This window comes from Sebastes umbrosus, chromosome 12, assembly GCF_015220745.1.
Source record: "Sebastes umbrosus isolate fSebUmb1 chromosome 12, fSebUmb1.pri, whole genome shotgun sequence".
In the NCBI taxonomy this organism is placed as follows: domain Eukaryota; kingdom Metazoa; phylum Chordata; class Actinopteri; order Perciformes; family Sebastidae; genus Sebastes; species Sebastes umbrosus.
This window is the reverse complement of record NC_051280.1, coordinates 15,603,227-15,745,176: the sequence shown is the minus strand read 5'-3', so window position 1 is coordinate 15,745,176 and position 141,950 is coordinate 15,603,227. Positions and strand designations below refer to the sequence as shown.

The 141,950-nt window shown below is 40.2% G+C and overlaps 1 protein-coding gene and 1 long non-coding RNA gene across 13 annotated transcripts; one reads left to right on the top strand and one right to left on the bottom strand.

Annotated features, from left to right (window-relative positions):
• Positions 1-21,790: 21,790 nt before the first annotated feature.
• Positions 21,791-117,775, bottom strand: LOC119498203 (adhesion G protein-coupled receptor L2-like). Of its 12 annotated transcripts, none has more exons than XM_037786809.1 (24): positions 117,135-117,775; positions 94,710-94,923; positions 77,723-77,936; positions 72,375-72,484; positions 69,024-69,038; positions 67,047-67,847; positions 55,289-55,585; positions 53,380-53,480; positions 51,147-51,332; positions 48,548-48,586; positions 44,059-44,242; positions 42,358-42,480; positions 41,391-41,596; positions 40,743-40,916; positions 39,252-39,461; positions 37,053-37,273; positions 36,210-36,276; positions 32,657-32,748; positions 31,136-31,304; positions 30,012-30,140; positions 28,567-28,663; positions 27,370-27,495; positions 24,422-24,460; positions 23,698-23,837 (listed from the first exon to the last, which is right to left on the bottom strand). In XM_037786809.1, exons 2-23 carry the CDS (start codon positions 94,783-94,785, stop codon positions 24,423-24,425), a joined length of 3,675 nt encoding a protein of 1,224 aa, XP_037642737.1. In that variant the 5' UTR covers positions 94,786-94,923; positions 117,135-117,775; the 3' UTR covers positions 23,698-23,837; position 24,422. The 12 variants fall into 12 exon arrangements, with proteins under 12 accessions (XP_037642727.1, XP_037642731.1, XP_037642729.1 ...); XM_037786808.1 differs by having other exon boundaries at positions 23,706-23,837; positions 24,407-24,460; XM_037786799.1 differs by lacking the exon at positions 24,422-24,460 and having other exon boundaries at positions 21,791-23,837.
• LOC119498205 lies at positions 89,139-91,179 on the top strand. The gene is made up of 2 exons (XR_005209088.1): positions 89,139-89,325; positions 90,104-91,179. It is a non-coding gene; the product is annotated as an uncharacterized LOC119498205 (long non-coding RNA).
• Positions 117,776-141,950: the final 24,175 nt, after the last annotated feature.

Below are 141,950 nucleotides of genomic sequence, written 5' to 3'. Positions count from 1 at the left end.
TGCAGATACAGGATTTTTTCTCCGAGAATTAAAACCCAGATGTCACGCTAACAGACACACACATCCTCACCACAGTAAAATATTATTTATGGCTCTGCAGTCAGCATAGCTAATGCCTCACACTCAGCAATCACTCACTGTGAACAAAGCAAAAATAGTCCTCAATTTGAGCTTGTTGGCAATGATCCATTTCGACCCATGTACCAGAATTTATCTGCCCCTCTCTCCAGCTCTGCTCACACACACTCTCACAATTGAAATTATTTCACAGAAAGCAAAAAGATGAGCTGTTTCCTTGATTTGAATCTCACTGTGGCCTCTGTTATTTCTGGATGTTGGTGTGAATGTCAAAAACAGAGTAAAGGGACTTTTAGCGCACACTGCATAAATACACTAGGCTGAATAAATCTTACACTTTAAGGATCGTATTACCCTGAATGTTGAAAGCACATAACACACTGCTTATTGCATTTTTAATGTTTCATGTAATGTTAGACGTGAAAGGGGCTGAATAGTAAATGCGGGTAATTAATAATTCCATACTAAGGTGAAAAATCCCACATTCACATCATATATGCAATATCAAATTGCCTTTTCACTATACAAAAACACACAAAGATAAGATGACAGGTCACATATCACAAGCATTCCTCACAAAGACATTTTTCAATGCATTTCTCTTCATTTAATGTAGTTATGATAAATTCATGTGTGCAGAGCATCACCATATCTGCAGATAAATTTGACAATATGACATGTTCATACATTTTGTTGTGTGGCAGAAACCCCAGATCCATCCTGAAGTGGCAATTGACTGAGCTACAGATACGAAGCTGCCGAGAGCCTTTTACATAGAGAACGGCGGCTTTGATGTCCCCCAATGAATTGTGCTGCAATAACTGTGTCTCAACAGAAGAGATAACATTAACACATCGCAGGTACAAGTAATGTAGCAATATGACAACTGTGTTTCACGCAATATTTGATTATGCTATTGCATCAAACAAATAAGGCCAAGGCATGAATATAGACACCAAAGAGCAGTTTAATATGTCTGTTCTTTTGCTTTCAGACAATAGAATCTACAAAAATTATTCTTGGGATTTCTACCTTACAAAATACCCTTGATTTATTACCTGATAATACTCCAACTGCCTTATGGGATAGTAGCTACAAGCTGTAGTATGAACTATTCTGCCCCACAAAGGCAGAGAGCAGCACCTGCATAAACAGTGAAGTTGAGATTAAAGGGTTGAATGTTTTTAGGCTTCCTAACTAACTGGTAACATATAGAAAAGTTGCAATGCATTAATTTTATTAGGCTTTACTTTAAAAAAGTGTTGCTGTATAAACAACATAATAATCAATAACATTATGTATATATATAATAATTTAAAAAATGCAGATACTGCATTTGGATACAAACAAAAAAATGGTTTCTTTAGCTTTCTTGTCCATTTTAACTAGCTTGTTTAAGGAGGTAAACTTTATTTTCATTATTTACTTTTTATAGCTTATATGAATTAAATGTACCACTGTCTTACTAGGTGAACGTTTTTCCAACTACTATTAATATTTACAATGATTTCAATTAATATATAATTGAATACATAAGTAAGGCTTTATTTAACGATTTAATGGTATAACAAAACCAAATTAATTCAACTATAGAGTCACTGAGATCTGCTAAACTAGTTATGTTAGCTTTAGCAAAGTTTAGATATTTAGAGTTTAGCTGTGTTATTTTTTCTCTATAACGATTGGATTTATTCATTTAGTTATGTGCAGCGCGCTTGGTGGATCCTGTTGGGTCTCTAAACTATGGTGTACGGTCATAGACCTGCTCTATATATAAAGCGTCTTGAGATAACTTCTGTTGTGATTTGACGCTATACAAAAATAAATTGAAAATTGAAATTGAATGTGGAATAACTAAATAAATAACCAAGTTCATAAAAATGGATATTTCTGAAGTAGCTCTACAGATAACAGCTAGGAAAAATCAATGAGTAAATTTAGCTTGAGCTAGCTATGGCTTATTATACTACTCTTGCTTTAGACATTTATGGTATATTATGCTATTTTTAAATAAAGTATAGTAAAACAGATGGTAAAAAGTCAAATTCAGATCTTAAAAGGTACAGTGTATAGGATTTGGCGGCATCTAGCAGAGTACCCCTCCGCTCACTCCTCCCTTTCCAAGACTGCGTCAACGTGAGCCGCCAAGTGCAAAACCGTGGTAATGCCGTTCGCCTCGCTCAGAGGCCATCCCGACCATAATAACACTACTTTAGGAGCAACAGAAGTCAGACGGCGGCTGGCAAACGTGTCAGAGAAATACAGTTGCCTTTAGGTTTCGCAAAATGCCAAAAGCTCTCTCTAGAGCCAGTGTTTGGTTTGTCTGTTCTGGGCTACTGTAGAAACATGGCGGTATGAATGTATAGAGAACTAGATACATGTCGGAGACGGGTCCCGTTCATTCCTATAAAAGTTACAGTGGCCCATGAAGCAAAAAAAAAGCTTGACTTGACCAGAGTATAAAACTACCTGGATCTTCCCATTCCATTGGGCCCATAGAGAAAGCGCACTAGCGCTTTCCTTTAACTCCGCCTCCCCGGTCTGGGTCTCATTCATATGAATGGAGGAAGGAAAATATCTCTGGATTCAGCTATTAATGCATTTTACAACTTTTAGGACCTAATGATTTAAATAAGGGCTGTTTACCTAAAAAAAAATTATCCGCTGATTTACAGACATCTCTTTCCCAATGTAAGTCTATGGGAAAAAGCATTTTTGGGGTCAATGACATCATGTGAGGGACACAGAAGTTATAGTACCACCGTTTGGCCACTAAGTAAAATTTGCCTCAAAGCCCGGCGCTCTTCCTGGGGGACTTGCATGGCGGACCCCGTTCCCTATGTAGATATGATGGACTCATTCTAAGCTAACGAAAGCACAACCATTCTTAGTTCCAGGTGGTTATACACTAATAAAAACATAGTTATGAATATTATATTCCATTTCTGCTAATAGATGCCCTGAAATGTTACACACTGTTCCTTTAATTGAATTTTGACCAAATATGTGAATGCAGCTGCATTTTGCCTTTGAAGGGCAGCACTGATGTACCAGTATGTTGGATTAAAATACTAATGCAAAAGAGAGGGTCTTTATCAATTGTTTGTCCTAAAAAAAATTGGCAAAACACACAGTTCTTTGGGGAACCTATGAGTGAAACCTTTTTGAGCCTGTGCCCATATTATTGCATACTCTGTCTGTCCTGTCATTTTAATTCCACACAACGAAAAAGCACTCTGAGCCCGTGCCAGCCACCTATACTTAGAGCGGAAGACATTAAATGGAGACATACCTGAAGTGACACAAACTTGGCAGGGCCGAAATAGTTTCCAGATAGTTAATTAACCTCAGTGACTGGTACAGCAGTCATGCGGGGCTGGTCAGTCGCAACCTGTGCAGGGATAAATACAACCAGTCATGTTGACATGTCACAGTACATACATGTCATGTGTGTACTGCCAGCCTTAACACTTTGTTTAGAGCTGAGTTCACAGGGTATTTTCGTCAACGAGGGGAAAACGGCGCATACCCGTAATGTTATGCAAACATACCAGAAGTCTCTCTGACCATAATTAACTCGAGTAGTTTGGAAAATGGTATTTATGTGGACTGGTGATACAACCTATGTTTTTTGCTCATTTTTGATAATCATAACAAATGTAAATCACCTATAGCCTACCTAAAGGTGACAAACAAACGAAACAAACATATTCTGTCATGGCCCTGTAGTGCTACCTAGCTATGGAGTTAATTCTGGTTTTACTTTCCCAGGTTTTGAGATTTCTGCCACCACATCAATATAATGGAGATGAAGCAACATATCTCTTTCCAGAAACAGTATCCCAATACTCTGTGAAAAGTTATAATTGTTAAGAAAAAGATCTGCATGTCTAGATGCCACTCGAGGTAACTGAGGAAATGTGTTTTTATTTGGTTTATTTGGGGAAACTAAACATTTAACAACCCAAATTACATCACATCTCATAACCTTGTTATCTTGAAATTAGAGCTGAAACAATAAGTCAATTATTTGATTAGTAAGTCCACAGAAAATGAATCGCCAACAATTTTGATTCATTACAGTCCAGCTCCTTAAATGTGAATACTTACTTACATATTGCTTCTATGACAGTAAACTGAATATCTTTGGGTTTGGGCCTGTTTATCAGACAAAACATGACATTTAAATATGTCAACTTGGGTTTGGAGAAATGTTTTTTCACAATTTTATGACATTTTATGGACCAAATAATCAATTAATTGAGAATAGAACTGGCAAATTAAATGCTAATGAAAATTAAAAAAAATAGTTAATTACAGTCTTATTGACATTACTTTATTTCTAGGATGGCAAGGGAGTGAATACATTAATGCATTACTCGTTTTAGTGCAGATAGGTAGTGAAAACCACCCTGGCATTTGAAGTGTTACAGTGGTTTGCTGCATGAAGTCCAGATGTCACTCTGCTGTGATTTTATGGAGAGAAAATGTCAAGCTAGGAGGTGGCAGCCCAAAGTAACTATTAAGTCCACAGTGCGACACAGACATTTATGTGGATCACTCTTACGGTTTGGAACATTTCCATGTTTCTCACAACCATCACACACACAGCTACATTTCGACAAGATAAAAGCTAACGTCTACAAACCTAAACGTCTCCATGAGCGGACTGAGAATGAAACATCTGGTGGGTAACACCTCACAGCTCCTGGGGAAAGAAAAAAGTCATCACATTTGTTGAAAGATATTGCATGCGTCAGAAAAATGGATATAAAGTTGGTGCAATGAACCTCCAACTGAAATGAGGGAATGATGACACTTGCATGGCTGCGATTACACAAATAAATAGAAAACAGGTGGAATCGGCATGCACCCACTGGAGACACTCAATTTTGCTCGTGCTAATTTTTTGCAGGCTGTTCTTCAACCAACGTTTTGTAAGAAGAACCCTTCTTTTTTGGTTGTGCACAAAGAATTCACATATGCTTTCTTAGCCGCAGAGCCTCCATGTAGCTTTCCCACTGCGCAGTATGCATGGCAGTCTCTCATACCAGGCTCATCCTCTTAGTTCAAACGCTGAGGATTGAGACCCAGCCCTGGAACAAGGCCAGCTAGATCAGTGGAAAGTTCAGCACATGACTCTGTTCAATCCCTTTAATAGATGCCTAAAGACTTTTGTCCAGACAAACAAAATGACAGCAATATTTCGCAGTAATTTGTTGAGCAAACATAGTCAGTTTGAAAAGGTATATTAGCATGATATTGATGCCAAAAACAATCATGTCTGACATGTTGGATATCCCAACCTCTCTCCTATGTAAGCTCAACGAACGTCATACCCCCACGTCCATTGCCTTGACGTGTCCCTGTCAAATTGCACCCTGATATTTTGTTTTAGCAGAGCTGAGGTGATTTAAGAAAGCCTAACAGAAGAAGACATGCGGTTTGTATTCTCATGGCTGTCTCAGCTTAAATGTCTCCAGATTCTTTATGGAAGGGATTGTAGGGGGTGATTTGCTGACGTTATTTACATGGGGAAGGTTTTGCAGCCTCCCTGTTGGCCAGAACATCAGGATTTTGGAATTTTTTGGCAGTGACCTACATCTGGATTTCTGCACTAGAGGGTGCCCCACCCCCTGTCAGCCTCTCACTGAGCCACAAGCCGGATTTTTCTCTCTCTTTCTCCGAGTTACACTGCAAGCCGCACCATTGTGAATGTAACCCTTCAATGTTCCCTGTCACACCTATCAGAGCAGAGTCCAGTTAAGTCCTAAAACAACACTTCCTCGCTGGATCTCTGTTACAAACGTGAAGTGAAAGAGAATAAGAAGACAGAAAGCCTCCTTCGGGCCTTATTCTTCATGCTGCTATGTGGAAAGAGTATGTGGAGCACCCAATCTGGTTTTCATCCTCAGTGCCCCACCCTGGCTGAAATACAATGGATTGGGAGCAGGCCTGTGACTTTTAACTCACTCTGCAGATTCTACGCTCTGCCGCCAGTCTGGCCAATCTGCAGCCCAGAAAATTCCCTTGATGTGTCGGCCAAAGCAGCTTTGAATCCAATCATAAGGCCATAGGTTCGCTTGTAATAGTACATCCATGTTCTTTCACTTAGACACAGGGGAATTGCGTTTATGGTCAGCAATGTGGAAAAAGACAGATTGATTTTAGCCATGAATCCTGGCTCCCAAAGTGATGTATTGCAAGACACAGATAGTTTAGTAAACCTTCTCAATAGTTAATCAGTGAACTCCCCGGCGTCCTTTGGCTTGAAAACATAGACTGTATATAAGAAGTGGACATGACGTCACCCATTGGTTAGTGGACTGCCGTTTTGAAGCCCTGAGTTCGGCATTTTGTCCGTCACCATCTTGGTTATTTGCAACCAGAAGTGACACGAGAGGGTTGAGCTAAGTAATACTGATTGCTTAATAAGCCATTTTTAGGCGACCAAAGAGGTTATAATTAACTTTCATGAACTGAAAAACACTGTGAAAGGGTTAAAGTTGTAAGACGAAAACACGAACAACTCCTAGACCGGACAAAGCCGTGGTAGCGACCTGTCAATCACAAGGTAGCCACGCCCTAAAGCATACCCTGCTTTATCATCTATTTGACTCTAAATGGGACCATAATTTACTAAATGAACATCATGCTGTATTGAAGGAGACTTGAAACTAGTAATCGAGACTATAAACTCATGTTTACAATGTTTACTGAGGCAATAAATCAAGTGAGAAGTAGGCTCATTTTCTCATAGACTTCTATACTATCTGACTTCTTTTTGCAACCAGAGGAGTCGCCCCCTGCTGGCTATTTAAGTTTAAGGCACTTCTGCATTGGCTTCACTTTTCAGACCCTGAGTTTCCCATTGCAAAACAGTTAAAATCACATTTCTTTTGTCCGTTGTTGACATTTTACCATAATTTCAATATACAGTCAAATATACTGATTGACATACTGGCCATGGTGTGTAATCAAATCTATATTTGTCTTTGTTACTTCAAGTCTGTTATTTAAGCCCGGTTTTCCACAATAGAACAAGAATGGACACTTTAATTAAAGAAAGCTGGGATGAATGAGTGAGCCACTATGTCAGGCTTTGAAAGCCCAGTTGTTCATCCGTCAAACTTTGAACTGCTGTTCTACAGACATTTGTGTCTCCGCAGTGGGTTTTGAATGATTTTCTTGTTGTAGCCACCGTACAAACAAAGGCACCCCTGTAGATTTATGTCTCATCCCTCTCTCTCATATTGGACTCTGAGGGCTTTAAGGCTGTAATTAAATTCCAATCCCCACTCTCACTTCTCCACTGACTGTCCCCGTCTCTGTGGGAGGTTGAGAAGCTGGGTTTACCGCCTGTTGTGGTTTGTTTGAAAGATCCAGACTTCTCTGGAAACCCCAGCCATTACGATAGAATTCACACATGTGGCGCAGAGAGAGAAAGAGAAGGCCTGAGCTCATGCACAGACGCAGGACTGGTGTGACATCCGGTCTGCTCGAGCAGTTGAGACATGTGTGCGTGTTTTACCCACATCGCCATCTCTCCCTGTGAACTGCAGGGTTCAAGCATTCTCACGTCAAAGTCAGGGACTGCCATTCCAACATGCTGCTATTTCATGCATATGATAGTGCTTTTGGGGCGTTAAGATGCCCATATGAATAACTCCATCATTGTACCTATCAAAGCTTTTCCTCTACCAGGCGGCCACCCACTGCCAAAGCACAGATTGCTAGCATCGGCCCGTAGCAGGGCCAACAAACTGGAATCAGCTGCAGCAGCAGGCTGTCAGTTGGGAGTCCTGACAGCGATATGAGGGGCTAGACTGAGCAAGTCCAGTCCGGCGGGGACCAGCCAGCGGGAGAGGAAGGATGAGTTCTGCACCACTGATCCAGAGTGACAGTGATGGACAGGTTCAGAGAGGAGAGCTGATGGCCAAGGTTTTTCTCCTGTCTGGACAGCGTTTGAAAAGATGGACATGACGGTCGCAAGGCTTCGAAGTCCAACAGGGCATGTGTGCCTGAGTGAATGTGTGTGTGTGTATGAGTGCCTGTTCCAGAGTGTTGGTGTATGTCAAACGGTCAAGCAGAGCAATAAATGTGAAAAGTGACACTGAAATCTGAGATCAAAAACTTGTTTGTGTTCAATTTTAGGTCAGTTTTAGACAGAGTCATGTATTGAATACACATGCAATGTAAAAACACAGTAGGACCGCAACTTATTTACATGATCCAACTACTGATTATTTTTTTAATTAATCGATTAATTGTTTGGGCCTTTAAAATGTTAGAAAATATGGGAAAATACACATCACAAATTACCAAAATGATGAAGTCTTGTTTTGTCCGACCAACAGTCTAAAACTGCAAGATGTTCAATTTACATGAAAGAACGAAATCTTCACAAATGAGAAGCAACAACTAGAGATTTTTTTATTTTAATCGACTAACAGTTTAAAGGGACTGTATGTAAGTTTTTACACGTATAAACGTTTTTTAATACTTTTGTTATTGCCAATAACAAACCTATAAAATGACCCCGACTTCCTGGGTTTCCTCTATCAGCCTGTAGACTGCTTTTAATGTGAAGAATGCGGGCCGGCTTTTCTGGGAAAACCAAACGGATGTGACGTGATGCTTGCTCGCGAGTACCTTTACTCTCTTCAGCTCCGCAGCAGGGCTAACAGTGTGCATCTAACTGCTAACGTCAACAAACGACCAGTCGCCACCACAACTCAGAATCCAACACAAACTCCACGGAAGCACAAAAAAACTAAGTTATATCTAGTGAAGTCTTGCAAACCAGGAATGTGACCGACGTCGGGGGGAAAAACTACGGTCATCATCGGCTGGGCCTTCGATTCATGGTAGGACCTTCGTTTGGTTTTGGGTATCAAAACGGACCTCGAGCTGGACAGCTAACATTAATGCCAAACGTGAAATACATAGTGATATTATGATTTTAGCTGTCAATCACGTTCAGTCTTGTGTGTGTCGCATCACTGTTTTGACCAATGCTCACTTGCGTCTACGTAGTGCGAGCAACAGGACGCTGTCGTTGACTTAACGGCAACAAGTGTCACTGTTAACAAGCATTTCCTCGGATTCTTACATCTATCCCTTTAAAGCTCTAAAATGCAGAAATGTATAAAACAACATTCATATTAAATATGTTTTTGTGGTGTAGCCTGTAGGCTAGTGGAGCTGCAATTACTGTATAAGCACCAGTAACAGAGGGACACATTTGCTCTTTATAGTGTTGGGAATCAGCTCTGTCTTGTTAAAAAGCTGAATTATTTGTCACAAAACGTGCTCCTCGTGCAGCTCATGCTTCATCGAGAGTCAGGGTTTCCTCTGACAAGTAATTACGTCAAGAACAAACGTTCCCAAAGGCAGCAATTAATGCTGAACTCATAACACACAATGATGCCCAAGGGCCTGGATCTAATATCAACGTTGGCAACCCTTGTTGTGCAGTTTACCCCGTTGTCTTCTTTCATGACTCACATACTTACACACCGCTTTTCTCATTAGGTTGCGTGCATGTGTGTGCATGTTTCTTTCACTCACTCGGTTAATTCGACCGAGACAGATTATATATGCTCTCATACCCAAGGACAAGTAATAGAGCTCATTTTTTCAGACACATAGGGCCTACATTATCGAATTGTACAACTCCAGGACGCAGTCTGGCCGTATATCCTCTTTATGATGAAATGAATCTTTTTTGACTATGACTTCTCCTTCAAGATTTGCTGCTCCTCCAGGAAATATGTCCAGAAGCCAGGACGGATCCCGCTTCCCCCGCCCCTCTGGAAGTAAGCTACAACTTAAGCCCTGTCCTCCCTTCAAGGTCTCCACTATATCTCGCACACCCCTGTCCAAATTTGAATTATTTTATTACAATTCAACCGCGGTCAGAAGATGTTTTCAAAATCAATACTTGATAGGCTCGGTCAGAGAAATGACAGTAAAATGACCATCGCATCTGCCCGACGTGGAAGATTGACATGCAGCATTTGGAGTCTGCGGTCTGAGGGACTGCTTCCTCTTTTGCGTGAGGTGGTCACAGACTGCTCTGGGTTTAGGCTTTGGGGGCTTTGTGAGGTTGTTAAAAATGTTCCTGTTCACTTTTCCAGCTGCAGCCTTTTAACGGTGCATTAAACTACTGTTACCCCCGGAAAAGCCACCAGGGAAAACAAGAAATGTCGTTTGAAAATCAAGGGAGGGTCAAGAACAATCCTTTTGGACTATTCAATCTTTTTTCTTTTTTTTTTGGAGTTGTTTGGATGTGCAAAGAGAAAGAACAGATATACTTTTGAGACCATCTTAGATAGGAAAGATTATTTTAACCCCCCAAGAAAGTATCCTCTGAAAAAAAAAAGCATCAGAAACACTTTAAGACTTTCAGCTATCAGGATATTTTTTATGTCTATTAATGTAGGCCTACAATATTTAACAGCAATTAAAAGACATCTTATATTATTACAACTGTGTCTTACTCTATTTATTATATACACTAATGAACACTTATGTCGATCTGCTTACAAAGTTATTTTGTGTTATAAATGGATTAAATGTTAATATACTACTAATAAATGCTAAGTTTTGTCCAGGCATCTTTTGATATAATAAGCCTGTTTTTGGGGATTTCACCTTTACAAAACTGGCATTATCATTTTTTTTAATTACATCAAATGTATGTGTTGAACATTTACAGTCTAACACCTTTGTTAAGCTGATAAAAGCCTGTGGCTCAGGAGATAGAGCGGGTTTTCCACTAACTGGAAGACCGGCAGTTTGAGCCATTTAGTTTAGATCCTGATGAGCAGGTTGGCACCTTGCACAGCAGCCTCTGCCATTAGTGTATGAATGTGTGTGTGAATGTTGGCATGTAGTGTAAAGCATTTTGAATGGTCGGAAGTCTAGAAAGGCGCTATATAAATCCAAGTCCATTTACACCTCAGTGAAAACAACTCACACTCAAGGCCACATACCGTATAGACTATTGAACTGAATTTTTATGGGTAGCCTATTTAACCCAAAGACAAATATTATTGGGGTTGCTGTGTCGGCCTACTTCTCTTATTTCTTTCACAACGTTTCATTCAGTCGACGTCACAATACATAATTCAGATTCTCAGTACTTTCAAGGCCAAGACATACTAAACCGAGAGCTAGCGGCGATGAAGGCCGCCTGTTGCGCCGCCTCATGTCGCCTGACTCTTGGCCAAAAAGTTGCACTCAAACACACCGCAAATACTACAGCCGATGTCCAACTAGCATGTGCGTCCTGCGCCTGAGTGAGTTGAAATAACTCTCCATACCGGCAGGTAACGGTAGTCTGTATTCGTCATTCAAAAAGGGAAACCGGTAGCTTCATTCCAGATGGCCAAAATATCTGCGATGGATTGATCAGATGAGATGAGGATGAAAAATGAGAAGAGGCTTCTGTATGTTCCCTCTTGACTTTACTAGTTGGCTTCTTCTCGTGCACTGATTTGCTTAAGCTGAACTGCCAATCAGAGTGACTTCTGTTACCGACGGGCTCCATGTCCAATTCATCATGCTGAATCGGCCAAAAAAACTCTGACACGGGCAGACTAGAGCCAACGGTGCGGCACACATTGCAAATACTAGGCCGACAGATGCTCACCGACGGTCCGAAATTGGCCGACCGCCGGCTTGGTGTGTCAGGGCCTTTAACTTAAGCAGTCTTGAATCAAGACCGTTCTTGATGTAGAAAAAGCAAAGTGATAAAGAAAGGAACAGAGGGCACACAACACAGAACCCAAGTGCAGTGGAGGATTTTCCTTTACAGTATGCATTTACTGAAAATACCCGTTTTGCTCTGCCAAACTGAAGATGTGAGTTCCTAAAATGCATCTCCTCAAGAAGTTGGCTTAAGAGCAAAAAAAGTTTGAAGTGAGCGCGGGCGAAATCGTTGCATTTGTCTCCCTCAATATTTGTAACGATGAAAAAGCATCCAAAGCTAATTTTCTTCTCTCAATATTTAGTGTTTAATCGACTCCAAAACACTGGATGGTCACTGAAATCTTCCAGCTTCGTGTTTGTGAATACAACAGCCACGCACAGTTGATCACTCACAGGTCTGCTGCACAGTTTGTATAAATCACAGCATCACACATACACATGTTAACTATAAACCAGTGTGTTACTTGTTAAACACATCTGGTTGGGGTGTTTGGCAGTGTAACTGGATGCAAGATGATCTCAGTCGTTTGTTTATTGCAAACTGGGTCTGTAGTTGATCAGTCACTAAACTGGTTGGTCCCCTCCGATGTCTAACCGAAAAAGATTTCGGCCTTGGATGTGAACAAAGCAGGAACAAGTGTTGCACGGTGCTCTCCATAAACTGAAATGTGAAAGACGTATGGAGTTATGGGGTGAAAACTTGGAGATTTCTTGTGCTGCCTCGAGCTTTTATAGTCTGATCTCTCACAAAAGAAAGAACACAGAGCTGCAGCTCAGAGTGACTTTCCACACAATCTCATGGTTTTTCTGCTGTCGACTTCTGAATGTTTTTTTCCTTTCTTACATTGCACAAATGGAGAAAAGAAGAAGACCTCTGTCTGAACAACACAGACGCATATATTTGCACTTGTATTTATTATTTATTTCCCATCATTATAATTCTTACATTTTAAAATCTCCTCTTTCCAGGAAATCTAGCGAGTCTGTGTGAGCATGCTGGCTTTTTACCAGCACTCTGATTTATATTCACACAGTTATTCACAACCAGGAAAGACTATGGAGCAGTCGGAGGAAAGATCAAGAGGGGCCAACTGTGAACCTCACCTATGTGGACCCAAGGCCTGCGAGCCAATGAGAAGAGAGTGGGGTCCCCATAAAATGAGAGGCGTCACTTCCATTAGCAGTCTTTTTTTTCTAAGTGTCTTTTTGTCAGGTAAAAAACTAGCTAATCTTTCTTGTAGTATGTTGGGGGGGTTAGGGATATACCACGCTAAACTACCTAAACAAAATACTTGGTGGTACCTTAACATGCAGGTGATATTAGCCATTTATGTTAGCCCTGTAGAACCAAGTGAAATAGATTGTAATATAATATAACCTGGAATAAAGCAGAAAATGTAAACCTCTCATGTTGGTAGTGTAAGTGTTGGATTTTAGCAAAATTTTGTGTGCCCAAACTCCTACTACCTTCTAAACGTATACATAAAATATAGGAATAAAAAAACATTTCTCCAGTATTTTTTAAAGGGTAACTTTGTTATTTTGTACCCTATTTTCCTATGTTTTTGTGTCTAAGCGACTAATAGAGACAGACAACAATTTCTGAAATTGGTCCAGTATTGAGGGAGAGTGCTGTAACCGGCAGCCACGAAACGAGCTGCGAGGGCAAATATGCAATGCATCGTTACGCTAAAAGTGCTTGTTTTTGGCCATTGGCCAGCTCAGATTGTTATTATAAGTGTCTGACAACATTATGGAAAGGACCCTACAGAGAAATAACATGTTCAAGCAAACCGTTCCTTACTTTTCACTTGATCCGGTCTGTTTGTTATTGTGTCAAAGTCCCAATCAAGGAGAAGTCTTGTTGTGAAATCTGAATATCCGTACACTCTGGCTCAAATAAATACAGAGAGCCATCGAATTCAAAGACCTCATCCACATTGTCAAAATCATCTAAACATTCAGCCAAGGCATTGAAAATCGTTTAAGATAACACTAAGCTACGCTTTCTGTACTCTTACGGTGGTATTGTATTCCACCGTTGTCTTTCGGCAACACATGACCTCGCGAGATATCAGACTTCTCTTGGAGCGAGACTCTTTCCATAATGTCACACTTATAATAACAATCAGAGCCTGTCATGGTAAAAACAAGCACTTTTAGTGGGCATAAATGACAGTGCCAGCTTGCCCCAATAGCACCATATTGCAGCCTGTGAGCAGCTGCCGTCTACAGCGCTCTCCCTCAACACTGGACCAGTTTCAGAAATTGTTGTCCCCATTAGTCAGTTAGACACAAAAACATGAGAAAATAGGGTCCAAGTTGAAAAATACCGAAGTTACCCTTTAACTCCTTTCTGCTCGGGATAAAAAGGCAACAGTTACTTCATTAACATACACAAATTCATTATATACAATAAGCTAATCTTTAATAGTACATTAGTGGACTAAGAGCATTTAATATCAGCGTTATATTGGATTTTTTTTCACACCTTGCTAATGTTAAAATGCTAATATTATTTACAAACGTCTTTATGAAAGCCTGAAAAAAATGATATCTGATAATACATGAACATTTCACTCTTTGTGTTGCTTTCTTTGAGTTTTAGCTGATTTTAACACAGAAGATACTGTCTTGTTCTGAGCAAAAAGGATTTAAATTAACCATAAAAGTACCCTATTTGCTTTTATACTTTTGTGGCAGAAAAGGAAGTGACACATCTCACTTCTCTACTCTGTTCCTATTGGCTCATGGACCATCGGGTCCCAGACGTGAGGTCCGGTCCCCAGTTGGACCCTTTTCACAAAGATGCCTGCAAGGCACGCAGATAGAAAGGAAGTTGAAACAGCTGAGGAGCTTCTTTCTGAAACTTGATCTTTCCCTCTATAAAAGTGTCAGGATTTTTTCCAAGCATCACGGTGAAGCATATTCAGTGTAGTTAGGAGTCAGAAGAAAACCGTTTATGAATTTTTTACATTGTTTAGATAGCAAAAACCTTCCCAAAACAAATGTCACAATGAAACATTTTAGTTATTTTGTTCTAGTTTTTCTTTTGCGTTTGTATATGTGTGGGTGGTTTGGAGCATGTGTGCCCGTCTTAACTCCTAAACCAAATATTTTGATGAAATATGAACCTTTGTTGATGTAATCCATAGTAAAGGTCATTTAGCGACTACAAGAAAGCAATAATAAAACATGTCACCATGTGTAGTAGCTAGGCTCATCACAGTTTCAAAGCTGAAGCTAAACCTTTATTCAACTTTAATTCTTTTTTTGAACCCGTCACTTTGATTTTCTAACTAATGACTCAAGAAAACATTGCTTTGGGCATCTTTTGAATGCAATTTCCAAGCATGACATTGATTATCTTGGCTTCATAATTATCTCCACATGCTACTGTAACTATACCACTGTATTTCACATTGAGACGAGGCTCGGTACATCCTGGGTGAGTGATTATATGAACTGTAAGTAAATTAGTTGTGAATAAATGCCTTTTAAATTAAGCATTACACAAAGAAACCCTGCAGTTTAATGCTATGCATTTTCTCAGTGATCTAACAGTGCAGTCGGTGGCAACACAAAGAGCCACGCTGTCAAACAGAAAATGACTTACGTACTGCTTCTGCAACAAAACTATTGCAACATTCAGCTTTCTGTTTTGCATTTTAAATTTGAAGCAGTGTTTTTTAAATCAGCAGCCTCATTTCGATGTTTTGTCTCTTTTCCGTCCTTTTTTTTTGGTGATAAATTGGAAATGCAAAATAGGTACAGATGTGTTTATATAATGGTGGGTTTTTCATGTAAATAATGGCTATAAAGTTTCAGAGATATATGAAAAACATCTGCGACAATGAGCTGTAATTATCACTCTGAAACACCACTGAATAAAACATTTATACCCAACAAGTTTCAGCCTGGAGAAGATAAATCCCTTTCTTATTTATCAAAGATTTTTCCGTCTGAGCTGTTTTTGACAACACTGTCTGTCTGTCTCTCTGAATTGGCATATCAAAAGGCACTTTGAAGTGGGACATACGGTAAAAATGACCATATTTTATGTTCAAATGTGTTTTTTGAAGTCATGTTCGATATGCTTGACTGAAATTTATTCTTCAATTTTTTTCCCCTCCCAATCCTGCATTTTTAAAATTACAATCATTACGTTTTTGTCTCAAATGGGACCAATTGCTTAAATAAGGGAAAATTCCTCTCGTGATCTTTTGACTAATAGCAGTCGTATGTTATGTTTGTATCTCAGGGGATTGCACTGCTATTATTTTAACGGAGACAACCCAACAAAAACACGGGCCTCTGTTGAGTGTTTACTGTATAATGGGTGTGACAGGCTACCTTAGCCCAATTCTGAGGTCACTGCTGGTGTTTCCTACAAGGTATGACAGTTTTACAACTGCAGGGGCTCAGACCTGGATCGTTCCTGACATCTTAGACTGCTGCTGCTCTATGTCTGTCTCACAATCTCTCCCCTTTTCTTTCTCTCACTTTCTCCTCTTCGGCCTCTCAATCTTAAACACTCTTTTCTTTCTTTCATTTCCTCACACACACACACATGCAAAGAAATTATATCAAGCCTTTTCTCAGCCGGACTCAAAGAGGACTCTTGAGCATATTTTAAGCCTAAAGTCTTAATCTCTCATAATAGGCTTCTTTGTGCAAGTCAAGGAGGAAGCCCATGCATATTTCTTTTAAAACAGCCCTCTGTTGGTGTCGGAGGGGGCTAATTGTGGTGATAGCCTAACAAGCATTAAAAAAACACAACTACAAATGCCATAAGGCTACATTTTAAAATTTTGCAGCACAGTTAAATTGCAGTAATTGCAGCGGGAGATTATGCAACAAAAACAAAAGATAATTCTAACAGCGCAGCAGGATTTTTTCAGGGCAACATTATGTGGTTACTATATTGGTATGTGCAGCTTTTCCCTCAACGCACACACACTCACACATTTACATCCACCCTATAACACAGTCTATAAGTGCTATATCCGCTATGCAGCACAGCTGGAGAAATGTGAGGGGAGCCTGATTTCGGCTTGTTTTACCGTTTCTGCAGGCAGGAATTCTCCGTCTTTGCTGAGGCTTTAAATGCACACAGAAGCCGAGTCAGCCAAGACGGTGCAGCAGTGTTGTTCGGCTGGGACGGTGGCAGCAGAGCAGGAGCGATTCAGATGTTCTTTATCTTCCCGCTGCAGAGTGAAATGTAGAGGAATGTAAGCTGTACATTTACAGAGGCCCTGAGGAAATATAATACTCCTTCTGCATTGTGGCTGTGCTAATGTAATTATGCATAGTTCCTACAATAGCTAAAGAAAAGATTGCTATCCAAGAATATAAACATTGTCTGCAAGAACGCCTGTTCATTTTAATAATAACATTATTATTTTTTTAGGCAGGACCTCGGTGGAGCGGGTCAAAAGGTCGATTCTGTAAACATAACATTCCAGTTTTGAGCAAAGTTTAGGATAATTCCTGAAGAAAAAATATATATATACCTCAAGTGCACACACCCGTACAAGTATATAGGCCACATGCAGTCAGCACACACACACACACACACTTTAGCCCGGCCTCTGTGATCTGATTTTGATCTTGTTTGATGTCTTTTTGATGATGGACATGAAATAATGTCCAAATCACCAGGGGCTGGAACATCAAACAGATTCAAATGAAAACACGGTAATGTCTTCTCGGACTGAACCTTATTGCGCCTTCATTTGCCGCTGCCCCATGGAAGCTGGGCTTTGACCGCGCACAGATAAAAGATGAGTTGATAAATGAAGCACTTTCATCTCCAACAAACTTTGACAACTTTGCAGCGCAAACACTGCATGGCTAATATGCTGCATCATAATGTAATCAGATAATCGCAGATGGTAATGTCAGCGACTCTATGAGACGTCAAAGGTAGGGAGGAAGCATCTTTAGAGGAGGATGAATGGCCGGAAATCATCACAGCGGGATAAGGAGAGCGCGGGATATGTTGATCTTTGTATCAAGAAGCCCTCCAGTGTTATTGAGGGAAAAGACATGATCATCTATATATTGTTCAATTTCAGAATCCAATGTTCTTTAAGATAATAGGGTGAGCGAGCTAATACACAGCACAGGTGACTTAGTGATAATGAACCAATATATATGCATCATGCAAAACCGATCCTTATGCTTCACAAAGGAAGCTCAGCACATTCACTCATCACAATTTTTCGTCTGTTATGAAAACGCAGACGGAGGAAACCTCCCATCCTCGCAGTGACATCACACACGCCCCCGAAGGGATAGTCTCATGTGAGGCCGGTTGTGAGCCGCCATGTCGATTCTCCAGTGTTTATAATAAAGAAGCTTTCGCAGACAATGGCTGGCCCATTCTCTGCGAAGCGTGAGCGGGTCATCGACTTTGCATTAAATTTGATTTATATCTGAACAGAAGCCAAGTTTCCGTATAATTCACAGACCGGTTTGGTGTCTCTCCGGGCTTTTTGGATGGCTCTGTGTAAACCGAGAGGCTGATGTTCAAACAACAAGGCAGAGAGCCATAGTGGACTCAGAGCTTTGCCTTGGCCTCCGTGTCAAGTCTCCTGACAGCGAACTGGCACCCAGCTCAAACTAATAAAGAGCACCACCCAGATCCTACAGCGGCTGCATGCACTACTGTACGTCTGCTGACTGTGTGTGTGGTCAGTTGGAGCGGGACACTCCTGGAAAAGTCACGGCTGAAAGACATATCGAGCTCTAAATCTGCTAAATCTATGATGCGAGTCTCATCCACTCTGTCTCCCCTTCGGATGATGTGCTTACAGTTCAGCACATGGAATGATTTAGACACCGATCACAAACGATTATGGCACATCTTGTTAAACTTGCATAATTACTGTCATAGTGTATTCTTACGGTGGCAGTTAAAGGATGAGGCTGATGGATATTCTATATCTTAGTTATTGTTGACAAATCCTTGCACGCAACATATTTCAGTCAAATGTCAGCTTGTCAAACTTAAATGTTTAATTAAGGTAGTATTCTCATAATTGATAACAGATGAATCTTTAAATTCAATTAGTGACCTGTTGAATTTTTACTGCAATTTATCACATGCTGTCAAATTTGGTTTACAGGTGCAACTCCTGCAGCTTTCATTTCTCAAAACACATTCACACCACAGGGGGCAAAACTGTGTTCCTTATTTATATGACTTTATTGTATTTAGACTTTTTTTTCTTTATTATAATAGATAAAAGATACAATTAGTGACCTAAACTATCCTCTGAACATTTTACTGTTTAGCGAAATTGTTTATGTCACTAATTTTATCTTTTATAATGTGTTTTAATTAGGGCTGTCAAAATGAACGTGATTATAACGCGTTAATGCAAATTAGTTTTAAAGCCACTAATTTCTTTAATGCATTAACATAACTTTAGGAGGTTGTAGTGGGCTCAGTTTTATAGCTAGAGTAAAGATGCTAGTATCATATGAAACTAGAAAACCTATCCATTGGAATCCACTGGTACCAACCATGTCATCCCAGCTTGTCGGGAAGAACGCAAATAACACTGTGAATTTACCCTAAACTTTGCAGAGGAAAAACTGTCATGGCCATTTTCAAAGGGGTCCCTTGACCTCTGACCTCAAGATATGTGAATGAAAATGGGTTCTATGGGTACCCACGAGTCTCCCCTTTACAGACATGCCCACTTTATGATAATCACATGCAGTTTATATGCAAGTCATAGTCAAGTCAGCACACTGACACACTGACAGCTGTCGTTGCCTGTGGGGCTGCAGTTTGCCATGTTATGATTTGAGCATATTATTTTATGCTAAATGAAGTACCTGTGAGGGTTTCTGCACAATATTTGTCATTGTTTTGTGTTGTTAATTGAATTTCAATAATAAATATATGCATACATTTGCATAAAGCAAGCATATTTGCCCACTGCCATGTTAATAAGAGTATTAAATACTTGACAAATCTCCCTTTAAGGTACATTTTGAACAGATGAAAAAATGTGAGATTAATTTGTGATTAATCGTGATTAATCATGGAGAATCATGCAATTAGTCGTGATTAAATAATAATAACAATTTACATAAAAAAATGTATGTTAAGCACTTTGAATTGCCGTGTTACTGATTGTGCTATATAAATAAACTTACCTTGCCTTCATTTTCCTGTTTTACATTACTGTTGCATATAATGCGTATAAAGGTGAACCGTGACAGTGAGAAACCTGGAAACAGTCTGTTAAAACCTGTGTTAGCATGTCATGAGTTCATTCATCAGCTGTAGAGAATATCCAACTTTAATAATATATATATATAACTTTATTATTATGTCTTTCTCAATGAGAAACACAAGCGTCTTCTGTCATACTGACACAGCTATTGTGACATGTGAAAGCCTTGGCTTAAGCAATGATAAAGGGGCATTTTATTTTGGCAACAATTTGAAGGCATTTAACTTACATGATCAGCTGCATCTTTCGGGATATTTCCATAATATGCAAATAATTGTCTTCGTCTCCGGACACCATGAAACATGGCCAACACTAACTGACATAAAAGAATAATTAAAACTTGCTCAATTAAAACAAATTCCTGAAGACCTCTCCTCCATTTGTCTCTCCGAAGATGGCCGACATGTTTTGTTTCCGGTTCCATCCTCTTCTTCTTCTTCTTCTCTTATTTACTGGCAGATTATAACCATGCACAGCTTATAGCGTCACCTTCTGACCAGTTTATTTGCTCGCATTTCTATTAAAAAAACGCTTGACAATTCAATGGCAACACGTTCCTTCATTGCAATTAACATGGGTACTGTAGTTTATTTAGATTTTATTTTATTTTAGTCCAGCTGCTGTAAATCCTCGCTAGCGCACCCTTAATGTGTATTAGTCCGTAGCTGAATATAGTCCACAAGAAAACCATTAAAGCTGCAGTGAGTAGAAATGGAGCAAATGTGATTAAAAAAAGTTATTTTTATAAAACAGGCTCTATATCCTGACAGTAGTGCATGAGACAGGTAATCTGAAGTAAATCATGTTCCTCCGTGTCCTCCGGTGTTCCTAATGGCATCTGCAAGATTTCACAGACCGGAAGAAAACAACAAATCAGAGCCGAGCTGGAGCCTGCCGTCTCTGAGCAGCTGTCAATCACTCACAAACTTCGATCAAACGGTCAAACTAGGCAGCGCTGATCAAATATGAATTCATATTATGTTATTGTAATGCCTATTAGAATCATCTTGTAGTGTACTGTTTAGCTGTAAAATGAGAAAACTGGCAGCCATGTTGAGATCAGTTGTGGAAATATCAAGCACCGTCCACCAGCCAGAGCAAACTTTGTCATTTTACAGCTAAACAATATGCTACGAGAAGTTTCTGAAAACATTTGAGGTGACAAATTAGCATTACAGTAATAGATATATATTAATATTAATTCATATTTGATCAGCGCTGCATAGTTTGACCGTTTGATCGGAGTTAGCGAGGGATTTACAGCTGCCTCTGTTGAATGAACAGCCAATAGGAACGCTCTCTCTCTCTCTCTCTGAAATGACCTCTGATTGGTCAAAGTCTCCCGTCACAGGCTAGATTTTTTAAAGAAAACAAGCCATGAGGAGATGCAGAAGTCTAGTTTTCACTCAGAACACTTGAATTATAAAATGCTGAAAGTTTATTATGAAATTTTTGCCTAATGATGCCAAAAACAGTCTGCAGTCAGCAGGTTCAATTATTCAGTGCTCTGCTGCCTAAAGAAATTATTTCACTTAAAAGAAAAGTATATTGTATATTTGTGACCGTTTTTTAAAGACGCCTTCATCAGGAAGGAGTGGGTTTGGGGCTGAATGTTCCAGATATTGTTAGTTTTGCTCTTTTCATGGGATTTGTTGACAATAACAAAAATATAGAATATCTCCTACATGCATGGACTATAGCATTTAAAATGCGTGTAAAACATGAATAAGCAGCCAGACATCGGAGAACAAGAAAAAAATTTCACATTTATTTGATATCAAACAGGAGTTGAATTAAATATCAGCTGATGATGGGCTCTTACAAAAGAAATAAAAATGAACCTAATCAGTGCTGCAACAACTTTTCACACTTTTCCAACCATGTTCTTTTTTCCTTTTTTTTCTGAATAGTTCAGTTAATAAATTAATTAGTGTCAAAGGATGAAATATGTCCGCAAAAACTGCAATATTGCATTGACGTGAACATAAGTCTTTAAACCTGACAATTTCTTTCAAGTAAAATAAATTACACAAGTTTCCAATTCACTCCAAATCTGTGCATGGCCCGGTGTTAACAAATATACTACTGGCAAAAACTCATCATTCATGAAAGCAAAAGCACTTCACAAGCAGAGACGTGAGCATGATTTCATATGGACTGATATCCCTCGAAACTTTTTTTTTTTTTTCATATTCAAACATAATACAACGAGTCAAGTGTGAGAGGAAAAAGCACATTTCCACCATTTGTATTAACCTTGTCTGAAGAATCGTATTAACATTGAAAGGGCATAACTACTGAATGGTTGCCGTTTCGCTTTTTTTTTTTTTCTTTCTTTTTCTTTTTTTGACTTTTTACACTAGTGGTACAGCAAAATATATTTTCTTTAGCTGTTACTTTGACAACAGTTAAATGTGCAATAGAGAAAATATAAGGCCTGAGTCTGAATTAGTGGTTTCTTAACTTTACAGTCCTGACTGTGTAGTGGAGCCACACTAGTTCTAGTTCTGTACTTCATGACTAAAAAGACCCTGGTTCTGCAAAGTCCCCCAAGAGTATGTCAGGAGTTTCATAGTTCTTTGCTTGGAGTATTTTTTTATCCCTTATTCTTCGACAGTACAGTACAACAGAAATGCCAGACTTATCTCTGACGCGGCGGCCTGTGTGTGTTATTCTCTGCACCTCTTTAGTCCAACAGCAGAGCTTTCTCAGTCCACATTTGTCTAGCCTCAGATGGACGTGTTTTGTGTGTTAATCTGTGTGCAAAAGTCATTTCTTCATTCCTTTTCCCACCCAACAACATTTCACTTCCTCTCCTAACAGGAAGGGCATGTGGAGTGCAGAGGCAGACTTGCCGGCTCTCTTGACATCAACCGAAAGCAGCCATCTGTTAAAACCTGTGCAAACAAAGAGGGCCGACTCAGAGGCTGGTAATGAGCTGCATTTGTCCGTCGGTGGGCGCCTCTCCTTCCTGTGCGCAGTCTTCATTGTTGGGTGGGATGATGCATCCGTCGCTGGTGCCTCGGTTTATGTGGTAGTAGGACAGGGGCTGTGGCGCGTCGCCGAGCTCGGGCATGCTTTTATGATACGCGTCCTCGCTCTCGCTTCGTGGTGAGGAGGAGAGCTCCTCCTCCTCCTCCGGGGGGTACGTTGAAGCTGAGGGCGAGGGTGAGTCTCTCAAGTTCGGCATGCTGGTGTAAAGGGAGTCTCTATTATTATTGTTGGGTGAATGGGAGCCCGTGTCCTCCACTGCGGTTACAGTCTCAGAGCCGTGGCCGCCCTGCCCCTCCAGGCGCCTGGGGGCCTTCTGGGCGCTGTAGAGCAGGGAGTGAGTCCTCTGGGGCAGGAGGGGGGCCTCCAGCGCCTCCTTGTGGTGTGGGTGCAGGAGCAGCTCCAGGGTGGCGTGGCCTCCTCTTCCACTTCCTCTCTGGGGGGATGAGGCCTCGGCGTGATCCGCCACGATGGCGTCATCCTCGCTGCCGCTCCCACCCCCACCCCCACCTCGGTCCACTGTCACTCTGGTCTGCGGAGGCAAGGCTCTGTCCTGCTCCCTCGGGGCGTCGCGACCTTTGGGGGCCCCGCGGGGCCTTAGGTTGTTGTGGACAATCTCAGATATGATCATCTTCTCAAAGGCAGCATCATCCAGGTGAAGGCCCCCCAGGTCACCCGGGGCTCGAACGCCAACGGTCTCATAGTCGTCGTCTCGCAGGGAGTAGCTGTTGTTGAAATTGCCATTGAGGGGGAGGGTGTCCATGGCACTGATGTCCCTGCTGTTGCTCAGAGAGTGCTGTCCTGCAACGAAAGGCAAACAGAGCACGTGAGATGATTTTTGGCCTTTTGTGTAGAACATAACAGTGTCCACTACACCATCCACATACAACTAGATACTGCTCAGGACACTTCACTCTTGTGCTCTTTGATCTCTGGGTTAATTTTAATTTTATGCAAATACAGAAAGTTTTTAAATTCAAAGGAGAACCCAATCAGCTCCCCACCATGTCCATCCTCATTATGGCTGAATATCATTAAAGCCAATCTAAGAGATTATCCTGAACAATATTGGAGAAATGAGAACAGAAGATGACTTCAAACTTAAAAAATAGAGTACAGCAACACGCTATGAAGTAGCTGATGACCGGGTAACAACACAACAGCATACAAAAAGCAAGAAAAAAGAAAAGAGTTGATGAGGAGGTGTTGTGACAATAACAATGAATAAAACATTCCACCTGTTAAAAAGAAGGCAAGACAAAAGAGTAATGTCGAACACAGATGGCCAGCCACCTCTCTGCACCGGAGCCCCACAAGCACAGCAACAGCCCCCACACACCACGACAGACAGGCACGGTGCAATGACTCACTTTGCCAACACTCACATCAAGTGTGTCTGCTCAGGCTATCTGGCCTAAGAACAGCTGATGTGCAAAAAAAGTAAAACAGATGCTTTTTTTCAATTGCAGCAGAAACAACAAAATCACTGAAATAAGACCAAAGTGGAAAAAGCTCGTAACATCCAGCCTGGATTCAGTCCATCCAACTCTTTGTATCCTTGGCATTAACTTTAATTTTTAAGCCCATGTGATGCTTTTGCTCAAATTGTTGTAGGTAGATAGAGGAGAACGACAGCGAAATTATGTGTTTTAACAGTTTGAGAGAGCTAAAGGACAAATCAAGGACAACTGAATCCTGGACTCAGCAGGTGAAAGGGTTTCAGCAGCAAGCACACAGTCTTTTTAAAAAAAACCTACAATAGAAGGAGGAACATTTCCTAATATTTCTCTCTGAATGCCACACTGTTTTTCCCTTTTTGAAGAGTACATCAATTTTATGTGACCAACACACACACACACACACACGCACACAGAGAGAGTGGAGTACTCTAATTTTGTGCAGCCCGATGACTAAACTCAAGTAGCAGGATGACAGCGAAGGGAGGTAGTTTGATTTGATATGAGCATTTTATTTACTGGGTACACTGTGAGCCTGTAAGTGAAAGGCTGACATTTTACAGGGTGAGGGGAGGTCGTCACAGGGAGAGCAAAAAAACACGGGGAATCTGTAGTCTTCGGTTTCAAATGAACGTGTCAGGAAAAAGCATGATAGCAACCTGAAGAAGAAAAGCTCTAAAAACAACATCAAAGACGTTTCTAAAAAGAGTGAATAGAGCGCAAAGAGCAAAAGGACAAAAAAAAAAAAGGGGGGGGTGGAAGATTATTAGACACCTCTCTGAATAGACCCTACTTCCAAATTTGCATTTGTTCATGCACAAGCAGTGGTTTTATTGTAGACAGGTAGTGTCTACCGGGAAAGGGAGGAAATGATGTGAACAGAATTCAACTGGACACGGCGACAGCTGCACTCTGGGAACCGTTCCAGCAGAGATTCATCCAAGATGTTCTCCTTACCGATTTTACTGCATCGGATGAACATCTGCAGAGCATTACTTAGTATTAATACACTTATAATAGAAGACACTCTCATCCTTCTCCAGGAGCTAAATGTAATGACTATAGCAGGCGACATTTTTGAAAAAGCTTATGTTAAACTTGACAGTCTCTCGGCGCGTATTTCATACTTGGTTGGTGATCTTCACACCAGGTTTTGACATTTGTGTGTCATGCTGTTGCCTGCCATCCTCAAACTAGTTTTCCATATGTTAAATCTTTTTTTTCCCTGTTTGTCACTGTTGTTGCTCCTGAGTATGAACGCAGCTGCAGTGCAGCGGTTCGCCTCACGAGGAGGAGAAGTGTTTCTACAGGTAAAGGAGGTGTTAATTTATACTGACATTCAGGATTACGTGCTAATTAAATATTTTTATCTGTCTCTGGTGCTCCCAATGTTAACATGTAATTACTACAATGATTAAGCAGGTAAACATTTTAGGGCAATAAAGCACAAGCTGTCTGAACACATACACTGACTTCTGCATCTGAGCTCCTCGCCTGCTGCTGAACTCACAGACGGAAAAAAACAAAAATTGTCTTTGATTTTCTTTGCAGACATTGTTTAGTTCCAACCCTACTTCATTATCTGTAAGTGTGAAGTGCTCTCATTGTGCTGTAAGCGAGCTTGCAGCACAAAAAAAGACGGTGATGACGCAGCGGGCTAAAGCTGTACATTCCCGCATATCCTTACACACTTTTGCCATACTGCCGTTCTTGTATATTCTCTTTTATCATCAAATGCCTGGGAATATCTGAGGGCTATGACTCTGCCCGCATTGCGTCATGAGCTTCTGTTTTTTTTCCTTCTTCTTTGATTGGGTTTCTTTTGCTCTGCCAGCGAGGAACTAGGTCACCATAAACACTGACATGATTTAAATCGATCTAATTGGAAGTAAACTGAATACAATCTAAACATGATGTAAAGATATCAGCTATGGATTAAAGGGGGTGAAAGGATAAACAATCCAGACCAACGTGTGAAGCTCATAATTCAACAGAGAGGAATTCCCATTTGACTGCGCAGTAGAAGAGATAAGATAGCATTGATGTGAGTTTCTCTCCTTCTGTGAAGGAGAGAAACTCGTTAGATAACAACGACTGGAAATACAGAAGAGGTGTGAATGAAGAAGAGGAAACGGTGAATCTGGAGTAATTATTCTCAATGTTTTTAATGCATGCTGTGTCAGAGCCACAACCTCGAGGTCTTTAATAAATCAAACACACTTAAAGGAGCGCGTAAAATTAGATTAATACTGTCACGAAAGCCAGCTGCTGGTTAGCTTAGCTTAGCACAAAGACTGGAAACAGGTGGGAACAGCTAGCCTGGCCACTAATAAACCCGTTAAATCTTGTTTCTTTAAAAACGATAATTTGCTTTTTTACAGGGGATTATGTTCTGGACTATTTCTCGACCGTGACCAGTAACATCTTTGAGTCTCCATTGGTTGCCTAGCAACTGCTCAGAGCCAAGAAATAGTCCCCCCCCTTCGTAAAACGTAGAATTCTCGTTTTTGTATGCATTAAACAAATATATATAATTTGTTAGTTATTGAGCTTTAGAGATGCTATTAGGCAGATTTTGTTCCCTTTGGACAAAGCCAGGCTAGCAGTTTCCCCTTGTTTCCAGTCTTTATGCTAAGCTAAGCTTACTGTCTGCTGGCTGAAGCCTTGTATTTAACAGACTGACATGAGTCAGTGTTGTATTGATCGACCGTCTCATCTTACTCTCTCCCAGAAAACAAATAAGTGTATTTTCCAAACTGTCAAACTTTTGCCTTAAAACAAACACACACACACACACACGCACACACACACACACACACACACACACACACACATACAAATCAATGTAAGAATAAAAGCGGAGGTTGGATGTGCACCTGGGGAGTGAAAGGCCGGTGGAGAGGGGGTGTTGCACACCACCGTTTCTGCCAGGAGGTTGTTATAAGGGTTAGTGTCGTGGGTTCGGAGGAGAGGGTTAGTTAGGAGGTAGTTGCCAGTCATCCCTGAAATAACAGGAAGAGAGAGAGAGAGAGCGAGAGAGAGAGAGAGAGAGAGAGAGAGAGAGAAGGGAAAAACAGTTGAGGAAAAAGTGCTCGAGGTACTGTACTTCATGGTCTGCGGTGGTGCGCTGGGTAGCTGTCAACATAAACAAACACTGACATTCGCTGTCCAAAATCTGACACCGCAAAAGATTTATGACCTACGGGCCGTCTGCCTTCTATTATGGACACAAAGCAGCCATAGAAATGTTGGTCGGAGCGAGACATTATCTAAACTAAGCTGATGTAACTGACAAACATTATTATCACGACGAGTGTTGACCAACGCGCAGCAACACAATCAACTCCAGTGTTTATGTGAAACAAATCCATCCAAACAAACGCATCCAGTCGAGACACTAGACACAACATAGTCTAAGTGGCCTGCCATGAATAATACAGTATCCCTATCATCCTGAGCATGCTTGTGTAAATCCTCAAGAATGTAATAACTATTCTCAGTCATTTGGATCGGATCGCTGAGAAACTTTTGCGCTGGCATGTGTGTTTAAAAGAAAAAAAATGAAACAAATTCATAACTACAGCCAAATGTCTGCAGCATAAGACGCCGCGAACACTCCCAAAACCTGCACTGACCTCAGCCTGACTTAGCTTATCTACTGCACCTCTACCTTCATCCTGACAATCACTCACGGGTGAGGATGAGTTAAGGAGGCTGCTGCACAGTCAGAGTTGCTGGGATTTGAACTCAAGTCCTCATCAGTAATATTTTTATGCCAAACTAAATATCACACCTCTTCAGTTTCTGTTCCTCGCCTTTAACGTGATCCCACCGATCAGGAAAGTGCAGGAAAAATGCTGTGAACTTTGGTACACAGGCAGCATTTAAACGCTGTTTTTTATTTTTGTTTTATTGCTTAACACTAAGAGAAATGCAACATTAAATCTTCCTCTTTTCCAAGCTTGCCACAGAGCAATATAAGCTGCATCCATTGAAGTGTTTACTGTGAACTCATCACAAAGAGAATGGCGCATGTGTCTCGTCTGGTGGCGGTGGAAGAAACGCTTGCTTACCCTGGTTGAGTGTGGAGGTGCTGTTTATGTCTCCTGAGATGAAGGAGGACTCCGACTGCTTCCTCACAGTGTCGTTCCACATCCGCCGTATGCGGCTCTGGGTAGAGAGAAAAGCAGCCATTGATCAGGACTCGACATGGTGCCGCTGTTATTCGAGGCTTCTGGCGCTGAGGGTTGAGCGGCTACGTGGGTTTTGTGACGCTACACTTGTATACAAGATTCAACTAACCCCCTGCTTGATGACACGGACATGCTACTGTGAAACAAAGCCCCGCATGTGCTATTGATCCAACCGATACGAAAAATGGATACTCCAAGATTCTTACAGCTTGTAATTTGAGAGATCGGCACAGAGCAGCTCTCTTTTCTCAAGATAGTATGAGCAGAAGCCGCCAACAAATTCCTTAGGATAGATCTCACAAAGTCACAATAGAAGAGATTAGAGATCTATGTGACCTATCCAACAGCATTTATCTCATCTTTTTTTTAATTTTCTCTGTTTCTTTCTTTTCAAATAGGGTCAAGGTAACAGGTATAAAAAGAAAGGTTTAAATACATTAATGCTGTCTAACAGCTTGATAGCAAAGCTTAACGTTACACAGTGAAGCCTGAGACATAAAATACTGTACTGAAATTTCTATTGAAATGTTTAACTGTGTATTTGTGTGAAAGAATCAAGAATGTCTTTGAATTTCTTTCGCTTTACAATTTCACATTTCTTATTGTCAACAAATCCTGTGCAAAGACCAAAACCAACAATGTGTTAGTCCATTTCTCAATACTGTCCAACTTCCCCAGCCTCTGTGTGGCTCTCAGCAACAAGGCCGTTTATTCCTTAAACAAATCTTTAAAAACGGGTCACAAATATTGACTTTCATTTTTTTTTTTATTTCCTGACACATCTGGGCACTGTAGTTTGTAACAAACATTAATAAAGCAGGAGTAAATGGTGCAGGAGTAAATGGTGCATTTATTTTCAGCTGTGAACTGATATACACTTAAGTGAGTATTTCCAACACCAATTTTGTATATGTGTAATCGACTCAATGTAAACTACAGTGCCCATGTTCATCATAATGAAGGAACATGTCACCCAGTGCAGTAACAATGTGGCTCATTGATGCGTTTTTACGAGTTTCTGAACAATAATGTTGAGAGGAAGAAGCTGCAGTATATCAGGTGTAGCTTACCCAGACAACTAGTTAGTAGGATCAGGTTATTGTTGGTTTTGGCCTTTTCATGGGATTTGTTGACAATTAAAAACTAAAGAATATTACCACACTTTAAAAAAAAGAAAAAAAATACTTAGTTTTTATATTTTACTTTTGTGTTTTCAACTGATTCCACTCATATAACTGTAGTTAATATAAATACAAACGCATTCACACGTTTTTTTTCTAAATCCTAAACCTAAATATATATGATTTCCAGTGGTGTACACGTACCTGTGTTGCAGATGAGTAGCGGGCGGTGGATCGAGACGTGGCGGTCTTGGCGGCACTGTGGGGGCCCTCAGACGGCAGCGCGCCGCAGCACTGGGACTGACGGAAACATTTGCTGTACTCTTTGCGGACCTGCAGAGGAACAAAAGATCACGGCAGACTGAGCACACAGACAGCGACACAACCCCCACGAGAGATGCAAATCCTAAATCTTTATCAAATGCCATCCAGCTGACAGCAGTTTAAATGCCATATCTGTATGGACAGCAGGGATAACAAACACTGGGATAACATGTTGACAATGCACTGTGATGTAAGTGCTGCAAAGTGAGAATGTATAAAATATCAGGAAATGCCACATGTACACTTAAAAAATGTCACAATATAAATATGTGCAGATCCACACCTGCAGTGCAAGGATTAAATGGATTAGGAAAGAAATAGGCAGTACCATGTTTGAATTTTATGACAGTAAGGCTGCAACTAATGATAATTTTCATTACCAATTAATCTACAGACTATTTTCTCAATTGAATTTTTGCCCAATGATGCCAAAAAATTGTTGCCTACTGAAGCTTTAATTGAATTTACTATAAGACACAGAAATGCAAAAAATCCTCACATGAGAAGCATTTTTGCTTAAAAAGTGGCTTAAATGATTGATTATGAAAAATAGTTGCTGAATAATTTTCTTTCGATTGAGTAATGGATTAATCTGCTCCATTATACGATGGATTAATCATAATTTTTTCATTAATTCATTATCTATTTAGTCAATAAAATTTGAGAAAATAGTGAAAAATGACATAATTTCTCAGGTCATACCTTCAATTTGATTTTTAGTCCAAAATCCAAAGAATATTAAATTTGCAGACTTATAAAACAGATTAAAAAAAATCCTTACATTTAAGAAGCCGGAAAAAGATATATATATATATATATTTTTTTTTTGCTTTATAAACAACTTATTGTTGATAAATTCTTAATTTAAAATCTGTTGCTCGACTAGTCATTTAACTAACCACTAATAATTTAAATCAAACTTAAATGCTAATTTCCCCGCTGTGGGACTAATAAAGGATTATCTTATCTTAATTTCAGGAGAGCGACGGAGGATGAAATCGTACCTTTTTCTGGAGGAGGCAGTGGAAGATGAAGATGAACATCCCTTGCAGAGTGTTGAAGATGGTGAAGAGGTAAGCCATCACAATGGACGATTCATTGAGGAAGAACAAGCCAAAGGACCACGTGAGCCCCAACAGACAAAGCAACACAAATGCTCCCAACACCCACGACCTGCGGAAGAGAAAGCAGAGAGATATTAACGAGTGAAACCGCAAAGTTGCAATAGATTTTTCTTGTTTTGACGTTTCTCTGCTCCTCATGGACAGCAGCTTGTTAAAAAAAAAAAGCAGAAGCTATTTTGCTTTTGCACTAGCGGCGGCATGGTGTATAAATGCTGATACAAAGTTTTGGAATGAATGTGCATTCGGTATTTGACACTGAGTCAAAAGATATTTCCTTGGTCTTCCTTGGAGTTGTTGGCTAAAGAGTATGCAAACACAGCAGGTTTCTCCTTGGCGGCTTCCAGGAAAGCCTAGAGGAAATATGATAACTTTTCAGTCAGTTTCAATGACGACGGCTATTCGTTATCGATACTCAAGAGAGAAGCGAGCCACGCCGAGAGAGATACGGTGAGGAGGGAAGAAATGGCACAACAACATGTCACCGAGAGGATCCACAGAAAAATTAGACTGATCGCTGATTAGGCTTGCTGTCCAGTTTTTGGTGCTTTTTAAACAAGAATGTGTTTGTTTGGTCTGAATAATCAAAGTGCAACCAATTATTTCGCTTACCACATTTGACACAGAAACTAATTACATAGCGGATTTGAGGTGGACCCTAATTAATGACAGTTAATGAGTCTTGACTTTTTAAGATGATGTGTGAAATCTAGCATCCACAAATGTGGGCTTTCTGTCCTCTAAAAACAAAACTGAAAGCCAATTCAATGCCTTTTTTTTGGACCAAAATCCGCTGCCTAAAAAATCAAGCGCCCACATAACATATGTTGGCCTGCCCTCAAACACATTGTTGAACAAGAATCCAGGCACAGAAATGGACAGGGACCTGTCTTTTTATCGAGCAAATGCAGCCCACTTGAAGCGGAAAGATGGGGGAGGGGGCTTTTCTTTCCGTTTTCACCATCTTTAAATCTATAAGGGATGAGGGTTGAATCCGTCTTCCAAGGAGGCCTGTAAACTATGCCAGCATGGGAGCGAAAAGATACCAAAAGGTCAGAAATGTAGTTATGAAGAAATAAAAAAAGCAATATAACCCTGCGTAGTGCAAATAGTGAAATCATAAAATGAACTAAATCGGCTCCGTCTATACGGAGCGAAAATAAAATCTGAAAGGGAAAAAAATATTGGTCCAGTCGGGTTTACGAGAAGAGGAAATCAAATAAATGTGTTGGTCAGATGCGGCTTTCGGAATTCCAGGAGGGAGGCAAAAGCAGTAATGGTGCATATTACCTCCCACTCAACACACACACACACACACACACACACACTCAAACACACACACACGGTCTCAGAGCAAGCAAACCTCAGTGTGGCCACCTAATCTCCCAGAGTGACACCCCTCACCTGATACCCCCCAGTCTGGACGAGTCTGGTTTCATGGAGGTGGAGTGCTTCACCATCTTGAACATCGTCACCACCAGGAAGATGACATTGACCTGTCAAAACAGACGCGTATCAGGGTTAACAGACTGCACTTAGAAAGGCATCCAGTTCCTGTTGCTGACAACAGGAGGAGGAAGTACTCAGTAAGTAAAGGTACTTATGTAAAAGTACTAATATCACACTGAATAAATACTCCATTACATGTAAAAGTCCTGCATTTAAAATGCGACTTTAGTAGTAAAAGTATTCAAGCATAATTAGGAAAATGTACTTAAAGTATTAAAAGAAATAAAACAGAAATAATGAATGTATAAAAACGTCTTGTGTGACTGTCATACTATTACATATTATATCATTAGATTATAAATGAGTAAAAATATTTTACTGTCGTAGATAGTTGAGGTGGAGATCATTTTCAATGTTATTTAAGGCAGCAACCGATGATTACTTTCATTATGGATAAGTTTCTCGACTAATCTGATTTGTTTAAGATTCCGAATATTGAGAATCACAATTAATGCTTCTTTTGTCCAACAAATAGTTCAAACCTCATATATATATATTTTAAATTCATTATTAAAATAATTGAAAGGAAATGCAGCAAATAAGTCAGATCAGGAACCATGAAATGTCAGTATTTTTTGCATGAAAAATTTACAATCTATTATCAAAATAGCTGTTAATTGATTTTCTGTCAATCACCTAATTGTTTTGGCTCTACTAGTATATCATGTTGGGTAGCTCAATCAATAACAAAGGATCATATTCTACAAACTCTTCATGTGTTCTTCATTTGTGATCTGTCAAATAACCGTATTGAAGTAAAAAAATGTAACTGAAATGTATGGACGTAGAAGTTTAAAGTGGTATGAATGCACTTTTGTAAATGTACTTGGTTACATTCCACCATTGATTGCTACCACCTATAGTTATGTTTCACATTGACTTAAAGTATTGGTTAAACTGGGTCAAATGCTAATTTAAATTTGTATGTTGATTTATTCTGCTGTCCATCAACTCTTGTGCAGGCCAATGAATATTTGCAACATGCTTTTAATGTTGATCAAAATACTTCACTTCAACTGAAACTTGTTCTTGCAGATAAGACCAAACTTATGTTGTTTACCGACTCTAGGAATAGGCACTCTTGAGGGAAGTAGAGGTTGTTAATTCTTGTAAATATCTGGGTATTTTGATTGATGACTCCCTCACTTTTATTCAACATGTGTTTAGCACCTGGCGAAAAAGTTGAGGCTAAAACTGGGTTTTTATTTTCTAAATAAGTTAAGTAATAATACGATTTTCTTTTAATGTAAAAAAGTGACTTGTGGCCGTTATTTTTTTTTTTTTTGGAGTGGAGTATGCTGCAGAAAAATTTGAAGAGGCAGATTCCTTAAGATGTCAATGTTTTTAGATTTACCTGGTTACGAAACTGACTCTTTTAAATTTCTCTTCTGAAATGTGAGTCCCCTCGCTTGATTTTTATTTCCTTTTCATTTTTGTCTCCATTTGTGTTTTCTGTCTGTAAATATGTGTTTTTATTTATGCTGCTGCCTGTCTTGGCCTGGTCGCCCTTGGAGAAGAGAGTCTTAATCTCAGTGGGACTCTCCTGATTAAATAAAGGATAAATGAAAGAATAAAACTGCAATTTTGGCTCTATAGTGAGCGTCAACACCAGCATACTTTACTGGGAGGAATATAAAGATGAATGCCTCGGTGCAGATCATAAAGAGAAAAACAACAGTGAGAGCTAAACTTCTTGGGTCTACTTCACACAGCTCTGGCCTTCAACATAAGCTGTGTTGAAATCTTCTTGTCTTGTTTGACGTTATAGTCAATCCCAAAGTGCAAATCCTCATCGAATACACGGATGTATATCTGATGGAGTCCAAACAGACCTGATGTGCCGTGGACAAAAGCTCCAGAAGAATACAGAGAGGAAAGAACGGAGCTCAGTGCCATATTTTAGAAAGAATTCTTTCTGAAGCCAGGAAAAACATTTAAGTGATTCAAGCCATACATCCAGGGAGGTTTCCATGCTTTCAGGATGACTCTCTAAGCACTGGAGGGCCCGTCGCCACCGAGGGAAAGGGAGGAGGTGTGCTTCAATTTGGCACGATACCATTCTAAACCTTTGAAATTAATTTCTGTAAATATTCAATGAAAAACAAGTATATGTACGGATTTTTACGTTATTAAAAACTTCTATCTGCTTTGAGTGTGCATTTTGAAAGCCAATCGACCGCACATGAAGGAAAATAAACGACTAAACAGTATGAGTTGGCAAGACAACAAAGTGTAATGAGCTCCATGTAGCCTCAGTTTATCAAACACTTCATCTTCAATTCTTCATTCACAAATAAGCAAAACGGTTCCTCATTACTACCCCATATGGATGCTGTCTGAAACACAACAAGGCTTTAAATGGAAACAAAGAGTGTGAATGGAAAGCAGATGGAAACCAACAACAGCAGGGGAAAAGATGGAAGAAAAAGGAGTGGCTAAGAAGACAGAAAGAGGCTTTTAGATCACAGCTTAGAGTAATGCCGAGTTTTGTCTCCCAGCCACTGGGGCCGATTTACGTCCGCATGAGTCGAGTGGCTGGAGATGCATTTAACACAGCCGCAAGTGATGACACAGATCCGATGAGACAGACAGACGGACGGACAGGCAGGGAGGCACTCTGCAGAAAGCTGAAGCAAACTACATATGGACCCCCCCCCCCGAATGCCCGGTCTCCAAGGGGCCGTCCTCTACAATATTCAGGTCTCTCACTTCTCTGCCAAATACAGAGCAAAAAAAAAAAAAAACACAGCGCTGCCGACGCAGCACTTCTCCCAGTTTTTGCATGTATTTACAGCCTATGGACAGATTTACATGTGTGTTAGCCATATACGTCAATATGGATACGCAGTGTGTGTTTGTTCAGGGCTGTGTGCATACATTCCTGCATGCATGCGAGTGTTGTGTGCGTGTGCATTGAGAACACCCAGTGCACCACATCAAATATTAAAAGGTGAAGATGGAGATGTCCGCGTGCTGGGATTGGCTGGGGACGTGTCATGATCCTCAGCAGGGCTATGAGCTGTGATAATGGTTGTCTGGCCCACCCACTCATTACTTCCATGTTCACCCCCCCACCCCCACCACCACCACCAACCACCACCATCACCCTTGTTTTCCCACTGAGCAAATGACCTTCATGCCTGAGACGATTTCTCCTCTTGATTGCAGGAGGGGAGTATTCTCTAGATGTACAGCAAGGACCAAACAGCTTTGAGTTGTTGCTGCGCTCCAATTCTGATTTCAGAGGATTTCATAGCTGAGTGGACACTGATGTCCTCGTGTCAGCTATAATGGGACCACTTTCCTTTCATGCAAATTGATCTGGGAAAGCAGAGCTAAGAGGCTGCCAGTACAGAGAGAGAGAAAATCTATAAACTGTTTTCAAAGATTTTCTTTGAAAGAAAAAAAAAAAAAAAATCACACACGTGTGCGGAACATTACAACTTACCAAAATTATGAAGGTTACAGGTCCGATGAAGCTCCAGATGAAATGGTTATCAACCCTCAGCCAGCATCTGCAGGGGCCAAAAAGTGATATTCAGTTCATTAAATCATCTCATTGCCAAAACAAAGTTGTGTCTCATCGATCAGGGCTCAGCAGAGCTGGTTTGGTGATACGACACAGCAACAGACTAGAGACTCCTCTGACCACAGAGAAGAAAACCCGACCTTGACGGAGCGCTGGCCCCGTGCCATGAGAAGCTGCAGTCTAAAAAGCAGCGGTTACTGGACTCATGACTTCACGGTCTACAAATGTGGGTCTGACTGTGTACACCTAAGTCTCTGAACAGTAAACAATGTATTGTAGACAGTTTGAGAATGAATTGCACCTCGGTCTGTGTTTATCACCAGGAAACAGAAATGAAGTGAAGACTACGGCAATAAAATGGGAGTTTGAAAAAAAGCATTTACTTAAATTCCATAAATTCGAGGATTGCAGTCGTACAAATCATAAAGCTTGCTGCTTGGATGAAGACCAGCGGAGAAGTGCATAAACTTTTAACTGACAAGGGCGGCAATTATCCACATGCAAAGAATAAAAACCCAGCAGGCCAGTGCAGCTAGCCAGCACGTTCATTAATGCTGCAGCTTTGCTCACAGCCTCTTGAAATTTACACCCTGTCCCAGCTGTGACAGGGTGTAAATTTACCAGGGAGCAGAGGTGGACTACTCTTTGTGGTGTTACTATCATTAGCACATACATGCATGCTGATGGGGGGAGAAAGGATGACTAATGCTCCTTATTTCTATACCACAAAAGAAGAAATCTCTAAAAAGATGTCACACTTACGCCCGCTGTGTGCCGTAGCTTCTGTAGTCGATGGCTGCTGAGATGCCCACCACCACAGCAGGGATGAGATACCCAGAGACGTAGTAGTACTTCCTGCGTGAGAATTCGCTCTCAAACACCTCAACCAGCATGAGGTACAGCTGCACGCCCTCCAGACACATCCAGGCGAACGCAGCCAGGAAGCAGAAGTGGAGAACGCCGGCAATGATGGAGCACACCAGCTGACAGGAAGACACATGCAGACATTACACACAAGAGTAAGGGGCTGTTCAGAAGGACAGTTTTGTTGAATCCTAGTTACTTATGACTGTTTTATGCTTTTCTTCACAGTTTAAAAGTTCAGTGACTGATACGTCTGCCACCTCTTAGTCCATTAATTGGTTGTTTTGGTCCTAGTCAACTAAGATTTCTTTAGTTAATTAGTGTTTTTTTAATGTTTTTTTCATGCTGAATGACTTATTTCCAAGAAATTTATGAGCACATCTCTGATAAACACAAGACTTAAAGTGATGCTTTTGTGTGATTCTTTGTGGAGAAACTAATATTTTATGGTTTTACAATCGATTCAATTAATCGATTAGTCGTCAAAATCGTGTGAGTGTTAGTTGACTACGATTTTCTTTGGTCGAGGACAGCCCTAGTGACTGGTGACATAAGCCAAGCTTAGTTAGATCACAATGTCTATGGGATCAAGTAATGGTTCTGCTTAAAGCGGCTCCAATCAATATTTTTGATTGGATCGAATGACTTCATGTAATATAAAAGAGGTTGCTTGAGCTTTTTAAGCGTTTTTCAGCTCAATATTTTGCTGCCGCAGCAGGCAGCTGTTCCTTTGATAAACCTACTGTGCACTACCTGCCCAGAACACAGACAAACTTAGTTACTTGCCGGTGAACATAATGGAGCATTTAGCTGCCGAAGAGCCAAATATTTCCCTCAGGAGTTCTTAGAGACAAAATCAGAGCTAAAAGGAGAGTGAATAACAGCCTTACATTTATCAAGTGGACAGAAACACTGCTCCAAATGAATGCTAATGTTGCTCCGTATCTGCTGGATGTGTTAAAAATGCAAACACCTTTATAAAGTGATAAAATGGCAATTTCTAAAAAACGTATTTATTACATCTCTAAATTCCCCAACAACTCAGGAATACGATTACAGTATTTCTGAAATGCATATGTTTTAAAAATGCCTCAAAGTACAAGTACTAGGGCTGTGTATTGGCAGGAATCTGGCGATACGTATCATGATACAGGGGTTACGATTCACTATATTGCGATATATTGCAATACTGTAAGCAAGATGATATATTGCAATTTTTTAAATCTAATTTTAGGAAAACTGTCTTAGTATAAAGAACACACCACCATATGCATAAAATCTGAGTAAAAAAAAGTATTTTTTTTATGCAATCACATCAGTGGGATCTGTATTTATCACAGTCCCTGTAACATCCAACATCATAGCACTACTTTGAGAGGGTACATACACTGAGAGGGCACATCAATGCAATAAAGTATTGACTGAGTTAATCTTTTCATGTAAAATATTTATTAAAAATCAATATATTCTTACACCCCCTAATAAATACTTGATAATTTGAGAATGTGTGTCTTCCAACCCTGAATGGCACTGATTCATAACTGTCCAATAAAAAAATTAGCTAAGCTAATATCACTAGCCAACAAACACCAAACAATATTATACATACAAATACATCCATAAGTCTTTTCTTATTCTGGGTAGGTAGAAGAGTACAAAGTGTACAATTTCCCAAAAATCCACTGGTGGGTCCATCGTTAAAATGCACATTGTGCAACCAAGCTTTGTTCAAAGCCATAGAGTTTTAGTTTCAGTTTTACTGAAGTTTCCAAAGATAGAAATGATGTAGGAAATCAGGCATGCATAGAATATTTCCATCTGATAAAATGCTGCAGCCATAGAAAAAAACAACCCAAAAAAACATCACCCTGAGTTTGAATATTTCACTCAGAGCCAGCATCATAGCTCTTCAAGTGCTGGAACGAGCAGATACAGAATATATTAGGTGGTATTTTATTCTAATGTGGATTTTTTTTTTTTTTTTTTTACTTACTTTACAGCCTTAAATAAAAATTCAAGTATTTAAAGGTCAATCACAGCAGATGAGCCCATTCATCAGCAACGTTAAAACCATCTGCAGTGTAATTTCCAATGTACCTTTGGTTCTGTCATGTTGATGCCCACGAGGTAGACGAGCTCGCCGATGAAGAGGTTGAGGCAGAGGTTTTTGTGGATGGTGTTGCGGTCGCTTTGCAGACCTCTGAAGAAGCAGAAGGTGAAGAGGCTGATGGCGAGGCAGACGAGAGACACGGCGATACCCATGCGTGTGATGACGGTGAGAAGAAGCTCATGGACACTCCCGTCCCCCTACAGAGAAACAGATGCATTGTCTTAAAACAATTGTCACGTGAAACAGTGCTGTGATCATTCCTCCTGTTTTTTACTGACCATTAAAAAAGTCCCCATTTAATGCTTTTTCAATGGAAATCCACAGTTTATATGAGATAGATCAAATCAAATAGATATCTTCCAAAGTTACAGTCTTTTTAGCACAAAATCACTCTCCGTGTGTCCACAGTGTTTTCCCTGTTGAGCTGCAGTGGAAGGATAGTAATAAAAAGAACAATAACTTTAGAAGATATCCACTTGACTTGACAAACTCAAACTGTTGACGCCTCATATTAGCTTCAGACGACCTATCCTTTAACCTGACTGTACCCGATAACATTTGGCGCTCAAACTGAACATGCTTAGATCACAGTATGAGGCCCAGGTTGCAGAAAGCGATCATCAGTTTAAAAACCTGCCACAAAGAACCGCAACCGCGTGATGTCAAGTCCACATGTGGGTTCTCCTTTTTTGAGGTCAAATCACGCCGTGTTTCAGCAAATCAAAAACTGAGCGTGTTTCAAGATGCGAAGCCAGGCGAATGTGAAAATAGCAGACTTGACCGTACAAAATATCACTCAAGGACATGGTGGCCCGAAAGTGAGGCAATTCCTCCTGTGATATTTGTAACTTTATTGCGGGCAGGAGTTGCAGTTGAGGTGATGTGCAGGGAATTGGTGTGAGGCTAAGCCCGGCCTCGGGGCTCTGGTTTCGAGCTGTGGTTAAGGTTGAGGTTAAGACAGATGACAGGGACAGAGTTCATGAAATGGGACGTATTATTAAACGAACCACAAACTTATCCTCCACATTTATTACCGGCTATAGGTCCTCGCTACACATGCTATTTATCATGTAATTGGATTGTAATTGCATTTCGCGACCAAATGGATCCTGCACCACTTCCAAGAGGGGTGGAAACATAAGTTAAAGCTGAGGTTGTACTGTTTCCCATGATTCTCAGGGACATACGCATGGAGGAATATTAGACACGGACCATAGGTAAAATATAATTACCTCTGATAATGGTACGGCACTTCCTATCCTGATCCACAGTCTCGCTCTTTTAAAGTGACAGCCCGCTTCCTTTTTCTCCACCTCCTCCCCCACCCTTACCTTCTCCTCCAGCAATAATCTAATTATCTCCACTGAAATGCCATTCTTGTTCTTGCCGTGTGTGCACAAATCTGTCAGCGAGACGGAAGAACAACTAACCGAGACAGAAAAATAGCGCGTGCAAACCACAAGGAGTAGGCCACTCACCACATTTCCCCGGTGAGCCATGAGGATGGCGAAGTTGGTCAAGTGACTGCAGGAGCAAGTGGTGTGGCTCTTGTTGGTTTCCAACAGCTTACAGCCCTGAGTGGACCAGTATCCCATCATGCTCCGCTCTGAGTAATTCCAGAAGGAACAGTTGGGATTGTAGTAGTGCTCTTTCTACAAAACACAGAGAGAGAAAGATGATTAAACATATATGAATATGTGCTGCAATATGCATGATTGTACACAAACAAACCTTGTATATTTCATATCTCCAGATGTAAGAGACAGGATGTCAATGTACCTGATGTGTGGACTGTGCTTATGTGTATTTTACCAATTAGCAATAAAATTGATTTAAAAACAAGAAATTGTTGGAAGAAAGGGGATGAAGGAGATCCAAATAAAGAAATAAAACAGAATCTTAATGTGTTAAGATGTGTAAGCTTGACTTGCTTCTCTAACTCTACTAGTCTCATGACACACTGGCATAATATAGATGCTTTCTCTTTACTCCAACAGTTTTTCTACAACAATGATCCATCAAAGCGCTGCAATTTCCCTCCAATACAAAAGCCTGTGCAGCTGTTTCATTGTTTTAGCAGCCCTGCTCTACAGTGTGGTCTTGGTGAGTCTCAGGAGAAGGCTTACATCCAGGTGCTCCAGTGTGAAGATCACGGGGTCGGCCACAAACACACGGCTGGACTCCTTGGTGATGGAAGCCGACAGGATGTGGGAGTTGACGGTGAGGGATAAGTTGCGTCTGTTCAGGTCCCCCATTCCCCTCAGTGTGGCGTTCTCTGTGCTGAGGAACTGACCCAGGTGTTTGTAGAGCACAAATACCAGCTTGGCCACACCTGCAACCGGCAATAATACAACCATCAGACATGCAGAGGGAGCATAAACAAGCAAATTACAAATTTATTGAGTGAAAAGAGATGTATTCATTCATTGTATGACTGCACCAAACCTTAAAGGAATGGTTCTACATTTTGGGAACAACGTTCATTCACTTTCTTGACTTAGATGCAACGGTCGATACCATCACCTATAATTTTTAAACTTTATAATAAGCCCATTTTCCGAATTGTCAAACTATTCCTTAAAGGTACAGTGTGTAGGATTTGGCGGCATCTAGTGGTGTGGATGCAGAATATAACCAACTACCGAGTACCCCTCCGCTTACTACTTCCTTGCCAAGACTGTGGTAATGTGAGCCGCCGAGTGCAAAACCATGGTAAGACCGTTTGCCTCGCTCAGAGGACATCCTTACCATAATAACACTGCTTTAAGAGCAACAGAAGTCAGACGGTGGCTGGCGGTACCACAGTTTTACACTCTGCGAATCACGTTAACGTTAATCACCTCTCGCGTTTACTTCTATAGTTAACATACAGATATGCGAGTTGTATCTATCTTCTCATCTAACTCTCGGTAAGAAAGCGAATAGGCATGTTTCCCAAACTTCTCCTTTAAAAATATCTGATGTGACTGCCCACATCTTCATTTCACGAACGACAGCTAAAAATTGTCAGTTGCTGAAACAACCCAACAAGGAAAAGAAAAGCTAAAAATGAACCATGATTAAATGTTTCTGCAGCACCTGTATTTTTCTCACCATTTTTGCTGTTGACTTTGACCGTGTTGGAGGAAAGCTGAAGAGACGCTCCACCTTTGCTTGTCTGCGGGAACCTGAAGTCTTGAACCTGACCGTCGGTGCTTAACACGTACACATCCAACACTGAGAGATGGCAGGAGGTGAGGGGAATGAGAGAGAGATACAAAAAGAGAGAGATGTATTACTCAAAAAGCAATATCGCAAAAGCAGTACATGGTGTTTAATAGAGCTCTGCCGCTAAGGCCCAGCATGGCATGTGTAAAGACTCGAGGTTCATTGTACCAGTAACAGAATCTAATCTTATTGGTAAGACCCCATAGAGTGTCATTTACTTAAAAAAAACATGTCACTAAGCTGTTGGTTGGCATTGTGAAAGCCTCCGAGGCAAGAGCAAAAGAAAAAATAACAACAAGGGCGGTGATAGAGGATGAGCGAATGCGAGCATGCAGCCTACTGCAGCATGAATGTCAAATATTCATAGGATCAAAAATATCATTGAGCTTTTACTTTTACTTTTTCTATCCCCTGTGGGTTCAGATAACTCTGGGCTCGACGAGCAAATCTCTGAAAATCCTCCAAATTCCAGCAGCCCCTCTCTCCGGTATGCCAGCTGCCGGGTGGTGCTCCCTTTGATGTGTGAAATTACTGAAGGGTCAGGAGGACACACGTATCAGCACACCGCCTCCCATCAGAAACGGCCTCACTTCCTCAGATAGATGCCTTCTGACAGTCGGAGATGAGGAATTGTTCTCTTGTTGCACTCCCCCTCTTTCTAGTTTCTAGCGCTCTCTTTGCTCTCCCTCTCTTTTCCCTCGTCTTGCCTTGTTGCTCGCCTGGAGGTGCCGTTTTGCCTTCGACAAACTGCTAATTAGGAGCAACAATCATTTTCACATTTTTTCCAACTCTTCAAGGGAGGTCAGGTAAGCTGTTCTCCGAGGTTGTGAGTTTTCTCATATGGCTGTTTTTATGTTTCTCCGCTGGAATATTATCTCTAATGCGCAGATAAGCGAGAGCTCATAAAAACTGCCTGAATGCAGTGATTAAGTGGCCAATATACAGCATATTACACAATGTATTAATCAGTGCTTTTGGTAGAGACAGAGCAACTAGTCCTTATCAGCTTAGCTAACTACCACTTAATGGGAACGGCACGGAGAGAACAGATAGAGTGCTGTGTGAATGGAACAATGCCATTCAATTGGTTTCTTTGTTTTCCCCCAGAGGTCCGAACAGTTCATCTTGCAGCACACATTCAATGAGGTGACTTTACTATGCAAGAAAAAGATTAAAAATCAATGAGGTTTAAGACAAAAAGGGTGAGTAGGAGACCATAACCATAGCAACAACGAGCTATGAGTAGAAATATGACAGTTCACTGCACAAAGCTGACTTAAATGAATGAGATCATGTTGCTAAAAAACTGCCTGCGAGGACATATTTGCTTTTTTTTTTTTTTTTTTTTAGACAAATCTTTTATTGTGAATCAGCAAGATGTGGCTATTATTTTAAATTATATTCTCCTTGGAGAATAGCTAAAAAGAAATCACCCTGAAGACAATTTTACCGCTCAGTTTAAAACAATTGTACTGGGAGGTGGTGCACAGCCAAAAAAGAAAAAATAACCATCAGCACCATAAATTGTGACTGAGAGATGTGTACATGTAGTTCTGTCTGTTTTATAGTTATCGAAGAGGAACTTACTGATATTCTCTGCGGGCACTTTCACGATTGCCGGCTCAATCAGGTTTTCTGCAAGGACAAACGCCCCTTCCTCCAGGGTATCCAGTAGCATCGTGGCGGCGTGCGTTTGTTCTGTGGAATTCATGTCTTTCCAGGATTTCAGAGCTTCCGGCCTCAGGAGGTTGTCAACAGTGTCCACAATTGCCTGTATCCATGGAGACAAGTGAAATGTCAGCATGCTGTTTCCTCCCCATCATAACTTCAGTTTAATAACAAAGAGCGGGGACCGGGCAGCAAATGATAAAAAAAGGCATGCATGGCCAACAGTGACAGCAGCAACGACAACTGACACTGAAATATCAAGATCACTCCGATTGAAGACACAATGGTTCAAGTTAAAAGGTAACTAAAATAATAATGATGATAAAAAATGCAGTATGTGTTTAATATTCTGTTTACGAAAAGTAGCCTTAATCTGAGGAAGCCTCTTCTGGACCAATTTCGTTTTTGAATAATGTAAAAATGCTTTAGGGGAAGAGGAAATACAAACCAAATGTTTTTTTCCCCTTCCCTGGATGAAGCTGTCTACAATACTGCTTTCTCAATTTTAAGCAGCTATTTTTCCAAAAGAACAATTACCACCATGAACAATAGTCTTATTTCCCTGACGGGATCTGACCATAATGGCCTCGAACGCTATTTCTCCTGGAGGAAAGTGGGCATTATCCCTGAAATCCATGTCCAGAGTGGCAGTTGGAGTCAAGACGGGGGAACATTTCTGCTTGTTTTCAATGGCAATCCTTTCATTTCCTGCGTTCTGATAAGCAGTAAGTCAGCAAAACATTCCACAAAACCCACACAAGTATCATATGTTGATAAAACAAGAGTTTCCTCTGACCTCGGCAGAGTTCATGACTCCCGCCTGACACCGCCGACCGCGACGTCGACAGTTGTACAAAGAATCCAGCTCAACCCTTGGCGTGATAAATCAGAGTGACAATTTAACCATAGGTGCCATTAACCACAGCAAGGCCTACCACAAGAACGGTAATTAACAACAACAAGCCCTTGCTCACTGTACCAATTAGTCACAGCTGTGATTATCCAAAACACTAATTGACCACAGACAGGATTATCCGTTTGCCTGGAATAACAAGAAAGGGGATCAACCAAAGTCTGCACCAATATATGATTAACCGCAACATTTAACCACTGAGCTCATATTAACCGCAGCGATGATGACTGTATCCAGACACAGGGCTCTCAGCGCGTCTTTATATCTCGGCCCGCGCACAGAAATCAATCTCTGTGGCCCTGACCTTGCAGGCAACTGGAAAGCTTGTGAGCTGTGACTATGATGGGAGTTAAGTCGATCTGTGTGTGTGTGTGTGTGTGTGCAGGAGAGAGAGAGCAGTGGCCATTACAGGGTCGGAGCCATTACAACCAGACAGACACTAAATGTTCCCCCCTCCCCCCCCCCTACAGTGAGCCATCCTCGAAGGAGCCATGAAATCCAAAAGGAGAATAAAAAGTCGCCTGTCTCTAATTTGTGTAGCACAGAAAGAAATCCGTGTTCGGACTGAATCCTCTTTAATTCTCGCCTGGTTGGAGGTCACTTTACAAATCACAGGGGTGCTACCAGAGGATCCCCAATAGCTCGCTGTAGCTCGAGAGAAAATTAAATGAGCTCGGCGAACGGGCCGGCGAACGAGAGCGCTAACTTCAAGAGCGACGGCGGGTGATAAACAGGCGTCATGAAAACAAGCCAGCAGCTCTGTGAGGCTCGACTTCCTGTAGGCACAGCAGTGCTTGGAGCTAAATGCTAAAAATCAGCATGCTGACATGCTGATATTTGGCAGGTGTAATGTTCACCGCGTTCACCATATTAGTGTAGCATGTTAGCAAGCTAAGATTTGCTAATTAGCATTAAATACAGGGTACAGCTGAGGCTGATGGAAAGTCATCAATTTTGCAGTTTGGACAAATTAAACTTTTAACTAATGATGGCACCAAAGATATTACGATTGATCCTGAGGGGGACATGAATCTCTGCATTCAATTTTACGGAAATCCATCCAATAGTTGTTGAGATATTTTATTTAAAGGGGAACCGCAGCAGTTTTACACATCAAAGTCTGTTTACAGGTCTCGTGGGGTCCTACTGCATATCTGAAATAAGTCGTATTAAGAACATTTGGCTGAGAGTCACCAGTTAACATGGTCACCAAACTGTTAAATGTGTTGACTACCACTGGACTGAGGACACGATCGAAATGCCTGTGTTTGTAGCGCCCATTTTAAAACGCAATAAACAGATTATAAGCATCTAATGACTTGTCTGCTTGTAATTTCTTGCTGGTGTAATGTTACTAGGGCTGGGACGATTCACCTATCTCTCGATTCGATACTATCCCGATACTTGGGTGCCGATTCGATATGTATTGTGATTTTGAAGTATTGCGATTCTATATTATGATTTATTGCTAGACCATGGGAAAAAGTCAGACACTTCTTTTACTTTGAAAAAATATCTAATTTAATACAGTATGAATGTTTGATTTTCAGCCTGTATGTTATCAGAGATGTCCTGAAGTCAAATATATCAGACATTGTCTGGCATTATTTATTCATTTTTAGAAATAGAAGAATTAATACATTTCCCTCACAAATTAGTGGTATTTTCTTTTTAATTTATAAGGGACATGTAATGTTTTATACTTCTGGTGAATATAATCCAATCAATCTTAGTTCCATATATGTATTTTGTATATAGTTCCCTTTGTCAACATACCTTATTTTGAAAACCGGACTTAATCAGACGAGTATACTCCCGCTAACTTTGCCAAGTCCATCACTAGCTCTCCCGTCAGCTGCGTTCTCTTTAGACATCCATGGTCAGATCCATCATGGCCGTTTGAATGCATTTAAAATAAATGTTAATATATTGGTGCTCTACAGTTGCAGCATCGGCCAATTTGACCACGGATATGTGAGTGACGACTGGCTTGACCGCACGTTACCACAATACAACAACGTTAACTGTCCATGACAGAGTTAGGATGCAGCTTTAGCCATGATGTCTAGCTCTGCTTTTCCTGGCAATGTGTGAAACCCAAAGTGTTTCCATACTTAACTGTATGTGTAGTGTTTATCACTTTGGATTTAAAATGCCTCCGCCGTTTTCTACTTTTTTGTTTTGGCCGGCCGCTGTTTGATTTGGTTGAAGGACACAGAATGAATATGACGTTACGTTACTCAGACTACAACAATAAAAGCGTGAACTTCCTCCTACCTCTGCATAGACTCAAATGAAGCAAACATATCGATTCTGGCATTGTTTGCAAACTGTAAAAGGGTCTATAAGAAGAGCAATGCTAATCAGTGGAGCACTCTTTTAAAACCACAAATGCCAACCTGACGGTGGCACTAGAGTAAAAGTCAGGATTCATCCTCTGGGCACCAGGAATGTCTTTGCAAAATGTCATGGCTCACCCATTCTACAGTTGGTGAGATATTTCAGTCTGGACCAAAGTGGTGTAGACAGACATAAAAACACCCTTGGCTATTTTAGTCAACCCAGAGGTTAGCACATGAAATCGTAACGCAACACTTATTTCCAATGTGGGCCTCGGTGTTAAGACAATAACCATCCATACAGCCACGCTGCTAGCAGGAATACAAAGACTTCTCTAAATCAGCTGAGGGAAATGTATCGCCTTTTCTCTCAGTAAAATGAGACCTCAAGTTAAAACAACTCAAACTTATATTAAGGCCCCATGAGCCACTGGAAAATACAAAATCTGTTCATTTGTATTATGCCATGCAAGGCATCTCTTCCCCAGTGTTTACACCATGCCCTTGTCTTTCAACACAACCTACCCGAGGAAATATACACACAGCACAGCAAAGAAAAGCAAAATGTCTGGGGGGAAAGACTGCAAAATCAGAATGGAACACAAACATATTAATGGGCTCAGAAATTAATCTCACAGATAAAACACGGCTGCAACGGGAGAGGAGACTTTCTTTTTTTGCTAAGGGGACAAGGGAGACTAGAAATTGTACAATGTAAGCAAGTGAAAATTGAGCACGCTGCCACTTTGATCACACTTCTGGCTGACAGGGAGGTGCAATTACGACCGTGGGAAGGCAATTATTCACACAATGTATGAAGAGCCGACAAGAGAGAGAAAGAGTGGGGGAGGAAGAAAAGGAGGATAGAGAAAAGTGAAAGAAAGATGTACAAGTGATAGCACGCAGAGGAGGGGGAGACGGGACAAAGACGGAGTGATATTGACAGTGGCATCCTCAGATGGACAGAATGACGGGAGAACAGACAGCCGAGTCAGATGAGGAAGCAGCCACATCTTGTACAAGCAGCAGGTCACCGGGCACAAACTGTAACAAGACAATCAAGGACACAGAGACAGACAGTGCTGCATGCTGCTGGTCAGGCGTTAGGGATCGGGGATACAAAAGCAACACGGAAAGCCTGCAGTAGTAGTTATACCTTCATGTACGCCCTGCATGTCTTCTCTCTTTTTTGAAGCTTTTCCACACAACAAAGAGGATCAAGCACAAAAGACAGATTGTAGAAAGAGGTGGTAAGAACACAGGAAGCATTAAATCATGCCACTTACCATAAATTACAGAATTAATGAAAAGAAGAGAAAGGCACAGGTCTATAAACTACAACCTTGAAATGATCCGGCAGCTCTAAATGCTTTTAAATATGAATATGGATCACATAATAGTGAGGGGAAGAGATGAGAAATGCACAGTAGTGTGGAGGGAAAAAATGCTGAGACCAGATTCTGATGCTCCCCATTAGTGATGCTTTAAAATACATTGAGGAGATAAACAATGTGGGATGAGGTCATTTGTATTTCATGACATGGAGAGAAAGATATAGTACTTGCTCTTTTTTAAAACCCTTTGTTGGTATCTAGGCATTAAATAAGTCGCCTTCTCCTGCCTAATTGAGTCCAACAGTAGAAAATCACATACCGTAGCTCTCGCACAGAATTGGAAAACAAAGAGATAAAATGTTCTTTGTGTCAGGATTACAACCTCCATATCTTTAACACTTCCTGCAAACACACACAGGAAAATGTTTCTTCAACCAAGACATGGTTGCTGCCATGGACAGGACCATATTAGTGTTTCAGCTCCTTGAATACAAATCATGTGTGTGTGATTTCTAGTAGAGACAACAAAACCACCGGAATGATCCTTTCTCTTCCACTTCCACTCCTAGAGGAAGGAGGTAACCTCGGCCAACTTTGCTGGCTTTCAGAAGCTGTAGCAGGCTAGTTGTAAAGCTAGAGCGAAGCTACTGGTCACATGAAACTAGAAAACGCTCCAAACTTACGCTAAATTTTGGCGAGGAAAAACTAGCATGCCGATTTTCAATGGGCTCCCTTGACCATTGACCTCAAGATATGTGAACGAAAATGGGCTCTATGGGTACCCACAAGTCTCCCCTTTACAGACATGCCCACTTTATGATAAACACATGCAGTTTTGGGCAAAAACCATGCAGTTTTTTACATGCTGTATAAATGTGTTATTTTCGCCTTTTTTAAAAATGGTGTATCTGACTATTTCTGCATACTGGGGTCCCTAAGCAGTCTTGGAATTGCATAAATTGGCTATCACTGTAAAGCTGAGACTCTTGTTGATTCAATGAGCTCAATTGTATCCATGTGTGATGATGTCAGTCCCCACAGAAGGCATTTCATTGTAGTGAGACCATTTTTTGAAACTTTATAAAATGTCACTGTTTAAAATGCCCGTTTGTGACCTCTAGGATAATCATAGCCTTGTGAAACTTTACAGCTACAAACAACAGACCTAAGGCATTAAGAGGATGGATAGCTTTCCTAAGTAGATTGACAATAAGGGGGTTTCTGAGCAGTTTCCAGAACAGAAGTGATCGCCATCCAATCAGCGACAAAATGCAATTCTTGCAGAAATCTCAAAATGTTGAAAGTTTTTGATACCAAATCACAGCATGGCTTTTTCTATGGTGTTCCTCAAGGTCTTGGTGACTTGGTGTTGTAATTTGGATGGATTATTGATCATTTTAATCAATTCTTGTGTGGTAAAAAATTATTACAACACAACTGGTATCAACCCAAAAATTGCTGCAACAACGTATGAGATATAATACGTATGAGATATAATAGTTCATGGCAATGGCCATCATATACTTCCATCATACTGTTCTAAACCTTTATACACTTTCACTATTTATTTTAATGAATGAATTCATGTTTATTTCTGATTTATGACTAGAAAAACTTGACACAGTGCTGAGCTGCATCTCAAATTAATCTTCAGGTTCCCAGCTCTCAGATGATGTACACCACGTCTGTGTGGCATCTACTGCTGACATGCTATCTCCCCCTACAGATCCCTTGTACCCCCCTAAAGGAAACAAGAATGGGGCTCTGGTAAAGAGGGGTGGAGTGGAAAAGGTTAACTTCTGTCATTGTTGCTTGTCATCAGCCAATCGCACGCAGTTGTTTTTGTGGTGTGCAACTCAGTGAGAAACCTGTAAGCCCTTATCTTCAAATGCGTAATAGCGATGTAGCTGTCTTGAACATAAAGGCACAAACAACGGGCGTCATTTTGGTGCAAATAACCTTGTTTACAGAGCAACTGCTGTCTAGAAAGTCTGAATAACAATGTCATTTTTCAAACTGTCACTCATCTCTGCATGGGACTGCCTGCAGCTGAGAGAGAGGTAGGTACGTCTTGGGCCTACTCTTTTCTTGACGAGTGCCTGCAGAAGCTCCAGGAGAGAGCAGTTCCACCCTTGTCAGCACTGAAGAGTGATTCTTTGTGTTGGTGGGGGGCTCGTGGCCATTAGCTCCTTTAAGAACTGCCAGGTGAGCCTGTGTTTCCAAAGCCGGTAATTACCAGGGAGCTGTAGAGGAATGAGCTTCCCCTCAGGGCTAGACCTGCCTCACTAGCCCCCTCACCTGAGACTGTGTGTGTTTGTGTGTATTGCTAGGTGTCCCGCTAATGAATATCCTGAGTCATGCTGACACAGAGTTGGGGCAAAAGGGGCACAAAGTTACAGCTAGACAGGAATCTCACAGTACCTTGTTGAAGCTGCGTCCAGCTGAGTCCTTCTCGCTGGGCCTGAGCTCCTGCAGCTGAGCGTCCAGGATGTCCACGAGCTGCTCCATCAGGCGCACCGAGGAACTGACGTCTCCGGCGAACACCGGGCCCTGTGTGTGGCGTGCCAGCTCATTGGCTAAATTAGCCGCATTTTCACCGCTTCGGATCTAAAAACAGCAATGAGGAAAACGTGGGGGAATGTCAGCGAAGCAGGTCTGGGATGGTTCTGCAAGCTGAAGCTGAAATAATGTATCCCACATACACCTCAGAGTCATAATCCCTAGTTGAAACATTGCTTGTTCAGAGGGAAAGACAGTAATTGTGTGCAGAATGAATACAGGGATTGCATGTTTAGCAGGGAACATAATAGCATAACTGTAACACACAAGCTGAGCAAAGAAAAACACTCTAGGACAATGATAAGCTGTCAGTGTTTATGTTTTCATCTGTGATCAGTGGATTCCAGCAGTTATGTTGTGTATTAAGTCTTCTACGTCCCCAACCTGCCTTAACTGAGCTGTGACACAATTTTATACTGCATACTCATTATATACGGTATATACTATATGCTGATCTTCACGGTATGATGCTTTTGCATTGAGAAATCAATTTACTTTTCCATTTTGTATTAAGAGGAAATGAAGCAATACATGCACACACACATCAATCAAAACGTGACTTTGGGTTTGCACTGCCAATTAAGCTTTACAAAGAGAAAGCTAATGCAGCGTTCATGTCATATCATACAGGCCATTATTACGAGTGACCGAGTGGGAACAACATGCATACCATTCAGATTCCAAGGTCTAATTCAGAGTCAGATGCATCAGAAATGTCTGACAGCTGTGATATCTCCCACTTGGCAAAAAGAACTACAGAAGTGTCAACAAACCGTTGGCATAATGGCTGCAAAACCACCAGCGTCGGCAATTACATCTACATAAATTTCAATGCTAATACAATTAATTCAGCCAATTATACGCCTTTTGTATGTGCTTTCACTTGTTAATGAGCAAATATGTAGAAATAAAAACTACGGCTCCTATTTCTCTCGTGACAAGGCAAGCAATGGGTGTAACCATCTTGGAATAATAGCTGAGATTTCCTAAATGGGAATAACGTGAAGTTTTCCCACTGCGCCAACATGCCATGAATGCAGCATAAATGTGTTTCCAAAGAATAAATTATTATTATTGTATATTTCATTTATTTTAATGTTCTGCATCTATGAGTAGCTTCCATATGACAACAGTGTCAACTAGAGCTGCAACAATTATTAATTAATTGTCAACTATTAAATTAATCGGCAACTATTTTGATAATGGATTAATCAGTTTCAGTAATTTTTTAAAGAAAAAAAAATTCTCTGATTCCAGCTTCTTAAATGTGAATATTTTCTGGTTTCTTTACTCATCTATGACAGTAAACTGAAAATCTGAAACACTGATCGACATTTTTCATCATTTTCTGACACTTTATAGACCAAACAACTAATCAATTAATCAAGAAATAATCAAAAGCTCTTAATCGACAATGAAAATAACCGTTAGTTGCAGCCCTAGTGTCAACCACACACTCAAACATCAAGTTGATTTACTAACTGTTTCTATAGTATACTTCGAATTTTTCAGCCTTTTCTAAAACCCTGTGTATAATCAGTTGTGTAGTATGAAAATGGGGCATAGTTCTTCAGTTGGTCACGTCTGATTTTCCCAAAACGCCCACTGCCAGCACCCAGAAACCCTCTCTGAACCTCGGGTGGTGTTTTTCAAGTCAACAGAAATCTCTTCCTTTAGAATGCAATACGTTGTGTGTGTTTGTGTTGCATCACAGTCCGTTCAGGCTACTGAAACTGTTATCTGTGTGTCTCCATTAGATTTCTACCTGCATGACTGTTGGACATCAAAGCAGAAGAGTCAGTGAAGAAAGACGCTCTGGCTCTTTGATTCTCAGTAACTGACTGCAGAACTTGGCATTTACTCCTGATAGCTCATTTATTTCTGCCAACCCACTGTATTATAGCTACACTTGGGGGGGGGGAAGGAGAAGCTAACATATTTTCATGATATTTATCCTTGACCACTTCTCTGCTGGTAGGAGAAAAATAACCCAAGCAAAGCAAGGGGTCAAAAAACTGCCACTGGAGGTTTGATTTGAGGTGCGTAACGTGTTTGTTCGCTGCTATATTTTGTAATTGACACATTCCCGTTTTACCTTTTGTGCCACTTGAGTTACCCAGTGGGAGGTGCAGTTGCTGAGGTCCGGGCCTTTGGAGCACCAGCTCCCTGCCACAGTGCAGAGGAAGGAGGCGATGCCTGCAGTACCACAGAATAAACACAACAGTTGGAGGGAAGCCAAAACCTTGCTCGGATACAGTTTCCCCTGCTGATCCCTCATTCACACGGACTCTCTGGTGCAGGAAACTAACTGCTTGGCCAGGAACAACCACTTCCAAACAATTTGAAAGGCTGCAAGCTTTGTACGGTCTACACACAAACAAAAAAATATAAAAGGCATACTAAAACATTATCAGGTTCCTACATAGCTTGGACAAAACTGACAGAAAAAAAACAATGTTTTGTTATTACCTGTAAACATTTCAGAATAGTAAACATTGTATATGCTATACATGTCTAAATAAAAAATGCTCCTAATGAATGTCACTTCACTGACAACAGCGACAACATACTGTACGTAATCCAAGACTCGTTCCCTTTTCACCCCACAGTCAAAACATTGTCTCTTTCTGGCTTTCATCTTCCAATAGCCTTGCTTTATATTTTGACAGCTCTGTCAGTCTCTGTGATGAGGTGTTAAGGTAACTTGTAAAAGATTCCTGTGTGTCAACTGTACTGGTATAACAGCATAATGTTCCCCTTACTGCTGTCTTCCTACGCTTATAGAAGCGATTTTAACAAGAGAAACAACTGTGAATATACTGTCTGGATGTAATTAAGACAATAACTAGACATTGGTAGCGCTTTCTATTTCATAACTTCACAAATACTGTCCATCATCTTCATTGGTTTCTGTGCTCCGTTAGGGGAGGGGAAATGGGCAAGAGCATTTTTTTCTCTCTCCGTGCACTCTCGTCTCAAAAAGAAATGGGTTTCAAAATTACACACAAACAGGAGCAATGTTACCAATTTTCGGAAAAGTGGCAGGCTCTAATCATGCTATATTATATTTTTAAATTTGACATGCCCCCGAGCTGAAATGTCACAGACTCTCCGTACATGGAGGCAAAGATGGAAATAGCGCATCAACTAACTAAATACGCACAAATCAAGTGACAGGGCTGTTTTAACAGATTTTGGCAGGATCTTTGAAGCTTTGTTCCTGATTCATTTGTATGCAGTGTGATTCTCAGACTCTATCTGATTGTTAATGGAAAAGGCAAAAAAACTGTCCCTGTTTACCTCCTACAGAGTTGTAGTAGTAGTGAATGATCAGAGTGATTAAGAATAGCAGAAATACATGTACATGTTTATAGAATCATATACTATTGCATTTCTGTGTCCTTGGAAACACGTTTGTATCTGGATTATTTTTATGACACGGCACTATTTTTGAAAATGACCACAATGATATTCGCAGTCCACGGATGTCCTGCGTTAACATCCTGCAGGCAGAACAGTGGGTGCAAAAAAATATATAAATATTAAAGGAACAGCGTGGAACATTTCAGAAATATAATAATAGCAGAAATGGAATATAATATTCATAGCTATGTTTTCATTAGTGTATAAACACCTAAATCTAAGAATCGTCCTGTTTTCGTTAGCTTAGAATGAGTCGCCGTGTTGCTCCGCCATGTCTCTATAGTAGCCCAGAACGGACAAACCAAACACTGGCTCTAGCGAGAGCCTTTTTACGATTTTACATTACCACCGCAGTTCTCCGACACACTTGTGAAACTGCGGTGTTACTATGGTAAGGATGGCCTCTGAGTGAGGCGAACAGCATTACCACGGTTTTGGAAAGGGAGGAGTGAGCGGATGGGAACTTGGTTGGTTGCACCACTAGATGCCGCCAAATTCTACACACTGTACCTAATTTTAAGAAGATTTGACATATAGTTAAACATCGGTATGTATCAAAAACATATAGACAGTGGGCCTACCTCTGGTCCCTTTGGGGCAGGGCCTCTCCACAGAGGTTCCAGTGTGGGTCTGGGGCCAGTCGATGGCTCTCCTCCTGGTCGCCTCACAGAAGCGTCTGGGCGTTGGCGGCAGCTCGGGGACGGTAGGCTCCGCTGTACCCGAGGCATGATTGTCCTCAAACGGGTCCCTCCCATCTCTCGGATCTGCTCCTGCTGCAGTGGTGTCGCCCTGCCCCTTCACGGTGGACACAGCGGTGGTTGAGACTACTGTCGTCCTGGGCATGGATGATGAGACCGAAAAGTCTTCACTGGTTGGCACTAGAGTGAGAGAAGAAGAGCGAAGCTGTTAGAGCTGGAGCCATAAATGTCCTTGGCTTGAACTCCCATCGTTTCTAGTAGTGGGGGAACTGCGACTGTTTGGAGTCCCGTGGCTTATTGGTATTGCTAGAGTTACTGTTGCCCATAATTCCTGGAAATAAAAAGCTTTATGCAGTTTTCCCTGGTAACTCCACCTCTTTGCTGCTCCTTCACTAAACAAAATCAAGGCAAACATGTCAACACGACACATCTATCTCTAGCTATTTTTAGTTTACTTAAGCCCATGAATAAGACAAGCAGTTGGTGGGGCATCCTTTGACAAAGCAGTGATTTCCTCCTGACAGACTCAGTACCTAGGGCTGATTAAATGTCAACAATGAAGACAAAGCCTGTCTGCATTTTACTTTTTTTCCTGCCTAGTTCATCTCTCACACTTTGATAAAGCTGGTGTGCGGAAGGAGAACTGCACTGCTCCGAGCCAAAAACATACATCAGCAATAATGCGATTCCACTGTATTCAATCCACGCCTACCCTGCGAAGCAAATCCATGTGTGAATGCGCACATGCACGTGTGCGAGTGCACTTGTGTTTGCTCCGTTGCTCAGGTGTGTTCCTGCTTAAAAACCACTGCGTGCGCGCAGATGGATAGCTGCTGCAAAGAGCCTGGAGATAACTAGGAAATGAAAACAGAAATAGGAAATCTATACATTTTATATGGTATGAACAGCCAATATGAATAAAAGAGAAAACACAGTGAGTGTTTGTGTGTATGTGCATGTGTATATACACGGATATACTACTCTCCTCTATGAATTATCATACATTTTTTACCCACAACCACCGGATTGTATTTAGAGATAAAAGCAGCTTCCCACAATGAGGTCTGCCGTTGTGAAAGGCACTATAGTGTTGTCTTCACGTTCCCTGGGTGCTGCTGGGAAAATGCAATATCATGCTATCTGACACTCCATCATCAGACACATATCTCCATTTCCTGAGAGAGAGCGGTGACAAAGCCCACATTTCACGTTTCACACTAATCAGCCAGTCAGGGGAATCTTTGCTTTTTCAGTCCAGTGAAATATCTGAGTTTATTACAAAGCTGATATCTGGCGTCGTGGTCAGGAGGCCACAGCAGGGAGGGAACAATGTTCCTGTGATGCTCACCATAAGAAAATAACCCCCTAAACCAGCCTACAGTGTTGGCTGAGTTGTGACATTTTACTCAGTGACCTTTTCCGCTGGCAGGAGCCCTGGCTAATTACCTTACACTCATTCAGTCATTGTGTGTCTGTCACCCACACATTCACAGGTTGGCCCGGCCAGCATGGCTGCAGAAGTAACAGCTGACATGTGTGGTTAACAAGCGCAGACGATCAGGAAGTCTTTGGTTGGCACCCACAGCTATGAAGGTGTTCACAATAACTCCAGGGAAACAAGAGAAAGTACGAAAAGGACCTCAGATGATTAGAAATGTCTTGTTATATTTCTTACTGGGAAACAGGATCGCCATAGTCTTCTACATTTTACTTTTTTTTGGAAGATGTATAAAGTGCACTGAAGTAAATTTGATAAAAAAAATATTTTATTTTTTTAATTATTTTTTCCTAACCGGACAAATAACTCACTTAGTTTAAGAAAAGGGTGGGAAAAAATAAATAATATTTCAAATATATGTACTGCCAGGGAAGATCTTTGATTGTCTCAGGAAATTGAGATGATTTATAGGCGGACTGCGTTGATTCAATATACGCATATAATGCAATACAAGGGCAAGTGTAATTGGGTTTTGAGGATATTAAACCTCTCCATACCTGAGCAAACTTCTGCTTTTCCACAGGCTGATATTAGCCCTAATATGCATTTTCCTGTAACAGCTTGCTAGTATCACCTGATTAACCTGCTCCAGAGACCATATTGCTCCACCTCATGAGTCTAAAGTTCTCTAACACCCACACTACATCACAAATTATCACACAGTACGGAGACAGAGTTTGTTCGGTCTAGGCATAATGTTAATTTGTTATCTCTGCAAATGCTTTTTAATAATATCATTAGTGATTCAATCTATTCAGAGATGATGCAAACAACTGGGAATATTAAGTGTAAGGTATTTGTCTACATCTACATGTTAGGGCTGCAACTAATTACTATTTGATATCTTCATAAATTGATGTCAAATGGTGCACATTTTACCCAAAATCGTCTTCAAATTCACCAACAATGCAAACCCATCAAAACTATTAAATTTACTATCACTGAAGACAAAAAAAAAAGAGATAATATTGACATTTTGACCCAGAGTGAAAGCTGTAGCCAGTGATTTTGGGGTATTTTTGTTTAAAAAAAGTGAGACCCTGCTAAGTTTGACTTCAAATCTTAGGTATATAACACTGAATATTAAAAATGAAAGCAAAACATCTTACAATATAATGTATTATTAAACAGTTATCATACGGTGTACATTTGCATATCTACGGTATTGAAAAACATAAGTGTGTGTGTGTGTGTGCGTGCGTGCGCGCGTGTGTGTGTGCATGTGTGTTAAAGGTGTAAAAAGAAGAGCAGTCTTGCTGTGCTGTCATGCACAGTGTATGTTAATTGCTATTAAACATAGGAGGACATTATTTTAAAAGCTCTCAACTGATGTTATTTTCCTTTTAGTAGTTAATTACATACTATAGTGCTGCTAACATGTAAACTAACATGTAACTTTAGTTATATAGCATATTATAGTTACAAGCTATTTATTAATCAGGTTTATAATTAAGTATATTATAATTCTGTTCTTATTCGTTTAAAGGTCATTGTAACTGATACTACTACTACTACTCATAATAACACTACTACTGATAATAATAATAGTGTAATACCAGGATACTGTGAAATTGTACTGTGAAAATCTCATACCGTTACAACCGTACATTGAAGGCAAAGAAAACTAGTTAATATTCACATTTTGAACGAGACTAGAAGCTGAAGCTTTCTTTCTGGAGATTCTTTTGTATTTTTGTTTAAAAAGTGAGTTTAAAGCCTCTGATTACTTCGATTTCAAATCTTAGGTATATTATAACACTGAATATTAAAGATTAAAGTAAAACATCATAAACTATTATGTATTAAGAGTTTAACAGAATGCTGATCTGCTTCATGAGGACGATGACTATCATCTTTCAAGAAAAAATACCAAACATTCTCCGGTTCTATAGAGAGAATTTTTTCTGCTTTTTTCCTTTTATTTCATTGTAAATTTAATCTTTGGGTTTTCAGACTGTTGATCAGATAAAATAACCAATTTGAAGACATCACCTTGAATTTCTGTGATTTTGTGATGTTCATTTTTCATCATTTTTTGACATTTTAGAGATCCAAAAGATTAATCTATTGATTGAGAAAAAACTAAAATGAAAATAATTTTTAGAAACAACCTAATGAACATTATATATTCTTTTAGCATATTGTATTTTAGTTTCCTGAAAAATTCTGTTGTTTTTTTTCTCCACAAGTAAATATATTTCTGAGTTATTTCATGCTACTAGACACTTTGTCCTTGTGTCTCTCATGTTCACTCTTTCAGGCAGAATCATGAAATCATATCGCTTTAATTAGGAAGAGCACTCAGATGTCGACTGAGTGATTTTTTTAATCAAAGACGAGATACGATCTTTGTGGCTATTTACAGCCAGCATGTCTTGGGTTATCAGAGTGTGATTATGAAGGACATCGAGAACATCAAATAAACAACATATTTATTTTCAAGTAATGTGCTTATCAGATGTCGCAGCTTTTGTGGGCTTATTTTTGATGTCTCTGCACCACCATGCGCTCTACAATTTTCTTTTGATTGCGAAGAGCACATTCCCCTCCAGTAAGAGCCTTGTGTCCTCTGGTAGCACTCAACCAAGAGAGAGCTGCACCAATTAGCCGCCATTTCTCTCAAGAGGCAGTGAAGTCACTCTTTATGGGCAATCTGACACCAAAGGCATACTGTTGCCATATGCTGAATAATACCTCTTGTAAATAATGGAAGAGTTGGAGATTGAACACTTTGACAAATGGCTGTCAGCGGAGTCTAAACCAGAGTGTGTAAATTAAAACTGAGCTAAAAGGATGGAAAACCATTATGCAAGATCATCAATCAAGGCATGACGAGATGAAGCAGAATTAGTTTTATCACTTATAGGCCCCCAGAGTCATTTACGTACCCGTGGGGAAGATGACAAAAAATATTAAACCATAATCAGATGATCAGAGGTCTACATATTGTGTTTGTCCTTGCTTTTGCAGCATACACCGCTGCACTAAAAGAGCATTTTTTTTTATCTCAAATTACACACATACAGTCAGAGCAGGAAAAATGATCTACATGTCCATACGAACGCCAGGATAAATGGATCATAAGCCGCCTAATACCTGCTATTAGCGAAGAGTGATGACAACTCGTAGGCAAATCAAGCTGTTTCCAATTGGTTTAAATTTTTAAGATGAATCACTTACAAGGCTAATCCTCCCAGTACAATGACAAATAGACACATATAGTTGGAAGGAAATATCAAAGAGGCAGCGCTCAGTTAAAAAAATCAGCTCTACTTTAGCAGGGTCTGTTTGCACTACTGGCTGAGAATCAATCAATGCATACTACAGTCCCCTTTCTTTCCCTTGGAAGTTAGCCGTCCTTGAACTGAAAAGCACCTGTTTCAGCTACATATTTTTCTAAACCATATGAAATGGTGAGCAAACTTCCTATTGTCGGTCCAAATGAAAAAGAAAAAAACAGCTGTAACAGGTTTTTTTTTTCTTTTCATCATACTGTGAACATGACCAAATGAAAGAACAAGAATAGCTCAAGGTAAATATAAGGTTATAGCCAGCAGGTAGTCGGCTTATCTAAGCATAAAGACTGGAAACAGGTTTTTCCAAAAAACATAATCCAACTATCAGCACCTCTGAAGCTCACAGACTAACATGTTATATCTTGTTTGTTTCATCTGTACAAAAAGTGTAAAATACAACAGCTCAGAGCTAAGAAAACATACAGCACTTATTAACCCCCAGTAAATCAGTGAATTGTCGTTGTCACACTACATATTTTGGACAGATTAAACAAACTAGATGTAATGTGTTAATTAACATTGTTGGGCAATTTGCTTGAAAATCAATTACTCATTACATGTTACTCATTGAAAAACGTATTACTTGACAGCAAAAGTAATTAGTTACTCGCTACTGCATTTTGTATTTAATATGTGCATCTTAACTGTTAAAGGCCCTGACACACCAAGCCGACGGTCGGCTGTCGGACAGTTTGGGGCCGTTGCTAGGCGTCCGTCTGCCTAGTTTTTTCGGTGTGTCCCGCACCGTTGACTCTAGTCTGCCCGTGTCTGAGCTCGTCGGCGAGAGAAATCACTTTGATTGGCGGTTCAGCTTAAATGAATCAATGCACGAGAATCATCTGGAATGAACCCAAGTGGTGAGTGAGAGTAGTGTCAAAATAGTCGGTAGACGCCGCTTTGTTTCATGTACATATCATAACAACGGCTTGTATATCTGCAGTCCTCAGTCTTCCAGTTTCCTTTTTGAATGACGAATACAGACTACCGCCACCTGCTGGTGTGGAGGCGCAGAGCGTACGTGGTAGTTGGCCGTCGGCTGTAGTCTTTGAGGTGTGTTCGAATGCAACTTATTGGCGCAGGCGACGTGAGGCGACTCAACAGGCGGCTGCTAGTTCTTTGATATCCGGTTGGTGTGTCCACGCCCTTGGCTCTTGTGACTGCACATAACGTGGTCTGAACAAAACCAGCTGATTCTTGAATGCAGAACTACCAGTAGCCTATTGATGGCAAGATTAAGCTTCATGAAGCAGTGAGGCTTTCCAGCTAACTGGTTCGCAAAAGGGTTCATGTGCACACAAAATCACCTGTTGGTCAAAAAGTGTAAAACAGGCAGATATATTACAGATGATCTCAACTATGTGATTTATGTGAGATAGGCTAATGTATGTTGCGCCAGTAAAGTCTTGGGAATAATGACTATCTACAATGAAAGAAAAAAAAAATTCCATGTAGTACATTTATATCAATATAGTATCCATTTTATATTATCATTAATTATTTATAAGTATATTATGATTGTATAACATTAATAAACATAACATAAACTTTTATTGTCTTGTGAGTAATGCATCAAATGTGTGTAAATCAATAATTGTATCATAGTATAATAATAGCGTCAGTGGTTTAACCGGGCGGTGGGCGGGGAATGTGCTTGTGTAACTAGGAAAATGATGTAGAGGGGAGACTATTTGTTTTTATTCAGGAGCAATAATTTCTCAACTGTGTTTCGGCTTCGGGGGTCACCAATGACGTCATTGGTCTAAAAGATACAAGACTCGATATACACTTCACAGAAAACCGACTCGACACACTCTCCGAAGCCTTGCCACAGCACGTGACATCACTAATGCAGCAGTGGTGAACGTTAGCATGTCATCTAAAGCATACAACGTGCAAATTAGACAGCTTTGAAGTTACTGAGAGTGGCAGTGACACTGGAAGAGACCAGGCAAATATCATCCCACCAAAAATAAACAGTGAACAGGCTGAGCCCTTTATTGTCAAAGTAAAGGAGGGTTGCTGGTAACTGTAATGTAATCACACATTAATGTAACACATTACTAAATGATGCAGCATTGTTCAACACTGTTAATTAATGAGCTTTAGGTTCTGGCTGCTGGTTGTAGCTTCATATTTACTGTACAGACATGAGAGTGGTATTGATCCTCTCATTTAACTCTCCCCCAGAAAGCGAATAAATGTAATTCCCAAAATGTCCTGCTTTAACCAAACCAATAGGTATGTTGCCATCGCCGACAGTGCCCTTTAAACCACAATAAGTAAGACATGGTGTGACTCAGCGTGTGTGGGTCTTCTTATATCTTTATTCATTGTTCATTTAACCCTGACTCAATAACAAGACTCAGAGGATAAGAACTGTGTGTGAGCTACAGTTGGTCTTTTTGCCTCTTTACCTAGAGCCAGTGCTGGTAATTAATGACAGAGAAACAAGTCCCAGAAGACATGAATTTTACATTAGGTTGTTTATATGCGCTCATGCTGTTCTGCTTCATCGGAGCTTACTTGACGGGAGCACATAGCTTGGCATGGAAGGTAAAGGGCCAGACAATTCATCTGCAGTTTTTTATCCAACACTTAAATATGTTTTTATCTTGTCTGTTTATGCTAAATGAAAAACTCGAGCCGTCGAGAGATTGTTGCAGGGCCTCACTGTTTTATTGACACTTGTCAAGGGGCAAGTGTTAAAGTTAGTTTTTTATTTCTGTAGCTTCCTAGCGGTGTTCCACGTATTCAAATCCGGACATTGAAATCTTGGTTGATGTTTGTTTTAGCATCAAAATTCTATTTCCCCAAACCCTTCCAAAAATGTTTTCCCATGTGACCTGACGTTGGTCTCTGCATGGTGACGTTGCTACATATAATCAGTGTGTATTACCTACAGTAACTTAGATGGCAGTCGGCACGCTCCCAGTTTAGAGAAGCAGACAGAATTCAGCTAAGCAATGTACTGCTGTGTGGACGCCACGTTAGTTCGGATGTGGAAGCCAAGCCGATCGATGCAGCGGTAGACCCGCAACTCCCGTGTTCTGCGAGGTATATTACTGTGTTTGTCAATGGAGTCTGGTGGATTTGAAGAGAGTGATATAACGGCTTCAGTTCCCCGTAGAAAAAAACTGTCTGATGGAGCGCTAAAGTGGTGAAAATATTATTATTATAGCACACACTTAAACTGATATATATATTTTTTTTTAAATGGCTAAAATACGTTTTTTTGCTGCTCCCGTCCACAGCCACTTTACCTCGCCATCAGATAGCCCTGTTATATCGCTCTCTTCAAAGCCACCAGACTCCATTGACAAAAACAGTCATTTTCTCCTTGCAAAACAAGGGAGTATACATACAACCCCACTTCAAAAATCCGAACTAACCCAGCATACTAGCACAGCGAACGTTGACACAGCTAGTGCTAGCGTTTACATCATAACCTTATTGATTAGCTTACTTTGGTAGCCTACGTCAGTGCTTTTTACTAACGGCTGAGTGGGCGTTTCCATTAAAAAAAAAAAAAAAAAAAAAAAAGAAGGCAGATGGAGTCGACCTTTAAAGAGCAGTAGACGGAAAAAGCTCTGCCGGACATATCCTGTGTCTGTGCGGGGTAATTTATGAGGCCTGAAACTGAGTAGTGTGGAGCAGCAGACATAGCGCAGTCACAACTAGACGGTCTGTGACAGACGAAGGTGGCTCACTCACAATAAACGACACATGCATGCGGACAGGAAGATATATGTGCAGACGGAAATACACTCAGAGCAAAAAACACTCCAAAACTGTCTGTCGTCTACGCCTATAATGCCCACTTAAACAATTTCCTGCCATAAACTCGCCAGTGTTGATCCATGCTCAGCGAGAAGCAGAACAATTAGAGCTCTTGCAAATCTCCTGACTCCTTTACTACTTCTGCCTCTATTCCTGTTGCCGAACATCATGCTTCAGAGGGTGGAACACAGGCTTAGTGCATGATACATCTATAAATGTCCTCCGTCTTGACGGCTCACCTGGAGGCGTCGTTCAGGGATATAAAAGCATACTAAAGTGCAGCGAGGTGCACTGCTGGGTTTAGCCACAAAATGGCTGAGCAAAAAAAAAAAAATAAACAAACAGCTTTGCAATGATAGATATCCATCATGTGGCATGCAGGATATGAAATAGGGGTTTTGCTTGATATTTCAATTCAGAGCAGAGCCCCACTTGTGCTCACTGGTTTACGCCGAGTGGCTAAGCCTTTTGGACAAAGCCATTCATTTTATGCCTCTCGTCTTTAAGGCCTCAGATCAATGCTACCTCAAATACAAATTCATTTTCTCCTTTCTTTCCTTGTTAGTGTGAAAAGCTCTTTGGCAATTGCCGGCTCCTCTGATTGTTTTTTATAAATTCTCTGGACTGAAATCAGTTAATGCCTTTGCACATCACAGGGAATACATTACCGGTGTCCCTTTAAATTTTGTAACGGCGGGCGCTTTGGTGTGCTTTTTATTGGCAGGCACCTCTTTTAGATAGACCTCTGAGGAGGTGGACTCTCTGAGTATTGATCATTGCTGGTTTGTGTTCACAATGCATTAGCAGAGGGTAGACATTTTCTTTAAATACGTGTGAATTGTTTGGAACAATAAGCGTAAAGATCAATATGAGGGATAGATCTTAGCTAATCATTTCAACCATAGCCAGAATTAAGAAACCCGCAGCAGTCAAGGTAAAAGAAGTTGCTAAGGTCAGTTATTTTCTAATTTGATCACTTTTCTAAAACTCCCTTAATATAAACCCCTAATCCTGCAGACACTCCAGCATCTCTCCAGGATGAGCATTACAGTCAAGGTTGATGCTTCTGACAGAAAAGGACACAGACGCTCATCGGGTTACACAAGTTCTACAAAGAAGAGAAATATACTGGGTTTTGGTGTTCGAGGTAACTTCACTCTGTGGTCGATGAATCTTAATGGGCACAATTAATTTCCTTTACGCCTCAAGTGCCCCTCAGTTTCAGAGAGAGAGACATTATTTCAGCACCATTAGATTACCCTGCAGAATAGGTTGTTTAATTCAACGCCATATCATGGGCAGCAATAAATCCTAATAGCTTCACAGTAAAGAAGTTAAAGGTGCCGATCTGAAAAAAACCTAATAAACAAGAACCAATTATTTTCAAGTGCCATTCACAAAAGCCCGGTGTGCTGCCGCTGCTGGTTGTGGCATCTTGAGATGCCTCCTCTCTCCTCCTTGAGCTCACAACATTTCAAAATGTTCCCATAAAACACACTTAATGATCCACAGTGACAAGTTCTGCTGCCACGACGCATTTCTGATTGGATCCCAATAACAAAACAGCGGACGGAAACGGGTATTTAGAGTAATGAGTGAAATCAACAGCTATGTTCTGTTGGGTTCCTTGATTAAACGCGCTGTTCCCAAAGCAAGTGGCAACACTGAGCCTATGTGGCATTTATGTTTACCGAGGCATTACAGTAGCTGAGAGAGCACATTAAACCCTTCATTGAAAATGCTCTGTGATGGCCACTTTCCTCCTCTCCGAGCCTCTTTTGAGACAAGGAGGGTAATTATGATAATTCAGTTGTTAATTACATTTACATACATCAGGACGTGAACAGTTGAGCAGGCAGTTTGCATGCATTGGAGAACTCATTAAAGTTTGAGTATTTTTCATATCTCCTCTAACATACTCTTAATTGAGGCTTTTGGTTGTTCAGCAGAACGGACACAAACTCGTGCTCCACCCCACCCCCTCAGCACCACCACCACCACCACCACCCTTTGGGTGTCGAGTTATCATGCTGGGGAGAAAGGCAGGAAAACAAACAGACTTGTTGACAAGAGGCCAGAGTTCAGGAGCACACAGCCGCCATTGAGACATCAGCGCTAACCCCGCTTCAACAGCTTAGGTCAAGAATCAAATTTCCCCCGGCAACCCCTCCCGAATATCCAGAAGTTAAAAATCATAATCCAGGCCAGAGCTCGGAGGGAAACCTGAGCTTCTAACGTAACCAGAAGTCGGGTCAAGATCCTTGTCTCCCTACTTCACACAGGGGACTTAGCCCGGCTCTGTATGATAAGGTGGCTGCAGTCAGGTAATTAAGCCCATTATCAACTTAATGCAAGGTCCCTGTCTGATGACACGTATGTCACCTCTCGGCACTTCACAGATTAATTTAAGCCCTCTAACCGCCTGACAAGATTCTTCACTGTAATTGATCTCTCGGCTACTCTCCTGCACTGATTCACCATGTGGTACACAACTCACACACACTTCAGCCTGGTGCGTTTTAAAATATCAAGGTACAATAGGATGGCTATTAGCTCCTGATCTATTGTAGAAAAAAAGAATAAAGGCTTCTGTGACGTTGATGAGGTAGCCATGGAAACGCAACTTGAAATCCCAAGGTAAGGTGGAGAGGATGACCTCGGACATACTGTGCACCATACTTCTACAATGTATTCACAGCATTATATATATATATCTGTATATATATATATAATACTGTATATATGTATTCATAATGGTGGCCTGAGATTAAAGAATTTGATAGGGTCCGAGCTTCCGCTGGAGCGAGTGCCTCAGCTTGCCTCATGGTAATAAAGAAACGGTCTTCTGAAGAGGCTCAGTCCCACTGGGAGCTATCCCTCATTCCAAGGCGAATCTGTAATTTCTGTCTGCAAATGAGCCCTTTCCCCAAGACTAACACACCCCTCTTTTCTTTATCACACCTGAATTGCATCCAAAATTAAAAGGCAGCCATCTGTGACATGCCATGCTGCAACCCAACAATAGAGCACTTACACAAAGGACAGTGAATTACACAAGAGGCGCTCTCACCTTCAGCAGGATCCCCTGGCCCGAAGTCCAGGTCGTAGCGCAGGATGTAAAAGTTATTCCACACGTATAGCTGGTTGTCCCTGGGGTTGTAATCCACAGCGGTGATGTACTGGTACTGGTTGGGGAAGAGGATGTCAGTGTACTCGCCTTGGCTCAGCTTGGTGTTGTAGATGTAATCAATTTGGCTCCGGCTGGCCTCGCTCTCGTTCTCTTCGTAGGTCGAGCGCACCACGTGGAGCACGCCGCACACCATGAAGGCGTTGGAGGCAGAGCGCTTGTCGTACGCCGTATCCCATGTGGCCTCAAAGCGGAGGGTGTACGGGTTGAGCTGGCTCACCACAATGCGCCCATTGTTCTGCTCTGTGGCGTAGATCACCCACAAGCCCCTCTCGTCTACCGCAAGGTCAATGTCAGTCTTGCCGCCCCAGCGGTAAGGCGAGGTGTCGTGATAGTTGGCATTATTAACGATAGCCTCGCCGCTTTTGATGCGAGTGCGCAGGTCAAACTTGACAATGTTGCGAGTGCGTTCCTTGTTAAAGAAGATGGCGCCATCGTAGGCCACGAAGCCCGTTCCGTCAACACGGTGCGGCAGTTTATAGGTGGTCGTCTGGCGACCGTTTTTGAAGTCCTCCAGAGAGGCGTACTCGATGAGGGTGTCGGTGCGGTACGGCGTCCAGGGCATGAAGAAGACTTTGTCGCCGGCCTGCAGCGGGTCTTTGCACCACGACCCCGCTTGCTGCTCTGCCTCGAACAGGAAGGTGGCGTCTCCTACACCCTTCAGAGTCCCGGGACAAATGAAAACTAGTAGACAGAAGAGAGTGAAACAAAATACAGTAAGGCATAAAATATTTCAACCATGTGTTGACACATTTGAAACGCATCATTCTTGCTGCTGTACAACTTAAGTGCAGGATAAAAAAGATCAGGGATTGTGAATTTGGAGGAATGTTTTAACTAATGCTTTTGCACTATTGCTAATGAATAGGGAGAAAAAGAAAATAAATGAATGCATCGTAGTGATTCTTCAGAATGAGAAATGTGACGTGAACTTGCATCTCAAGGGTCTGCTGCTACATCCTAACAGGGACAAAACAAAATAAAATATGAACAAAAAGGGTAAAAAATCCTGCAAATGAAAGACATGGGAAATGGGAGGAGTAGAGTTCACACTTTCTTTTTTTAAATACCAGCCCGTCTCTGACGTCAAATGCCACATGAACAACTGGGTATATGGACACACTGCACATGCATACTGACGTGACTGAGGTCGTAAACCAAAATGAAAAAGGGAACAGACTTCACATCTTGTGATAAGAGTGAACAACAGGTTGTCAATGGTGGTGGCGGCAGCAAAGCAGAGGTAAAATGAAAGTGGAGGTTGGGGAATAGATCGAACAACAGTCGTAAAGGATTTTCTACTACTTCTGCGGCAGAAGACAAGAGTAACCACTGATGGGTGAGAGAGGCCATGGCAAGATTCCCATTTAAATTAATTGGTTCTGGATAAAAAAAAGAGACATAGTTGTTTTCCTTTCAAACGTTTTTTTTTTTGTTTGTCTGTGCCAATCTCACTCAGCCATCACTGCTATTTCACATCACGTGCTATGGGTGCAGCAGAAGTTGGGCCAAGCAAACTAAGACTACGCCAAATAGGAATATATACACACAACTACTCATTCTTCAAGGGTTCACACAGTGCTAGGCAAGAGTCCCTGGAACAAATCAACACCCAACAGTTGGTGTTTTCTTCCACATTGCGAGAAAAAAAACTACATCCGATGACCGTGGATGTCATTTGAAAATTCTCTTTTTGAAATTCATTTGGACTCCATGGGTGCAAACAATCCTCCTATGGGTTTAGCATTTGACAGGAGAGGCAATCAGGTGGGGGGAGGAGACGTGAGGGGAGCTGTACTCAACACCACAGAACAAGGAGCCAGAGGAAGGGGAGGGGGGAGGACCAGACCACTCATTTACCTTTTTGCTCCACTTCTATTTCAGGCATTGGAAAAGAAAGCAAAAAAGAGTGCAAGAGGGAGAGAAAGGTTATCATGAGTCAACTACCAGGTACAAAGAGAAGAATTAGCTGGAGGATATGACCATGAGATGAACTGCAGGGCTGCTTTGGGAAGAAGAGCTAGGGGGGAAAAAAGTGTTTGTGAGTGAAACGGCCTCTCATCCTAGGATATAAAAACAGACAAAGTTATGGCTGGAGACAAGCTATGTGCCATGCTTTCCAGCGCATTAAACCTTTCATTCCTACCGTCTTTAACTGCCAAAAAAATAATGCATTGGCCGATGTAAAATAAATCCCTCTAAAAATGCGTCTCCTAAGTGGCAGGAGAGAGAAAAAAAATATATCCTGGTCATATTTAGATGGATAGCATTCTTAGAGAAACATCACAGGAGTTATTTTTGGCATGTATTGACTGAAGGGGTGGAATTTGTTCAAACTTTATAAACACAAATCAAAAACTCGATTCCAAACTCGCTCGCCCACACACGCAAAACATGACACGGTGCTAATGTTACAGACCAAACTCTTTAAATGAGCCACAGAGAGCAACAGCACATGAGATGACTGATGAACAGTCGGCCTAATATGGAGTTTCTTTAGTGGACTGTTGAGGCTGCGTACACTCCACTGGGTGGAGGGGGGTGGAGAGGCTGGAGACAATATGTGAAAGATTAGAAGTTTAAAAAAAATGAGAGCACTAGAGGTTAGTCGGGGGTGGGGGACAGGAGGTGAAAGGGAGGTCTGTTTGAAAGAAGAGAAAAAGAGGTGAATATTTCTGAAGATGTTTACAATTCATCAATTTGAATACTAAGTACTTTCACAGGCAGGGATGAAGCCTAAAGCTGCTCTTATAAACTACTTTAAAACACCCTTTTAAGGTAGATTAACTCAAATCAGAAACCATAGACAGAGTCTAAATAGTGCCGGATTTAACCAGCTCTACGGTACATTTAATTAAACCATGTTCACAGTTAAACACTAAAGCTGATCCATGACCGACTACAGGAATTTAGTTTAACTTTTGGGATTTTTATCACTTATACTGTTTTACTCTGGAAGTCTCTGTAGTCTGTTTCTACAGGACATTAGTGAATGTAATGTACTATTGTAAGACCTATAATGTGTCCATTTCTTTGTAATTTCTCCTTTATGATCTCAGCAAAAGACACAAAATCTAAAGGACAGTTATTAAAGCCGTTTAAAGGGTCAGTTCCCCCAATTTTCCCAGTTACCCCTGGTCATGCAGATAGTTTTGGTTATATTTAGTTTGGAAATATACTGCTTTTAACAACTGTGTGTTCTTTTCCAACATTTAAACTGCATGCCCTGTTTTATGTTTTTGTTCTGATGTATTTTAGGAAGACTTTTAAACAGCATGCCTTGTCTCTGTTTCTATTTTTGATGTATTTTAGGAAGCCTTTTGTACCACCTTTGCCAGGGACTACAGATGAAAAATGTTCTTTTGGCTAATTCTGGCATTTTTTTTATACCATGTGTATTTATTAACTTGCACTGTCCCTTCTCAAATAAACTAAACTAAAACTAATCTGCCTCTGAGATTTTCCTTCACCATCCAAATACAATAGAGGTGGATGTAATTTTGTTTGTGCTGCTCACAGCAACATATTTCTTAAGTAGAAAGTTGTTCCAATCAAAAGTTTTCTGTGGATTATCCACAGTAACAGGGATACTGAAAAGGATTTAGCTTTTGAAATTTTTTTTAAATGTAATTTTTTCATTGTTGTGAGCACCGCAAGCTACAAACCACAAATTCCATTTACTTCTGTCGTGCGGAGGTGGAAGCAGAAATGTAACACGGACAGAGATGGTGTTCGATAACACTGTATTGAATCCAATATATTGAATAAAAGTAAACTCGTGATTAACTAAAACTCAAAGATTCCATTTATATCTCTAAACACTAAAACATTACAGTTTTTAGTGGCAGAAAATTAATGTTCCCAACCTGCTATGACATGAAAAGACATGTTAAATATGTATCACTACATTGTAATAACAAACACATTCCTACTAACTTTTACATCGTATTTTTCCTGAGCTACTTACCCTAAAAACTAAAGATCAGGCTTAAAATATTGATATGATATGTATAGAAGTTGATCTTGTTGAACTACAAAAACACCCAGTCTACTCGCAGTCATAGGGGGATGATTCTTCTCCCTCACAAAAAATCTTTGGCCGAGTTCAGACGCTGGCTTGCAGAGAGTACATTAACCAGACAACAATCAGACGTTTAATTGAAGCCATTACATTAACATAAATAACAATAAGGTCCAATAAGGAGGTCTTTAGCCTTTGAACTTAACAAATCTGGGTATAGAGCTCAACAGTCGCAACGTCATGGAGAAGTACTACACTACTTACTAAGTTACTAAGTGTAACAGCGACGTCTCTGATTGGTGGAGCTCTCTGTTTCAAATGTTTACCACACCCACGAATGGCTAGTGGGGGTACATGCTCGTACGTGCTGCTCCCGGATTTCAAACGGGGCCAACATGGCGGCTCGTTTGGAAACTTTCTCTATAATGTGGAAATAGTTCACCGAAATGTGTTTCTGAAAACATTTGAAGCAAGAAATAAGGCGTGCAGTTGCTGAATCTGTCTGCATTTTAGATCGACAATGGTTATTTTCAGGAGTTTCCAGAGGCGGCAAGTTGCCATTCGCAATGGTTTATGGGATAAGTAGTAAATAATTATGTTCACAGTCTTGTACCTTTGCCTTTTTTTCTGTTTTCCAATGTTTTTAATTCTCCGAATCAAATGTTTTATGGTCATGATTCACCTCGTAGCTGGTTGGCTTGGTTCCATGCTTAAAACTCTTTATATAAGGATTTTCTGAAATGTCAATGAAGTGAATGAAAGGGAATTTCTTTCTGGAATCGGAGCTGTTCAAAAAGTGGGCGTTCACTGTTAAGCTTGATTTTGCAAACTGGGAACCAGATCCAAAAAGGAAGCAGCTATCAAAACCCAAACCTGAAGACGGATATCTCAAAACCTGCACAAATTAAACCAAAACTATCTGCATGGCTGGATTCCACTGGAGGTAATTGAGAAAATTGTTTTTTATATGTAATTTTTGTTGAACAGACCCTTTAAATGGCAACACTTCAATACATCAACTTAATTTATCATTATTAATGATAGTCTTCCAGTTGAAGTACCATCTGTAAAACAAACTTGCAACTGAAGAGAGACTGTAGTTACAGTACAGCTGTCTAGTCTACAGACACTTTAATAATAAAAAAACACACAATAAGAGTTCAGTATGAGATTTGGATGGCGATACTTACTATAGGGAACACACTCATACTGGACCTCTAAGTACTTGTAGGTGCCAGGGCATGGATCAGGAAAGACATCAGAGCCAGTGACAACCACACACTGCGTACGGTTGTTGCACCTAGAAAAAAAAAAGATTGACCAGAGATTTCATCATGACTACCCACAGCAAGAGTACTCGGCAAAAGACAACATTAATAACACAGAGTGGGGAAAAGAGTTCATGGTTACAGCTACAAAGAAACAGATGAAATCCCAGCCAGGACTGTCACATACGCATTCTAGTTTAACCCTTGGCAAACAGAGAGAGGAATGAAAGCATTAAGATGGATGTAAATGTGATAATGAATAAGAGAGTGAGAGGGCAGCTAAAGGCATGTTAGGAATTTGCGATGGCATTTCCTTTAACAGCGTCTTCATACCGCTATTGAAAGGGAAGACATTCATTAAAACACATACAGTAGGACAGGTGGCGGTGACATGCGAGTGGACTGGAATGGTGGCTCCTCTGTACAGTATGTATGTAACAAATATGATGCAAATGTGTCTTTATTTATAAGAGGTTATTTGACCTCAAGTATGAAATAATGAATAGTGAATTAACAGTCTGATGTGTGAAGTGTGTGTGTGTTTGCAGATGTTTCTGGGTGCTAAAAAAGTTCAAGTATAGAGGGAGAGGGGGGGAAAAAGAACAGCAGAGGACAGCGTTTGTGTAAATAGTGTATAGGGTGAAATTGGCTCCACTTCAATCAAGTTCTCTTGAGGCCAAGGGATTGAGAATAATGTCAGCAGCAACGGAGGCAAACAAGAAGAAATTGGCACCAAAATAGGACATTCAACAATTTGCAAGCCGGAGATAAATATTTTAGAAGGTCAGTAGCAGTCATGCAAGTTGGACATACATTTCAACATTGGACATGACTTTCAAAGAATCATTAGTAATTCAAGAGGCTTTTCTGTCGCTGCAAAATGGGATTGTGCTGCACAACAACCACACAAAGCCTTGACTCTGCACTTTCAACTACGCGGGATGTTAGAGTCATGAATAAAAAGGTAAATGTATGTACATTAACCAGAAGAGACTTTGCTTTTAAAGCCGCACTCGAAATCCAGCTATGCATTTTCATAACAAAAGCCTTCCCTTTGCAACTAATGGATTATTAAACATTATATATATGAATAAAAAGGTGGAAAAGTCCATTATGAAGTTAACAAATAGCATCAGCTCCAACATCACTGACAGTACGGTACCAGCTGCACTTAAGAGATTCACTTCTATGGCTTCACTGCAGTGAGCGTTGCTGAGAGGGACAAGGGTCACTGCATCAAAATGTGAAGTGACTGACAGCAGATGAAAGCAACAGAGTCACTTCAACTACACCCAGAGAAAATCGATTTAATTCAGTGGTTTGAAAGCCTGACTGACACTAGTGCCGAACAGCAGAAACTACATTTACTCAAGTAATGTACTTATGTGCAATTTTCAGATACTTGTCGTTTACTTTAAACATACAAAAGATAGTATTAACTCGTTAAATATGATGCATTCTTATGTATTATTATTAATACATTTATATATAATAATATTTGTTCCACCGGCTACAATATTAGATTATTGCTTACATGTTGATGCATCACTAATAATAATCAAATAATAAAATGCATATAATAAAATAGACCTTTTCATTGCCATTCAGTTGCTAGGGCAACAGCCTCTTACTTCCTGTCAGCTACTACATTAACAGACATTGCAACAGGTAATACAAAGGGGCCCATTTAGAAGGTTTATGTTATTGGTTTGAAAAGGTCTACAGACCTTGAAAGGAGCCAGTCGGCATCATAGTTGATTTGATACTTCAGTACATTATGGTTGCGTCTGTAATTCCATACTAACATCCTATTTAATACGCTAAAACAGTATGTGAGATATTTTAGTATGTCCAAAACCTTAATATGAAACCAATAGTCCGCAAAATGCATAATATTTGCAGTGAAATATTACAGTATGCAAACGCTGGACACTATGCAGCATAAATATCCCATAATGCAATGCGGTAGTGATGACAACGTTCATAACAGACGTTGACGACAGCTCTGTAACGTCAATAATGCTTCAATTTAACTGTAAGTACAAGATTTCCCTTTGTTAGGCGTAAAATATGTTTATTAAATTAGTTCAGACTTTGATTCTCGCAAATCGTCGTTTGGTCATATGAGGTTGGCACAGGTTACCATGGTTACGCATCTCCAACTGGTAAGGAGGCTCTCAGGAAGTGACGTCGTAAATTAGTGCTCAGTGCGTCCGAAACGATACATACTACTGTTTATACACACAAAAGTATGTAGAACGATAGTACACATATGGGTATGTAGTGCATAATATGCAATTTCAGACGCAGCCTGTCAATACTTAAGTGTCGACTGAACCACAACATTAAAGTTGCGAGCCAGAAAACCAAAACAATGAGCCGAAAGACGGTCAAAGCTGAGGGGAACTGCCTGTTAATACTTAAGTGTTTTTACTTAAGTAAAACTCTTAATTATTATCACCTTTTAAGTTGATATGGCAAATATGTTTGCAAACTATTACCTATTTACACAGCGAGAAGATACGGAGCAACATTAAAGTTCATTTGGAGTCCTGTTTCTGGCCAACTGATAAATGTAAATCCAGTATTCACTCTCTTTTTATCCTATTTTTGTTATTATGAAGCATCATTTTTTCAAGATAGAAAACATGGTATTGTCATGCTTCTTTTCAATAAACATAAACAAAGATAATGTCAAAAGACACGAGAACACAATAAATACATAATAAAAAAAGAAAAAAAATTTGTGAATAATAATAATAATAATAATAATAATAATAATAATAATAATAATAATATACTGTATATATAAAATAAATAAATAATAATAAAAAATAATACTATGAGTTGTATAACTTAGCCTACAAAATGTTCTAGCCAACATATCAAGGAAAAACACAAGACCTCTAAGCCATATTCAGTCTCTTTTTTGCTCTGTTTTGGTCTCCACCAACTCGTGAGGGGAATATCTGGCTCTTTAGCTGCTAAATGCTGCACTACTTTGTCTGATGTTTCAGTTTGTTAGAGCTTTTTCACTGAAACAGCTGCCTACTTTGGTTGAGTCCAATGAGAGCAGCAAGACTTGACTGAACCAAAACAGTAAAGTCGCGAGCCAGAAAACCAAAACAATGAGCCGAAAGACATCAAAGCTGAGGGGAACTGCAGAGTAGGGTGATAATTCTCTGTGGGTGTGTCACTGCATTTGTATCCATTTTTAATGTAAAAATATCAATTAGTGCAGCTAAGTAAAAGATCTCAATACTTTTCCACCACTGCTCATTTATTTCACATTGTGAGAATTCACTCTGGTATTTATTGTACTGCAATTTTTAGATGCTTTGGAGAAAAGGGAGGTGTTGTTGCTAAGCATTTAGACACGCTTCCTCTGTTTTAAACTGCCGCTGAAATCGCTGCATGTAATCTCTATTGCACTGAGCACAATCCCGTGGTGTTTAAGTGTTTGAATCCTGCTTGCTTTTCTATCTATCTAAGAGCTGCACCTCTGACCAGAGGAAACATCTATTCTGTTAGTTTCACTGGGTCAGAGAGTCTGTGGCTATTGAAATGAGGTAATGTAAGTCAGCAAAACAGCCTTACATTCTTGTGTGTGTGAATCGTTTTTGAACCTACACAAGTAGAAAAGAGAGCGGTGGAGGGAACAAGGTCAGCAGAGAGAGAGGTCGGACATTAACAGTACATCTCTGAGGGAACGATCACCTGACTATTAAACAGGACCAGTAACCTGAGTTTCCATCAGTACCTTTGTACATTTTCCCCTTTTTTTATCACAACATCCAAACATTTTACTTGACAAAACACTTTAATGCAGATGTTGTTGAAAATCAAGCCATTCGATTCCTGTCTAGCTGCTTTTGTTGTGAAAAATGGGTTGCTGATGAATACTTTTTTTTTGTTGCAATTTCCAAACCAACAAAACTGCCACTCTGTGCGGCAGACTTCCCACTGTTTCTATCTCCCCAATCCTGTTTAATATGTTTGTTTATCTGTCTCTGGTGCTGTTGCCTTTTGTTAATCTTCCCCGACATTGGCAGAGAATCGTGTCTTAATGTTTCGCCGTTTAAATATCCTCCTTGTCTTAGTTTACCGCGGACTGAAGGAGGACTGATTAGGGTCTCCCAGAGCTTTGTGACTACTTTAACATCCCTGGTTATCACATCAACCTTAATTACGGTCAGGAGCCCATTTCCTCTGATCTGAATCATTAGAATAATTCTGGCTAAGGGCTTGCGGTGCAGAGTCTTCTCAAAGCTTTCGCTCGCTCAGCGCCTCCAGGGAATCTTCTATGGAGATAGGTTTGAAGTTCAGCTGCAGCAAGTGAGAGTCTGACTTGTCAACAGATGTGGTGCAAACCAAGGGGCATGGACACTGTCAGCGGCATGTTACTGTACGAGAGTACTGGGACTCAGCTGTAAATTCAGAGAGACAGAGTAAGACAGTAGGACTTGATCTATTCCTGAGCTATTCTGTACTGCTGCATCTCATGGGAGGTAAATACAGAAGTGAATGAGGGAAAACAAACCCAGAGGAGTAAGATGGTGGGCGATGATGAGCAGAAGCTAGCCTAAGGGGGGCCAGGTTAGGGCAGAGCAGTGCATTAGAAGATGAACTGCGCTGGTTACTATTTATGAATAGTTCATCCAGTGCCCTTTAAAAATACACACACCTCTAGGGGTGAGCCGCAGCAGTCGAGTTGAAGTGTTGCTGTGCTGTCGTTTGACAGCAAAAGCAGCATCCTGTGAGAGGGTAACCAGGATAAAAGGCATGATGATGGGCACTGCTCGCTACCTGAGGCAAAGCCACTTCAATGCAGTACAAGTGTTTGAACAAAGCAAGCCCAGTGTTCCAAATAGGGAATTAAGAGGGTGTTCATGTGACTCTCAGTCTCTCTGAGCTGCACTGATTATGACTCAAACAGCAGCAACAACGCGCAGCTGGTGTGAAGAGCTCTGCCGCAGCGCATGCATGTCAATTCCTGCCTGTCAAGAATTAATTGGCGCCCCAGTTTTCTGATTTTCAAAATGCCACCTACATAATCTAGTCAATGAAGGAATAAAGAAAAAGGTGCGAGATGTTGATTAATTGTCCGGTATGTAGGTGGCTGCACGAGCAGGGTGATAATTTAAATGTTTCTTTTGTGTGCAGAAATGTTTTGGCGCAGAAGGAGAGAAAAAAAAAAAAGAAGGTCCGTACTTTGCCAGCTCCTGGTTATGTTTGTGAAATAAGATCCCTCCTCTCCCCCAGCGTTTTACCTTTGTGATATAATCTTGTAGGCATCGGGGAGATAGCAGTTGACGTTCTCCATCTGGAACGGGTCAGCGTCACAGATCTTGTTGTCAGTTCGGCCGTAGTTGGCCGTCTCGATCATAATGACATCACTCCCCGGGCAGCGGAGATCAATTGCGTATCCTTCACACGAGAGCTCCCTCCTGACCAGCCCGAAAGGCAAGGCCGCACGGCTGAACCCTGACGGAGACACGAAGACAGACAGAGACAAAACTTAGAGAGGCAAATAATAAAAGTAATGAGTTAAAGGGATCACTGCTTCAATACAATAAAGACCACACATCATGCGGTAAAAATCCGCTGGCACAAAATAAATAGGCAACAGCAGTCCAATGTTTACCACAGTTTTAAACAGACGGGCCATTACACGCGATACAGGAATGGAGAAAGACGAAACAATTCATCTCTCCATCTCTCTGCGGTCTTGGATGTTGGCTAAGACATCAAATCGAAGTCATTGGAGACCAATGGTAACCTCATAAATTCTTGAGCAAACACATAGGCTGCAGAGCGTCAGGAAGGCCTCCACCTAGTAGGGAACATCCACCGAGGAGCCAAACCTATATGGACCCAGAATAGTTTGTTTTACAGTCGTGAAAGCCCCCTCATTTGTTTCTTTTGCTTTACTTGCTCTGTAAAGAAAGATAGAGGAAAAGACAAAATCCGGGCAGAACGGGGTGTAATATAATCCATTTTACAGTGTCGGGGATCGAAGAGTCTGGAGTCCACACATAGGAGGAAAAATCTATACATGGAACACAGCAGATGGGAGCGCAGCCAAACAGCTCTACTTTGGGGGAAAATTAACTATTTCACTCAAATCTGTCCCCCCTTTCAGCAAATTACAATGAAATAGGTTATTTCTTCCTCCGCATTTCCTTTCTCTAAGTAATAAAATGTCATGTCACAAATAGAGTGGAACTAAAGATATGCAGATTTGCAAAGGAGAGAGAAAAGCAATAAAAAAAAAACTAAAGAAAGAAAGAAATCCATTATCTGAGGTTAAAATGATCCACGAATGTCTGCAATTCTGAGAAAACAATTAGGTAAAATCTAAGTAGAACATGCAAATGTGTTCCATTTAAGAAGTGCAAGCAGAGCGCTGCATGAACTGTCAATAATCGCCGTTGTTTGCAGCAATAGTGGGGTCCCTGAGGGGGCAGCTACCATTTGTATTTTCTGCATTGCTCTCTCCTAATTAGCCCTCCTTTCAGCCTGTTGCCTTTTCCATGCTCCCATTGGCTCCCGAGCACTGTCATGTACTAACACTTACCACCTCGGGTTCACTTTGCCCCCTCACTCTAATTATCCTCACACTTCTGACAGTCAGGGCCTGACGCAATTAGCATTGTTTGAACTGCTCAAAGTTGAAGTGGTTCCGGCTTGAAATTCCTACCCCGAAACCCCCCGACCCACATTTCTGCTAGCCATTTCAGCCCGCTGTGCCTGGCTCACTTATAATGATACTCTATGTCAGTCCGCACATGTCACCCCAGCAAACACAGACATCTGTGAAACATTGTTGAGAGTATAATGTTGGAGTCATCCCATATTAGGAGAAACCTCTGCATGCACTAGTAGTGGTAGCAGTATAACAAAATATGAAACTAATGGTATAAATTCTCTGGCATTTGGCCACTAGACATTTCATTATAGTGCCATGATCTGTCTAATGGCCAGTAGATTCTGCTTAGCTGGACTGTTTATCACCTCATTAGAAGACGTCAGTGTAGCCGAACCATAAGTGGAGGGCTGTGGGGTCACTCCATCTATTCCAATAACCACTACAATTACCCAAACCTTTCAGAAAACCTGTCCAGAATGGTGGATGATAAAACACAGAGTGAAGTCGCCGGCTTTACTGCGAAGACTAATGATCGTCCCGCCTGCCATTCCTCATGGAACGAGTGACGGGTTTATCACGGCAGCTACAGACAGCAGACAGAAAGAATGCATTTCATGGGGTTTTAAAATTCTGAGCGGAGAGACCCGTCTTTCGGGCTAAAACACCCTCACGGACACACGCACGCACACACATGCACAAGCCATCTGCCTTTGTAACCTCCTTTCTCTGGCTGTCCACTGGAGACTCTGCCCATCTATCAGACCACTATGGCATGATGGCATGCTGCTGTCAACAGAGGCCGAGCGATTGATTGGGTTTGTGCCTCGCCGGCTTCCACCTCCCTCGCTTGTATAGATCTCTCTGGTCATAGGCTAACACGGCATCAATTAGGGGGAGTATCTGGACTGTACTGGCGACCTAAAGAACAAATTGCTTTTTCTCAAAACTGCGTACAGTCTCTGCCTCATTAATGACTGTCTTTTCAACTTGTAATTGGGCGAGTAATGACAAATCTGTCTAAAAAGTTCAAATACACATGTATATGTATATATAAGGGAGATTTTTTGCTCTGTAGGACGAAAGCTGAATTCAAGGGAATGTATTTTCGGTCGACTTAACTGGATGCTGCTTAAGATCTTAGGATTTAAGCACAGCTAAGAAAGGAAAGCCGTGTGACAACAAAGGTTTCTGGATGTAGGTATTCTTCTGTGTTGATTTGCTCGGGTTTAAACAAGTTTTTGCGAGATTTCGGAAAGAGAGGAAGATTTGTTTGTGTGCACAAATGTCAATGTCTTTGGGAGGTATGAAAAGCTTTTCATCTCGCGTTCTGTGCTTTGTTTGACTGCTCAACTTTGCAGCAGTTGAAGACTGCGACAGAAGGGCACCAGCTGCAGGGAAAAACGGTGTCAAGAAAACTGCAGGAAAAAATCCATAACACGATCCCCGTGCGTGTGTGTTAAAAAAAAGAAGACGGAGAATGGTCTGCTCGCTGTGTCTGTACCTTAGATTAACATTAAATTACACAATCAGAGAGGGAATTGAATAATGCTTTATATGACCACTTAGTCAAATTGCCATGGTAACCACTTTGACTTAGCCATAATTGGCTGTGATCCCCATCCCTGGCCTTGTTGACACGAAGCCTTATCATGCATTCTGGTCAGTGAGTGACTGTGAGGAAAGTAGCTTTTCAGATTCCTCCCCCTGACCTGCCTGCTAAGCCCTCTATTGAGCTCAGGAGAGCAAAGGCAAGGGCCCAGGACTGCCTCTCAATATGTTGCATTCTGGGAGTTTCTCTGCTTCTCCAGTTGACAGCCTATAATTCACTGGCGACAACCCCCCCACTCCCGCCCCATAATACATATTTTGTTTTCTATCAACACCCTTGAAATTGGAAGCGGTACTGTGGCTCAGATGGGTGCATCTGAAACCATCCACAGAGTTACACTCGGTGGCTTTTAAAACCCTGGAGATGAAGCGAAAAGATAATGGATGTTTTTGGTGTCGAGATATAGCCATTTGGCGACTGCAAGGCGTCAGACCATAACACTCGTGTTGAGTTTGCCGCTCTGTGTGTGTTAGCAGTCCTGACCAACCTTTAACCCTACAAACTCCACTACGTCAGGACATCAGACGGTGGGAGAAAGAACTGGAGGAATGTTTGATCAGTCCAAAAGGGGGGAAAAAGGGCAATTTTTTGGAGGGTAGACAGAGTGGCGAGGGCTGGCACAGACAGAGAGCAAAGGCGTTGGTTGACGCTTGTCATCCTCCATTAAGGTTCCTTTGATTGGCCTTTGTGGTCCTGGAAACGGCAAACAGCTGCATGCAAATGGCCCTGTTTCCCCATGGCTGGCCCCCATTGTTCTGGGCTTGGGTTTGACAGGGACGCTTTCTCTGCAGCATAAAGGAGGGTGTAGCCTTTAGTCAAATAAGAGTGCCCCCACCGTGGTCACAGCAGGAGTACTTCAAGATTGTTTGTCTTTTTATGTTGTTTTATTCCCGATATTACTGGTAGCCAACATCTTTGGAAGAAAGCGCAGATCCTAGAGTCAAGCTTTTCGTCCAACAGCGGGGGATGCCTCCGTAATCCAATATCCGGAGTGACAGAGTGGTCTTGTTTTGCTCTGGTGGAGATTTTCAATGATAATTCATAAAGTAGGATAAAAAATATATTTTTTAATATAAGGGAACAAAGCATCATCAATGTTTTGCCTCTTCTTTTTCCAGCTCCTTTGTTCTTTACTGCAGTATTTCTAATCTGTTCAGTGGAACTTTTTGACTGCTGGCCAAGGAATAAAATTAACTTTAAAAAAAATTAAATCCTCGAGACCATTGTGATAAACCTTTTATGTATTTAATAAAACAAAAGTACACTTCACTGTCCATGCACACGCCTCTAAACTGACAAACTAAACACTTGGACTAATTCATCTTACACTGTACAAAGACAACACTCCAAAAATGTCCATTCCCACATCCCTAAATTTCTGAGGCGTCCAGTGTTGCTGCCTAAAAATGTGCAACACGCATTCACAAGTGCTTTGCATGACCGCCCATCAGAAGTGAGAGGCACACAGGGCCGAGGTGGGAGATGAGAAAGGAGATTTGGGATTCACAAAATAACACCTGCTTTTCAAATACAGACAACAACCCGAGAACTCCTCGCTCAGCCACAGCGGCTCAGATTTCATTTCAACCGTCGAAATGCGGTGAAACACTGAAAATCTAGTTGGACATATGGCACCATTTCCCATGACACTTTAGTCCCCGCTCTAGTCCACCTTGCTGGGAATTGTTTCTAAAGACGGTGTCAGACAAGACCACAAACCCCGGGGCTACTCCCGCTTTTCCCAGACAACTGCTATCAGACACTCTTGATTCCGATATAAGTATACTAAAATAGAAACTGGCAATATAGGAGTCACATAGATAGAGTCCATTTGTGGTTAGATGAAGTGCTCTGAGTCATATCTTTTTTCTCCTTCTTGTGATAGGCTACATGAATTCAGTATAGCCACTTCAAATTCCGAAGCCACCATTCGTATTCATGGCCAAGGCCTTTTTCTCTAATTCATCTCCTGAATGTTTCTCGACTTAACAAAAATCAAAAAAAATAAAAACAGCAAGTGGGAGGAGAGAATCACATGCTCCATGTTGATGCATGTCTCGTTGAAGGGGTTTAAAGGTAAGGATTTGTCATATTGCTGAGGCTGAGCGCGCTAGACCCTACTGCTGCCTCTTAACTCCTCAGGTGGGACCGTTTAGAGAAAGCTCGTTCCTAAGCAAGAATTTAAAGGCAAAATCTGCTTGGGTCTTTTTCTTATAATTGTGTCCATTGTGACAACTGGGTCATGCTAAATTTGCACCTTTATTGAAGAATATTTAGGAAATGCAATTCGGGCAAAACAACTTATATTGGAGTAGCTGCATGAGCCTCATTGAGCTTTCCAAGTAAACTTACATAAATCATATAAAATGAATATTTTGGGAACATTAACTTTCTTGCTTAGTATTGTATTGATACTCCTCTCATGTCTAAATGTGTGTAAATATGAAGCTAGCATTATTAGCGCATTCATTATTAGTGGAAACACTGAAAACCTGGAGAAAGGTAACAAAATCTGCCTACATGCACTTTAAAGTTGACCAATTAAAGCGGTATATATCTCGTTTGATTAGTCTGTACAAAAACCTAAGTGTAAAAACGATACGTTATGGGTTTTTTATGTTGCTGGACTCAACAAAATGTCTCACCTGGCGGGGAAATCCAGCACATGACCCCCCATTTAAACCACAACAGGACATTAAAATGTCCTGTTGTGGTTAAGATAACCAGCTGCTGGCTCTAGCTACATTTTTATCTAACTCTCTCGCACGAATGTGAACTAGAGTATTTCCACAAAATGTTTAACAATTATTTTGAAATGCTTGAGTCATTCCAAAAGTAAACACAGTAAGTAGCCAACTGGATTAGCTTTTGTCGTTAAAGGAAACGTGCCGGCGAACCAAACAGGTGCTTATTTATCTGCACACACTGGTTTATCTACATTACTGAGCTAGAGACTGTTTCCCCTCCCCAAAATCAACTGGAAAAAGAGACAGTCGGCTCTCCATGCGGTAAAGCAATGACCTTCAAGACATTTTGGAATATCCGTTTCCCTCTGTTAACGTAGAATCATGATATATATGATACGATAAGTAATAAATGCAGATGAAAAGGTAAGTTGCTAGTTGGCGGTCGTGTCTAGAAGGTAACCTCCAAGTTGTGAATGCGAGACTTGCTGCCTGACAACCTATCCTAACCTTAACCATTCAAGGTCAATGCATAACCTTAAAGCTATGGTTGGTAATCTTCTTCAAAAACATTTTTTCAAAAACATTTTTTCTTATATTTGTTGAAATTCTCATTGCATTCCGACAGCAATTAATAAATCAAAAAATCTGGTATCTGTGGCTGTTACAGGACTGGAATATCCCCGTCCAATCACTTCATTCGGCCCGACTGAGCAAATTTTGGAGCTTGTACTGCTAGCTACTTTCATTGGAAAAGAGTTGGCAACGCCGGGCTGGGTTTTTCGGTTGAAAATTTCTTTAAATCTAGCGTACTTTTGCTCGTTTCTCAAGATTATCAACCCTAGCTTTAACCATTCGAGGTCAACGCCTAACCTTAACCACCTCGCGAGAGTTTCGCATATTGGGGGTTACCTTCTAGACACAAACCTAGTTGGCTAGCTTGACTAACTAGTTGGTTCGCTATACTGGCTAATCCACAGCCGGACTGAAAGACAAGTGTTTGAAATGATTTATGTAAATTTAAAAATTGTTTTGAAATGATGTTGTTAGGAGGCTCATACCGCATGTTCCCCAGTATGTATTGTTTTGTCGCAGTCACGTTTCCTGAATCTCTACAACGGAGGTGTGGCTTGATGGCTTGACCACCTATTTTGACTATGGTTTGACCCATTAGTCAAAAATAGCCACAATCATGAGAATAAGACCCAGGTTGAAAAATACCCAGAATGTTCCTTTAAACATGCAAATCCCTTTACAAAGTATGTAACGACCCCACAATGTACACAACATATTTAACATGCACAGACCGTTCTATTTTGAAGTCTGGAATTACACAACCCCGAAGAAAAAAATGTTTAAGTTTCGCCACAACTGATGCGCAGTCGACACGGTGGATTACTTTGGTTCAGCCGGCTCAGCTGCAGAGAAGACTGCAGATGAAGAATTTCTCCCAAGGGAGTGAGAACTAAAGAAAAGAAGCCCGGCTATAATGACTATGTCTTAATTTGGCCACGAGAATCAAGGTTTTCTCCTCTGTCGATTGGTTGGATGATCCCTGACCCCGTGGGCGCACATCAAAGACAACCAGCAAGGAAGCAGGGGAGCATCATTACATCATCTAATACATACTGTATAATCCTCTAAATGTAAAGAGGGTCACTGCTCAATATAAATCACAGTGACAAGAATGATTCAGTGGCAGAGACATTACCAGATGTAATGTCTTCTTTTGTTCAGGTCCATGGACGCATCACTTGGATTAAAGCAAAGTATAATGCGACACCTTGTATAGTCTACTGAGAAAACAACCCTTTCATAAATAACTGTCACAGAGGCTAAACATTTCAGAAAAAAAAATATGTTCGACTTGGAAGATGAAAACAAAACCTATATGCTCCCGGGGGAGATCCATTTTGACAGAATTAGATCATTGCTTGTTCAATATCTAACATATTGTTGCATCTCTTTTTGCAGGGAAGTTGATGAAACACGCAGAAAGAGGTGAGTTAAAGAAACCCTCCCAAGTGCAGCGGGGGTATAGTTTCACAGGTTTGATCTGCCCTGAGTGATGCTTAACTCCCCTTAAAGCCCACATTTTACCCCTGCACTTTAACGTCCCCCACTGGATTTTCCGCTCAAGAAAACGTCTCAGAATAAGTCAGGTGCCTCCCTCAGGGGTGCGGATGGAGAGGGGGGAAAAAAAGGGGATGAAGTGGTGGAAAGAGGAGGAGGAGGATGTGGGTTTGTCTCCATCACATGCTTGTGTCTCTGTTCTTGTTTGCTGGGGCACAGTCTCCCCATTTCACCCTCCTAATCAACCCTCCTCCGCCCGGCCCTGCCTGAGCATAGCCGAGCCCAGGAGGCTTACTCGGTACGTCACATAGACAGGGTGTCAGGAGAAGCTGCAGCTGGAACACGGATTACATGAATAATGAACCACAGACTACAAGGATGGCTAGAAACAGAGATCAGGGCCTCGAGACGAGACAGTTCTGATGAGAGGTACAGTCTTTATCTTCATGCAAGGCCTGAAGTAGCCTTTAACACAGTGGTGCTATCACTTCACGTCAAGTTCATTTTGGTGCTTCCGTGTTTCCAAAATGAACCCACTTATGCCAGAGTGGATGGAGTGGCGTAGTTAAGGTTGGGTTTGTGCAGATTAAGTGGCGCCGTGCAATTTTGGTATTCGTTTTGGCATGAAATTGTGTTTCTGTGTTTCATCCCGAGATTTTTTTGTGGCTTTAGTTGATGCACAACAAAAAAAAAAAAAACTTCCATGTATGTATTGCCTCTTTTTATTTTGACATACGTTTTTCATCTTGTGCACATTAAAATGCAACTTTTTAATGCAATAAAGGCAGAGTCTGTGCTGGCTTGGATTAATGGACGATTCTTATCAGGAATGTCTTCAGGACACATCCTCCTGCTAACAGTGTTTATCTTGCTGTAGCCATTTTTCCAGACCGCATACCAGGACTGGACTTCTGGTCAACCAAATTTAAAAATGTGTTGGTCAAACCCGCTTGTACTCCAGTTTCAGGAAAATAGAGTTGATATATGCGTACAGGGGAGACTCTCACAGACTCAGACAGCTGCAATCTGCAAAGCGAGGGTCACGCGACATTGGCTGTGGGTTTGATGATTTAGTTTTATGAGTTTTTATTGAATAAAGTTTCATGTTTTTAGTGGGAAAAGATCATTGAAAATGGCATTTGTTGTCGATTTGCTTCAAGGGCATTGAACTGTAACCTCTTTATCATCCACTATTTCCTCAGACAGACATTCTGAACAAAGGGATATTTTTCTTGCGACCCACACATTAAAGAATGTGAGAAATCTGTGATAATACAACTGTAATGCTGAAAGAGGAAAATAATTGATTTTGAAGGTATCCTTCAATGTGGTTTTCAAAATCTAATTAAGTAGTCAAAGTTCTTTATTGTTATATGCAGGACAATAACAGCGAAGGCTGTCTCCATTGTGACCCTTTGCTTTGCAGGTCGTGGAGGTCCGTCAAGAGTCTCCCACACATATAAAGACATTGCTATCACACTGGCCTACTAGACATGTACATACGGTGCAACAGGGGAAGTCTTTGTGGGCTTTTATACTGCTCTGTTTGGAGTCTCTCGGAGATTTACCAGGAAAAAAAACCATCCAGGCACATTCCTTGGCAATAACCCGCTGCTATCTCTGGAACACTGACCACTTTGATTGGCTTGAGCGTGATGACCTTGCCCCTTTCCCTTCCACCAGCATTCCGGTCAATGCGAGCAGAAAACAGGAGCACTGATAAGAGATGCACAGATGGGGAGATCTTGATGACAGACAGTTTCCTGCCCCTCATCTTCGACGAGGCCATTGTGCCTCGCGCGCTCAATGGGGATATATACGCTACAAGAGGGGGTCAATACCGATAGCGCAAGGCAAACAAAAACCTTCTTTGTGCTTCGCTGTTTCTCTGACTTTTTTCTTGCTGCGTACTTATTCAATTTCCTGCACGGCAGGAGAGGGCTTCCTTATCTTTGACTGTTTATACCTGCAAATCGGCTGGTGGCCTTTTGTTTGCAGGTGACCCACCCTTAGGTGACATTTAATTCCTGGACAAAAAATGTGTGGTCATGCTCTATGGCACAGCCTCTCAGCCTGAGGAGATTACTAATACAGTGAAAGCAACAGAGCTGCATTCATGGCCTGTAGCGAGAGCTAGCCGGCAGACACACAGAGAGAGAGAGAGAGACCCAACACACGTTATTACACTGGTTTGAATCATACATGACCATAAGCCATGCAAACGTGAGTGAAATGAAAGAGAAACCATTGGTGAACTAGAGTGGAAACAGTTTCATCTTATATTTACACACCAGTCCCTCTCTGTGAGTTTTTCTCCTTCTCTGTTTTAACCCTCCTGTTGTCTTCTCGTCGACCATGCAACTTTTGTATTCCCGGGTCAAAATTGACCCGGTCTGGTTTGACTGTTTTTAAAGCATACATTATAAATTATCAACCAATTCTGTATTACACCTTTTTGGCCAACTTCATTCCAACTCATTACCACAAGTTTTACACTTTTTTGGGAATTCATGGTCAATAAACCTAATTTATATGAAATTAAACCTCATTTTTTTTTAGGAAAAAAATGCAGAAATTATGAATTATTTGGACTATACTCAAAATTGGAGGAATAATGTTGATGGATTATCACACACCGGTAATATGTCAAAGTTCAGTCAGAATATTACAAATATCATAATGTAAAAAAAATGTTTAATGGCAAAATTGACCCGGGAACACCACAGGTGCTATAATTTTTTGCAATGTAATTTTGGGGCAATTAGGTAAAAGACATCCATATTTATGATATAATGAAGTTTGAAAATGGGTCAAATTTGACCCAAAGACAACAGGAGGGTTAAGAACAGACACATCAGAGAATCTGTTCGCGCACTAAAACACACACTTGAGCCACCGAAAGCACACAAAAGCACATTTGCGGAATCCATCATAATTTCTTTTATTGATTGCCATCCTTTCCCCACTGTCGACATTAGTTTTACCACCAGCCTTTACTGTGTAAATCATAACGAGCAGAAACAAAAATGTGCGACCTGAGCTGTTATGACATTTCTGATATGGAGCGAGGAGGACAGGTAGAGACAAATGCATCATTTTTGAACGATTTTCACACAGTAAATATAATTGGGGCCTTGCACTCTTTTTCTTTTTGTAACAGCGAGGGGCTTTTTGTTCAAATGGCCTTCGTGTTCATCTACACACGACGTGTCTCCAAAATCAAGCTCTCTTTAACAAATTAATGCTTAAAATGTATGTCACGATGAGTGAAAAAAAACAGCTGGAGTGGCTGTGCTAAAAAAGAAAATTCCCTGCCGCAGGTATTTAGCGAGAGCAACAATCTGCTTTGATTGCCTTAGCACAATGTCCCTTTGGTGTTAAATGTTTTACGCCTCCTTTTGTTTTTACATGTTTGTTTAGCTCTTGTGCTTTTTGTTCAATTGAAATTAGTTCTGACATGCCTCCAAGCTATTTAAAAGTATTGGGTGAACATTGAACTGCACTGAAATCCGACAGGTTCTTGTTGCATAAATACTTTTGTCTCGGTTCCAAACCTGATTTATATTGTTGGCAAACACCGCCCAACACACAAAGAGAAGAAAAAGCTCTACAGCATTCTATAGTGTAGACTTGATTTTATTTGAAATCCTTCTGCTTCCACTCAAGATTAAATGCATTGCTTTGTTATGACAGCTGAACCCTCCTGTGAAGCAGACTTACACCGAGCAAATCCAAAAGTTTAGATTCTGAGGCAAACTACTTTGTGGTTGTAAGCGGGACTCATCTATTATTTGAAATAGGCTGCCTGGAGAAAAAAAAAAACGAGTGCGGACAGCATTTAAGAAAGGAAAGAGTGAGGTAGGCATCTGCTCCAGTGTTTATACAACTTGTTACCATAAGGGGTGTGAATTGAACGGCTCTGAGATGCTGCGAGCGAGAGAGATTTAAGGCATACTTAACAAATGAAATCAAACTGTCAGAAAACTGTTGCTCCTGGCCCATTAAATTAAGTGTTTGTTCATCAGCTGGCTGTATAACAACAACTTTAACAATCACGTCTAAACACACAATAAAGCACAAGCTTCTCTCCTAAAGGGGAAAAGAGAGCTTTGCTCTCACAACCGCATATTGGATGGAGACATTTCTCACTGCTTCTGCTTTACCAAAAAACGCACTCAGGAAATCGCTGTTGCAATAAATCTAGGATGACCCTATCAAGGGTGATATTGTATTTCATTTCCTCTGAGTGAAATACTGATCCTGGAGATTCATGTGACTCTGGCTCATTTCAATTTCATGTTCTCGCATGATTCAAAACTTTCCAGGTCCTCAGTTATTATTAAAACAGCAGATTGTTGCGCAATGCTGTACATAAATATATCTCTGTACAGACTGAAAAGCTGCATACTGCAGGGATTTCTGAGTGACAAACGCTGACAAAACTGTATTGGAAATAAAGACAAAAATAAATGTGATGATTTATCTGTCTCCATGTGGCAAGAAAGTCCATTCAATCCAGATGATGAACTCCTGCCTTATTTCTTGAAATACTTCCAGTTGGGCAGAATTTTCATGCAAGACTGATATATCTTTTTTTTTTTTTTTTTCTTCCTCTGTGCTTGTTCTCACCACACAGATTGACCAGTCATCTGTGAATCTCCCATGGTTTAGCTGATAATTCATGATCGCCCTGCCATGGACCCGCAGCATTCAATATGAATTATAAAATGGCAAGCCAAGCATATCAATGGATGACAGACTGGATGTGTATGGCCCGGGGCCAGAGAGGAGTTAGAGCACAATAGCCTCCCCATTCAGTCAACCCCAGGACTGGAAATGCCAGTGTGGCACGAGGGAGGCTCTTCCATCAGCACAATGTATGGCACTGCTTGAGACAAATGTTGAGCTGAGATGTATTGTTAACCTTTACAACCTTTTGGGGAGAAACATAAGCATGCTGGTATGTTCAAACCAAGGAATATTTCACAATCTTCCTTCGAGAGAACTGTGCAGTGTGTTATCCGGAGCAGCGGGGGGGCTCAAAACCAACAGACAAAAAAACAGAGAAGAAAATCTTTTTTAGGAATCTTTTGCCTTTTTTCTCATGCATGATTCTGTGTCTACTGACTTGTTTATTCAAAAAACTGCATATTAATGTCCGTCATTCGCTCACTCTGCCCATGCTGGACCTAAACAAACACTGCCTCTTCGCTCTGATCCCCGTCTCTGCAGATAGGACACAGACCACTTAATCTTTTACATTTCCCTTTTTGTGCAATATTTAGATACGAAGGCCTGCTCTCCTTTTGGCATTTAAACACAACAGCCAACTAAAAGCGTTGAGACTAGACTTTACGATATAATCCCCCCCCCCTAAATCTGTCTTTCTTTACTTTAAAGACTCAGATAGCAGCTCTCATTCAGTCACATTAGATGTGTGCCTGTGCACTTGCCCCACCTTTGTGGCTGCTCCCTTTGAATCTGTATCGTCTTCTTCATATCTGCAGACTGGGCGGTCTGAAACATCTAAAACAAATCTGATACCTGCATGACCTAGTTTACTCGAGCAGGAGCGTCATTTTATAGACTTGTTATATAACGGCACATGGATGAAGACGAAATGGAGTACATATATTGAGAGCAAGAAACCGCATATATGGAGAATTCAGAAGTGTCTGTATGGCGTATACTCAATTAAAAATATTAAAAAGACAAAAATGTGACATTATTTAAAGTTAGATATGTTCATGTCATCAAACCCTATTTTGGATTTTTTTTATGGTCAGTTTTTTAAAGCAATAGTCATTCAATAAATATACATTTTCAAATTATATATCTATATAATAGTTTTCATTGTTAGTGGTGGGGTCTACCATTCCCGAGCTGGATTCACATTGCCTTCACGCACACAAGAAATTCACATTCAATGTTTTTACTTTCATCTCATTGATAACAACATCACTGTTTACTGTTCACTTTCTTTATCAAAGCTGTAAGTTACTGCGAATGCAAACCTCCTACCTTACTACTTCATAATAAAAGTAGGGATGCACCGATACCGATACTGGATCGGATATCGGGCTGATACTGACTCAAATAGCTGAATCAGATATCGAATATCAGATATATATATATATATATATTTTTACTTTTGACCAATTTGTTGCTGCATTAAAACGTTTTACACTTGAATTGTAATTCCTTTTAATTTTGAAGATTTTTTTTGCCAAGTTGTTGTTGTAAGATTTATTATTTTAATACTAAATAATAATTCACTAAATATATATTATGTTATCTATGTATTTAGTTGTTACATTTTGTTTTACAAAGTTAGGAAAACAATGTTTAAGTCAAGCCTGATGTTGCGTTACACATTAAAGAATGATCCCAGTCGCTTCCACACAGTGAGGCATACAGCTTATTAATTAAAAACTGGTATCGGATCGGTACTCGGTATCGGCTGATACCCTAAGCCCAGATATTGCTATCGGTATCAAGACTGAAAAAGTCAGATTGGTGCATCCCTAATTAAAAGCATTCAACTGGCACAAAACACAAGTGGCTTTTACAACAACATGTCATCACCTTTTAAGTTGATATGGCGAACTTGTTAGCAAACGGTTGCTTATTCACTCATCCAGCAGTTACAGAGCAACATTAGCATTAGTTTGGAGTTGTATTTCTGGCAGCCAGGTGTAAGTAAGTCCAATATTCACTCTTTTTTAGCTCTTTTTTGGTCTCTACCAACTCCTTAGGGAAATATCTGCCTCTTAAGCTGCTAAATGGTCCACTATGTTCACCAGCTAGACACTAACTGTGTCCGTCTAGTGCAGAGTAGGTAATGTACAGTGTTTTTTTAGAGTTTTTTCGCGGAAAACTGCTGCAGCCTAAAACAACGCTGTGAGAGCGGTGAGAGTGAACCAAAACAGTAGTTGGAAAAGCTACACAATGAGCTGGAACGCGCTATAAAGCTTGATAAAACCGAGGGGAGCTTCAGATTCAGCTGACAATTCATCTGTAGGTTCATCACCAGTATGACTCTTTCACATTGTTATTTGATACATTATCAGTTGTGGAAGGAGTTCTCTGAACTTTTACATAAGTAAAAGTAGTAATACCACAGTGTAAAAATACTCTGTAACAAGTAAAAGTCCTACATTCAAATCTTACTTAAGTAAAAGTGCAAAAGTATTAGAATCAAAATATACTTATTTTAGTATCAAAATTAAAAGTACTTATGCATAATGGCCCATGTCTATATATATATACAGTATAATATTATCTGATTATAATTACTGATGCATTACTGTAAACATCACATTAATATTGCAGCTGGTTATGGTGTGGTAAATTGTTAATACTTAACTGCTGAGCAGCTTAATCTAGAATAATATATCATAATCTTATTAGTTGATTCAGATTATTAATACAAAATATAAATATGTAAAGTACCCAAAAGCTCAGATAAATGTAGTACAGTAAAAAGTACAATATATCCCTCTGAGATAGGAGCAGAAAATGGAAATACTCAAGTAAAGTACCTCAAAATTGTACTTAAGTACAGTACTTGAGTAAATGTACTTAGTTACGTTACATCACTGTAAATGATTAATATAAAAATAATAATTGTAGGGATTTTAGGATTACAACTTTAACTGAATGCCTGCTAGCGATTCAATTCCATTAGATTTTGCACAAATTGATCAAGTTTGTCAAAACAAAGACCCGACTGGTGTTCATTGTTCCAACTGACCAGGGAAGTCAATACCAGGAAAGAGGAGAAAAACACTTTCTATTCAGTTATGTCAATGAGCATTTCAAAGCGTGAGGAATGTTTTGGGTGAGAGCGATAACCTGATTATACTCTCTCCTGGTGAGGGACAGGAGGTAATTATCAAGTAGGGTTTTTGTTGCTGGCTCTGTGATGGAAGCGTAGATCATAAGCGGCGGGATGCAGGCCCTCAGGGCCGGACAGGCTGAAGGTGAGTGGCATGTGGATAGAATCAGATATTGTTTTCAGAGGGACACACACACACACACACACACACACACACACACAGAAACACAGACACACACACACGCACATTCCTTTATTGATGGATGGGCAAATATGCATTCTCAGGCCTGAGAGCCCTCACATCAAATGAAACCCAAAACCTCGACTTTCTGCATACCAAAGCAGTATTCCTCTTTAAAAAATCCAACAGGACTATTCAACTCAGTTTGTAAGCCGGGCCAAATAACAGGGCAATTCTTCAAATGCCTCAGTAAGACTCTTCCATATTATCTAAAATTGCTAATCTACAGAAAAAATGCATCTCTGCTTGAAAGGCGGCTGGGATAGCCTGCTCCATAGCAATGTGTCTTTGTTAACAAACTGAACAGCACAGCCAGACCTAAAATAAAACTGGAAGAGAAATCTACCACAGAACAAAAACAGCAAGCGGGAGAAAAAAGGCAAAATCCAAATTGAAAAGGAAGCCCCCAAAATAATGTGCTTCAACTATCTATCTGTAATCAATGCTTGGCACACAAGCATGTGATTTTGGGTTACTTTGTTTCCCGCTACAATGGGACTGAAAGGGGGGGAAATGTAATGATCATCATTAAGCAGACATACCAACATCAGTGGTTTTGATGGGCACGTAACAGACGGGAGTGTTTTGTGACAATACTTGTAATTACAGCCAAATGTACTAATCAAAAGTGAGGGAAGGAACCAAGAAAGAGCCTAGGGATGTCATTGCAGACAATTAAAAACACTGACACACACTTTCCCAGTCTCAGAGTCTGGCGCTAAATCATGCTTTTGATGCTTTCAGGTACACTGGCTGCACAGAACGATCTGGTTTAGGCAAAAATAAAAAATGCATCTATTCTCTGCGGCGGCGGTAGCTCAAAGTATACTCAGGCAATCTGTTATGAAGCTCACTATGCACTAAAGGTGCAGTTATGAACCTTTAGAGGAATGTCTCTGACATACCGTCTGAGTTGTTGTTCTGGAGGTGAATGAAATGTGTCCATGGGTTGGCAGGAATATTCACTGAGTTCAATGCAAAGTGTTCGAAACACATTTTTCACACTCCAAGGGTAAAACCGCTGAAGAAGAACTATTACCACACACTAAAGAATGTGTGTTAATAAATTCCACACATACATAAGCTGAATAATAAGTGGCTTCTTGAAAGGTTGACCAGAATCGTATTAACACTTTCTGCCACGCAAACTCCATGGTAACTCACCTTGTGAGCAGTGGAAGCAGAAGAGAAGGAGCAAGACGCAGCGAAACATCGGACACCTCCACAGTGCAGAGGCCATTGTGCGCTGTATGCAGACGATCCAGAGAGCCTTTTGGATAATAATAGTGGTTCAGTGCGTTGCAGTGGGAGAGCGGAAAGCTGGAGCGATGTCAACGATCAGTAGTTCTCGGAGAAGCATCACCAGTCATCTTCTCATCTGGAAAAAGAAGAGAGAAAAGAGCATAAAGATGGAGGAAATGGACGGTTATCGTCAGTATCATCACAGCCTTGGGTGTGCCATTTTTTATCTGGATTCTACATGTGTATATCGCAATAAATGAAATGTAGACAAAAACAAATCTGAACACCATGGAAACAAAATTCCCGCCTGCTGTGTGATTGAATAAACAAAGGCATTTTTTCAGAAGTTTCACAGAAATATTAAAACTTTCTTCTCAATTGTTTATGACATGAAAACAAAGCAGACAGGGCGCCTGGTGCTCTGCTCTTATTCAGCACTTGGCGACGTGTTACAACACAATGTTTACACTGCCTCATTCTCCCACTCTTCCCTGTTCCACCTTCCCCATTTACTCCCGGATCCCCGCGGGAGAAAGCTTGTCGCTCCGGCAACACGTTCACACACAGGACGCCATTAGAGACACAGCTGCTTTGAGAGCTACTTTTGTCTCCGTCCTTATCAAGGGGTGGCAAAAAAACAGCCCTTTGTCTGCAAAATAGCAGCAAAAGGTTAGAGCCTGAGACGGACTAACACACCAGACAGATAAGCTGCTTACCAAAGTCAAACACCGAGCAGGGATGTGTTGTGTCATATGTGAAATGCCACACACACACAGACTCACACACGCACTCATGCCTGCACAAACATATATAACCGATGAGCTGCACACTCCTGCAGACACACATGGACGGCATCCACACACACCCACGCCGATAAATCGTATCTTGTTCATTCCCATGTGGTCGCCATCCAGCATCTCCCCAATGCACGCACACATATAGCCACATTGTAAACAGCATTGGTCACTTGGTAGCCGTCGCTATGCAGAGGAGGGTGAATGTTTCCCCGTCTCTGAATACCGCTCCTCCACAGCCACTCGTCAACTACCCCTGATTATTTTATAATGAACCTAAATTTGAGCAGCACAGCAGTCAGCTCTGATCGCTCTCCGGGCCTCACTAATGCGCTTGGATATTTTTGGCAACACGAGAACCCACAAAACATGGGAAGCTTACACATTAGCATACTGGGTAATAATTTAAATCACTATGAGATTCAGTCTATACATGACCGACACCTGGTCGTTGGGATAATAGCTGAACAAAAAATGAGCCCGCTGGATCTGCACCTAGCAGCCTGGGAGTGTTTATTTTCATTTGAGGTCACCCTGGCCGAGCAGTTGTGCAGCACACTCTGAGCCAAGGAAACGCACATACAGCTAACGTATAATTTATCAGTTAAACTTGGGTGGTTTTTATAGCAATTGAGGTTTTTATTTGTCTTCCAGTTGTTTATCTTGCCGGTGGCGCCGAACCAGATCAGATAAGACCGAATCGGAGGGTGCAAGCTCCCCTATGCTGGAAGTCTCGCACCACGTTTACTCTAGGCTGCTCACGCTCTCAAGTCTTTTAACAAGACTGCCACCGGTTCAATATTGGGCAGAGCACCAAATCTCCAGAGACGCACGTGACTTCTTCCTCAGCCATTTATCTTCCGCAAATATGAGGCCGGGGGCCACGGGGTAACCATAATGGTGGTTGACAGGAGGAGATTGGAAACTGTTGGGGGGACATCCCCCTGCCCTTCTGGCCTGCTGAGCCCTGCTGAGCTACTCAGCCCCTCCAGACACCAGGGGGCGAGAGCCTGCCAGGCCTCGCCGAGGCAAACTTGCCCTCACCACCCCAGGGTTCTTTCTCCCGACCAGCCGTCGCCCCGCTGAGTGAACATGTCTTCTTTCTCCCTTAAGCTGTTGGAGCACACAGCCGTGCTCATCTTCCTAAAAACACTGTTTTGTTTGGTGTTTGGTGGGATTTCTGCACTGAATCGGGCCGGACTTGAGATAAAAGGATTAGGCGATTAACATTAAGATGCTTTACACAAGCACTGACAGACTTATCATAATTTCACATCAGGGGACGGGGAGATGATGGTTGTGGGGGGCTAAGAAGAAGTTCTCAAGCAGAAAATGATTTTAAGAGGTAAGTGAGGCATCGTTAACCCCTCAGAGATTGTGCTGAGGAATTATCTACCCACCCCCCACCCTGACAAACTGGGAATTGCGGTTACTTGTTTCTCGGCCAGCAATTTCCGCATAATGATCGTCATGTTCCACTGAGGCAGATATGTAAAAAAAGGTACACAGTTATGACTAACTGTCACCACCTACACTAAATCTAATGAGCGCAAACATTTAATATACACCAGAAGACCACTAGCTAAATAAAAGTTATTCATTTTCATCTACGCCTTCAGCTCCTCTTCCTAAAAAAATACAAGTATATATATATATTCCCTCAGGTTTTCTCTCTCTATTAACAGTATGTCTTTCTGGAAACAAGACCCAAAAAAAAAAAAACACCAATGAAATGAAAAATGATATGCAAACATTCACGACATCTGTTTTTCTTTTGTCTGCTTGCATACACAGTGGAAACCCAAGGAGAGAAATCTATCACCAGTTAAGATAATGGAGAGAATCACAGTCCACAACCAATTTTTCACATCAGCCTGATAGAAATAATAAGCAAGCATTTAAAAGAGGACGGCAAGCAATTAAAACATAATTAAAATAAATGGATAGAAGGAGACAGCCCACATGTCTTCACATGAAATACAAGGCTCTGTGCAACAGCCGGCTGAATGAATGCGAGTCTCCTTTGACAAAGCTTGTGTCTGCCTCACTCAAGCTGGAGAGGCGTCCAGTGAAAGAGCGAGTGAGGGAAGGGGGGAGTTTGGGAGTTTCTAAGGCGGGAGGGACTAAATGGATGGGAGAGGGAGAGCAGAGGAGGAGAAGAATGGAAGGGGGAGAAAGGAAGGGGCGGTAGGGTCACCGGCGAGGATTGACAGCCTGTGAGTATGGCCTGACCTCCTGGGTTCGCCTCCAAGTTTTCTCCACAGGCTTAGAGAAGACAAAAATAAAGCCCAGGAATGTTAATTTATTTTCAATTGTCGACGCCGAGAAGAGAGAGATAAAGAGCGCATACATACATATCAAGTAAGACTGGAACAAAACTAATGCGCAAGTCCAAGTGTAAGCTGAAAACCTACAAGTGAAATAGAGATGTTGAGCTGGATCTTGCCAACACAATGATTCGTCTTCCACTCTTTGAGTAACTGCTAATTTGGAGAACTTTCTGCCCCGCCCCCATGCCCTACATTCAGGGCAAAAAAAAAAGACACACATGTGAGAGGGGAATTTCAAACATCAGAAAATGGTTGATGGGCTAGAAGTGGGAGACGGCAACTACAGGAACTAAGAAAACACAGCCTCCAGACACTTTTTTTTCTGTCCTCGGTGCACCCTGATGTTCCCAAGGAACTCTTTTGTCATGACAGTCCTGTCAGGGCTGCGCTTTCAGCCCCTACAGGGACATGATGTCATTTCCTTGGCTCCACCGGAGATGTAGAGAACTTACCATCAACTGCCAGAAACAGAGATGGGCTGACACCGAGCTCTGTCTGTAGAGTGCGTTTTCTCAACACGGCGCTGATAAGATGTACTATTGGGATAAACAAGTTGTAAACTCTGGTTTACAGCTGCACACGCTGAAACGATAAAGATGTCTCAACTGACAATCGACATAAAATTAAGTCATTTTGTTAGGCAAAATGACATTTTATAGACCAATTGATTAACTTAAGACAAGTCTTGAAAGTAGAGCTGCAACGATTAGTCGACTAATCGATCGACAACTATTTTGATTATCGATGTATCTTTTGGGGCATTTTCAAAGAGGAATTTCACTGGTTCTTTGCTTCTCAATTATGAACATTTTCTGTTTTTCTTAGTCTTCTATTATGGTCAAATGAATATGTATAAATGTGTTTTGAACTGTTGATTGGACAAAACAATTTGAACATATACATTTGGACTTTGGGAAATTGTGTTGGACATTTTATACTATTTTTGGACCTATTGATTAACTGAGAAAAGTCTTGACGAGGTTTAAGAGCAGTTTTAACTTTAACTTGAGAGCAACAAAATATCCTAAACAAACCTTTTTTATGCTTCTTGGATGACAGTAGAGCTGCAACGATCAGTCGATTAATAGATCGACACTTATTTTGATTAAAAGAAGAATTTCAGTGGTTCTTTGCTTCTCAACCGTGAACATTTTCTGTCTTTCTTCGTCTTCTATTATTGTCAAATTAATATATATAAATGGGTTTTGAACCGTTGGTTGGACAAAACAAAGCATTTTGAGCATATACATTTGGACTTAGCAGTTTTAACTTTAATTTAAGTTCAACAAAATATCCTAAACAAACATTTTTATGCATGTTTTTTTCATAGCAACACAAAAAGACTTTTTGTGATTAGAGAAGTCATAAGATATTATTATGTTGCTTTGCTTCATTTTGATGTACAGTTTGTTGTTTTCTTTGGGGCTGCAAATAACATTATTTGTTAATCTACCAATTATTTTCTCAATTAATTGTTTGGATTATAAAATGTACAAAAAAAACTGTTTCCCAGAATCCAAGGTGACATCTTCATAAGATTTTTTTTGTCCGACTGATAGTACAAAACCAAAATATATTCAGTGCATTATTAAAAAAGAATGAGCCTCTGAATGTTTGTCAATTTTGCTTTTAAAAAAAAAATGACAGGAAAGATTGATTACTATAATAGCTGCTGATTAATTTTCTGTCAACTGACTAATCGATCAATCAGCTAATTGTGTCAGCTCTAGTTTTGCTTTAATTATTTTTAGGAAAATGTAGTTTTGGATTACTTCCTACGAGCCAGTGTGTGGTGTGCTACTTATTCCATCATAATTACAGCTTGGTTCAGTGCCTATAAATAATTGATGTGTCAACAGATGTTTTTAAGATGGTTAATAGATCACAGAACTTCTTACATCCTCTGTTTAGGTGCAGGTCACAATGACTTTCTTCCTAACTGACTTCTCGACTTCCTGTAACATTTAAATACGCAAAACTCTAATTCAAGGCACTTAAACTGCAGCTTTTATGTATTCTTTTGTTTTCAGGGTGAATGGATCTACATTAAAAAAGACCTCTGGAAAGAAAATATGCTTTTAAGTTGAAATGTTCTTCGGTGCAGCTCAAAAAGCCCAAACAGAAAGGCCCCTGAAAGGTGCAATGCTTTACAATTTTATTGAGAGAGAGCACAACAGTTGGTGTGTTCAGCAGCTCTTGGCCAAGTGATTGAGGCAGTAGATAAGATAGAGTGCCAGCGGGCAGATGGACATAGTGAAACAGAGAGGGGTGAGCAAAGAAGCTTAGTAAAGTGAGGAGAACAAAGAAGACCCAGACTGAACAACCAGGTTAGTGTCAAGCAAAATGAAGAGAGGGTGGTGTGTAGTCTTCAAAAAGGAGCCGTGCGGAGGAGCAGGCACTTGAAAAAAGGCTAAAAGTGGATGTTTGTGTCAAGGTTTGTGGTTGAAATCACCTGCCAACAAACGACTATTCTTATCTCTGTTTAATTCATCCATCAACCAAAGGGCTGCAACTTACTATTATTTTCATTACTGATTAATCCGTTGTTTATTCGTACAATTCATCAATTAATTGCTATAAAATGTTAGAAAATTGAGACAAATGCACCAAAATATTCACTTTATTATAATTGAAGCTTGAACCAGTGATTTTTTTTTTTGCTATTTTGCTTCAAAAAGTACTTAAATAATTAGCAAAAATAATTGTAGTTTGATTTTCTTTTTATTCTTTTAATTTTCTCTGATGAATTGACTGATTGTTTCAGCTCTGACAGACATTTGTTTCTGGTAATCTTAACATACTGTATTTTGCTTGCTGCAGACATGTTTTATGGTAATACACTCATTTTTAGATTCTCCACCTCAACATTTTTGCAAAGGTTACTGGGGCTTATTAAGACCATATGTATTCTGCCAAAAAAACTGAACTACAAATTTGAAAATGTGCGGTGGAAAAAGTGACTAAAATGTCTGTTTCATTCTCTAATAATTGGCCACAGGTTACTGTGAGCTCAGCAGCCAATCCTGCTTGGCATTGAAATGAATAGGCTGACCTCAGAGCAGTTGGTTAAGCAGTAGGGTCACCGGAGAGCAGCAGAGATCAGCTCGACACAGACACGGAAGAGAGAAATTTCTCTTCTTCAATAAGTCTCTTCATAAACGCACCGACTGCCTCACTTCTCGCCTTCTCCACGCATAACTCTAGCACTCCCCACACAAACACACACCCCCACACACACTGCTCACCTCCAGCTCTCTCCAATGTCAAAAACACATTTTTACAAGAGAAGCCATGGTTGGCCTGGCAGCATCACCCCCTCACCACCACCACCACCTAAAACTCACAACACACTCACAACAAATTCATTCACTCCTTCAACATGTTTCCAGCAGGTGATGTGTTGATGTTCACACCTTCTGGGCGGAAAATGCATTGACACCATGTTAAATTTTTACACACTATAGCCCCATTCAGACTGGATTAGCTTTCAGCAAAATGTACATAAAGTGACTGCTAATACATAACACGTGTGTTGTTAATGAACAGCATGCAGGCGGGGAGAAATGTGAGTAATCAGTCTCCATTGCTACAGAACTCCACTCATGTGCCGCCATCGCAACAAAAACTTATTATAATAGTCAAACATAATTTCCGCAACTGACAGCAAACTTGTTTAAAATGATGACAAAACAGAAAAAGGAGAAGAAATGTTGCATCTGGACCAGAGTGATGTCAATTTGGGGTAAAAGCCAGAGGTGTCCCCCATCCCACCAAACCCCCCCAAAAAAAGGAAATGACACATTATTATAGCAAACTATCTCAGGGTTGTCATTTCGGATTGGGCTGGCTGAGGTTTTTATCTAAGGTTATTTGGGAGGTCCCAGATTTGGCCGGCCACTAAAATCCGCACAAGTTACTGACATGGCAAGATTCAGATGGGACTAAAAAAAAAAATGTACACACATGCTCCAATTTTCGATTACATTTCCCCTTCTCCCCCCCCCACCCAGTAAAACTAATCCCATCCAAATGGGGCTTACAACAAAGTGGTACAATGACAAAGTGACACGTTTGTTGCCAAAAGCGAATTTTGTTAGAAATATATGCAAACTGAGCAAACACCATTAATCCTCGAGGGGAGCAAGTAGTTGGTGGTGTAACCGAAAAACTAATTTTGAATTGTATGCAAATACGTAGCTTTGGTTTACGAAGTGGATGAGAGTCACATGGAGTCAAAAGGTGCTACGTCCTGGATCTATATATTTATATCAATCTAGCAAATAACACATTATTATGAAATTGTTAATTGAGCTTTCCAAATCAGTGGTATTCTATTTAAAACTCCTAATGAACACTTGACTTGTATATAGACATTTTATTTCTTATTTTATTGTTGGTCATTGGTGCTTTCTATATATATTTATATAATATTTATATCTATTTGTTCCCCTACTTGTGTACATAACAGTCCTGTCTATTCCTTACCTCTATTTGTTCAGCTTTGTTGTCCTTGTCCCTAGCTGTTATTGCTATTTCTGTGTACATTGAGAGAAATGCATAAAACCGGAGTCAAATTCCTCGTATGCATGTATGCACTTGGCAAATAAATCTGATTCTGAAATGCTGTGTAAATTCCTGCATTATGGACACACTAACGCAACTGAAAATCACATTTAGTTTTTGCAGATAGAGACCTCATTCACAGAGCTCAAACGATTGGTCGATTAATTGATTAGTTGATTGACAGAAAATTAATCGGCAACTATATTTCACATAGAAATGCCAAAGAAAAAAAACTCAAAATTGAGGATTTGCTGCTTTTTTTTCTTACATTTTAGTAAACTGAATATCTGCAGATGAATCGATGATGAAAATAATCGTTAGTTGCAATTACACCACTAGATAGACGGATGTCTCATCTTAGAGTGATGTTCATTCCTATCATTTTTTAAGAATACAGACTGTGGGCTAAATGGAAATATACTGTACATATATATATATTTTTACCCCAAAAGAAACACACAGAGGAGTTTTCAGTATATTTTGCAGCCTTGGGTAGTGCCTGCACTTCTCTTTGGTTGCAGATACAACCTCCACAAATCAGAGTCTCACTGGCTTGTTTCATTCTATCGCTACTGAACTCAAATAAAACCATTTCTAAAGTTTTAAAAAATGTAACACTCAAGTTATTTTTGTGTAAAACTCATGTAGCACCTACTACAATTAACTCAGATCTGCCAGAAGTACAAGCCTCTCCAAATCCTCCTTCAGCCACACAGCTGTTATGTTAATGTGTTGTGTTATAAAGTGAAACTTTATTTTTAATCACAGGAACATTAACTGTTAATCAAACATTTTACGTCTCCTGACATCCTGATTTACACTTCATGCTCGGTGCATCTTATTGATTTAAGAAGCTATTTAAAGTTATATGGTTTCTTTCAGCTGGAAACAATTTCATGCAGTGACGACGACAACTTCATGACTCGCTTCACGTACGCGATTCATCCCCCTGGTTTCATCACCGTCTGTAGTGGATTCATTGCAAAGCTTAAAGTTTTTGTCCAAAATCCCGTCTGCTTTGCATTACCTATGCATGGTCAGCACATGGGCTGCATTCTAACTGCGGACGGTTTGTGTGGTCTCCATTCATTCAGCGTCTTTAGTGACTGACATGCATTAATTCGCCTTAATTCAGGGCTGTAATGCAGCGAAGTGACAACACTGAATTGTTGCCTGTGAGTTGCGCTTGTACAAGAAATTAGCAAGGGACAATTTGTTAAATCAAGTAAGCACACGTTGGTTGTTTGAAGTTATAAAACACACCGAGGCACAAATCACTTAATACAAGGGTCTAAATCAATATCACAATATAAATACGAATATTTTTCTGATATCAAAATACATTCACAATTCAACAATCCCACAACAGCCTTTTAAAAGAACCATAAAGTTGAATTTCAACAAAAACTGAACATTATAACTGTCAAAAAGTTAGGATATAAAGTATTAAACTGCATTTATTTTAGCTCAGTGTACCAAATAAACTGTTACCTCAGTGAATGTAAGATAAGTGCAAAATAACCAACTAACTTAATTGTAAATCAATTACATGAAAAATAACCTAGGGCTGAATCAATGAGAATTGATTAGTCAATCGACAGAGCGTTAATCGCCCACTATTTTTCTAACAAAAGAATCGTTTAAGTATCGGTTGTTTTTCTCCGTTTCATATCATTTTAAAATGAACATTTTGGGATTTCTTTTGACTGTTGGTCAGACAAAACAAGCTATTTGAAGACATCACATTGGATTCTGGGAAATTGCGTTGGCCATTTTTTACTATTTTGTATAATTGTATAGACCAAACGATTAAACTGTCAAGGACAACTGTCAATTAACTGTAATATTATGTATTACATTCTGAAAAACTCTTTACACATGTAAAATAAAAACGTCCACTACTCATTTTATGGAATCGTTAATTAGGACAACACAATATCGTAAAATGGTATCACAATATGGCACAATAGAATTCAATGAAGTCAATATATGATGATATTACATAATTATCAAGACCTACTTTCCACTTTGTCCTCAGACAATACATACCAACTACATTAAGATAGTGAATTAAAAGGGTTAATTATGCCTTTAAAGAAATGTAACCCCTAAAGATCAATGTGGAAGTGCTAGAGTGAGTAAAAACCTATTAACATATAAATATATAAAGACTTTACAAGAGGTTGGTGTGACTGCGGTATTTACAAGTCCTGAAGTGTGTAATTTTCTTGGAGAAGTAAAGTCTCTGCTTGTGTGAGAGGAAGAAGGAGGTGGAAATTCGACTTCACACTCGGCTCTGCAGGATTTCCCTTGATGTTAAATACTGTTTAGATCTGGTGACGGGGGAAACCATACCGGGAATTTCATTTCATTCATGAAACCACTGCAAAACACTGTGCTGCTGCTACAGTAGTCCTATAAAATTGTCTCCTACACCTTGGCCATTACAGAAACGGTGTGGAGTAATCGTCAGTCCTAATGAGTCCCATGAGATGCCTGCCAATGCTATTATAGACCCACCGCCGTGTTTAACAGTCGACAGCACACATTTTTTTTTTTCTGCAGGTAAACTCATCAGAATGCAGAAAAGAAAGTGCAAGAAACGCTTAACATCATCTTATTCTTTCAGTTTCTCATTTCTTTGCTTATAAACCAGGTGGTAACAATGCATGTTTGTGTCTTGGACTTGAATGGAAGTGTTTTCTAAAGGGCGTCTTCAACGTCAATACCTGCTTTGTTGTAAAGACAATGATCTTCAGCTGTGGGTGTTTTATTGTGTTATTATTCAAGTGTCTGTCAGAGTCCTGCACTGGGTAACCAGTAAATGAGTTGTGTAATGGGTAAAAAAAAATACATTTATATAAATTCACGGGTACAAACACGGGTAAAAATAACCTAAATGTGGGCGGGCAGTGGGTGAAAACAAAAATATGTTGTAGTTTTTTCTGGAGAAATCAGAAATGATCGGGCAGTATTTTAACACCTAAATCAGCTAATATTATCAAGCATGATCAGCCACCTGGATTCTTTTTATTATGAAAGCTTGGCACTGATTGCACGGATTGTAGACTATCGCCATCCTGGACACCGGCATGGAGCGAACTCAGCGCAGCCAGTGGAAGAGACTTTTCCTCGGCTGGATTTGTGGTTCATGAAAGGAGAACACAGCTTAAAAGGTGCAGCGTGTAGGATTTGGGGGCATCTAGTGGTGAGGTTGCAGATTGCAACCAACTGAAACTTCTCCCGTGTGCCAAGCGTGTAAGAGAACTATGGTGGCCGACACCAAAAAATGAATGGTCGTATCTAGAGCCAGTGTTTGGTTTGTCCGTTCTGGGCTACTGTAGAAACACGCCGGCCGGCTCTGTGAAGAGGACCCGCTCCTTATGTAGATATAAACGACTCATTCTAAGGTAACAATAACACAATGATTCTTATTTTCAGGTGATTATACACTAAAGAAAACACACTTATTAATATATTCTTTTACTGCCAATAGGTCCCCCTAAATGCTACACACTGCTCCTTTAAACCACGGGGAAAAAATGTGCAGGACTTTTGCAGGACTTTTGTCTGACACAAAAAACTGAGTGACAAAAACTGAAAGTTGCTTTTGAATGCTTTCTCAGATTTGTATTTTTCTGTAGTTATTTGAGTTAGACATTTGTGATTGTGACATTAGCATTAATTTGTATGTTATTTGTAATTTCCTTTCAGCTCTGTTTTATGTCTCTACCAACTCCTGAGGGAAATATGTGTCTCTTTAGCTGCTTGATGCTCCACTATGTTCACCAGCTAATTGCTACCTTTGTCTGCATGGCATTTGGTGCTGGGCAGGTGTAAAGGTAAAGTGGGTTTTGTAGCTTTTTTATAAAAAAAAACAAAAAAAAAACAGCTTCCTGCTGCAGTCGAAAAAGTTATGCTATGAGAGCCGTGAGACCAAAACAGTTAAGTTGTGGGCCGTAAAAACCAAAACAATGAGATGAAAGACTCGTGGTGTGGAGATTTGCAGATTGGAGTGATCATTTTCTGTGGGTTTGTCACTATGAGTGACCTTTTTCACATTACATGTAGTCTTTAGATCCATTTTTTAATGTAAAAAAAAAAATGCAGTGTAGCTTCAAATCATGATTTTGCCAAGTTTTGACTATTTTATTTAGGCAAAGTTTTGTTCGGCTGCTTGTGCTTAGACACAATTTCACATTTCTTTGGCATTTATATGTAAAAGAAATTTGTAAAAGAAGGAACAAAAATGATATTCCTCCAAAAATCTAAAAAAATATTGGTACCAAAACTCCAGTAACTCATTACACAAAAAAAAAAAATACCCAGCACTATGTTGCCATAATTTCTGAATACCGCCCCCAATGTCACCTTAAATTATTTTTTATTTTTCGTGGCTGATACACCAGCTATTCAGGCAATCTCTGTTTGGAACTGGTAGTTGCATCATTTCAGTTTAAAAAGTGGTGATTAGCCTCTTCTGAAGCGGACACATAACTGATCATTCAACTTGATAACAGCCACCACAGAGGCAACTGAAATGCACTTACATTTCAATAAAGAAAAGAGTGAAAGAGAATATAATGACATGTTAGTAGTGGCAGCTAATGTCAGTGTGTGTGCTCTGATTTGGGAATTGGGGAACATTAAAAACATCCTATGAATGTTTGAAAGAAAGAAAGAAGGAAAACAACATTAAGTTCACAGATGTGCTTCGTGTTCTGGTTCATGTATTTTGAGCTGTAATAATCACAAAAAGATCCTGGAGGGACTGGCAGAACTTGATTCAAAATTTTAATTGAATTTGTCAAAACATTATTAGAAAATGCTTTATAATCTTGAATGAGAACATGTTTGTGCTGGCCTGTTCAAATCTAATAGCATTTATTAGAGGAAGATTATTCTGAGTCACTGCTCTAATTAGATAAATCCTTTTGTAGAGATACAGTATTTCACCATGGCTTAAAATATCAAGCTAATATCTTTTACCAATATTGTCCAGCTTTACGGTTTGCCTGTATTGAGTTGGAAATGAGCCATGGACTTAATATGCACACGCGTGCTGTAGGCCTGGACGGGTTTCGTGCTTGTATTCAATTTAAAGTCGTTTTTCTCAGTATTGGTTTCTATTAATTTGTCCACCCACTCTGTCTGTTCCTTTGGAAACCAAGACACAGGCATCAGTCCGCAGCATTTCCATTGGGAAATGGGAACTGGATGGACTTGTTTTTCTTGTTTCTGTGTACATAATTACTTTCTTGTTCTCTTCCTTTCTTCGCCGCACCTGTCTCAGGGATATTATTTATGACTTACTATCCCTGATTCAGCTGTAAAGCACTTCATTTTCATTTTGAAAGATGGACCACTGCTGGTTTACCGGTGGGCTTAAAATGCCTCTTCCTTCATAGCAGTTAGAGACTCATCCCTGCTGTTAAAAGAAAAAGCTGAAAACATACTTTCCTCCTCTCTGATGCAACCTGAGCTTCAACAAGTCACAATGGACAAAAATACAACATAATTACACAACATAGCCTCTAAAAAACTAGATAAGTTCCCAGAAATTTGGGTCCAATCTTAGAATGCAACGCTGGCCAGACTTCATGTCTTAAATGCCCCAAATCTGTGAGATTTTGACAAAAGACAGTCTGTTTACAGGGCCAAATGTAGCGTTTTTTATGCCCGAAAAACATCCTCTTCTCTAAATGAATGTTAAAATGGAGCCTTGAATGTATCTTAAAAGGACAATACCGCTGAATTTCAGTATGCCAAATTATACGCTTTGCCAGCATTTCCACAAACTTTTTCTGCCTCGCTCCTTTGTGATGCAAACTGAAGGGCCGTACCAGTGTAGAGAGACTGAATTGGAACAATGATGAAAGTGAGTGCTATAAGAATCAGGACAGCTGTCAGGGTGTACGGGCGTACAATTAGTAATGAAGGACAGATTTGACTGAAATACAGCAATGTTGGTGTATTACACCGTCACTCTGTGTGTGCAGCATGTTTCACTGTTTGGCATTCAGGGTCAAACCGCCATTTCACTGTTTAAAAACAGATTAGACTCTTGGCTGTGTGTTTTTTTTCCTCCAATAAATGTTCAAAAATACTGTTTATGTTGCCTTGGACCGATGATATACCAAAAAAGAACTCCATATTAAAATAAAATAGTCTATTTTGAAATTGTGGAATAATTTATTTTTGGTTTAACAGTTCAAGAAAGCCCCTTGAACTGTGAATGCTCTGCAACATCCAGCCAGTTAACTGCTAGGGATGCAACCTACCATTACATTCATTCTCGATTTATCCGTTGATCCTTGTTACGATTAATAGATGAATCCTTTACTGTATGAAATGTCAGAAAACTGAGAAAAACATCTGTCATGAGTTCCCAGAGCCCAGGATGACATTTTCTTATTGCTTGATTTGTCCGACCGACAGTCCAAACCTCAAAGATATTCAGTTTACAGTGATACAGAACAGAGAAGAGCAGAGAATTGACTTATTGATTAATTAACTAATCATTTCAACTCTAGTGGCTACAAAGTGTAATTGTCCACTAGGGGTGGGAGAATAATCAATACAGCATAGTATTGCAATAAATTGTGTGGCAATATTGTATTGATAAATCAAGTATCAAGCTTTTATTATATAAACTATTAACCTCTTCACAATCCGACGACCACTATTCTGTCTTTCGGAGGTTGTAGCAGGCTCAGTTTTAAAGCTTGAGTGAAGATACTGATATCATATGAAACTAGAAAACCAAAGGAATCAATTGGTCATGTCATGTCAAGTTAGCTTGTCAGGAAGAAAGCTAAATAACGATCCAAACTTATGCTAAATTTTGGCGAGGAAAAACCGGCATGGCTATTTTTAAAAGGGGTCTCTTGACCTCTGACCTCAAGATATGTGAATGAAAACTCTGAGATGAACAGAGTGAAAACTGCACCTTATAAAATAAAATAGATCTTAAGACACTGCATAATTTGCAGTTGAAAAAAGGTAATAAATCACAATATATCTTATTGCAAAACTCAGCATATCGCACAATGTTTAAAATCGCAATAAGATCGCATTGTGATTTAAGTATCATGATTATATCGTATCGTGGGGCCTCTGGTGATTCCCACCCCTAATGTCCACTCAAACTCTAAAAATCAGCTTCACATCACATTACTGACTGAGCATCCTGTGTCAATCTCGAAGATTTTCATTTAAATAAATGTCAGATAAGTCGCTATCAATCGCCAAAGCAGGTAACAGAATGGTGATTGAGCCTATGGCCCACTGATGGAATATTTATAAATTTGCAGTATTAACAACCGGGTGTCAGCTGTGGCGACATTCCCGGAAAAAAATGCTGTATTACAGTTTTTTTACATTGTATACACACACAAAATTGGAACTATGCACACATTTCTGAAAAGTTGAAGCGTAAGTATCAACAAAAAGTCTCAAAACCGCTAAACTTTAAGCACAATTCCATCGTTTTCACTAAAAAAAAAAAATTCAAAATCAACCAGAACTGAAATCACACGGATTGACACTTTAACAAAAGTAACTACCTTCAAATATTTGCCTGTACAAAATTAAAAAAGCAGGGCCAGAGTGCTGTGTGTGTACTCCCATATAAACCAACAAATATAAGCAACAAACACACAGCCACCATACCATGCTCAGTGCTTCAAAAACAGAGAAAATGCTTCTGTAGATGCAATGCTTTCCTCTGCTGCCAAGTTTCCCTTGTGCTGTGAGGCTTAGCCCAACAGTAGTGGAAAGGATGCATGCTTCTTTTATTTTATTTTCAGCCCCCCGCCTCCGTTTTTTTTTCCTCCTCCAGTACATCATTCCTTTGGGTGTTTGCGCGGTGTCCCTTAGTTACCGGATAAGAGACCCAGCAGCTCAGAGAGTTAAAAGCCTGCCCTGTCCCACTCGTACGAACAAGACCATCAATAATTCACCCTCATCGGGAAGCATTATCTAACAGCCTTATAAAAATTTAAAGATTGTGGGTGACAACACGGAACCATGAAGAAAGTGCTCCGTAAGAGGACACTCCAGGTGGCGACAGTGTTGGCAACAGATATGTTAAAGTGGAGGCAGAGGGTGGACGTAGTGTTAGCCGGCCCTGCGAGGCTGATTTAACCATTACGCATAAAAGACGGACGCCTCGCTGAATTAAGGGAAAGTCAACAAGAAGACACATCTCCTCTCGCCTCCACCGGCCCTGTGTGTGTGTGTGAGTGTGTGAGTGCAGCACAGAGGTGGAAGCATTTGGTGGGCTGTATTAACGCCCAGGCTCATTCTCATTGACAGTGAAATCCCTCTAAGCCTAGATCAATTACATCCAGCTCTGCTGTAATTAAAATGTCCTAACAAAGGTCTTAGGAGCACAGGACAGAAACCTACCCATTGACAACAAGCTCAGTCCAATCTATAGCACCATCTCAAAGAAAATAGTCTTAAAGATTAGATTCTTTGGGTGTGAAAAAAGTGTCTGCTGTGCTCCAAATAAGTCTTTTTTATCCCTTAATAAGGTCAAGATATGATTTAAGATAAGGTGTAAGTACACAAGCTCACATGAAACACAAACAAGCTGCAATATTTTAATCATTTCCATAAGTACATACAATAAAATCCTCATTGATCTATAGTACAAATATTAAAAAAAACACTGTGATTGTTTTTGTAGCCCCTGACTAGGAAGAAAACTAATTATTTGTTCTCTCAAGTACATCTGATGCTTGACTATGCTCTGCTGAGAAATGACATAATGCTTATGAGTCTCCTAATTAAAACTCAGCAGTGGAGTGATTAGCAATCACAACTCAACTCTTCAAATATCAAGATCTGATTTGCTTGGCTGATCAACAACAAGCCTCCTTCTCTCACTGAAACTCACAGAGTCCGCAGTCTCTTTCTCTGTATTAAGGAGGCTTTTGAAATGCAGGAAATCAACACGACTATACCAGAAAGGGCTCAGCTGAGTTTTCTGAGTTCTATATTGCTTTTTTCTTTTTCTGCCAGGATGCCATTTAAGTTGAAATATTTCGCTTTTCTTTTAATGTTGACTGCCAGCAATCATAAACAGATTACACACCGCTGCTGACGAACTTTTAAACGTTTTGGGTTTTACGTGATAATTCATCATAGTATGAAACCCGAGTATCGTCAATAAAAATTACTTATGGCAGCCACCAAAATTAAACTTGAAAGCTGTTCCCTCGCTGCGCCGAGGAGGGACTATTCCACAGACAGAGAGAGAGAGCAAGATGGCTGACTGCACTGACACATTGTGAAAGCACGCCTTGCCATCCTAGGTAATAGATTCTCTTTGCTGTGCGACTCCCACCACTTCTCATCCTCTGTGACAACGCCTGCCAATCAAGGCCCAGGGAACGTTCGAGGGGCTATGACAATATCTCCTCACCTTGAAAACACATTGGCTTCTCATCACAAGACACCAGGTGACAACAAGCAGGCATCAAATAGCCATTAGACGAAGAACAGGCAGCCTACAGGTGATCCCGTGGCCCCTTTTCAACATGAAAACAGCTCTATGGAAATTGGCATTAAAAGCATTCTTTCTATGCTTAAAGACAACAAATGCATTAATACACTTGGATGGAAGTGTTGGAGCATGAGAGCATTAAAATGTGAAAGGAATTTATCATCATTTTTAGAGAATCTGCTTAAAAAATATTAAATTTAGCCTTTCAATACACCGAAAAAACTGATTCCTCGGGAAGCAAATGCACCTTTGCTGTTCATGTGAAAGCATTTAATAAGAATTCGATCACGTGCCGAGGCGCTGAAGATTACTCATTTGGAAAATAAAACATGAGTTTGGGTGTATACCTGTTACATTTTCTTTCTTTTCGATGCAAAATGAGAAATAACAATGTTACACCACATCAGCGGAGTGATTTGCATTTTTATGTGATTCATGAATACAGTGGAGGATGACAGGGAGAGATTTTTCTGCAGTGAAGCATGGCCTGAACCTCAATTTCGAGGATAATTATATGATACTATTTAGGAATTTGGGGAAGAGGGAAGCATTTCCTCGGTTGAAGACAGATGACCTGTCAAGATACACCTAATACCAACACAAAGCCTTCAGCCTTTAATCTGCACACTTCCTGTGACCTATACTATGACAGAACCAAATAAAGCACACTATCTTTGTATCCCCCTGAGACAGAGCAGTGTCCTCGTATGCTAATCGCAGCCAGTGTTGGAGAAGAAGCTCCGAGGGCGGCCCAGACAACTCGCAGGTCAGTGCTAATCTCCTGATATATGGAGCCTAAAGACCCGGGACACATCCATCACACGCCGCCAACGGCTCCCAACTGGGCGAGATGTGCACGCACCAAAGGGTTAACACACATCCCACAGAAGAGACCTCTGATGATCCATCACTCAAGAATCAGCCTCCTTTTGAGCAGGAGCGTCCTCTAACAACACAGAGGGGGTAGCTTTCTTAGCAGAGGCTCTGCGATGAGAGCCAGCGTGACTGCCAGACCTATAAGCTGCAAGCCTCTGTTGATCATTAAACATCCATTTTGAACCAGTGGGGGAAAGTTAACTGTCATTTTAAACGCAGGAGGTGGTAGATTTCTCTCTCCCTCAGATGTATTTTCTTGGTGAAAAGGAGCGAGACCATATATCCATCCATCGGGTTAACTACCCAAACGCATAATCATTCGTTCCAGTCATCTGTCTCTTTATTTTTGAGGCAAGCCACAGAATGGCTATGATGGGTTTTTGCAGTTAAATGAGAAATTTACCCCAAAGCACTTTGGTAAAAAAAACAAAATGCCCTTTGCTTTTTTTTCGCTCCTCTGTTGTGTGTTTTTTCTTCTTTCTTTGGCCAAATGCGAAACAGCTTCGATGTTGTTTCAAAAATATATTTTTTTGTGGGGCGCCTCTTCACCACATCACCGGTAAATGTCAGGCTTGGTGTCAGAGACTACTTTCTAGACTCGAGACCATTTTGCAGCAACACTCACCCAGGAAGAAATCCATCTTTAAGAGCAGCACCGATGCCAATTTCTCCACCAACAGAGCAGAATGCATGCACCTTCTCCTCCTCAGCAGCCTTTTAATAATTTGAACAACCAGGCTCGGCCCAGCTTCACCACAGCGTGATTTCCCACTCTTTTTTTCTTAGCCTCAACAAAGAGAGTCCTATTCTCTGGGATTTGTCAGAAGTTATAGTAGGAGAAAATGACTAACAGGAGAAGACTGGTGTGAAGTCAGTACAACAGGAAACAGGAATTACACAAATCATCAGAAAATGCACTGAACATCACAAGTTGATGTGAAGGGTATTTGTCCTCTGAAGACAATTGCAATCAAAACTGTCTCTCATCTACCATTATTCATCACTCCCTCTCTCCGTCCATTTGTTTGCTCAACTTTTCACAGGCGAGCGTGTCAGAGGAACTGAACAAGACAGCTGTCAAACCCGCCCGCCGTGAGTGAAGATGGCAGGTGAAGTCCTCTCTTTTTTTCTCCCCCCTTCCTGCTCTCTGGGTTCAAAAACTCCCACTCTTGGCTTCTTTTTTGAGATGTTATTTTGTCCGAACAAAGGAAGGAGCAAGCTCTCTTCTCCAGCAGGTTGGAGAGCAGTTGGCTCATGTTATTACCCAGGAGCGGGATGACCATGAAGGGGCCACCGACCCCTACTGCGCTCCCAATGGCATTTACATTCCCTGTCTCTGTGTAATAACATCTCACACGCTGCACTTTCTTTCACTATTAACCTGCGCTGATCCTACTTCCAAAGTAAAGGCACGCACAAAGGCAAAAAAGCACTTTTTCTTTGTTTCTCTTTGTGCTTGGTTAAAATGTTCCTCTATTAAGCCCTGCCTAAAATTGCAGAGAACATTTGGGCCATGTATCACAAGACAAAGAAGAAATCCATCAAAAATAAACAGTGTCTTGCCGCATTCTTTCACTGACAAACAACAGCTGCACTGAATGGGAAATAAATATTATCTCTGCGACAGAAAAACAATCAGACACCGCTAGGTGCTCAGAGTCGCTCACAAAGCTCGAACGCTCTGCGTCTTTGCATCTACACTCACTGAATGTGGAATTAAGCCATTTATTTTGCACCCGAAAACAAATTCATTTGGGAGCATTTTTAGAGAAATACCAGACAAAATATGTTAATAGATTTTCGTCAAGTTATTTAGGCTTTTTTCCTCTCTCTCTCTCTCTCTCTCTCTCGCCATGGATGCAGTGGGTTCTCCTTGAAAATAAAATACAGAGCTTTCTTTGCTCTTGCTGAGGAATACTGGGGGAAATGTTGTAACATGGACAAAATCTTTTTAACATAACCACGTCTGAACGGCATCCAACATTTCCGCTAAATACATGGCTTCTGGTGTAAGATTATGGCCAACAAATTCTCCCAATCCACACTAAATCTGCTTCCAACACAAACACTTGCTTCTCACACACACACACACACACACACACACACAACCAACTGCAGTGTCCAGCAATTCCTGTCAGAAGCCTCCACCACCACCACCAGCACCACCACCAGCAGCAGCAGCAGCAACACTCCATCAGAACAAAACTGCTTAGAGGAAAGGGGGCTGGTAGCTCAAGTTCTCCCTATTGAAATGCAGACACTTTGATATGGAAATTGGCAGTTACAAAAACCCGCTAGAATTCACACTAGCATGCATTGAAACCATTTGCGCAATGTGAGATGAGATGGCACTTCCTCCCCAAGACAACACAGACAAATGGACCAAACCAGCACGTCTGGGGTGGGTAAGAAATGGAGTGAAGGTAGAGAGGGTGGAGAGGTGGAGGAGGAGGAGGAGGAGGAGGGAGAGCATTTGTCCTCCCCTTCCTCCTCTATTTGAATTCCTACAACCCACTGTCCCAGTATTTCAAGAAATAGAGGTGAAATACAGAGGAGGATTTTTCAAAGTGCAACATCTACATTCACCAGTAAAGCATCCCATTTACGGCCAACTGGCAGGAGGATAAAATGACCTTTTCCTCCTCAGCAATCACTGATGGGCATGTCAGCATCAAGCAGCCACATTCAGCATCATCCCCAGCCAAGCAGCAGACTTTTTTTTTAATCCAGTCCCCCCAAAATGGCCGGCATGACAGAAAAACTTCTCCACCACCATGGTCAAAAAATTGCTCGGATTTGTCTGGTGGCGAGGCAATTTCTCACACTGTGCATTATGTCTTATATAATGTTGCAGTTCTCTTAGATCAAAAACCCGAATAGCCGAGCGCTTTCGCTTTTAGGTTTCCAAAAACAACTGGATTTGGAGAGGGTCATCATATATATATATACTTCCCTGCATGAAAGCTGTTATATAAGTATATGCAGAGCAGCGGGAAGCTCTCAGTTTCCTAACTTGTCAGTTATATAAGCTTGCGCCACTATCCTGATTTGGCATTGACAGTATGGATTATGTGTAAATGTTATTTAACCTTGATATTTCAGTCTGCCACAGTCCTGTTCTCCTGGGGTTTCTTGCCGAGCTTTATGCGGCCCTATCTCTAAAAGCTTCACGTGAGAATGAGATATGGTTCCCTTCGCCTGTAAAAAACTGTGTGTATGTGTGTGTGTGTGATGGTCTGTGTGTGTGTGTGTGTATGTGTGTGTCCCATCATCACACATGGCTGGCTCAGGTCTGTGAATTATACATGCTCTGTGAAATGATCTTATTTTATAGCCGCAAAATGGAGAAGTAAATGGAGACAGTAACTGACATCCAACTACTTAGCTCCTGGTGTCCTGGAACTGGGTGGAGATGTTTGTGTGAGCTCTATTTTTTTTTTTTTTGTTCACCATGTTATCACGCTTATTATCACAGCTGAATATCTTATAAAAATCAACTCTCATTTGGCTTTTTTTATATATGCTTTTTGATTCATATCCATATTTATCAGTGTTCATCTTACATACAAAACAATCCTATTTCTAACACTTGGAAAACACCTTCAATATATAGCATTTTCACACATTGTTTAACAGAATGCATCCTTCAGTGGGATTTAATTTTAATTATATAGTCATATATAGGAAAAAAAAATCCCCATTGGGACAATAAAAGTAAATCTCTTATCTCATATACATAGGTAAATCCACATTGGGATGACCCCAATAGCCAAGAAACTACATATTAATCAAAAGTCTGGAGCCTTTTTGATTCATATCCATATTTATCAGTGTTCATCTTACATACAAAATAATCCTATTTGTAACACTTGGAAAACACCTTTAAGCATTTTCACACATTTTCTTTAACAGAATGCATCCTTCAGTGGGATTTAATTTAAATTATATAGAGATATACACAAGGTGAATCCACATTGGGATGACCCTAATAGCCGAGACATATTAATCAAAAGTGTGGAGCCTCCAGACACACACACACACACACACACACACACACACACACACACACACAGCTTATATAGATAGCTCCTATGCTCTTATTGATGTCATCACAACAGTTTTAAACTGCTGTGGGCCCAGTTTTATGTCTTGACATTTTGCCTTCATGATATCCAGGGAGTGTAAATAAATGCTATTGATTCAGCAGGAGGCATAACCCAGCATCTCCCTTGAAAGACTCAAAACATCCGCTTTTTTTAAAAAGGCTACTTACTGTGTTTGGTGCTGCGTGCCAAAATATGGATCCCCGGCATGGAGTGTGAATTTCAGATCAACACCAGGAGCACCCCACCTCCTCCTCCTCCTCTTTCTCCTCTCTCCTTTTTTTTTTTTTGCACAAGAGGCCCCCAGAAACTATAAGCAGCAGCGGGTCGCACAAAGACGGCTGTGGCTCGGCTGCATGCTCCACTTTCTTCTTCACTGTGGACAGATGGTGGTGCGTTTTCCTGTTGCAGGTATCTGCTCCTCTTCTTCAAGCCAAAACGCCCGGGACCGGACGAATAGCTCCATGTCGAAGAGGGGGTCTGTTCTCAAAAGTAATGATTATACTTGCACCCTCCTTCCTCCTCCTTCCTACGGAGAGAGACCCGCATAAAACAGGATCACTTCAAGGAGACGAGATGCGCCCCAGACGCGCTGCTACAAAAAAAATCAAACTCCCGAGCACGTCAAGTCTGTTAGGAGGGCTGGTTCACAGATAAACAGCCCCGGAGAGAGGGATACTTCTTCTTCTTCTTCTTCTTCTTGAGTCTAGCTTTACGGTGCGCTCCCGGTCGTTCCCTCTGCGCCTCATCCACACGCCGTGCAGACAGTCGGAGCTACAGCCGGACTGGAGGCAAACAAGGCGGAGGAAGAAACGGCGCACCGGTTCTCCTGCTCTGCAGCAGCTGGCTGGAACAGGGCGGCGCGCAAAACCTGGAGCGGATTCCTCCCAGCGAGGATCCTGGATCCTAGTGCTAATTATGACAGCCTTAAACCGCATTAAAGGTCCCATATCGTGCTCATTTTTCCCTTTTTTTCAAGGCTGTTTTCATGTATGCAATCCACTGTTTGTAATTACAACAGTCTATAAACCAACTTGTAACCCTCCTGTTGTCTTCCCGTCGACCATGCAACTTTTGTCTTCCTGGGTCAAAATTGACCTGGTCTGGTTTGACTGTTTTTAAAGCATACATTATAAATTATCACCCAATTCTGTATTACACCTTTTTGGCCAACTTCATTCCAACTCATTACCACAAGTTTTACACTTTTTTTTTTAAATTCATGGTCAATAAACCTAATTTAAATGAAATTAAACCTAATTTTTTAGGAAAAAATGCAGAAATTATGAATTATTTGGAGTATTGGAGTAACAATGTTTAATGACAGTGTGACAGTGTGTTTTTTGCAAAGACCATAAGGGAACCATCCATGTAATTTGGGGGAAATTAGGTGAAAGACATCCATATTTATGATATAATGAAGTTTGAAAACGTGTCAAATTTGACCCGAAGACAACAGGAGGGTTAAGTAGATGAGCTTTACAGACAAACCCATCAAGTACACTAGAGAGAAAACAACCTCAACATTCAAAACCAAAACAAAACCAAGAAAAGAAATAACAATAATAATAATGGCAAAAAGAAAGAGTAGAGTTAAAAAAAACAACAACAACAACAAAGCAAACAACAACAAAAAACACACATAACAAACAAACAAAAAAAAAAAAAATAGTACAAAAATACGAGAGTAATAATAAATGAAATCAACAAATAAGTTAATAGAAAATAAAAAGGGGGGGAGCACAAATATATAGTTATATAATTTACATGGGCACACACATGCATCCTCCTTAATGTGAGGTCATATAGTGCTCATTTTCAGGTTCATACTTGTATTTTGTGTTTCTACTAGAACATGTTTACATGCTCTAATGTTAAAGAAAACACTTTATTTTCCTCATACTGTAGGCCTGAATATACCCTGTATTTACCGTCTGTCTGCAACGCTCCGTTTTAGCGCATTTTGACAGAATTGCGACGGAATAGTATTGCTAGGCGACAGCTTGGGTCCATGTGTACTTCCTGTCAGCTGATGAAATTCACATACACTGCAACCAGGAAATAAACTGGAACACATTAAGAATGTTTACGTTTATATCTTTGTCAAGGGTCTAAATATTGTATATTTGTGACATAACAAATGGACAGACATCCTGACAGCTTGTTTCAAATGCAGAGTTTCTGAATACGGGCTGTGTGTATTTCCCTGTGGATTAAGTGTTTCGATACTTTCACAGTATTTATATAGGACTTAAGCCTGCTTTATAATAAAAAAAGATGAAAATCTCACTTTTTTATAATATGTCCCCTTTAAGGCTAATATTAACCCCCTAATCTCACCATGTGTGTGCTCAGATTTCATGCATGTGTTACATGTTTCTCCTAGAGCTGAAACAAACCCATGTTGCACCGTATATTTTAATCATCAGGATTCCCCACTGTTTAATCAGGAGTGCACAAAAAGTGCAAGGCCATTCATTACCCAAAAAAAAACATGCTACTGATAATTAGTATTTTTGATGATAAAAAAAAACACAAAATAATGAGGCTGAAATAAGACTCGGTTTAATTGGGGAGTGTATAAACATAAAGTATCAAGGTGCATCAAGGTGATAAGAAAATCATTTTTTTACCAGACGCTTTTGTTTACCAAGAAGTACTCTATGTAACAGGGTCATGTTATCAGACGGGTTAATCAACATTTCTGCACTTGAAACTAGCTATTCTTTAAGAGTTAAGTGTATAAACTATAGGGCTGTCAATCGATTAAAGTATCGCATGATTTTCCATGATTAATCGCACATTTTGTATCTGTTCAAAATGTACCTTAAAGGGAGATTTGTCAAGTATTTAATACTCTTATCAACATGGGAGTGGAAAAATATTCTTGCTTTATGCAAATGTATGTATATATTTATTATTGGAAATCAATAAACAACACAAAACAATGACAAATATTGTCCAGAAACCCTCACAGGTACTGCATTTAGCATAAAAATAATATGCTCAAATCATAACATGGCAAACTGAGGTCCAACAGGCAACAACAGCTGTCAGTGTGTCAGTGTGCTGACTTGACTATGACTTGCCCCAGACTGCATGTGATTATCATAAAGTGGGCATGTCTGTAAAAGGGAGACTCTAGGGTACCCATAGAACACATTTTCATTCACATATCTTGAGGCCAGAGGTCAAGGGACCCCTTTGAAAATAGCCATGCCAGTTGTGCCTTTGAAAAATATAGCATAAGTTTGGAGCGTTATTTAACCTCCTTCGCGACGAGTATGATATGGTTGGTACCAATGGATTCTTTAGGTTGTCTAATTTCATATGATACCAGTATCTTCACTCTAGCTATAAAACTGAGTCCGATACAACCTAAAAGTCGCAATTTGCGTTAATGTGTTAAAGAAATTAGTGGCGTTAAAACAAATTTACGTCAACGTGGTATTATTGCGTTAACTTTGACAGCCCTAGTATAAAGATATATAAAGACAAGTGAATATACACAAGAGCTGAAAGAATAAGTCAGCTGATTGATAAGTTGTGAGAATTTGCTGCTTTTCTTCATCTTAATGTGACGATAAAAAGAATATCTTTTGGTTTTGGAGTGTTGCTCAGACATTGAGTCAAACATTTGTCAAAAATATTGGAAAATGAATTGAAAATGAAAATGAACAATCAACCAATGAGAGATAGTAAGAAGGAATGTAACTGATATGTAGGCTACAATATGAACAACCAACGTACAAAATGTACAGAAAAAATGAACGGGCATGTCATGGAAAGAATCAATAAATAGTGTTTTCAACAAGCAAGCATGTAAGATGTACAGTGTAAATAAAAATCCATTAAAATACTTGCTGAAGGAAAACAGCAATATACAATCCTAAGGCTTAACCCTCAACCTTCACCTTGCACAAAATAAATCCAGTACTCATATTCATACAAACGTGTCCCTAAACTACCAGCATACAGTGATATTCAATCAGTTTCTCAGAGCAGATGCTGATAGATGTTGTGTGCAAACATTCAGTGTCCATCCATATGTTCATGGCCAGACATTTCAATGTTCAGCGCCTCGCTTTTAATTTTATTCTTGTCGACATGCAAAAGCATCTGAGACAGGATTTAGACCACGAAACGTTACAATGCTCCTCTGAAATCTCATGGATATGTTTGAATACATTTAATTTAATTTACAATACCTTACAAAAACAAATCTCACTTGTGAATTAAAATCAAATGAGCTTTTTATATATGAAGACATTCTCACCAATTTGTATGTTTGCATCAAATTATAAGTGCATTTTTCACTTCACAGGTAAAAAGGCATTTATGAATATCATTTTTGGAATCGCCTGCCACAAAAGCTTGATTTCAGTACAGGCAGATGGCTGAGAGGACTACTCTATTTTTGAATGGTCTTTCATGCTTTTAGGTTTGTAGAAATTCCTTTTTACAAATAGATGTTATTTTCTATGAAGGCTTTGCAAAAGAAGTCATGTTTTGCACTTTGAGAATAAAATGCTGTCCAATGGTTCAGCCAGACTGACAATTGAAAGGGCAGAAAGAGACTAACGGCACGTTTCCACCAAGCAGTTCGGTTCAGTTCGTTACAAATTAGAACGGTTATTTTTGCATTTCCATAAGCAAAAGTTGCGGATGATATCAATAGGACCTCTCCATTCCCTCCTGTTTTTTTGTACCTCTCTGTTGAGGTACCTAGCAACCTGAGCCGGGACAATAAAGGCGGAGCTGTAAACATTGCAGTCCGTTGATTGGTCAACAGAATCGTCACTCTTGTGCAACAAAGGACTCAACGCAAATACCCACTATTTTTAAATAGTAAATTGCACAACAATAGCCCTGTTTCGCCAGCAGGAACTTTCTAGGAACCTTTTGAGGTACTCATTGCTTTTCGACCGCAGGGACCAGGATCTAAATTAAGTTCCGTGGACATTTTCCGGGGCCTTTTTACCCCCATAAAAGTCCCTGGCCGAAGGATAGTACTTTCTAGATAGTACCAAAACTTCCGAGGTTGGGTTTGCTGGGATGACCGTGAAACACACACACAGTGTTGCTACTTCAACTGTACACACTGATCAAATATGAATCAATATTCTGTTACTGTAATGCCTATTTCTCGCCTCAAATGTTTTCAGAATAATCTTGTAGTGTACTGTTTAGCTGTAAAATGAGAAACTTTGTGACAAGGCAGCCATGTTGAGATCAGTTGAGGAAATACCAAGCACCGCCCACCAGCCAGAGCACAGCCAATAGGAACGCTCTCTCTCTGAAATGACCTGTGATTGGCCAAAATCTCCCATCACGGACAAGATTTTTTAAAGCCTGAAAACAGAGCCATGAGGAGGTCCAGAAGTCTAGTTAACTTTCAGAATACTTGAATTACAATATGCTGAAAGGTTATTATGGAATTTTTGCCCAATTTTGCCAAAAACTTTCTACCTACTGAAGCTTTAAAAGTAAAGTTGAGCTTCCTGACTCATTTTTAAAAAGACAGAGAGAAAAAGAGAGAGATTGCGAGGGCGAGCGGTAGAAGAGACAGACGCGCGGCGGTGCTGTGAATGAGAGAAAGAAAAGCTATTTTCTGATTGTTTCACGGCGGTTACATTCTAAAGCACAAATAAATAATCACCAAACACTCAACAGATGATTTATGTGGAGACAGACGCTCTTAGTTTCATTTTCCTCCTCTGCATTTCATTCATTACATCCAACATGCATCAGTAAATAAATACTATGCAGCAGTAAATGTCATCGCAATGAGACAAAACCGTTTCCAACGTGTTATTTAGATGAAACGGGCGGGTACACTGTACTGCCGGCTGCAGAGTGTGTTCACAAACAGCCCTCGTCCCTTGTCATGTTGCGTTTTCGTACGTGAGCGGACTAATAGGACTAATCTTCGCAGGTCCTTAGACCGCGGTGGAAACGCAGACAACAATGGGCTGAAGGAATTTTTCAGTACCTTGAAAAGTAGTCCCGCCACTAAATTACCAGGAACTCCTTGGTGAAAACCCAGTTAATGCCTAACAAGCTGAAATTAACATAGCAGAGGCATAGCAAAGTTTTTTTTAAAATGTCAAAATACAAGGTTAGTCTAGGGTTAGCACTACTGAAATTGGATCAGGGAATATCAGCTGGACTGCAAAATCAAAATCGAAGGTATTTGGGGAAAAATTGTTACAACAGTATTCTCCCCTGTGATGCAACACTGTGGTGACATCGACTTAATATACGTTTTAATCATTTAATTCTTCTTCTTTTGGAGCCGAAACTATTTCAAATGTAAAGAATACATTTTGTATCTCTGTTAAAATAGCCGTTATTGAAAGAAAGAAGAAAAACACCAGTATAACAGGTGATGCTAAACTTTTGGACGGCAGTGTAAACGACTACTATACTTGTGTCCCACGTGAACACGTGAAGGACCATACCCGGGTGAAAAAAATCATCAATACTTATATCAATACTTTAAACTTTTGACAATTTTCCAGTTCATGTTTGCATTTTGTTGTAATGTTCTAGGCAGCCATTGGTTTCCATTCATTTATGTAAAGCATGAACGGTATCAAACTTTGGAACTTTACTTGAGCAACAATCCATCACAGTCAACAACAAATCTGTATTCATTTTTGCATCATATCGATTGAATTTGAGGTGGATGATGTTGAGTGGCTGATATTTATTAGTTAAACAAAGTCATGGTGGGTCAGAAAACAAACATTTCTATAAACTGCATAATGTCCCTATTGGAATATTGTAAGGATATTATTGTAATAGGAGATAAAAATACCACAGAGTGCAAAAAGGCCAATATCTTGTCCTGCAGGCACATTGCAAGTCCTCATAGGAATATTCAGGGAGCATTGATTTTTCAGACTACGATTATCTTTAGTCATCGTTTCTTAATAAATGGAAGAATATACCATTATGAATATAATTATGTGCAATATATTGCCACAGTTTCCACAGATGCTTGTCTTAAACGGAAGAAATCATCCATGATGCAAATAGGAATTTTGTTGCATTGACTCTGCCTTCATATTCAAAGCACACCATGCCTCCTCTGTTGGTTACAATGAAAAAGGGGCAAATTGAATCCTGATATTATGGTCGTGAATGGAAACCAGAATTGTAACTGACTTGGCACCCCAAAAAACATGAAACTATAACTGAGTTGACTGGAAATGATTCGGCTTTGTCGGTGAAATTACACTTCAAAGCTGAAAGCCCATTAGGATTTTACTGTAAGCTGCAAAACATTAGCATTAAATTGCCATTTGCGAACAAATATGATATAATCCCGATGACAAACTGGACAACAGCGTGTTTGAGCACGGCAGATCCCCAATTATTTAGTCATGATTTGTTGACTGCTTCGGATATGCCAGCTGCAGGCAGCATATTTTTCTGTCTTGCAAAAACCGGAACAAAAAAACATGAAGAAATAAATGTATTTCATAATGTTCTGATTTATTCAGTCACCACATTAAGGCTATCATTAGAAACCATTACGCCCGTGATAAGCCAAAGCAACACAGCGCACTAATGGTTCATGAAATGTGTAATGTCTACCTGTGCTGTACTACCAGCTGTGTCCTCATTGTGAGCAGAGGTGTCTCTGCACAGTCTGCGTATGTGACATGCAATGTTTAATATGCTGTCTGGGTCCTATCATTTTACCTCCAAATATCATGTGAAGACTGTTGTCATTTCTCAACAATCGATGTACTGGAAGGAAAATGATCTGCCCAGCTGGAAGCAGGTTTATGGTAACATTTTCCTCAGGTTTCTAAAGTTCAGCCCCATGCAGCTTTCTTTTGAACATGATATTATACAGCAAGTAGGAGCTCTCATTCTTCCCCAACACTGCGCCTATTTTTAGATCCTTACTTTTCAGCATTGTAATAAAAGAGCTACCTCAGTGGTGCAAATTCAGGCGAATGACATATTTGCCTGAGAAATGTCTGTCTAAGAACAAACACTCAATCGCCAAGTTTGCAACTATTAATGTCCTACATATCATTTCTCTTCTCTTCTTCTCATGAGCCAAAGTACATAGCCGGGTCAGTGGTCTCCGTTACACGTGGCTTCAATAAAAAACAGTCCCCTTGGCTGCACGGGGGAAATGTGAATTTGGGTCAAATTCACCAGGTGGAAAGTGAGAGGATTAGTGCAGAGCTTGCATGTTTTCCGAGGTGTAGTTTTACATAATAAAGTATAGAAGAGTAAAAAGAAAGCAGATGTAATGATGCTGATCCACTGGCACATATTCTTATTTAGAGAGACAATGTTTATGTATGGCCTACTACTGAAAGTGTAAACTCTATATTTCATTTTAACTGACCCAGGAGAGCCTGGCTTGCTGGTGTTTTATTCATTGTGGTCAACGCAGTATATATGTAAATACACACAGCCGGTCCTTGTCTCTGCTTTTTCTTTTCCTTTTTTTGAGGACTGATGAAGTTGTCAGAAAATGCTTGGCTTTGCTTTTTCACTGCCGCCCGTCATTCTCGTCTGCATTCAGTGTGCAATCAAAACCCTTAGTAATAGCACAAAAGAACTAAAAAGTTTCACTGCTGACTCATCTAAACAGTGTAAATAAATTTCACTGCGAGGGACCGGACTTTATCATAAGAGCAGACTCCATGCTGTAAATTATAGGTCTTTATGAGCCTCCAGTTTAAGCCACATTGAAATTATAGCAGCGCCGAAACAACATGCTCCCTTTTCCCTGTATACTCCCCTCCGTTTTTGCCATAGCTTGACTTCCACAATTGACTATGGCGTTTGCTGACTCAATTTGTGCTTATTAACATTGGAAAGAATAAATCCATATATACTTCACCTATGATTGCTCATGATTGCTACTGCTTTTCTCTCCATTATAGCTTAATGTAGGACAGAAACAAAAACATCCAACTGGCTCACCTTGTTCAGCAACACATGTAAAATGCATACAAATGCACTGTGGTTATATTGTATTGTTATGTGAATACTAGGGCTGTCAAATAAACGCCATAATAACAATTGCAATTATTATGTTGTAGCAGGCTCAGTTTTAAAAGCTTGAGTGATGATATTGGCATCATACAAAACTAGAAAACCCTAAGGAATCCATTGGTACCAACCATGTCACACTAGCTTGTTGTCAAAGAGGCTAAATAACACTCCAAACTTACACTCAATTTTGGCGAGGAAAAACTGGCAATTGTCAAAGGAGTCCCTTGACCTCTGACCTCTAGATATGTGAATGAAAATGGTTTCTATGGGTACCCACGAGTCTCCCCTTTACACATATTTCCCACTTTATGATAATCACATGCAGTTTGGGGCAAGTCATAGTCAAGTCAGCACACTGACACACTGACAGCTGTTGTTGCCTGTTGGGCTGCAGTTTGACATGTTATGATTTGAGCATAGTTTTTTATGCTAAGTGCAGTACCTGTGAGGGTTTCTCGACAATGTTTGTCATTGTTTTGTGTTGTTAATTGATTTCCAATAATACATTTATACATACATTTTGCCCACTCCAATGATAACAGTATTAAATACTTTTAATAATGTCCCTTTAAGGTACATTTTGAACAGATACAAAAATGTGAGATTAATTTGCAATTAATCTTGATTAATTATGAACCATCATGCGATTAATCGCGATTAAATATTGTAAGCGTTTGACAGTCCTAGTGAATATAGATGTTTATTAATTGTACTGGTTATTTATTTGTTAATCAATTACAATGTGTGATACACTGCACCCATTGCCTCCTGCTGTTACTGATTCTTTTACTTGAAAATTAGCTCCAGAAACACAAGAAAACAGCAGCCCACATGCCTTCTAATTCAAAGTCAACTCTACTCCTTGTGAACCTAAACTTCAGATGTTGCAATGGATCATAGGAGTGATAATTACATTTTTTTGGTGGTAGCATTTTTGTGGTATTTTGCAGCCGCAGAGACCCCACAGAGAGACGCAGTGTCAGAATTCTTCACCTCTACATGTTGTTTTTGATTTTACCCTCTCGTGCGTTGTGTGTGTTCCTCCTTCAAATGTGCCGTTCACATTATGGGTAAAAACCTCATGTAATAATGTGGGGTGTTTCAACAAACATTCATGCGGTAAATAAGGGGGTAACTGGGAATGCTGCGGTAAATATGTCTTGAGTCATTATTAGGTGGTTTTACTCATTAAGATCAAAAGCTGCAAATTCAAAGGCAATCTCAGAGCTTAAAGGGAAATACATGTTTAGAAAAAAGAAAAATCAAAGGAGTTTTCTGAGGATCTTCTATGGGATTTGATAAATGCTCTTGTTCCACGCAGACAGAAACACGCTCTGTTCTTACTGCATCGAGAGCAAGCTAATTCTTTGTGGCTTCCATTTCCCAGCTTATTGTGTGGAGTAGCTTTCTATAGTTTTGTAATCATAGGGCAGCATGAAAAAGGGTGGGAATTATCATGATCTTGATGGTCTTGTAATGACAGTTCCCATGATGGAACGGGCTCGATTATAAGGCTCAACCACAAGTGAACTCTACCACATTCACGATAAGACAATGACTGAATTCAATGAGGACCAGAAGGATTGGTTTGCACACACACACACACACACGCACACAGCCATTCATAAATCCATTACTTTGATTGTGTTTATAGTCTTTCTTAAGTTCATAATAACTACTAGAGAGTTTAAAACGTATTTAATAAATCAAGTTAGCACCAATAAACTTTGAAACTTAAGAAAGTGAAAAAGTATGCTGACCTAACTGACAGTTAGCCTGATGTTATTATCTTAAAGTTTACATTTTTTTTGAGGTATAGCCTATTAAACTAAATTGTAATAAAGTGTAAGGTCAGGTATGTTGACCATATTTAATATTTTCACTTCTCACTCTAAATGAGTTAATATTAGCACTGATGTTAGCACCACGGTAGATGTTTGGCTAGAAAGACAACCAACCATAATATCTCTATAAATGTATTTAAGATTAAATTGGCGCATGTTCTATTTCACAGACTTTTGATTTGTGTTTCTAATACGCCATGCGTGTTTGCTAAGATATGAACACACATGACGGTCCAACAGCACTAACTAACTTTACTAAGTCAGTGACGGTCAGTAACAGTATAGTTTCACATATAGCCACGGATGTATACACCAAAAAAGGTTTTCTATCTTCCGGGTTTACTTGTGGGGTAATGCTAAAAACTAATCTCTATCTATGTAAGAATTGGTGTATGTGGTGCGACTCATTTTAATTTAGTGATTTGTTCATGTCAGAACTAGTTGTGTGGTGCAACCAGTTTCAATTTTGTAAATCTCCAGTAAAGACTTCGGCTCCATTACAACTAGGCTAAGATTAAATTTACAAAGATCAGGTGAAACCGACTCTACCTAAAATGGACTGCCTTAAAGACACATTTCATACATAGAAACTTCTTATTTCTTGAATTACATGCCTTGAGTGCAGAAAAATAAGAACTATATCACTTCCTCAGAACTTTTGCCGGGCGCTAAAAGCCAGCTAATTTGGTAGCTAAATATAGTTAGTCAAAAAAAAATCGATCTACCTATCCATTTATCTATAGACAGTATGGGCTACTCCATTATTAATTTGGGCCTTTAAAGTTGTTTTGAAGGTGGCTTTGAATTGCACAACTGTAGTATATTCCCCCTTCTGGAAGTTACAGTATGTAGTCCTCCATTTTCCCCCCATGAGATTTGTGTCGACTGCAGACTCCGCTGACAGAAGTTAGATCAAGCATAGAAAGTGAATTGAACTCTCTACAATAGATAAAATCTGACAAGCAACATGGATCCAGACTTGTCTCCTCTCCAGATCTTTTTGGCACATAAGACTTTGCCTCTCCCTTCCTTGGGACGTCTGTAAAAATGCTCTTATATGGGGCAAAAGCACCGAACAAATAAAAGTAATGTACCAGAGTGACTGCTTTCCAGCTGTGTGATTTGCTCCAAAAAATATCAGCGTGTCTCAGTCCAAAAACAGGCTTATCTGAAGAAAGCATCTCAATCTATACTTGAGCATTTTAAAGCACTTGGTAAAGCACTTGGGAACATTTGTTTTAATTTACTTTCCAATGGTGAATGTTTATCTTAGAGCGTAGTTATGTTGTTGCTCTGTTGTTGAGCAGCGAGTCGACCCTCTTCCACATATGAGGCAGAAACACTGAAACATTGGAAACAGATGCTCATTGTTCCAGCGTGGAAAGGCGAGAAAAAAAAAAAAGACAGGGGAAAAAAAAGATTTACAGCATCTAACGATTCCGCACGACGGTAGCTGATAGTTAAGTTTAATTCACACTGTTACTGTTCATTTGCCAAGTCAGATCTTTCTTTAACGAAAAAAATATATGATACTAAAAACAACTGTTCTGGCAGGAAGTACCAAAGTTGAATAAAGTAGTGAATTTATAACATAGCATAACATCACGCAGTAGGTGGTGTTTAACTTTTTAGGAAAAGAGGAAATGGGTCATCTTTGCGTGCCAGTGAAAGGAATCCTGTCACTCAAGTAGGAGTTCTGGGACTGCCTCTATTTTTAGTACCTGGAGTCTCAGACACATACCATACAGTTTAACCCTGACACAAACACAGATGCAATAAATAATAAATCCACCAAACGGGGAGATATTATCCTCTCAATGGTTGGTTGGAAATCATTAATTTGCAAAGTAGCTCGCAAGGAAAATGGGGTGAAATAAATCCTTCATGCAGAAACACATGCAGGAATAGATGCTAGTGGATCACAAGCAATCATTATGGTGGTTTGGGACTTTAAATGTAGTCCTTCCCCCTTTTTCAAGCTTGCTTCTGTTCCACTTACCTAATATACTTCTCATAAACGGTGTCTTTAATTGGTCTTTTTGAAAAGCTGAGGCACTGGGGGGGTTGATAAGACATTTTCTCAGGGCTTTGTTATTGGGACCGTGTTTGATTGACATCTCCCTCGCTCTCCTGTTAGTTGTCTCGTACCTGTTGGGGCAGGACAGATCATACCTTTACTGCCTTTCTTCGGTAAAGTCACATAATCCCCAGCATTGCAACTTCAACCTGAACAGATTCCTACTGCAACCACACCCATGTTTTTGGCAGGTTCTTTAAATAACAACATTTGTTATGAGTCATATACTGCAGTACGGGAGTTTCTGTCAGTAACCTTTCTGTTCACGTAACCACACTAAATAATATGTTGAATGCCTGACAAAGCAAACACATATGGATGCTTCAGGTCAGCCAATGTCCACTATTCAAAGTACTTAAACCCAAATAAAATGCATATAGCCCCATATTGTCAATGCACAGTATTTAACCCTCACATGACCTCTATCATGCAACTATCTTCAGTCCCATCGCTACCTTCCAGCCCAGAGTTTCTGATTACATTAAAATAAAATCCAATATTAACTCCAATTCAGTCAATATAACTAATTAAGCTATACACTGTATCTGATTTCACTTGACAATAAACCACTACTAATATGTAACATGATAAAAAATAAGTGGGAGGTCATCATCTTGGAATAAAGCCTTAACACCAAGTCAGAATGACGTGAGGTTTTCCTGTTCTTCGAACTCATTTTCAGCTGTAATTCTTGAATGTTAACTAGGGCTGGGTATCGGTACTGGAAACCTTTAAGCTATCAACCAAAATAACCCAGTACCAAGTAGTATCGAAACTTCTCAAGTCAAACAATATCTGCATTCGATCCTTTTAGTGCCTAGATCAAGAAAATAAAGGGTATTTGTATGGTTTTGTTCGCAGTGAATCACTGCAAACGCTCTTTGATTTAAAGTGATGTGTCATTGGCCCAGTACCGCAGCAGCTACAACCCATACAGTCTGTGATGTTGTGAAGTTGAGCACAGTGTGTTTCACGGAGTTGGAAGTTCAGCATGCAAAGATGCCACCAAAACGTTCAGAAGTATGGCTATACTCCACGCCTGTGGTGTCTGATAAAAATGAATGCATATGTGGAAGGATTATTTCAGGAAAAACTGGGTATTCGTGTAAAATTCATTTGGATGAGGAGGAGGGGTGGTGGCATTTTACACAACTGAATGCTTCCATTCACACGAGAGTATGAAATGAAGTAACAGCCTTAATGCTAACACAGCAAACTGTCTTTTATCTTCGTAAAAAGTTGTTTGCATGTGTATATGTGTGTTTAACATGGACAGAAAACCTGTACCCAGTATTGTGTTTTAGCTTTTCCACAAAGAGAAAACGTTATCCTGAAAGCTGGTTCTCCAGAGTGTTGTCAGTAGGTCGTCAAGGCCCCTTTCACGTGGCCAACATTTTGATCCAAAATATCAATAAACACTACGGTAGACACAGCAACAATGGGACAAAAGAATAACCTAACTGTTAAATCAATAACAGCATGACAAACATCACTGCCACCTATGACTTGTGTGCAAATTACTTTCATGCTCAGGTGAATATGTTCAGCAAACATGACTCATTTCTTGACTGCCACTCAGCCGTTAGAAGCATACATCTCTGCGCAGCTCCTTTCTGCACAGCGTTGCATCAAATGATAATCACAGCATTTCACAGCCACAGGTATGTCAGCGTGGAGAGAGCCGCCAGAAAGAGGCTGTTGTGGCGGCGGTTTCAGGCGGTGTGTGCTCTAAGTGCAGGCTCTTGTTATCTGAAATGCTACAAATTGATGGAAAATACAGGTACAGTGTGCTACCTGTTGGGAGTAGAGGCAGAAGTATAGTATGATATATTAATTACATATGTGGGCCGTAAAAAAAACACACTGAGAAGTGAACACGGTTGTTTGGTCTGATATAGTATATTATTTATGCATTTATCTGCTGTAAAAGGTGCTATTTTTTTCTTGAAATTGTTGTTTTTACACTTGCGATAAAGGTCTTCCACCGAGCTATGACAATAATAAATAAACACTAAGATTTGCAGATCCATATACATACTCAACTTCATTAGTCTTACTGTGATAGATGGGAAGTGGGTGGTAGTTAATTTGGCCTTTTGCAAGATAGGAGTAGCAAAGATGTCAGTTTTTAAAGCATTTCTGGCAACCACATCAGTCTGGGCCCATGTCAAATATGTTTGACATGATTCAAGAGCGCATTTCATGCCATGACATTTGTCTTAGGACTAAATTGAGACTGAACAGCAGAGAAAATAAATATGCCAATCGCGGCTACTGTCAAAATGTCATTGTTCTGGAGTATTCTATGATTTATGCCTTTCAAGTGGGATTGTTTCACATATCAGGTTTTCTACCTTTCCTTTCATATGCATGCCATGTGTTGAAGTCTGTGGACGTACTACTGTGGTAGTATTCAGGCATAAGGCTTCATGACAGATACTTTACACATGCCAGACTGTTAGACGATGGAAGACAGTGAGACAACGATAAAATGTTCATATTAAAAGCATTTACCCCTCTCCAGGCGCCAGACAGTCTGACACTGGCTCAAATTGATTCTTAATTGGGTTTGTATGGACCCTGGATCTACTGTTGATGAGCACAGTGAAGAGTGGACATCTACGGCTTTGACTCTCCGCAGAAACGTGATAACACGGCTGACCCGACGGAGGGGGAAAATGACTTCTTAGAATTTCTCGGCTCCGTTTTTAAACAATAATAATTATGAAACGGGGTAATCTGCACATCTTGAAAACGGATTTAAAAGAATGATCCATCATCCAGACGCGGCAGAACAAAGCGACGGACTCAAAGGGATGTCATTACTCATCACAAGTCACTACCAGTTGGCATTAACCAGCTGTGGAGCTAGATGTCTTTTTGGGGAACTTGTTTTTTTTTTTGTTGGTAGTAATAAATCACTCAGAGTTGCTGTGGAATGCAATCCACTCCTCTGGAACAGCTTGGTCTTGGTAGAGGTGATTTTCTGTTTCTAGGCTGACATTCCTCATTATCTATTTTGGCTTGCGTTGCGTGCACACTGGGTCGTGGAAAAGGCTGGTTAAAAAGTGAGCAGTGAGGGGGACAGGGGCTTGAATGCTCCCCTGTGCCCCCCTGCCGCCACCCTCTCCAGTGAAGCTCAGCATGCCTCTATTTGAAGAGGAAGCGAGGGAGGTTATCCCTACCTTTGCCTTGCTTATGAATTTTTTTTCTCCCCGCTCACAGAAGAGGCTTGTTACCAGAGCAAGCAGACATAGTGGAGAGCCACGCTGCAAAGCTTTATTCAAGCTGAGGGGAGAATCTGCTGTGGATTAAGCCCCGTCCACAGTCTGGTCTTAATTTCACTCCTTTTGTGCAGTCAGACTGAAGGAGTGCTTCTGATTTATGTCTATACCTTTGAAGGCTCACTAACATTTTATCAATTTCAGGAGTCAGCAATAATAAAATGTTATGAATACAATGGGACTAAATGGGCCTCCATTATAATTACTCATAAACTGTAAACATCATGATAAAGAGTGTATCAACACTTGATTACTGTGCAATACTGACCATTAGAATTTGAATTGAGTTTGAACTAATTAACGTGACGTAAATACAATGGAGGTCAACTAGGCTCCATAGAGAGTAATGCATTATGTAACTCATAAACTGTACATGCCATCAGAGTGAGCTTACTTACAGTTGATCCGTGTGCAATACTGAGGATTTTAAGATTTGAATAGAGGTTGTACTGTATACAAGTGCTGAGTTATAAATTCAATGGAAGTAAATGGTCCTCTGTTGACTTTAATGCAATACATAATTTACTATAACTCATAAACTGGACATGTTATCATGATGTGTTTGTTTACAGTTGATCCGTGTGCAATACTGAGGATTTTAAGAATTTAATAGAGGTTGTACTGTATAAAAGTGTTGAGTTATAAATTCAATGGGAGTAAATGGGTCTCTATAGACTTTAATGCAATATATAACTCACGATAACTCATAAACTCTACATGCCATCATAGTGAGCTTATTTACAGTTGATCAGTGTGCAATACTGAGCATTTTAAGATTTCAATGGAGGTTATACTTTACACAAGAGCTGAGTTATAAATTCAATGGGAGTAAATTATCCTCTATAGACTTTAATGTAATATATAACTCATGATAACTCATAAACTGTACATGTTATCATAGTGAGCTTATTTACAGTTGATCAGTGTGCAATACTGAGCATTTTAAGATTTTAATGGAGGTTGTACTGTATAAAAGTCTTGAGTTATAAATTAAATGGGAGTAAATGGTTCTCTATAGACTTTAATGCAATATACAGTATAACTCATGATAACTCCACTGTACATGTTATCTTTATGAGATTATGTATGCTTGATCAGTGTGCAATATTGCACGTTCTGTGACATCAATGGAGTCATACAGTGGGTAAGATATAAATACAAAATACCAGTATGTCTATATGGGAATCTTTTTTAATTCTAATAATTCATAAAATGTCACAATTATCAATAAGAAAATATATTGGGAGCTGTAGGAGGAGATACTAGTCAAAGAGGTATTTTTATGCACATTTTATGGAAATGCAGAAAACAGTAAAATCATGCGCATATTGATATATGAATGGTAGTTGTTGCATAAACGGTTTTCGAGCTATAGAGACCAGGAATAATAATATGTATGCAAGACAATAGGAGTGTGATTGTTGCAGGATAAGAATAATGCTAATAATGGTAATATAGAAATCTGTTAGAAAAATAAACAATCAAAATAAACCCTTGAATGGAAGCAGGAAGCAAAGGAGCAGGGCTGTGACTCAGCCACTTGCTTTCTAGAGTGCTTACCGTGCAATCACCCCTTGTAGGTGTCATAAATTGGCCTAGGCACCCAGGCTTAGCAGCCTGCTGGGGTGGTCCTCCACCAGCCTCAGCCCAGGGTGGGCTAATGTCAACCTGCAGGCCCAGTGGGCTCGTCAATGTCGCTTTGCTGCTTCTATTCTGGTCGCCAAGTGGAGAGGAGCAAGTGGGTGAGTGTTTGAGTGGGAGTCAGAAAAAAAGAAGAACCTGTTGCGAGCGAAGACATGTTCCAAGCACATGGTGGTCTCTTCATTTTCAAAGCACTAAAACGCATTTAAAGCAGGGGGGAGGAATTTACAAGGTGACATTGCAAAGAGGAGTGAGATTCACAAACTGATATTGCAAGAATGTCATGTGCGAGCTGCAAAAAGCCTCGGTGAGGGTTCTGTTTATCTGGCAGCAGGAAGTGGATACAAGAAAAGTCAGAGCTTCTAACACTGATCTCCCTCCTAAATCAAGACTTACAATTTACTGCACAATTGTTCCGCTTTTTTCTTTGTTTTAAAAACGCCTTAGTCATTAATCTTCAAAACCTAACCATGATGATCATTGGCAATAAAGCAGGATTTGGGAGTTTTCCCAGCCATGGGATTTTTGTTATATTAATCTGCAATGTATTTAGCCATTTTTTTTTCTTCATCTGTGCGGAACAAAGGAAGAAAGTGATGCCAAACCAAATGTCCAAATGTTTCTGTTTAAAGACCTCCATTATGATTCTCTCAGTTTGTAATGTAACACGTTTTCGAAAAGGAGGGCATTGTGTTATAATCATACCCTATTAATTAATATGCAAATAACAAGTTGTGAAACTGCCAACATATTATGGGTTCCACGACCAGTTCCAAATTAGGATTAACAAATTGCCTGATTTTATGTGCAGCAGATTTCTTTCTACTCTGCAGACAGAACATTCCTATGTTATGTGATAATAACCAAAACCCTTCTACAGGATGTGACCGCCCCTTTCTTTATAAGCCCATAAATGAAAAGATTGTGATCTATTTGTTCCTTTATATCCCTCGTTCGGTCCTGCGACACTCTTAGATCTATTGTGTAAAGTCAAATTTGGCTTTTTTTATACATTTTATTGCATTCCTTCTCTAACCAAATTCCTCTTGTGCTTTAATGGGTTGATGTTCCTCTCTATTTTCACTGAGGAGAAAAAAAAGCTGCTGCAGCCAGATTTGTGGCCTGTTGTGGTCCAAAAGAACAGCACCACAGGGAACTTCAGAAAAACTCACTCAAATTTCAGTTTTTGAAATACAGTCGTGCCTAGGGGGTGAGAGCATCTCCCAGCCCAATATTTCAAATCAGAGATGGAGTGATACTCTGTTCAGTAAAGAGGGGTGAATGGCCTCCAACAGAATAAAGTGTATAATACGAAGCTGCATGTATGATAGGCTGACTGCGTGTTTCAGGGTGCACGTGGTCCCAGGCTGACACTTAAGTAACCCCTTGACAGGTGCTGAAGTCTTATGTGTCTGAAGGGCAGCTTAAGAGTTTTCTGCTTTTTTTACAAGCCCAGCCTTGGTTTGTTCACCCCACACACACATGCCGGTGTTTTACAGTGCTCGGGCAAATGGCATGACGCGACTGCACTCCATAAAGCTACAGTGTCCACAGAGTGAATAGGGCCATTGTGGATCTCTGGAAATACATAACTATTTACAGTATATATTATATTGTGTAGTAATACTTTTTTGTATGTTGTGAAAAACTGGAAAAACTGAATAGAGCCGGAAGGAGAATGTGAACAGAGCTCAATTTTGACACAAAAGAAAAGACTTGTTAAAGGAATAGTTCAACATTTTGGGAAATGTTGTTATTCTTGCCAAAAGTTAGATGAGAAGATCAAAAACAAGACCACTCTCAAGTCTGTACAGCAAATATGTAGCTGGAGCCTGCAGCAGCTTAGCTTAGCTTAGCATAAAGACTGGAAGCAGGGAGAATAGGTAGTTTGGCTCCGTCTGAAGTAGGGATGTCACGAAAACCGATATTTTGGTACCAAGTTGATGTAAAAATTTGGAAAACATGATAGTGCATGTTAGTCTACAGTACTGCGGGTACCATATCCATCAGGGCTTGAGACTAACTGCGTCCGGTTGTCCCAGGGACGATAGAAAATGTGTTTGGAGCGCAGTAAACTCATTATCGACGCATCCAGTGGACGTACCCTAATTTTTCCCTGATAATGCTACATTGCGAACTTGAATAAATCTTTGTTGAATTCTGCAGGACGAGAGCAAGATAACATTAGCTGTTAACTCTGTGCAGGACTCTGCTGCTTACCGGCTGCTAATAGCTAATGTTAACTAGCTCTTGTCCTGACAATTTCGACACGGGAGGTGCCATTGATTTACATTATGATGCGTTCGGTAAAAATGAGTATTGGGCGAAGGTAAATTCTGAAGTTCTCGTGAAGTGTTCAAATGTAATCTTGTAAAATGTAGTTTTTGGTGAGAAACTTGACTAAATAAAGTAGTTTGAAGGAGATGTTTTCACAGACCTATAACATAGATAAAAGAGAGGGAATTATGACCTGTTTAACTTTCTAACAAAAACCAGTATGCAAATGGTAATAAAGGACTGTATGTTTAAGTACATGGGATTCATTGTTTTACTTTTGTTTTTTTACCGTGGTGTCATATTGGAATCGAGAATCATGGAATTTCACTGGTATTGGTATCGACTATAAAATTTCTGGTATTGTGACATCCCTTGTCTGAAGGTAACAGAATCCACCTCTAGAGCTCACTAGTTAACATGTTGTATCTTGTTTGTTTAATCCGTACAAAAACCAAAGTGTTAAAATGACATGGCTTTGCAGGGGGTTATGTGCTGGACTGGGAGCAACCAACAGAGACTCTATGAAGTTACTTACACTTTGTATTTTATATTTTGTTCTACCTTTGGACAGAGCCAGGATAGCTATTTCCCCATTTTTCCAATCTTTATGGTAAGCTAAATCTCTCCTGCCTGTAGCTTTATATTTAACAAACAGACACGAGTGTCAGTCCTCTCATCTAACTCTCAGTAAGAAAGCAAATATGCACATTTCCCAAAATGTTTATCTATTCCTTTAACAGGCCATTTTTGTGTCAATGTGTGTGAGCTCTGTTTACAGTCTCCTTTGGCATCTACTCAGTTTTCATTTTCTTTCTTGACACTGAAGTAATAGAAAGCTACAAAAACCTGAAAAGATGTTCTGCAAATGCTTATTCACTGCTCCCAAGGTATTCAGAAACAGAACATAAGTCGTGGTAGCTTACTGTGAACTAAATGTGAATAGATTAAACAAAATACCCAAATAAAAAATGGTTGACTCGACAAGTTTGAACTCAGGATCATAACATTTACATTTATGCAACACTGGCTTTACTTACTTTCTACCAAGGCCTATCTGACACAGGATAAAGTAATAATAGTATACTCAGGAAACAGTAAATGAAGTAAGTGAAGCTTGCAGTATCGTATATACACAGCATACATTGATTAGTTCCTGCATGGATGGGATACACCCCCAACTCCCCCCATCTCTGCTTCTAATGTTGCTCATTGGAAATATGCTAATGAGATCCGTCACGATCGCTGATTCCCTTTGAACTTTTATTTTGTCACGGGCTGACTGAAATCACAGAGGTAGAGAGCAGGAGGTTTTCTGCCGTATGCCCACGGCCCCTCTTCCACCATCTGCCGGACCTCATTTCATTTGAATAATAAATGATAGACGTTTTTTTCCCCTGCTACAAAGAGGCGCTACGGCTCCTCGTATGTTTTTGCAGTTCAAGAAAAAAAAAAAAAAACGGCCACCAGCCATGACGGAGGATTGTTGTCTCTCACTGTTAGAGCCCTGCCCCGGGTCTACAGGCCAAACCAGCCTGCAGCACTCAGAATATACACGGATTCAAAGCTGAAATGTATTCTTCTAAGCCTCACGCTGAAGGGACTGGATCCTTCCTTTATTTTGAGTAACTGCACATGAATAGGCATCCTGTTTTTCTTTAAGAACAAAAAGATACGGAAAAATATTTCCATGCTGGGTTAATTCCCTCAAATGAAAAAGTTCGGTCCCAGGGAAGAAACCAGAAATAGATTTTTATCAGCAGGATACGCTCATAAGGTTACATTCTCACTGTTGATGGCCACCAGATAACAAGAGGAGCTCTATTCAATCATTGGTACATGACAATTTATAGACTAGTCACAGAGTGTAGAGGATATAAAACGCCAGAGCCCGTGGCTGTAGAGGCTTTAACTTTTCTTGCACAGATAAGGTTCCTTACTGTCAATTTACATAGTTCCCAGCTGGAGATGTGCTGAAGCAAATCTAATTCAAACTTTTCAAACCTCAAAGACACACAGCAATGCTCCAAATAGCAATAAAGCCACTGGCCTCTGCCCTCTGGTGTACTTCCCATCGCCACACTTTATAACCCCGGCTCTCTGTGTTGAGATTGGAACATGTGCTCGCCAATGGATTCAAATAGAGTCAATAGGCGCCTCTTTTCCCTTCAGCAGTCAGCATGTGGATCTCAAATAGCAAAGCGGTGTGATTAGCATGCACATACTTGGTAAGAATTCAATCCATTATAAATCCCACTCCATATGAAGCAGAATCAGAACATAAATGTTAACAGCATGCTAATCCTGCTTTTGTCAAAAAACAAAACAAATGAAGTCTGAACCTGACAGGGTGCATTTTCTTTGAAGAGAATATTTTACAGGATTGTAAAAGCTGTGGATTTATTAAGAACAAACGTCCTGGACAGTCTGTCGAGGGGAATATGGAGAGAGTACGTAAATCTAGTCCCCTGCTGTGTGCCTCCACCAGCTTTTACAATGATTGTGAACTGCAGGTTTCCAGAAGCCTGGAAACAGGGAATGCCCTTGACACACTAGGTATGATAGAAAAAAGGAAAAACTAGCTGAAACCCGAGGGATCAGCAGGGGCAGTGAAGCAGGTTGTTCCATTTCCCCTTCGTTTAAAAACTACTGGCAAGCTCTGCGCAGACTTGGACCCATGTGCATGGCCAGGAACAATGGGAGCCAGCTAGAATTAATGAAACAATTATCGGCAAACCTTGCAATTAACCAGCTCTCCAAATTCTACTCTGCATGAGTTGCTGACAGAATATCAGTTTGGATAAAATACACATAGGTGCCATAATAAGAAAACACAAACTCAGACAGCCTCAGACGGTCTCCGGGGCACCTGGGACGCAGAGATGGGCCTCCCCTTTCCCCTTCCTGTTTCCCTTTCCGATCAAAACTATTAGTAGTGATAATGGCAAAGCACACTTCCCAGCTGCTGCCTTGCACCGGCATTTCAATTAGCAGGGTGTTTAAAATCTTTCATTATCGTAGCTAAAGTGAGATCACTGGGGTATACCAAGCGAGTGCAGTCAACACTCCTGACAATAGCATGGTGCTAATCACCGAGATCAGCACGAGCCCTACTGTGAAAACATTCTGCAGTGTCACCTTTGATCAAGTGCACGCCAGATGCACGAGAGGTAATGTGGTACTAACATGAAACAGCAGGGGTTGCAGCACGTTGCATCATTTACTAATGTTTTGAATCAGTCCAGATCCTGAAATGGGTTTTTTTTCGATGTAATGTGACATTGTGGTGCAGCACCTTTGGGCACCTATTAAGTGTAATTTCATGGTGAGTGTGGCTTGTTAGTTATAGCGTACTGGTCAGAGTGCCAACTGAGCTACCATGCTGGAAATCTACTCTGCCCTACAAAGGCAGTATCAACATATCAGGTCAAACTGAGAGTTAAGACCTGAATCTGACATTTGTAGCGGGTGAGATAGCAACAGCTAGTTTTAGCTCAAACTAGGGCTGGGGGATAATTCAATATGGATCGTATTGTGTTGAAATCATATAGAGATATCGTGATACACAATTACGTTGTCGAAATTGAAAATGACAAGCACATGTTGACTTGAAAATCTGATCAAACTCAGTTAAATCAAACTATTGTCTTAACCTGATTACTCTGTATTTGTGTCCATGCATGGAGACATACAGTAGTCAGTGCATAGCTGGAATCATTTTTATTTTTCTCTATAATTTCACTTGGTTATGTTCATTTTGACTAAAGTTCTTAATTAAATGAGAAAATACTTTCATTTGTCAAGTATTTAATTCATACAGGAGTATACAAAAATAGGCTTTACCATGTGGTTATTTCATACAGACTATTTATTTATTTATTGAATTACCAGAAAACATGCTACATCGTGATATATATCGTTATCGAGATATGAAATGAACTATATCAGGATAGAAGATTTTGGGTTTATCGCCCAGTCCTTGCTTAAACTAAAGCTATACATTTATTCATTACTTTTCTGTTATCTGTAATTAAAAAAAAAAAATGAACGGACATCTTGGTCATTCCACATAATCAAATGAGGCAGTAGCTAAATCCAATTATTTTGGAGAAAAAAAATACCTGGCTAAACTCATGCTAAAGGTAACATATTGAGCAGAGTAGCAGTGACTCTCAGTGATTCTAGTGGAATATATTATGTAGTTAAGCTACCATTAAATCACATACTTAAATGTATTAAATTGTAAATAATGTATAAATATTAATAGTAGTTGGACAAACTCTCACCTAGCAATACAGAGATACATTTAATTAATATATGCAATGGACTAAAAATAATAATAACATTTTATTAAGTAATAATAATAATTATAATATAATAATAATAATAGTTATTATTATTAATAGTTTATTTTATAATATCAGATTTTCACTACACGATTATCATGGCCAAAAGAATCCACATTAACAATATTATCACAATATCTACAGAAAATTCAGGGAAATAAATAATAATACTACTATCAGTCAAATTCTTGTTTAACTTTGTTTATTGTGTGTTTTGTCTCTTTTTTGGCAAATTAATTACACTACAAAGTACAAGTGTAGAGCGGTGAAGAGCGTCTGTAACCATAACTGTATATATAAAATGATTTAAGAGGCATGATATTATCATATGTGTATTATCAACATGATATCAGTATTTCATCTTTAAATATTATGGTTATTGTCACTGCCAGTATATATATATGTGTGTTTTCCTCCTGTACTCCGTAATGATTATCCAAAGGCAGAAGGTAGTATGCGCATTATTCAGGTATTATGTAGGTTTTATAGC

Excerpts from the sequence above, each read along its gene's own strand:
- LOC119498203 (XM_037786799.1), bottom strand. The coding sequence starts at position 94,785 with ATGGCCTCTGCACTGTGGAGGTGTCCGATGTTTCGCTGCGTCTTGCTC. Across the intron at positions 55,586-67,046 it reads GCCAGGGGATCCTGCTGAAG|TGCCAACCAGTGAAGACTTT; the intron begins GTGAGAGCGCCT and ends CTCTCACTCTAG. Across the intron at positions 31,305-32,656 it reads TCCAGACTGGGGGGTATCAG|GTCGTGGGTGTTGGGAGCAT; the intron begins GTGAGGGGTGTC and ends TCTCTTCCGCAG.